The sequence below is a fragment of the Abrus precatorius genome, unplaced genomic scaffold, assembly GCF_003935025.1.
Source record: "Abrus precatorius isolate BTA unplaced genomic scaffold, Abrus_2018 Scaffold11, whole genome shotgun sequence".
In the NCBI taxonomy this organism is placed as follows: domain Eukaryota; kingdom Viridiplantae; phylum Streptophyta; class Magnoliopsida; order Fabales; family Fabaceae; genus Abrus; species Abrus precatorius.
In genome coordinates this window covers 22,499,680-22,624,700 of record NW_020874303.1, presented here as the reverse complement: position 1 = coordinate 22,624,700, position 125,021 = coordinate 22,499,680, and the positions used below count along the sequence as shown (strand labels likewise).

Below are 125,021 nucleotides of genomic sequence, written 5' to 3'. Positions count from 1 at the left end.
GGTATGTTTCTAAAGGTAAAATTACTGTTTTTTTAATTAATGTAAAATTTGATTTTATTTTTACTTTATTTTTATTAAAAATGTTAATTATATTAAAATTTATTATCTTTGTCTATCACATATATTATTTATTTTTTCTTTAAATTTTTTTTCTTCATCTCTTTTTCTTTCCTTTATTTTTCTGTTATTATTTCTTCTTTTTTTCTCTTGCCACTTCCATACCAGATCTTTGATGTTATTTGCCACAACTCCTCTGAAAGCTTTTGAATTTTGTTTCTAATTTGTATTCTAACAATGTTTAGTCTTTTGCGCACTTAACCACGTTTTAGTTAAAACTTTATTACCCAACATTCAATACCATTAAACAATGTCCCCTTGAGCTTGAAAGGCACATTGCATACAACTTGATCGATTTTTTTATTAAATTTTGTCACTCCACTTAAACATTACATTCACATTTTCATTAGTCTATTTATAACTTTGTTGATAAATGTACTGTGCAATTTGTGATAGGACATGCTTCCCAATTTTACCTTCTACAGCGTATGTATCATTAAACTTACATTTCATATATTATATTTAACTTTTATTTAATAAAAAACACTGCAATTCCAAAGCTTATATTCATATTTAATTTTAGCATTTATTCTCTGATATAAACAGCATGAACAATACAATAGGTCTTTTTCAAAACAATAAATTCTGTTTGTATTTTATTTCGTTCACTGTTTCTTTAATAAACTCATGCAAAAAAATATATACCACTTTCACAATCAAAGTCTTGAATAAAACAAATTTTATCTTCTAAAAAGTAGGTCAGTGTCACAATCTTCATTTAATTTTCTTTTTCTCAAACTTTCTTTGCTTGATTCATTGGTTCACTCGTTTACATAAAATACAATTCTCTGAGCTTATTTAGCTCCTCTTTGTAATATCTTTTTTAAAGACTTTTGTTAGTATTTAATGTAAACTATTATAAAATTTATTAAAATATCTGTAAGAGATACGTAGTAAAAGAGAAAAATTATGAATCTGTTTTTATTATATATAAAAGAGAATATTGTAGATAGTATTTATATAAGAGTATGATTAAATAATTTTAACTATTCTGAAATTAATCTTAACAGAATTTATAATAAACTATCTAAAATAGATGTATCTTTATTAATATTTATTATTTTTTATACTCATTTTTCATAAAATAATTTAAATTTTCATTTCTAAAATTGCATAGTTGGATATAAAAAAGCCTCCCAAATTGTCCTGCTTGTTTTCAAACTTGATGATCTGATTAGTAACCTTAATTTGTCATGCTAATTTGAAAGAAATGTACATTAAATCTTTGAGGGGTGAATGGAACAAACACAAAACACAGGTAAATAAACAGAGGCAGCTTTTTTCCTCTTCTCACAGAAGAAATTTCCTTGTTTGTATGCCACTTCTGTCAGTTGGTACTCAGCAGATTGCAGATGTCAAGGTGGGTGATGGTCCCATGCAATTCCAACTCTTCACATTGCACCATGCATGAATGCATGCATCCATCCATGCATCGCCATGACATACATTAATTCGTGGTCAAGATGGGACCCAATGAACGCAATCAAATTTATGAGACTGTCCGTATCATCGGAACCATAGCATAGAGCAGCTCTCATGGCATGGCCACGTGAATAACTCAGAAACCTCCATTATCATACCTTAGTTCAGGAGTATCGCAGATCCTCTATGTTCTTCTTAATATCCCACCGTCCACGTGTCATCTCTCCATTCTACATTATCTATATATCAAGTAGCCGTTAAAAGTACAACCATTGTTTTAACCCTCTTTCTCTTGGAAACAGTGCACTTTTTTATAGAAAAATATAATATTAACTAATTTTTAAAATTATAATTAAATAACTAGTATTTTTTATAATTTTACTATAATGGAAATTTTTATGATCAAATATAAAATTAATTTATATATACTAAAAATATATAAATTAACTAATTACAAATTATCATAACAAAAATTAATAATTTTTATAATAATTAATATAAAATTACCGACAGCGTTTGTGTAAATATTACTTCCCCAGTAGACATGTATGGGCACTTAAACCGAGGAGAATAGTAGTACTAACTATGACCGATATATATAACAAACATGAAAAATAGATGCGTGCATTTTTTTATTACAAAACTTAATAAATTATTATTCGAATGTTTTTTCTCTTAAAATTAAATATTTATATTAAAAATATAAAAAATGTATGTGGTAAAGTGGTATACTACTTAAAGGTTGTTGTAATTTGTATTATTAAGTATATTAAATATTAGATAATGTATACTCACACTGTATTTAACTCAGTCTTAAGAATCTAAGCGACTAAAAATAGTTTCTTTTTTTATTAAAAATTGTAATAAATGCTGTAATTTTTAATAAAAACGTTATTACATTTAATTTTTAATAATATTTTACATAATAAAAATTTATTTATAAAATTTAATATAATTTAGTATATTGTTGTCATTAAATTTTATAATTTTTTTAAAAAGTATTATTTATTATTTACACTGTTAATAGTTTTTTAGTACTAATGGTGGGTGATTCTGGGCCAAAATACTACTTGCATGATTCCTCTGGCAACTTGAGATTGAAGAGGAAACGTGGATTCCAGCCCACATGGCACCTGCATTGTTCAGTAATAAAAGTCCACCAATTCCCAAGATAAATGGTTATTCTATGCATCTATGTTTCTTCCCTCTGACCCTTTTTTTATTTATTGTTGTCATAACCAGATCCCTTTTTTCTGAACCATGTATAGTATGAGTATTTTGTTACTATTATAATGTTCAATGGATCTGAATTTCATCTCTGCCTCTGCAACTCTCAGAATTTCATGGTTTGAAGTAAGGTATCATTCTCTTAAATAACCTTTACTCTGTCAACTCCGTTTTGCACTTCATTCACTCTGTTTTAGTGCTTCTCAATACATCATTTCCAAACAGTTAACAACCTTAATCATTGTACATTATGCTTTATTTCGTTCTTTGTTCAGCTTAGTTAAAGAGTCATCACACATCAAGATTTTTAATGCTTGAGCTTAAAGAATGGAGCATAAAGAGTTACAAATATTTGGGCTTCCTTGGTTCTCTTCACTGTTCCTCCTTTGACATATAAATAGCTATTTTGGCACTCTATTTTTCATATTTGTAAAGACAAGCTACATACAGTAATAATTTCAAAACTTCAATTTATACAAGGCCACCATATTATACCTCTCCAAGATTTATTTTTCTTCAGATATATAAAATGTGCTAACAAGGACTTCAAGATAAAACATAGAGCAAGTTGATTTTCAATATATAGGATCTGGAGCAAAAATTGTACAGCCTGAAATTTTCACTGTGTAGAGGTTGGACAGGTTTCAGTTCTTGTATATAATCCAAAGTTTCGTAGAGACATCTTAGAGAATGAGATACGTGGAAGACAAGGCGTGCTATAATCATAGACCAAAGCAAGAGACTCCAAATAGCAGTTCAGAGTTTCACAAGGGAAGAGATGCTACTCGTGTTTCCCATCATCATCATCATCGAACAAGTATGGGAAAACCAACCCCATCTAAGTGGGACGATGCACAAAAATGGCTTGTGGGATTGTCAAAAGGTGGAGAAAAAAGCCACTCCAAAACCAAGCCAAGGAACTCAAATGCAGATGATTTGAGATTGATAGCTCCTGTGCCACAGAAGGAGCATGATTATTCAAGCAGTGAGAAGGAAGAGGAAGAACATGACACATGTCATGATTTCATGACAACTGTTAGTACTACTACTGCTGCTGCTCCTGCAACTGCTCAATATGAAGTAGAAACCAAAAGGGTAGAGTGTGATGAGTCAGTTTGGCGAAGCAACAATAACAAGGCTTCAGAAAACACAATCCAAGTGCAACCTGTATGTTTTAGAGACATGGGGACTGAGATGACACCAATTGCTAGTCAAGAGCCTTCAAGAACTGCCACACCAATTAGAGCCACAACTCCTGCAACTAGAAGCCCAATTCATTCAGGGACTTCAACTCCAATGAGAGCTCAAAATGGGTTGCAAGTTGCTGAGGGTGGTCATGGTAGTGGTACTACTAGGCAGTGTGGAGGAGAAGGATCAAGTCCTTGCAAGAGGGTTGAAGATCAAGCTAAAAAGTTGAGTCCTCTAGAAAGCCGTGCAATGGCTTGGGATGAGGCTGAACGTGCTAAATATATGGCCAGGTAATTAACTAGTCATGTTCGTTTATTTTATTATTTTTAAACACTTGCTTAAATTGTACTCATATGTTTAGAAATGAGTTTTCTGGGTGCCATTGGTTATCGGTAATGTCCATGGTTGAGTGTTGACAAAGTTTGTTTTGGTTGCTAAAACTTAATTATAGGTTCAAGCGTGAAGAGGTGAAGATTCAAGCCTGGGAAAATCATCAGATAAGAAAAGCTGAAATGGAAATGAAGAAAATGGAGGTATCATCTTTAGCTTAAACTAGAGCATTATTAAGAAATTGACACTTCCAAAAGTAGTCGTAAATGGTGCTGGAGTTTGGCATTGTAGTTCAGTCATGCTCCCTTGAATTGTTGTCTATGATGTTAACTTTTCCAATGCTGTGTAGACAATGGCTCATCTTTTCACGCCCTGCTTTCCTGTTAACAAAGAAGTTCAAAAGTATAGAGTTGAAAGTTCTGTGAAATAGACTGACAAAGAGAATTATTCCTGAAAAGAAACATGGCATGGCAGGGATCTTTCATATTTTCTTTGTGGATTCTTTCCCAATGCAGTGGACATTTGAAATGGGATTGAGTTGTCAACAATCTAGTTAAATTAATAGTAACGAGGTCTAATAATGTACTTACTCTATATTTGATAGTTTCAAAACAGTACATGACTGATGCATTTGCATAGGGATATATATCCAATGTGAGAGCTTCCTCTGACACGAACCAAAATTAGTATGTGAATGTACATTGTGTGAGCAAAAAATTGTTCAAATTTGCTTCATATCATATCTATTTTATAATATTAAAGATGTGTTTAGATAACCGTTTAATGAAACACTCATTAAGTTTTTTTCACTGATGTCTTATGTCATAAAGTTAAAAAATTTATGGAAGTCATAAATTATTTATATACTGATTCAGCATTTTAAGAAATGGTTTAATTTTAATGATTAGGTGAAGGCTGAGAGAATGAAAGCTTTGGCACAAGAAAAGTTTGCAAATAAACTAGCTGCCACTAGAAGGACAGCTGAAGAGAGACGAGCTAATGCACAAGTGAAGCTGAATGACAAAGCTTTGAGGACTACCGAAAGGGTAGAGTATATAAGAAGAACAGGACATGTGCCTTCTTCTTTCTCTTTCAACTTCAAGTTCCCTTCCATTTGCTGGTAGCAATTTTGCAACCTATGTGTAATATCTTGTATCAAATACAGAACCTTTTCAATCTACCTCAACATATTTGTGTTACTTCTAAATTATTTTTGCAACTTCATTACGTTTTTCTTCCTCTCTTCGTATGCCTTTTGAAAATCTTTAATTATTTTTTTTCCGTAGATAGCTAGCCGGAAAATCAATTTTTTAATCTTTTGAACATTGAATTGTCATTCTCAGCAATTATATTTTGATTCTATAGAAACTAAATGCCTTTGTTAAGCCTGAGAAGGCACTCACTGACGTCTTCTTCATGGGCCTTAGAATTGAACAGCTTGTGCCATTGCTTAAATCTCGTCGCTCTAAACGCTTACACTGAGCTTATAACTTTTTGGTCAACATAACAAAAAAAAAAAAAACATAGAATTTGGTGAAAACCATACATACAAAATTAAAAGTACATTTTGTATATCTAACAATAAACTGAAGTAGGGTGTTTTACATTAATTCTTCTGTTTATTTATCCTGTTTAAGATAGTTATACGAGGATTATAACGATTATTTGATAAGCTTTCTAATGTATCATTTATTAATGAGTATCTCTTTGAATTTTGATTTACTCAAATAGGGTTAATATTTTATTTATTGTATTTAAAATTTCTATGAAACAAATATCAGTTCAAACATAATAATTAATATTATTTTAAAACTTTACTAAAAATAGAAATACAAAATAAATAAGTACAAACACGTGTAATAATTAGTATAATGGATAAAAGGTATAATAAAAAATTAAGTAATATTTTTTTATGAAACTAAGAATATCAATAATTTATTAATTTTTACAAAATCTTAAACGATAAACAAAGAGAGAGAATATTATATATGTAAGTTTTTCGGTGATTTAAAATTCATGAAATTGTGGTGTTTAATAAATTAAGGAGTTAAAATCAAGAACAATGTCCTTGGAATTAATGATTAATTTTAAGTCCTACATATTAATGCAGACACGAGAAAAAAAAAACCAATATTTTTTGTGATGTTAAAAAATATAGATTCAAAAACGAATGACAAATAAAATACGAATATAATCCACTATTTAGGTTGTATTTGAAAAAAATTATTTATATTATTTTATTTATTTTTTATTAAAAATAAATTATTTTTAACTTATGATAATAAATTTTATAATCAAATCGAGTTTTTTTTACTCAAATATATCTTTTAAATCAAATGCTTGAGGGATAAATTTTTTTTAAAAATTCCTAAATTCATATTTTCAAGAATAATTTTGTAAATTTTGAAACAAATACATTTTAAATGTTAGCAAAAAGGAGTTTATTAACAAATTTTTGTATAATATTTGACATGTTATTTAAACTATATACAAATAAATATTCTTTTGCATTTCTTATTAATAAATATTTTTTAAAACATGTTAAATAAAGTCCCAGTAAGTAAGAGTGGTCGTTAAATAATATCATTCAATATAAGTCGTAAAAGTTGGAAATCAAATAAAAGAGAAAAAAAAAAAGAATAAAAATAGTTTTTAAGTTGGATTAAATTTTAGATTTAGTTTGAAAAATTGATATAAAACAAATCAAAGCTATATGTACTGATAATTTGTATTAAATTGTCACATCTTTTTATTTTTATGGTATTCTTTAAATTAATCTTATAATTTAATAGTATCTACAACTTTAAAAATTTTAAATTAATTTAAAATTTGTTTCTGTGTTTTATTTTTATCAAATAATTTTATGTTTTATATATTAAAAACGAATTTTAAATAAAACTTAATTTTAAAACAAAAACTTAATAAAACAAAATTAAATAAAATTTATCTCCTAATATTCGTAACGACAATAGATGGACGCGATCATTTGAGAAAAAAAGGGGTGCCCCGTTATTTTTCTGTTGTTCGTCACACGTTTTCTCTCTCTTTCTTTCGTTCCCTTCTTCGCAGTCGCGTCGCATCGCATCGCTTCGCTTAGCTTCGATTATTCGATTGCGTTGCCTTTCTCGCTCTTTCCCTTTCAATATTCAACTTCATCTTCGGTAAGCCCTTAACAATTTTTCTCTCGTTCTTCGCCTTCTCTCTCTCTTTTAATTGTCTAGGGTTACCATTCTAATCCCCTCTTTACCTTCATATTTTGCGTTCTTTCTATTATTTCTCTATTTCCCCTTTTCTTTTTTCTCTAATTGTCGTCAGATCTTACTTGCGTTCTTCAATTTTGAAATCTCTCGGATTCATTGTTTTTGGGCTTAGGGTTCTATATATAAAAAAAAAGTTTGTTGCTAAGGGGGATTAGGGTTTTCCCTTGGAATTTATCAATTTAGGTAGATAGATATATGGCTGCTGGCAGACATGGTGGTTATCGCGAGAACGAGTTTAAGGATCGTGAGTCCAATTTGGATGTTTCTAAGCGCGCTTTTGCGAATCCAAAAGAAGAGTACGATCGGGTTAGGAATGGTGGCCGCGATGTTGCTGTGGGTGGAAGCAGGGATGCAAGGGATAGGATTAGGGTGAGGCAGAAGGATATTAGGGAGAGGGAAGCTGTTAATGGCAGTTATCGGTCTTCGTCGAGTAGGAGTAACTCTGGAAGCAGTGGCGGTGGCAGCCTTGGCCCCCGCCGGTGTGATTTTTCTGTCAAGGCAATGGATAGAGAGCCTGGTGAACTTTCCAGTGAGAGTGGGTCTGATGATGCTATTGAATCAGAATCGGGGGTTAAAGACACCGAGGTTGCCATGTTTAAAGAAAACAGGACTCGGTCACCGCCCCCAAAGGAGAGGAAAAGGAAATTTTCGCCCATTGTGTGGGATCAGGATGACAAGGAGGTCAATGAGTCATCCAAAGTTAGGGTTTCCACCACTGCAGTGACAGCTCTTCCTCCCCCACCTCCGCTCTCAAAAGTGTTCCGTCAGACGCAGTCACCCAATGCTTTGTACAGTGGAGTTGAAATACATCCTGTCAAAAGCAGAGAAACTGGGGATCTTGAATTGCCAGCAGCTGCAAAGATAACTTTGCGCTCTCCTTCAGGTTTGCATTCCCCATCACCAAAACGGACCTGGGGTAATGACAGGGAAGTTGAACAGCCAGACGGTGAAGATTATGTTCCAACTCGCAATATTTCATCTTCAAGATGGGCAGCTGGGGATAGCTCTCCTGTTGATGAGGGTGAAATCCTCAACGGTGAGGAGATGCCTAAAAGGAGGAGGAGGCTGTCTCCTGAGATGTTGGATAATCGAGTGAGGAACAAGTTTCTGAGCCCAGAGGAAACTAAGATAGAAGGTCTTGAAGGAGCTAGAGTCAAATCATCTGAATCTGAAGAAAGAGGTATCCATGGGAGAACATCCAGCGGTGATGATCATCCTGGTATTGAATCAGAGAAGGATGACTATATGGAGATTGATGCTCAGGGTGGGAAAAGCGAAACCAGTGTTAGTCACTCAGACACAGATTCTGAAGATGAAGATGATAACCGGGAGACTCCAGAACCTCCAGTTCCACCACAAAGAACAGTCAACATGCTTCAGGGTTGTAGGAGTGTTGATGAGTTTGAGAGACTTAACAAGATAGATGAAGGAACATATGGTGTTGTATATAGGGCTAAAGATAAAAAGACTGGAGAAATTGTAGCATTGAAGAAAGTCAAGATGGAGAAGGAAAAGGAAGGCTTCCCACTAACTTCTCTTAGGGAAATAAACATTCTTCTTTCTTTTCACCATCCATCCATAGTTGATGTTAAAGAAGTAGTGGTAGGAAGTAGCCTTGATAGTATATTCATGGTCATGGAATATATGGAACATGATCTTAAAGGACTAATGGAGGCAATGAAGCAACCATTTAGCCAGAGTGAAGTGAAGTGCTTAATGATCCAGCTTTTAGAAGGTGTGAAGTATCTTCACGACAACTGGGTGCTTCATAGGGATTTGAAAACTTCAAATCTGCTTCTAAATAACAGGGGTGAGCTTAAAATTTGTGATTTTGGGTTGGCTCGTCAGTATGGGAGTCCTTTGAAACCGTATACACACCTGGTGGTTACTCTTTGGTATAGGTGAGTTATATTTTGCTTATGTATGCAATTTGTTTCTCTTTTACTCTCTCATCTCTCACTGGGTTTTAACATCATACGATAATTGGTATTACATTCTAAAGTATAGTTAATTGTGTTCTTTTGACTCTTGAAACCATGTGGTAATGTGATCATGTTCAATGAATTGTAATATAGAGGAAAACACCCACTTTCAAACACATTCTTTATGACTAGGTCAAAATTTATTGGAAATCATGTGATTTCAACTCCAAGTTTAATAATTCTCACTCATGTTTTTTGTAGTTTTCAATAAAATTACCAATAATTAAGAATGCATTAGAAAGAGCATGTTAAAAAGTGTGTTTCCAGCATTCTTCTTGTAATAAAACTAAATTTTATTTGAAGTTATGCAATAATAATTAAGTAGCCAATACTTAAGTTATTACTTGTTTTCTGACATTATTTAGGTAAATATTTACGTTCTTCCTTTTTATGCAGCAGCACCAATGCTTTTAACGAACATTCATATGAGCTTAGCTGTTAGTCTGTTATTGCACTGTGGTGTTGGTTATATTTTCCTTCAGCTTACCTGTATATCTTAATACATTTTTAACTACATTCTCTTGCAGTGATGAGAGATCATTTACCTAATAGTTCTCTAACTGTTTCTCAGGGCACCTGAACTTCTTCTGGGGGCAAAACAGTATTCAACTGCCATTGACATGTGGTCTTTAGGTTGTATAATGGCTGAGCTATTATCTAAGGAACCTTTGTTTAATGGGAAAACAGAATTTGATCAACTTGACAAGGTATATGCTTAATGTCATTTTTCTCATAGCAGATACATTCTCACTTTCAAAATTTTCCTACTTTAGGCGTCTTGTGCATAACATCTAGGTCTTAAAGTGGATGTTGCTCTATTGACTTCTGTTGTATTACTTGCAGATTTTCCGGATTCTTGGCACACCAAATGAAACAATTTGGCCTGGGTTCACAAAATTACCTGGAGTCAAGGTCAATTTCGTCAAGCACCAGTAAGTAATTATGATTTCCTTTATTTAAAACATTACTGTTTGATTGCATTGTGCTTATTTTTTGCCACTGTTTTCTCAGGCTTCCAACTTTGGGTGGTTCTGGTCTGACTATCTGGCCTCCCTTGGTGACTTGTACTGTTACGCAACTTTTCTATTTTTATTAACAACTGGAATGTTTCTTTCAGGTATAACCTCCTACGTAAAAAGTTTCCTGCCACATCATTCACTGGATCTCCAGTCCTTTCTGATTCTGGATTTGATCTGTTGAACAAGCTACTAACTTATGACCCTGAAAAGGTAAAGATTACACTGCATTAACTATATGAATTAATTTGGTAATAAATATTTGTCTGAATATTAAGAATAAAACCTACTAATATGTGCAGCGGATCACGGCTGAAGCTGCTCTCAATCATGAGTGGTTCCGTGAAGTTCCTCTTCCTAAGAGTAAAGAATTCATGCCTACATTTCCTGCTCAACATGCTCAGGACAGGTATTTTGATCTAATATCAAGCTGCTGGAGCCGTTAAGCAAATATTTGTTGAGTCTGTATTAAATCTATCAACAATTTTCATTTGACATGTTTCATCATATAAATAGGCGGATGAGGAGAGTATACAAGAGTCCAGATCCTTTAGAGGAGCAGCGCCGGAAGGAGTTGCAGATGGGTGAATCAGGGACTGGAGGAATTTTTGGCTGAGCATGATGGTGCTTACTAAAGCTATCTCTCAATAATCATTCTAACACACTCCACTGAATGTTTTAGTGTATGAGGTGAGGGTATGCACTGAACGGAAGTTGGAAGCATTGTTTGTTAGACGATCACTCGTGCTGTTTTTTAACAGGAACTTATTGGTTTAGTGGAGATGTATTCTTTTATCTCCTGGGAACCAGATTTCTTTCAGGTTAACATTCTTCATGCTTGGTCATTATATTGAAATGCATCTGGAACATGGCTTGCAGCTCAAGGTGTGGCATTATTGGCTTCTGAAATTAGGAATTATCAGTGTCTGCTGAAACTTATGTAACATATTTCATTGGCATATTGTAAACAAATTTTATCTGGTTGAGTATTAAAGCAATATGGATTTTGCTAGCAGCTATCACTTCTTTCTTTCTTTTTAATATTCACATTGTGTTTGCAAGAGACGGTTGGTTGGACGTGGAAGAGGACCTTCTGTGCATCTCATTGAAGATATTGATAGTGACATTATGCATTAAAAGGTAATTCATTCCTTTGATATCTTGGATATTGAGGAATGAGGATTTGTTTTGTCTGTGAGAGGGACTGTCTATGAATTGGAAGTTATCCTGCTAGCATGAACTGATTTTTAATTAGTTTTGCTCCTTTTTTTTGTTGGGGGTGGGGAGGGGTTTAAAATACTAGAGTTCTGTATGTAGTTTGCCACAAGATTGCTAGTTGCACAGATTATTGGTCTATCGTTAAAAGTCATCAATTGCATTTGAAGCAATCTTATGAATTTCATTTTGCGGAAGGTGTGGTTTACTATGTCGATTATTTTATTGTAGAGGCAAGACGCGTATTTATAATCAATCATCACTTCTTTGGAATTTAAATGGCTGCAATTTCTTTTTCTTTGAGTGCAATGTGGACATCTTAAAGGAAAATTACAATCCATTTTTTCATTGGACCGGAAGCATTAGATTTTTTATGCAGCAATTTATTTCTATCCTTGTTTATGATGACCTGTTTGATTTGTGATTTAAATTGTGAACACTGAAGCTTCAGTGAATATGTGGATGGGTCTCTTTTTTCCCATTTAACCAACTGGTTAGAAAATTCTTCCTTAATATACATGATGTCTAACAGCTGTGTTTTGAAAACATTTTTGTGCTCTTCTTGTTTGAACGGTTATTGTAATGTATTAACGACCTAAATATTTTAGATGCTGATTGTTGAGTCCAAACTGTTAATGGGCAGTTATTGATGTTTCTTAAATTACAAATCTCAGTTTTTTGTTTCTGGCTTCTTATATTTTACTTTTAACCTTATCCAGCAATGTTTTATTTTCATTCCTCTTCATCAAAAAGAATCATATAACTAATTTTCAGCCTTTTATCCCTCTAGTGAATTGTTGACAAAGAGTATCAAATTCTTTAATGCAAGAAGTGGAGAGTTAGCAAAACACTTCTCTTATTATCATATCTGTTCATCGTCTGAAGATTGAAGTTTAGACAAGTACAAGAATTTTTTTATGATATTTGTCTGCAAATGTCACTGCAGTACCAAAGCAAGCAGGTTGAGGAGGTTACCAGTATATCTTAAAGTATAGAACTTCAGTTAGTTGTTCCTTCAGGCTCTCTAGAGGTACAATGCAAACTTTGGTTTGTTTTGATGTTTCTTTCCAGTTGTTTCATCTTCATGGATTTTAAGATAAGAGTTCGTTTACATTTCTTGTGCTGTGGTAATTTCTTATATCTTATGGTCCCCTCACCGGTAGTTTTCCTAGAATGGGATATGTGATAGATAAGGACTATGAAGTATTATTGATTGCTTGAATGGTCTGTTAAATTTAAGGTGAAGTCTTGATTAAAGCATCTTCCAGAGCTTGTCCTAATCTGTGTTTTCTTGAGAAACTTTTATCCCTTCCTAACATTGCTTTGATGGGTTTAGAGTGGAAAGAAATGGAGTATATTGTTTTTGTAAAGCAAGAAAAATGAAGAGTCCTTTTGGTGTGTTGGGACCAACCCAAAAATACTTACCTCCTTCAGCGAGAGTATGGAATGAGAGTATTTCAACATCCGATTTACCCCCATTTTTGGTTTTTTCAATTCAGAATGAAAATAGCATATGGTCTGTTACATATTGAATTTGATGCACAATTTCAATAGCACAGCACGATGTTACTTTGCCAGGACATGAGTTCAGTAGAAAATGATTTTGTAAACAAAGTGTTCTTGAATCATTTACTTTCAAGACATTAAAATAAAAAGCATTAAGCTGAAAGAAAAATATTAATATTTTAAACAAGTTATTTTTATTAATTAATAGAAGTTCTTTCTGTATCATAGATATTGTCAATATTTTATTAAGAGAAAAAGTTTGTTTGGTTGTATGAATTTGAAAACAATTTTGAAAAAGAAGTGTTTACTAATGAATATTCAATCTAGGAGTGTTAATGAGATAATCGTCTAGAATACAGTGGAAACCCAAACCCACTCACAGAGACAGGATTCGTCAACCTCGCCAGATGTCTAGAAGCTTCCAATGAAAAAGGCTTCATAAGAAGAAAACCAAAGCTATCCTTATCAAGAATCAGAATGCAAGCAATTGAAACATTCTGTGCAGAATCACCATTGGAAGATGAGGCTCATCTTCCCTGTCAACTGATCAAAACCAAACCACTCTAATTCTGCAAAGGGATGGGAAAAATATTTTAGGTTGATGGTGTTGGGAATTCAAGTGTTATTACAAATTTGTGACTATGAAAACTGTTTTTGAAAGCATATCTAACTGTGTTTTTTAAAAACAATTTCCAGAGTTGTTTTCAAAGCATCAAATAGAAACAATTTGTCAGGATTTTTATATATATATATATTTTTTTTATTTTTTTTTATTTATTTTTTTTTTTTATTTTTTGAAAAAACAAAACTGCATTAAAAAACTGATCAAATAGGCTCTACGTCATTATATGATTCTCTGGCTAATTTATCCTAAAGGGTAAGAAAGTCTTTACATTCAAGTTATTTATTTCTTTTTACTCTCTTTTCTACTCATCCAAATAAGTAGAGAAAAACTTTAGTTTCATCTTATTTCTTTCTATGTAAACAAATTCTTTTCTACTCTATTTTTCTCATTTCTTTCTCTTATTTCTTCTCTGCTTCTTTTCTAAACCAAACAAAGTGCAAGGTGATAACTACGAAACTTTCCTTGGCTAGTTGGAAGAAAATTGACCAGGGTCTGGAAAATGTAAATTTCTGATTCCTGCTGGCTCTAACCTAGCCTTGGTATAAATGTTAGGTTCAGTAAATTTGTATCATTTCCTGTGCTTAAATTTATGTTCACTACAAGTTACTAAATTCTTATGCCTCTACAACTTGCACCATGCCCGAAATGTCTTCTGACTCGTGCTGCCTACCTGAAGCAGTTTAAAATGATGAATTTTGCAAGACGCAATCCCATCCTTATATTATGTGTTGTTGATGATAAATCAAATGGAATGTTGCTCTCTTGTCTAATGTTGTGGAGATTATTTATTGGCTAGTGTTAAAATATATCCCAGAGGTATTTTGCTGTTAAAATCAGGAGCACAAAACTAAATCTTGTTTGGTTCAATGGGGGGAATTTAATGGTGGTTAAATTGAAAGAGCTTGTCTGATAAAAATTGGATCTTGGGAATTAAATGTTTGGTTGCTTTATGGTTATCCATGATTTCTTTTTTTTTTTTTCAATTATCTTTTACCCAGTAAAGCAGTGAAGAAGTCAACCTCTTAACCAGTGGTATTATTAGTTTATTTATTGTTTACAATGTTCATACATCATTTTGTTGAGACATGTAACCCATTCTTTACTTTTATCTTCTGCTGACATCTACATATTGGGTGAGGGTTTACTTTTTTTATTTAAAGTGGGACCGTAGCTCCGCTTGTATGTCTTTTGCAATAATTGATGCATTTTTATGATGCTGAGGATGTAATCGAAAATTCTATTAATTGGTACAGCTGGGAGATGGGGTTGCTAAGAGATGTAATGCATCCACATCCCATATAGCATCATTTACTGGATGGGCGATGCAGTAAGCATAAGCTGTATGTTTTTTTTCCTCCTTTTTTTTTTATTCCTTTTCTGATGGTAAAAGGCAGGTTGTGACATCATGAAATATATATTCGTCTAGCAAGTGCTGTGGGGATTGTATTTGACAGGTTGCCTGTGTTCTACATGCGAATGTCCAATCAATTTTGCTTGCGGTCAGAACTGTAGCAATGTGATTGTTATATGCGATCACACCGTTGGTAAATGAGGACTGAACTATGTTGATGGATTTTGGGAGATGGTTAAAATGGATCAGTCAATTAGCAATTTTCTAGGAATTTGGGAGATAGATAATTAAAATGGTCAAAACATGGAAAAAGAATCAACCTTTTGTTTTTGGGAGGTGGGGTTCAAACCATAGGCATGCAGATGTGATTCTTGTCGCCCGTGGGTACTCTTTTTACTATGGTTTCTGCAAATGTTTCTATTTACATTTTACCTCATCTGTTTGCGAGGCATCACGTGAAGTTATTTTGTGCGACACAAGAATAAGGCATGGAACTAATTATTTTGAACTGGAATGAGTTTGAGGAGTTGAACTTTGCAAGGGTAACGAGGAGGATCATGTTATAATGAATTCAACATTAAAATGTTATTCAACTCGAAGGAATCAATTATCATTAGGGAGAAGGGATGGTGATTGCCGTAGTGGCCGTATACTTCCTTAATGACATGTAAATGGGTGTTGGGAAAATTTTTCTCTTCCAATTATTATAAATATGAATAACGTATTCTTATCTGAGTATCTTTGTTATACTGTTCTGCTTATAGAAGTAAACATATATTGGAAGGTAAGTATTACATACAGAATGTAGAAGTATAATAAGTAAGTATTTTTTTAATAATTTGTTACTTTTTCATGTTAAGAATTAGTTCGACGACTAATTATAACACAATTATGTATTTATTTTGAATATAATTTGTTTACATAACTGTTATGAGCTAAAATGCATGATTTATAATGCACTTGTGGTGTCATTCAAACAGAGTGCGCCTTTCTATACACACGGGACAGAAGACAACTGAATGAGATTTTCAAATTTAAATTTATCTTTATTATATGGATTTTTTTATTAAATTTAATTTTTTCAATTAAACAGATGACAAAAATTTATATTTGTTTACATGTTTATTCAAATTGAATCATATAGGGTTTTCGACTTCTGTGCCATGATATAAAATCTTGTATCGTTTAGACTTGAAAACAAATACGTACAAGGATAAAATCTATGTAACCTTCTTGATTGGTGCATATCTTATGTCCTAATGAAATATTGCATGCCTTGAATATTTACACAGCGATGTGACTATCATTTTAATGTTTACGTGTTAAACCCCTTATTTTTTTAGGTTTTAGATAAGAGTTGAACATAAAAACATTGTAAATTTTACATTGATCACCATTAAAAATTTAATTATAGTAGGTCTAGTTTTAAAACTTATGTTTGGAATGGATTTTAGCACCTTCAGCCTCGGCTATCATTTTGCTCGGAAAAAGTGTGCATTTTTTTTAGGCAAACGTGCTTATTTATTTTTGTAAAGTAGGTTTGACTGGAAGCAACAAGAATACAGCTTCTATAAAAAAATTAAATTTAAATTAGGATTAAATAAAAAGTATAATTACTTAATGCAAAAACAATTTTTTGATAAATAGGAATTCACGTTTTCCTTTTAGTTCAATTTTAGTCAAGATTTTAAATAAATTAAGATAAAATTATATATTTATAGAAAACAAGCAATGGTGTAATTTTATCTTTTAGAATAACTGAAAAAACTTTTGCCAAGAAATTGTGCGGAGTTTATCGTTGGAATGCTTAACTGTTCTCTAGCATAAATTCAATTTCCTTTTTCCTTTTGGGTCAAAACTCCGTTTTAGTTTTACAATCCACCACCGTTGGATCCCTCTCCTCCTCCCCCCCCCCCCCTCTCCCTCCTATTTTTGCCTGTTTTACCAATGTCCATACAATCATCCTCCACAGGACATCAATTATCTGAAAACTGATAAATTTAAAAGCCCCCTTGCTTCTCTGCCACTGGCGGTTTAGCATGAGAAATGGCACGTGAAATATTGCTAGTGCAGAAAATATTACTGTCTGGTTATTCTGGATGTGTTGGGTGCGGGGATTAGGGGCTTGCGTTGGCCACAGCTATTGACTTCCTGGGAGCATGTAGTTAAATAATTTCGTAATATGGAATTGATACTATTAACAGGTAATTACTTGTGGAAAGGAACCATTGTTTACGTAACAAACAAATTTCATTTAACAATTGATTAATGATTGCTGAATAAAAAATTGGCTGTTACTTTCTTGGAAAGAAATTACCAACTTTAATAGAGAAAATATAGGATTGGTGCGTGATCAGCAATGATTAGACACTTGTCTTTCGGAATAAGTAAACATTTTCTCCAAGCTTTCTCCTAATTTTAATAACTTGTTTTTGAGACTGGTGTATGGATACACGTTACTTGCAGGAAACAAGCTGTAGGCTGATCCGCTACCACCTCAGCAACTCAAAATTATTGTCTATTACATGATGCAAATTAGCCTTAACCACATTTTAAAAGAAAAATAAAACGTAGACTATACCAGATCTTGTAAGCAACATTACTTTGCAATATGACTGTCGACGGACACTTGCAGACACATGATTAGTTCTTAGTCTCAGTCACTCTTGTTAGCAGAGAACTTGGGTTCGACTCTTCCCCATATTCCTCACTTAAAATTTAAACTGATATGTACTTGCCCAACAAAAAGAGACTGAAGACTGAGCGTTACATCTATATGTGCCTTGCTCATGCTTCTAACTTCCAAAGCAAAAGATATGCAAATTCAGCAGAACACTCTTCAATGTCATGGTTGTCCAGAGACTGAAACATTCATGAATGGCAAGATAAGATTTATTCACAAATGGCAAGATAAGATTACATGCTATGATCCTTCCATTTCAATTGAGATAGTGCATACCTTAAGGTTATGAATAAAAACAATTTCTGAATGACTGCTTCGATGAGGCGTCAAGTAGGTAGAAAACCGCAATTGTCTTTTAAGCTAGTATAGATTTAAGGTAAGCTCTTTGGTTGCATTATGTGCAGAGTAGAAATCATTACATCAACGAAGAAAAGGGTGATGACGAGAGAAATGAGAATCAAGAGCAGAATTTTGGTGACATCTGTGTTGCTAGGCCACGTTTAAATCTCAAGTCTGGGACTGACGAGACAACTCTGTCTACCTCTTTGCAATTTGCACGGCTACTGTGTGCATATGCAACATTCTGGAACCATGGTTATCAGGAAGAATTATGGCTATTTGTGGAGAACTTTCAATCAAAATGATAATGGTAACCCATAAGACCTAAAACCAATGGGTTTCTTGTGTCAGCGAGCAAATTTTATCCTTAGATTAGCGTCTGACCGAGAACAAAGGTAACCAAACTTAATTCAAGGAAAAAGATTGTGTTGACTAGAGACCGGTCAACTGTCCATCCAAATATTGTGATTCCTCCTGGATTTGTCTGCAAATACATCACTGCATATTTAAAGGAATAAACATGAGACCACATAAGACATGCTAACAGCCGAAATTCACGCATTCCAACCACACAACAAGATTTCTCGACTTGAAAAATCACTCCAAAAACAGGTGGCATGGCAAGTCTCGTATATAATTTAGCTTGACTGCCAAGATATAGATAGTAAACAAAGTCATACGTAACATACATGTAAACAAGGAAAATTCAGAGAACTAATGCCACAGAAAAAAGGAGAAATTTCAAATTTGCAGAATCGGTGATTTATGTAATTATTTCAAGGACAATAGAATCCATATATGCAAAATGAAACTTTAGGCTTTCCATATTTCCTAGAGAGTTGACATGTTTATTTCACATTACATTACATATGGAAGATGGTTCTAAGAAGGTAATTTGTTAATTTAATCAGATAGTATCATAAATCAATGCTAACATAGCCAGCTGCTTTAAAACCAAGTAGCCACATGAAGCTAGTTTTTTGTCCATGAACATGAGAGATGAATAATACAGGTGAACATGAATTGGAAATAACCCTTTTACTGGAAATTACCAGACAAATGTTTTCCTTCTCTTAGACAAGTTAAATAACTCTTTAGCTGGACTATATGTTTACAATCTGCCTCAAAATGGACAAGATAAAGATGAAAATTTTACAATATAGGAATCACAAATTACTGAATCTAGAAAACTACTCTCTAGAAACATGTTTTCTTTGATCTGTCCAAGTTCTAAATTTACTTATCTGTCCTTGAAGTAATTCATCTAAATTAGGTTTTACCATACACCTAAACCATTTTTCACATTTCATGTAAAATTATCAGATTATTTCATGTTCTCATGCCAAATGTGTTATAAGAGACTATTTGGTTTGAAACCTATCACCTTGTTCTTTGTTTCCTGTTTTCAAAAGTTTGTATAAAATACAGTAAAAACAATAAAAAAATTTTTCCATTTTTTATACATTTAAAAAAAATAAAATAAAAACAAAGTGACATTTTTGTAATTTAGAGTGAAAAAAGAAAACATTTTCTTAAATTAAACAGCCCCTAAGATTGCACTAGTGAAGTATACTGGCTGTCTCTTTACACATTTAAAGTAGCTTGAAACTGTGCAAGAATCCCTGCATTGGCATCAAGTGTAAAATATTGTTTAAAATTTACAACCTACAGTAAAAGGGTATACTTGAAGGATATTTCTATACATATTCTGTTTTTGTCACTTGTAGAATTCATCAGTTTACAGAAGAAAGTGGGTGAATTACGTACCAAACGCTTGTCTTTTGTGATGTGAGGACACATAGGAAGCCCATTGGGTATTCATAGACATCCCAGAGTAATCCAATGACTCAAGATCACTTTCAGAAAAGTCTACATGTATTGAATTTAAATGGTTTGCCGCCTCCAAGCTACCTGCACTAGCAGAGCTTCTCAATTGAGATACATCAGAAGATGTGCATGTTAGCATTGCATGCCACCTGCTTGCATGTGAAACAATCCCTTGAGCTCTATGAGAAATTCTCGTCGCAGCATGCAGACAAATAATGATGCCCACCACCTGAACAAGTGTGGATACCTGAAACAAACAACAGTACAAATGAAATCGAATGTAAACCTTGAAAGCTCTAAACGTGTTAATTAAAGCATGAAACCACAGTGAAGGCTTTCTAAGAACCAAGACACTCCTTGAGAGCTGGATAGTAAGGTGAAATGCAAGGAAAGGAGCTAGTTCCTTCAATCTAAATGCATAAACACTTTGAACATAAGGAGTTGAACTTACAGCAAAATCTCCACCATTAATTAAGGTAAGAATTTCACGATATCCAGTGACCTGCAACAGAGTCACAACTTGGCTAGCTGTGACAACCAAGAACTCTAGAAGAAGATAGATTCTGAACCTATGACTAATCTTGGAGAGATGATAGCGCAACCGAATGTGCTCCTCCAGAAAAACTAACACATCGTTTTCCCTTTGCAAGAGCTTCCCATAATCATCAAAGTGAATGACTTGCAAATTGCAGACCAAGTGAAACAAAATGCAGGCCGTGAGAGAGATTGCACTCATATAGGTCCAAGATATAATCAATGCTGAGAAAATAGCAAGTGAGAGCCACCAAGACCCATGTTGTACATACGAAATGCGAATGATTTCTCTCACTGTCTTCAGAAGGAAACACGGCAACACCCATAGAATGACCAAGCGCAAAGATCCCTACGAACAGGGGAAAATAATAAAGCAATTTTTAGATCTACTTGAATATAATTCCCTGGAATTTATATTTGAATAAAGAAACGAGAATGGTTAGTTTTCGTTTCTAAATTAAGAGAATAATATCGCGTTCATAAAAATAAACAAGGAAAAACTTAATGAAGCATTGCACGATAATCTTAATATTGCACCTTAACCCCTCTCATTGTGAAAAATTCTGAAATAATAATTACCCCTCCGAAATCTAACGACATTGGAAAGAAAAACAACAAGCAGCAAATTACCATAATAATTTTAACCCTAACAACGTAAAATAGAATAGAAAAAATAATAAAAAATAAATGAAAACGTTTTCAGCTAAAGCTCGTTTATCTTACACATCAAGCAGAACATTGAAATCAAAGAGAATAAATAATAATAAGATCAGTGATTAAGCAAGGAAATCGGAATCATCGTACCGAAATCTGAGCCACGTAATCGCGATGAAAGCAATGCATCTGTCCAGAGTAGCGGTCAACAAAGAGGAACCTTCGTAGACCATACTTGCGAAGATTATGTGAAAGACAAAGCAAAGAAACGGCGGCGAGGCTCGCCTGAAACGCCACGATAACCATCTCGAAGTTCTGTATCTCGTACTTCAAGCACTCGGAACACCCGCACATGGACAGAGCCACCAGCGGCGCCACCACCCCCACCGCCGCGAAAACACTCCAGGAGACCACTAAACTCAACGGCGAATCCTGGTTGAACCCTAACACCGTCAGAAACAATTCCAACCGCGCCAGACTCTCCTCCACTTCACTCTCCTCCGTTTCACTCTCACCATTAGCGTTACCGTCACCGTCTTCATTCTTATTTTTATTATTAATATCATTATTATTATTACTATCCTCCTCTTCTTGTCGTTGCTGATTTGATAGTAGAAGCGGTGTTTCAATGTTAGGTGGTTCCTCTGTTTGTATTTGCAGATTCAGATTCCTCATTCTCGCGCCTTCGTTTTTCGTTAATCTATCAAACTCCAAACCCTTACTTCGCTTCTCTCTCTCTCTCTCCCTCGCAGCTTCTTTCTCGTTCCCCTCGCCCGCGAACGAATCAGATCGCCAACAACAATACTTGAATATGGTGTGGCGCCGAATCGGGCGATGCTTTGCAATTTGTGTAGGATCGTGACGCGTGGCAGAAATGGGAAATACCATCCGTTGGATCAAATCGCGAAAATGAGAAGACACGGCGTGGGTATTGCTGATTTCTGAAGCAGTTGTCAAAGACGTTGACTGGCCATTCCGAATCAATTATTTATTTCCTTACCCCCCACTCCTGTCTCATATGCCTTCCATAACTCTCCTTTTAATTTTATCATATTAATCACTTTTTCATTATCAAATTTTATCATCAAATATAATACTAATGCTCCTTTAATCACCTTTTCAATAACTTTTGTTAACATTCACTTCACACAACCTATGTATCTTCCTAATTCTAGAACGTGACAAACACAGGAGGTTTTCTCTGACAATATAAAAATACAAAAACAAGTATGATAAATGTATGAATAAAAAATATAATAAGAGGTGCCTTTATATTTAAAATTGACAATTTTAATTTATAAAATATGATTTGATATTTCAAATCTGATGTAAAAAAATATATAATAATTAATGTAAAAAAGTGGTTCAACTTTTAATATTTTTAAAATAAAAATGATATGTTATTCATAAATAAAAATAGCAATGGGTTCGAATAATTTTCATACAAAAACAAAATGAAATGGTGCCTGTCGTTTAAGGGATGGAGAATAAATAAGGGTCGTACGTCGAATGCAATTTTCTTGAAAATATTTCGTACTAAATAGTAATTTCCAAAAAAAAAAAAATAGTATAAGTATTCTTTAAAATCACAGATATTTTTTTATAAAAGATAATATTGTTTAAAACAGATAAAATTAGTACAGACAATACATTTTTCTATCTAAATATTTAACGAGACTATATATAATATTATTGAAATAAGACAACAATTTAAGTTGTTTTTAAATAAACGTATGAAGGCTAAATTACGTCATTAACTTTGGCTATTATACAAAGGATGTCAACCGATGGGTTTGAATTTCGGATAATAACATGTGTTAGGGTATATTTAAAACTTTTGTTGAACCTATTTGGATAATTTTCGTCTTACAAGATTAAATTATTCTTATGCAATTACATACAATAGTTGGAATTCTTAAACGAAACAACATTGCTCCCCTCCTCAGTCTTAATGAGAGTGGCAAGGGTTTTTGCAATTAGTTTGAATTGATTTTTAGCAACAAAAAAAAAAAATTGATTATAAAAAAATATGTTATAAAAAAATATTAAAATTAAACTAATATATTTTTTTATTAACATATTTTATAATAACTTTTATTTGACAGGGGTTGATAGTTGATAGCACAGAAGTGGGATTGGGAATAACAACACGAAAATAGTAAGTGGGGAATGGTGATGGATGCCCCAACTTTATGAAGTCTCTATCTTCATTATTGCAAGTGACATCAACACAATGGGGTCCATACACCATTGCTCCCCAAATATTAAACCATGGTAGACACGGTTTCTATCACGTGTCATCGCCGTTATTATAATGAAATAATCTAACCTAATTAGAAAATAAAAAAGACTTAATTACCTTGTAAAATAAATAACTCTATTATAGATATACTAATAAAATTAAATTTTTATATTGAAATTTGTGGCAATATATGCACCTAACCCCCATTTTTTATTTTTTATTTTTAAATTAATGTTCTCACTAACCTTGACAGCAAACCATGATGAAAATACACCCATAGTTGTTAGATGAAAAGAAAAGAACTCGTCAATTTAGATATTAGCGGAGAAATATATAAACATTGATTTGACGCAAACATTATAATTAATAAAGTTAAAATAAATATAATTTCACAACTATGTAAACATAAATATAAACAAGCAGTTAAACTATCCAAGCAAGTGTGTTTAGAAATATGTTAAAACACCTAACATTAAAATAAATATACATTCATAATCATTTAACCATGAATTTAGATAGGCACGAAAATGGCTAACAAAGACGTTCTCTGATGCAATACTAGTATTTTTTACACCTGGTGAGATTATCATCTATTTTATCAAATAACGAATTCCATTAATATAATGTGAATATCGCTGTTTATTTAGTAACTGATGCTACATATTTGGGAATGAATTTCCCTCAATAAAATGAACTGCGTTGAAAAGAAAGATCAGAAAACGTGGTGTTAACATTTTGTCCATAAAAATATGTATGTTTACGCTCCACATACGCGGTTTCTACCAAGAAAAACAGTGTATTGGAGGAGGCACAATAATAAATAACAAAATATCACATAAACTCAAATGATCATATAGATACGCTGTTGGGAATTCCACGACCAGTTACCCCTGGTCCTGAAGAGGGAAGCAACAATTCATATGGAGGGACACCTGCACCACTTCTGTTTTTCAAATGGGGGTCTTTGTTTCTTGCGTTTATTATCTCCTCTATCTCCTCCAGCCTAGCAGAGAATTTATTAAACATTTTCATGATCTCGTGATCATTGATCCAATGAGCGTGCAGAGGGTTCAGTTGGCCCAAATACTCTTCATCTGGGGAGTGAGTGGACAGTGTGTCCTGAACAGCCATTACTTTGGTAGCTTGAAGTTGAGTAGGTAGTGATGAAAGGAAAACAAGCTGAGGATTTTGAATAAACTTTTCGTAATCAGGATCATTCTCTTGGGGTATGAGTCTTCTCATGAGGGTAGGACGGTTAGGCACATATCCTCCAAAGGGATATTGTCCAAAGTTTATGGCAGCATGTTGACCTGAAGCAACCCATATCATTGTGGTAAGTATGCCAGATAGGCTCTCTTTGGTATCGAGTTTAGGCCACCAGGGCTCATCTCTTTTGTCATAGTGACCCTTAGACTTGATTTCACTCCACCATGCTTGGAGTTCAACATCAGATATAACAGAACTAGCATCGGAATAGAAGTGTCCAACATAAGATTCTACCCATTCTTTTATGGCAGACCAGATTAGGAGTCCATCTTCAGCATAAGGGTAGTCATCAATCACAAGTTTTACCCCACAGGGCATTGAAGGATCTTCCACTGCCATGCCCCTGAAAGGAAGAAAGTATTATTATTGTATTAACAGACAGCTAGTATGTTAAATCATGAATAAAAGCTAAAAATGGTAGCAAAGCCGTGCTGCTAAAAGGCCTTAAAATCAGTGTTACCTCCGAATAAGATCTGCTGGTAGTGACTCCATATCAAATCGCCATAGGTTCTTGTAAGCTGCTGAGCTAAGCTCCATGGCATACTTTCCTGGACTGAAAGATGCCTCAATTATACCCCCTCCATTTATTAGATTTTGCCGAGCAAGTGCATTAATTTCTAATGTGTAGCGCATATGAGGATGTAGCAGCTTGTAAATTGGATGCATTGAGCTTAGCTGTCTATGACTAGCAATTATATATGGCTCCATGCATGCATGAGTCCTTAACCTGCATTTTACAAATTTCCACTGTATCTTACTCTCAGCGAGATGTGAGAAAATGCACCGTTCTTCTGAATAAGCCATTTATGAATTTGCACAGATAAACAGACTGAATCTAGCCATTTTTTTAATAGTTTGGAATTTCCATGTTCCGTTGCCTTACCAATGATTTACTAGTTGATGGATGCCAGCATCATTGGAGCAAACATGAGCTTTGGCTAACTTCCAAATCCAGTGTGTTGTGGCATCATGCCCTTGTGTGTAGACACGTTTATTTTGTGGGGAAGACTGAGTATGGGGAAGCGAAAGCTCAATAGCTATAGGACGCAGAATACCAGTCTTTGTATAGAAGAGAACTGTACGGGAAGCATAAGCTTTTCTCCCAGGCAAAGAGTTCATCTTCTCGATGAACGGCAAAAGCATGTCATGGTAATCAAGGATAAATAGTCTCTTTTCCTCAACAGCCTACCAATATAAAATACAACTGGTAGTAGAGATACTGAACTTCTGCCATATAAAAAGGTCAAGCTCAAGTAACAACAGAGATATAGACCAAACCTTTTCCAAGCTCATTCCACTAAGTTCTTGCTCTAGCAATTCCTTTGTTATAGCTGATTCAGGAGGGCCATACACAGCAGGATCTAGTTTGCTGCTAATGGGAAATTCCTGTGGAAGACAGAGAACTGCTGGCTAAGGAGACCACATATAAAACAAACTGATACTCCACCCAGACAGGTATGAAAAACTACCTTCAACAGCTCAATATTCACCGGATTGACCCCTGCTAAGGTCTGTCTTGCAAATTCATTGTCCCGCAACCAAGAAAATTTATCCCCTGGAACAGTACAAAAGGAACACGTGAAATGAAAGTGCCTGTGATTGCGGTGAAAGTGAATACATGGTTGTGTTGCATTGGCTTCACTAGCATACCTTTTATAACCGCAGGGATTTCATATTTCAACAGTCTCTCCCCAACACTCATGACCTGTTTCATCACCTTGCCCACCAGCAGGTTTTCCACACCCCCTTTCTGCTCTTCATCTCTCAAAAGAACACCATCAATATAAAGCTTGTCAATGTCTGAGAAGCACTTAAAGGGAATGTCTGAACTCGACAGAGTGGCTGCGAGTGAGGGAAGAAGATTGTGGAACAGAGCTTTCAACCTCCCAGCAGAGAAAGTGTCCTGCTTGATTTCTTCAAAAGTTTCATCCCGGGGCACATAAACAGGATGAGGCTTTTCAATTCTACTCTCAGACAGTGGATCTAATTGCATTTGCATTGCATCCATTACAAAACAAATTTTGCACACTCCATTAGAGATGCTATTCATTTCAAAACCCAACAAAAAATATTTTATATATAAAAATGGAAATTTCAAAGTAAACTCATGTTTTTAAATTTTAAAAATTGTTTATCACTCATTAACATTATAAAATGTTATTTATTTTAATTTTCATTATCGTTTTGTGTTAAAAAGTACTAAAGTAAATACCATTTTATAAAAAGTAACTACAAATAAAGTGTTTTTTTTATAATCACCAATAAAGTGTTTTAAATATAAAATACATGAAACATATAGTAATTTGACGATTTATTTGCAATTTTATGAACTGTACCAGAGTGTGTGGGAGGTCTGCCAGTTCTACATCGACGAGGATAAGGCCTCTCTTGACCCCCAAGAACTGGCCTGGCAAGTTCCTGGTCCTTATCAGGGTTGCCCAAGTCATTGTACACAGCATAGTCATAGATTCTATCATGTTGCTTTCTTTGCCCATTTTGGTTACCCCTTATGCTTAGCAAGTCCTCACGTCGAAGATCTTTGATACCAGCTGGTGTTTGTGACGGTAAGTATGCCTAGTAATGAACACAATTAGACAAAGTCAGCGAATCAATGCTTTTGAAGGGTTCTCATTTGTTAAGTGCAACTCACTTGATTCTTGAATATGATTCTGCTTTCAGGGTTGTCATTCCGCGAATGAATCCACGTGTTTGCTGGGAAGAAAATTGGTCCTCCACTGAACCCATGAACAATGATCTCCAATAGGTAGAACTCCTTGCCGTGAAGATTTGTAATGAGAACAGCCCCTGGGCGACCAAAGTCACTTGGTACGATGAATTCAGCAGCGTATTCCACAATGTAAGCAACGTTCGACAACTTCGGTTGCCACCCTCTCACGTTGGATTGCACGCTTTTTCCAGAATTAGTTACTGAAAAGTAGCAACAACGAATCCACAGTAAATCTTCTGTCATGGAATAGTACTCTAATCTAACCAGAAGTGGGAGAGTAAAATAAATAAACGCATCACAAGTAACAAATCACGACAGACAACACAATCATCTCTAGCAAACGCAAATCAGAAAAAGATTAATTTTATAATTTTAATACCTTCAACCTTAAAAGATTAATTTTAAGCACATAAAAATCATAGCTTTTTTTATATAATAAATTATTTTAACGAAAATGATTTATTAAAGTCAATCCTTAAAAGTAATGCTAACATTTTTTAGTATTTTATCTTTAAAAGTGCGAATTCTTTTTATGACCAGCGTATATTTCGAAATATTATAATTTGCTTACTATCCTTTACACTGATTGGGGAGTTAAAAATGTAAAAAATATTTTATAACTTTTTAAAATATCAATATAACAAACAAATGTGATTCCATCCGAAACCAGTAGACTAAGGGCGAACAACCTATTTATCCTTTCTAGGGCTCCTTGCTTTCCCTAGAACAAGAGGACACGATATCAAATCAAAAGGTTGTACTTCTCAGCAAAAAGTTTAGGAAGTAAAAAATAAATAAAATAAATAAATAAGGTAGAAAATGAGAATCTGAGCGTAAAAAGATGAAAGAAATTGAAAGAGAGTTGAAGAATGAGAAAGTAACTAACGAGGATCAATTTGGTGACTAATGAGGTGAATCTGGATCCCTTGACCAACACCGTTGACGAAGTACTCCCACTGATCCTCAAGCTTCTCACTCATCTTCTCCTTCATCTTCTTCCTTATTGTCACCACAGCTCTCACTTTAATTCCTTCGTTGGTGGAAGAAACAGAGCCTGATGATGATGCTGATGCCACTGAACCGTTCCTTTCTTTGCTGTCCAACGGAGACGTCGCTCTCTCGCTCTGACCTGCCTTGTCATTGTCCCCGCCGCTGATCACCGCTTGAATCTGCAGCCTCCGCCGTCCGGAAGCCGGGAAATGGACCCTCCGTCGCCGGTTGTCGGCGAGGATCGGCGGTGCTCGGCGGAGAAGGAGGTTTGACTTGAGAGGCTTGAGCGCAAACATTGCTTTTTTCGTGTTGACGATACGTAGCAACACTACGCTTGCAGTGCATATGTGACAGATAGTGTCGAATTGGAACAACACCAATTTTTATTTATTTATATTCAATTCTTTTTTATCTTCGGTAGGGAAGACTAAACTTAAGTATATATCAAAAGGAAGATTTTATTAAAAATTATTTATTATATTTTTTATATACTAAGTATTTATTTTAATAAATATTTAGTATTTTAAATACTTTATTTTTACTCTAAAAAATGAAAATATTATACATGATGCAATAAAAAAATAAGACAAGAAATTCATTAACCTTAACTTTTATAGTTAAATATTTAATAAATATTTGATAAATATATTTAATTTTTATTAAATATTTTATAAGTACCTTTTAAGAAATAAAATAAAATATTGTAAATGGTGTAGTAAAAATAATACTACTAAATAAATAATCTTACTTTTTAGAGTTAATTTTTTTACTCACCAAAATTTTAACTCTAAAAATTAAAATTAACAACCTTTTTTTTTTACCTTTCATCTCTCTTACGTTTTACATTTCACAAAGTATAAAATATGGAATAAAACTTATCTAAAATAAACGTATTTATAAAGTGAAAAAAATAAAAGGTATTATTAATTTTATTTAAAATAAAATACGTAGTAATACTAATCCATAAAATTTCAAATAATAAATAATTCCTTGGTTTCTCATATTACAAATAAATTTAATAGGTTTTTCTCAGTAATATGATCGTTGTATTTGTAATTGGAAAAAATAGAAGTATAAGTTATATAGTATTTATTTCATTATTTCAATTATTATTTTAAAAATTTGACTAAATTATTTTGTGTATACAAAAAAATTTATCAAATTTTATTTAACTTTTTGTAAATAAACTCTCATCAATTCACTTAAAATAAAGCTTAGCTTATAAATTATTATTTTCAATTTTATTTATAAAAAATTAATTTATCAAAACTACTAAAAAAGTAATTATATGTTATAAATAAATAAACGTGTCCATTTATATAAATAAAGATTACATAGTAAATATTTTGATAACACAAATCTTATAATAATAATAATAATAATAATAATAATAATAATAATATATAATTAATGCATTTAAAAAATATTTATCTCATATATTTTGAAAAAAATATTATTAATTATTTTTTATGAATATGAGAGATAACAAAATCTTAGTTTTTGTATGCAGCTAAAGTAAAGACTTTTATATTGTAAATATATTTTTTATATTAATTATTATAATATAATAATTTATTATTAAATAAAAATGTAAAAAATATTTATATTGTAAATGTATTTAATTAATTTCATAGGATAATTTTTAAAAAACGTTATTTTGAGTTTTCACTTGCTTTTACGGTTTTACCTTTAATGGTCCTAAGAAAATTTAAATGACGGAGAGGGAGAGCTTCTGGATTGTTAAACGACATCATCATCACTAGTTTGGGTTTGGTAAGTTAGGCAGCAGATATTAGTTTTTAATATTATTATAGTTAAAGCATGAAAATTCGTGTTTAGTATTCAATATACATCATTATTTTTTTATTATGTATTTAATATTTAATATTCTTTAATCGTATTAAAAAATTATTAATTTATAATAATTGATATATATATATATATATATAATATTTTATGGATTTTTATTTTGTGATATATATTTGATAGTTGAATCTTATATTTAATTAATACGTCCGAGCTAACGTGTGGAAAATGAGTGGACTATTCAATGGTAAGTCAATTTTCTAACGATAAAATATACTTTTGAAAAAGACATCCACTAAAAAAAAATTGACGAAAGAGATTAATGCCTTTTTCTTTAGATTCAAAAAATTACAATTCAAGATTTTTTAAAAAGTATGATTTAATAAATTAAGGGTGTTTGTGATTTTATTTGGATATTTTTTTAAGTAAAATAATCTAATTTCATTATAAAAAATTTATGGTTTGAATTATTTTAACTAAAATATCATAGCTGATCTAATTCTGTTCGATTAAAATAATATAAATTAAGTTAAATTTTTATATTTATACATGTTTGTTTTTAACCATGCACTTTAATATTACATTTAAATAATCGTATTATAAAACTTTTTTATCATTCAGAAATTTAAAAAATATATATATACAAAGTCGCTATCTAGATTATAAATATAAATATTCATTGAGCTTAAAATAGTCTCTAAAATTTCTTGACAGCATGATACAGAAATAAAACTGATAACATTCTAGTAAAGTGTAACAGAAATAATGAAATTTAGAATAAAATAAATTGGCATAGTAATTTTCAAATATCTATTTACATAAATATGAATTATATTATTATTCTATATATAGTTATATATGTGTATATATATCTATTTTGGATTGGATATACAGTTTTCTAAAATTAAATTTGCTTTCAATACTTTGCTTAAAAAATTTACCAAATAAGTTAGTTTACAAACATCTCCAATAATTTTGATTTAATGTTATTTGTATAGAATTTATAATAATATTTTTTTAAAAAGTTTTATTAATCTCAACTTTAAAAACAGTGAATAAACAATTAATAATAATAAAATTTTATAAAAAATTAAATATTTATTATATTTTTATAATTTTAATAGCTATATACTTTTTTATATATATTTTTTATTTGTACACATTTAACTCTATTCTTAAAACTGAGGTTAACAAAATTTATTTTAAGTGAATATATTTTTCTATTCAAATATTAAGTATATATTTTTTATTTTTTTAATTAATTAAGTATTTATTTTTTTTGTCATAATCACTTTTATTATTTGGAGTTAGTTAATTAATAATATTCTTTCTAAAATTAAATAATGCTAGTTATAACTACTTAACGATGGAGTAAACTCACTTATGATAACTTTTTTTTTCTAGTTTTAATTTTCATAATTTAAAAAAAATGATTTTACAACTTTGTTATGATAAAAAATATTTAACTATGTCATGTCAATAATATTTTAAAGCAGCAAGTGACATGATATATTTATATGCATGTTATATCATTAGTAAGGAACCACTAAACTAACCCTAAGATTTTATAGATCATACACTTTATTTTTCAAGGTATGAAGATTTCATTGATTGTTTCTCACGATTTCTTTTGTATTTTAGTTTAGTGTCTAATATGGTCTACCATTAATTGATGCACTAGGAGTTTTTTGTTTGGTTTTTCACATTGTCTTTCATTGTTCAACTTAATAGCTTTGTAACCTATATTAATGAAAATACAGAATGATGGCTACTCAAATATTTTTTCATAGGAAAATTTTATCTTAAATTAAGATTTTTTTGTTTGTTCGTTTATGTTCACAAACATTTCATATGAGTAAGATATTTAATTTTGTAACATTTGATTTTGGTATATTAAAAAAAAGATATATTATATTAACTTTTTTTTTTTGTCTCAAAACTATATTTTCTATAAAAAAATTGTTTCACAAAACTTTCTTTCACTTATAAAATATAAGTTTAAAAGCAAAACCACGTTTAAACAAAAATAGTTAAATTTATTTTTAATAACTAAATCATGTTAAATACAAAGTGTTATTAAAACATATAAAAACACAAAATGCAATGGTTAGGGTATGTTTGATAATTAATTATTTTATAAATAATCATTATTTTTTAAAAGAATATATATTATTTATCCAAAATAAATCAAATAAAGTTATCAAAAAAAAAATTATTCCTCAAAGATAATATTAGATCCATTAATACTTAAAATTTTAATATAAGTTTTTAGTATGTTAATAGGATAACTTACGAGTATTCATATTAATAATTACATACTTTTCAAAGTTTTTAAATGCATTGTCGTATCAATTTATTATTTTGAAATAAAAAATATTATCAAAAAATATGAGATTGACATGAATTTAGTTAAAAAAAAGTTTATGGACAAAATGATAATGAAGGAGTAGCCGAAAATGCCATGTAACATGAGAATGAACCAATAATAATAATAATAATAATAATAACACACAAAAGAAGTAGTAGTCATTATTAAGATACATAAGTAAAAGGCAAAGGAATTAAATCGAAGAAAGAAAGACAATACGAAGGACCGAATAATATTTCTTTGGCAAATTACGTTCGAAATTTAACTGAAAGACAAAACACAAAAGACAATATAAAAGACTAACAAAAAATATTAAAAATTTAAGGATAAACTGTATGACTCCTACTATTTAAATTTTTTTAACTTTTATAAAGACTATCACTACCAAAAAAATAAAATAATTTGAAATTAATTTAATTTATAATAATTAAAAGCATAATTAAGCTGATGTTTGTTGAAATAAAAAGAGTATAATTAAGTAAATAAAATTTTTATAAACTTAATAATATTTAAGTATTGTCTTATTCATTATGTATAATTAAAATAACAATTATCTTATAACCAGTGTTCTTGTGACACTTGTTAATTAAAGAATTAACAAATAACTTTTTTCATTACAAATTGCATCGAAGATGCATTAAAAATGTTAAAGATAACATAGCATTATACTTTCTAATAAAAAAAATACTTTTAACTTCCCAATTAATATCCTCAGGACATTAATTTGTAATTTTCTTTGACAACACCTTTCAAAAGGTTTAGGTTTAGGAATTATTTGAAAAGAGAAGTTTTAGAGTAGAGGAAAAGGAAAATTTTATATTTTAAATAAATATTTTAATATAAATTTAATGTATTCATAATATTTTTATAATTATAAATAATATATAATTTTTAATTTAAAATTGAAAAATATTTTTTTCCTCTCCAAAAACTTCCTTTCAAATATACCATTAACAGGCTTTCAAATTGATTTTGTAATCACGTTTCTTGATCAAAACTTACTGAAAATTGATGGAAACTTGATTCAGTGAATGTTTAAATGCAAATTATAAAATTAACTTTACTTAATATGATTTTGTAAATAAAAATAAAAATAATATTTGAATGGCCCTAATTAAAATTGATTTTGTCTTAAGACTTACGTCACAACTAACGTAATAAATTATAACTTTTGTATTGAGTTAAAAAAATTATATTAATTTTTACCATATATGTACTTTTAAAAAGAGAATTTTTAATCATAAATCATAGTACTTGAAATTAACTTAAAGAAATAATTCTAATCAAGTTCGTTCTAACTCAAGTTTACACACGTTACACACTAAACAATCTTATTCTAAATATAACCTTTGAATGTGTAGTTTGAATGACATTAGTACTTAAAAGGTTGATTTGGGGGGTTTATTTTTACATGATTATACTACATTTTATCATTCGCTTTAATAATATCTTGCGCATCTTCACCGCAACATAAATTATGCGCAACTTAAGAAGAAGAAAACAAAACACAAAGCAAGCCAACACACTTAACTTTATTGTATCAAAATTCATATGAACATGAGTAAAGGAACTTCGAAATTCTTAAGCATAGTGCTACACATTAAAACCATAGAAGGAAAACATATTGAACCTTTATTTATGGGAATACTTAGAAGAGGAAGTAATTTCGAGAAAGGGGAACAGTGGTGGCTGCAGAACAGGTGAGAACCTCGTCATTTGCTTTAACTATGTATTTTTCTGGGTCCACAGTGATTTCTGGAAGTGTGTCATTGAGTTTCATGTCCAGTTTGGTTAGCTTCCTCACGTTGCTGACAGCTTCCACCCTTTTGCTTAGTGCGTATAGAACATTTACTTTATGGTCTAAAGCTACCTGTTTGTGAAACAACAACAACAATCTGAATTTGTAATTTTAAGATAAACAAAATCTAACACTCAAGTTGTTCATGTAATGTGTGAGTGATAGGGGGTTCCATGCCTTGCTCACAAAGGCTATGGATATAGCACTGCCAGCCTTGCCAAGTGCTCCATACATAGGTCTCATCTTCACCTACAATATTAAGTAAGTTTAGTTGAAGTAGTTTCATCAAAATATCAATAGCTCAACAATCAAAAAGTTTACGAACATTAGTATAATACATTTGACTTTTGTCGCTGTTCAGATATCCTACATAATTTTTAAGTTCACACATTTATTTGATAAACTTTAAGTGTAACGAAGAGGAAGTACGACTACTAACTCTAACCATATATTGCTACAAGGAGATTAGCTTATTTGTCTTGGGATTTGAATTTGAGGTCGGTAATTAAGGAAACTAGTTTTTTGAACTTATATTATCTTATGTTAATTAGTAACAAGATATAGTTATGTTAAGGAGAGAAAGACACATTTTTTTGTATCAAAGTTAATTACTAAATACCACAAATAATTATGGTAGGTCTTTGTCAATAAAATTTGTTTCTCTCTCAAATATAATCATACTATGTTACTTCATACTAAATGTGGATCTAAATTCTAATTTTTCTAAATGCATTATTAGTTCACGTGAGGAGATTAGTGTGCTCTGAAGAAAATTGAAAGACTCCAAAGTAGTGGGCCATAGGCGATTCAATTCTTTTGGGGTAAAATCAAGAGATATATAACACCATTTCAGCGTTTAAGCACTCTATAAACTAGAACAGACTAAACAAGATGGGGCCCTAGCTTTAAAGCTCAAGGAAATCTAGTCAAACATGAAAACTATACCGGTTCAGGCGTGGGGATGCTTGCATTTGGGTCACCTATATCAGCCCATGCAACCACACCACCTTTGATCACCATTTCTGGTTTTGCCCCAAAAAATGATGGCTTCCACATCACAAGATCAGCCAACTTTCCCACCTGCAAATTAAGGCCCATCAATTCAGGGATCTAGATAATGCTAAAATTGAAAGGTTCAATGTTAGCTATATAGCTGTCATCTGATTATTTTACTCCGTATTGACAAAAAATGAAGATTACTTTGCTATGTTAAGTTTGAACTTAAATTATGAGAGAAAATATAAATATAATACTTAGATGCATAATTAGTCAGATGACTTAATTTGAATTAATAAAGAAAAAAGTTTAACAAAGACCACTTAAATTCAGCCACATGAAATAGCTGAGAAAATACAAATATTTAGTTGTCACTATGTTCATACAAAAATGAAGATCGCAAGAGTACATATTAGTAGAAAATAGGGAAGTTTGAATTCTAAAATAAGGGTTTGCTATTACTATTCTATTAAATTCCTACCGACCAATACGTGTGCAGTTCTTTGCATTTTAGTTTTCTTCTCATTTTTTGGGTGATGTTGTAAATAGAGATGATAATGGATAGGGTACTATAGTACTCATCCTCATACCTGCAATTTAAAAAAATATACATACTCAGCTCTATACCCGTTTAGATATGAACATTAATTCTCGTACTCGTACTCTTTGGGTATCTATTTACTCATCTTGTATCCATTACATGTGCTTGTTTGACAAAAAAAAATTTATAAAAAAAAAATATGTTTATATAACTTCACATAAGTAGCATAATAATACAAAAATTCAATATTTAGTTGTCGAACAAGGTACAAACATATATAAAAAACAAATATTCAAAGATTATAAATGTTAAATGTATCTTAATATAATAATTTTCTAAACTAAAATTCTTAGAAACAATAAGCAAACTAAAGACACAAGTTATTTGTCAGTGCTAACCCTATCTTGTATGAGATTTGATCAATTGACAATGTCAGAACGACAATGAAATAGATCTGTACAATGGTTGTGACATCATGTGAGATCACTTGGTGACCTCTTGTGACGGTATTAACAACTAACTCTAATGAATAATGTTTCATAGTTATTAGGTTTTAATGAGACAGATATTGAAAATGAGAATAGAGTTAGAATAGAGAAGTTCAATACTAACAACAGAAAGTAGATACATAAAATATTTTTTTTAACTTTTGAATTTAAAATTGTAAGAAAAATAATAAATTTAATTAAAATAATATATATATATATACATATATATATATATATATATATATATATTAATACTAGTATATTTAATTCATATACTATACGAAAATATTTTATCAAAAATACAAAGTTTTAAAAAATTATTTTAATGAATTAAATATTTATAATGTATATAAATTTTAAAAGAAAGAATTTGAATAAAAGATAAATAGTTACAATAAAATTTTATAATAAATAAATAAATGTGTATATAAAAAAAATTATACTTTTTTATCTGAAAAAAATTAACAAATAAAAATTAACAATAATTTTTTATATTTATATCTTTTCAAAAACTTCTTTAAACGTGAATAAATAGTAAAATTATTATTATTTAGATTCAATAGATTATAGTTGTGCTTGTAATACATATGTTACATGAAAAAATATTATTTTAAATTAAAATATAAAAAATAAAATTTAAATATTATTAATAAAAAATAATTTTACAGTAACGGTAGGTGATTGTAAAATTTATAAAATATTTATAATATATTTATTATTTATCATTCACTTTATGATTTAAATGTCAATATAATTTTATTAACAAAAATATTTGTGTAAAAAATATTTTATGTGTGTCATATATAAATAATATTTTTTAAAAAGTCAATCTCATATTAACTATGTAGTAATTAAATGATATAAAATAATAAATAAATTTTTCTATTAAAAATATAAACCAAAATAAATTTGTTGGTTTACTTTATTATTTAATATATTTTTATATTAATCTTATATAACTTCATATAAGTAATATAATAATACAAAAATTTAATGCATAATTATAGAATAAAGTTCAAGCATATATATATATATATATATATATATATATATGTGTGTGTGTGTGAGTATGGGGCGGGGTGGGTACTTAGATACCCATATCTACACCCATCGCCATTAAATTTTGCGAGTTTTTACGCACACTCATACCCGTATGGCGGGTAAATACCCTACCCATTGTGGGTAAATTTTGCGGGTACCCATCGGATACTTTACCCATTATCATCTCTAATTGTAATTTTTTTTTCAAAAAATACCAGACGCTAACCTCAATTAGTTAAATGATTTAAACATATGTTTATAATAAATTATTTAAAGAAAATGCTTGGTTAAATTGAGCAAGCATTAAACATTATATATACCTCAACCGAACCAACATATTTTGAGAACCCATTTGCTATGGCTGGATTTATGGTGTATTTTGCAATATATCGTTTGATTTGAAAGTTGTCATTGTATGATTCACCAGACCGAAGTTCTCCTCTTTGTGCCTTCATTTTACTAGCTGTTTGCCATGTTCTGCTTATCACCTAAGGAAGAAATAATGCAACATACATCAGCCTGAAATTTTTCATTGACAATTACTAGTCCTAGAAATGAAAAACAAACGTGGGAATGAGAAATTGCAACATGTATTTCAAACAGTGATATTGACATGACAACAAGACATAATTCTACTGATCAAGAAACATTTTCCATAGTACATAGTGACACAAATCCTAAAACACATTCAGAGAAATGCTAAGGAGTAAGGACACACATCATATCATTTTGATTACATTAATTAGGCAAATGTATGAAGCACCCTATTTATTTTTCCAAAATAAAATGAGTCAAGAATAAAATATTATTTAATTGGTTGAACTTGGATAAAGGAAGGACCTCTCCAACTCGACCCATAGCTTGTGAATCAGAAGAAATAATGCTAATTGCCCCAATGTCATGCAAAATATCTTCAGCAGCAATTGTTTGCTCCCTTATCCTTGAGTGTGCAAAAGCTAAATCTTCTGGAATTTCCCTATTCAGATGATGGCAGACCATCTGTATGTCACAAAATTCAAAATTGAGAACCAAATGCTAGCACAATGTGTATCATTGCTAACATATTTACATCTTACCAACATGTCAAGATGCTCATCTACAGTATTAGATGTTAAAGGGCGTGTTGGGTTTGTTGATGAGGGTAGGACATTCTTCATACCACATACTTTGATGATATCTGGAGCATGGCCACCGCCAGCACCTTCACTGCTCAAGTAAACAACATAGAAAAGTCAAGAATCAACCAAGTACAGCTTAAACCAGAAAACAAAATCTCAATTATGTTTGAAAATTTTATTTATGATTGCAAAATGTGATCATGCAGTATAAACCGTGCCTAACTCACTATTCCTATAGGAGACAAGAAAAAAAAATTGAAGTAAGAAACGAATGTTGTACAAACAAATTATATGTCAGCACCTTTCTCTATGCTAATACTCTTATATAATGAATTTTACATGTCATGTCTGAGCTTGAAACATGGGAAACAACTTCGAAGCTAGCATATACCTGTGATAAGTATGAATAGTTCTTCCTTTAAATGCAGCAATACTATGCTCCACAAATCCAGCTTCATTTAAGGTGTCAGTATGTATATTAACCTGTTATCATAAAGTTAAGCCGCATATATTGATTAATATTGCAAAAGAAAATGTATTGAAGAAAATTGTGCCTGGATATCATATTGTTCAGCAATAGTCAAGCAACTATCTATTGCTGCTGGTGTACATCCCCAGTCCTCATGCAATTTCAGTCCCATTGCTCCAGCCTTGATTATTTCATGTAGTTCATCAGGCTTAGAACTACTCCCCTAAAGAAACCAAAGAAAAGTTTAATGGTCTTATTTGAGCGAAAGAGAGGTTTTCTTAAGGTCCATCACATAACATTTAGCAATAAACAATATAAATAACTTTATAACCTTGCAGTATAAGCATGACTTATAAATAGAAGGGAGAAAATAAAACATACTTTGCCAGTAAAACCGAAGTTTAGAGGCAGGTCATCTGTTGATTGCAGCATTAGTTTCATCTGTGTCGGTGCCGGAGTACAAGTTGTGGCACGTGTTCCAGCCGTTGGTCCGGTTCCACCTCCTACTAATGTTGTGATGCCTACACACAAGGTACAGAAGAACTCAATAAACAAAATCAAATTCATATGCATAGGCTAATGTCTACCGTGTGGAAAAAGAGATGAGCGGAGCAATGTAAAGCAACAATTGATCTCCCCTTCAACAAAAGATTAGGAGTATTAATCATAAGACAAATGTGACCAACCTACATTGAATAGTTATGTTCTCCTTGGTATGGAATTTTAGCAGCTTTACAATCAACAATAAAAATCCTACACTATGAATTGTTTTTCAAATCATCATCTATCTAATCATGATAAATTGTGTTGTGCTTGTTTTGAGACAGAGATCAAAGAAACAACTTATACCTAAAGAAAAATTTTATCAAATGTCCTAGAGTGGACTGTCACACCACAATCATGCAATCCAGTAATTAGAAAACATCATTCTGTTTAAATATCAACAACAAATACAACCTTTCTAACTAGAAATGAGGGAGAGAAAGTACAATTTATCAATTATTTGGTTTTCTTTTAACAGAAAAGATTCGAATGATCTTTTATGGTCTAATATAACCAAATAGAACTTAAATGGGTGATGTAAGAAGAATTTTCATTTAGGAAGTCAAACAGAGTACGTAATATTGCTTTTGTAAAAACCAAGAAATAATATGGATCAAGAATGGTTGGTGCTAAGGAAGTGAAGTAATTTGATCAAAACTAGAATCTTCAACACATAGATAAAGCAAAAAGACAACGAATTGATAAAGTTTCTACCAAAGATGCCATCTACATACCTGTCATTAACTCATGAGATGAGCATTCATTAATATTTAAAGGTACCATAATGAACTCTTTCACTCGAAATTGTTTCTATTTAAAAATCTCACCACTTGCTATGGCCTCGTATACTAATTGAGGGCATATATAATGCACATGAACATCTATAGCCCCGGCTGTTACAATCAACCCTTCTCCAGCAATAACTTCAGTGTTAGCCTAGATATGGATGACATCATGACATGAAAATCAGTTGTGTCAAGATAATAGTGTATGAATTTAGCTCAGAACTTCAGATTCCTGGGAGGGCACTTACCCCAATGATCATATTATAAGATACACCGTTCATAATGTCTGGATTTCCTGCTTTTCCAATAGCAACAATAAGGCCATTTTTAATACCTATATCTGCTTTGATGATTCCAGTATAATCAATTATCACTGCATTTGTGATAACAGTATCCAAAGAGATATCTGGTGGATGCCCACATGACTGACCCATTCCATCTCTTAAAACTTTCCCACCTCCAAAAACACATTCATCACCATAGAGAGCAAAATCTTTTTCAATTTCAGCAAACAAATCAGTGTCACCAAGACGAATTTTGTCACCAGTAGTTGGACCATACTTGTCAGCATATTTCTCATGAGAAATGCTTGTAGTGAAAGGACAATGAGGGTCTCCCTCAGTAACACCTTCACTGGGAAATTTACAATTGATGCAAAATATCTTCATTCATTCTCTCAAATGCGAAAATGTTAAAGCATAAAGCTAAGATATGTATTATTTAGTAATTTCAGTAATAAACCTTGCATCTTTCTCTTCCTTGTGTCCAAACCCCCTTTTGCACACAGCTTCCATTGTTGCTCTATAATTAATTTCGTTAACTGGACCATCAGCAAGGCCATTACCTCCTCTAATGACTTTGTTACCTCCAATGCTTACAAGCTTAACACTTTTACAGTCCCCTGGCTTGTAACAGTAAATAAACTTGTGGTTATTCATTTAGAAATAAATGAAAAAGTTCAACTACTTAACATGTTAAACCAGTTCACATTTATCAAATAAAATAAATTCAAAAATTTACTACAGTTTAGAATTTCACCTCAAAACGGACAGCACTCCCTGCATCTATATTGAGGCGCATGCCATAGGCTTTCCCTCGATCAAAAGTTAAGCTGGGATTTACTTCGATAAAATGATAGTGGCTACCTACCTGAATATTTTACCAATATTTTGCAATGTTTACTTCAATTATCTTGGAAAAGCTAACAAGAAACCAATTTGCTTGGATATTTGAACCCCTACTGTTCTGATAACTTTCCAAATTGTAACAATATTTGATCTGACAAGAAAGAAACTCTAAAGCTTCTGGTTCATGAAATAGTAGTAGATCAAAGCTAAAGAAAATAATCTACATTTGTAATAACAGTACTTAAAGGGGTCAGCAACATGCACATACTCGAATTGAAGTCTTTATAGGACCTTGAAAACCATTGAAATTGTCAAATAAACAATGTAAGGAAACCAGTACAATGGAATGACACTCTCTGGCATTATTTAATTATTTCATATGTTACAAGAAGTTAAAGTAATATGACATGTAACTAGAGCAACTCCAAAGTATTTTTAACATTGCATAAATCAATTTGACATTGTAATGCAAAAGAAAGAAAAGTAAACTTTTTGTTTAAAATGCGAAGGTGGGAGGCACAACGCTGGCAAAAATCTTGTAGGCAATTTAAGGCAAAAACCTGAATTGGTCGGTCTCCATTGTTGACAACTTCGAGAATTACTGCTTTCCTCCAAGGGTTAAGAATTAGTGAATCCTCTTTACATATTATTTCACCAGGAATTTTATTGTCTTCTTTGTTCTCAGGAAACTTGTCAAGTGAAGGTACTGCAAACACATTCTCCTCCCATCAAGAGAAACGCTAATGTAAGAACATAATCAAACATGTACTTGTGCATATCCACAACCATATGCAGACTCTACTAAAGCTTTTCAAACTAGAGCAACCAAAACTGCCTACTCAATCCCAGTTGAGCTTTGTTTGGACTGCAAAACTTAAGCTTAAATTTGTCTTGAATTTGTATTTTATGCCTAAATAGATTGAACCAACCCAAAATTGATCAAAGAAAAAAAAATCAAATATGTACTTAAAAATCCAAAATTAACTCAAGCCTAAAGTTCAAAGTTTAAACCTTATGAGCGAACTTAATTGGATGGTAAATTGCTTTCCAAGCTTTACTGTGTCATCTCAAAATATTTTGGATGAGCATGAGCCAAAAAGGAATATATATTGGTTGATATGTATATGTCCCTGTGTGTGTTATTAAATTATGGTTGAGGGGCATTTACAATAAACTATGAAAGTGCTTATAAGGAAAGGCTGCCTACTATTCAATTAGCATTTAATACTAACAAGAAAAACAACTCGTGAGAGAAATATTAACATTAGATACCAAGCGCTGAGCCCCACTTACCCAAATAGATGATGAATGCCTAAGAGGAGTATTAAGCATTTTGGAGCAATGTTGAAACTGGTTATGTACATGTTTCAAATAATCAAATTCAATTAAGCTATTTTAGGCTTTTAGCTAAAAAAGATAAAAAAAAACATTGCAAGACCATCATTGAACAGTCAAATAATCTTTTATCAATAACTTTTAGCTTCAAATTACTTCATAGATGACCCTCTCGTCCCAACTCAATTAAGAAAGAGTTTTGTTAACCTATAAATTGAATTTAAACAACTAATAATAATAATATTTTTTTATTTTTTTTAAAATAAAACATTGATTTCATTAGAGATATAAAGTATAATAAATATTTTTTTCAATAAAAAAAATATCATTTTATATGCTTCAATTCACTTTTAAGTGTTGGAGTTATAAAATAAGAAAAAAAAAACACTTCAGAGGGATTTTAACCTTCCAAAATTAAATATTAAAATTAGAAAACATTATGTTGCTCTTTTATCAATAAACAATTGAAATGCTGATAACGATCCAAAACAGAAAAAATAATATTTTCTTTATTTCATTTTATTAGTGAGTTATTTTAATATTACATGAATATTATTAAATTTTAGAAAATTTAAAATAAATATTTAAAAATATATTACAGATCATTGTTAAATTAAATAAATTTTATTAAATTCTTAAAAATATTGTATTATTAATAATAAATATTTATTATATTAAATATGACTACATTAAATTGAAAAATTTTAAAAAATAAAAATAAATTATAAAAAATTTAAAATTCAAATCGAGATTGAATATAAAAGAATTAAATGCTCAATGTAAGAGAATTTATACATGATATAACAAGAAAGAGAGTAAATCTTAAAAACACACGCGTTTAAGATAATAATCTTGTTTAAGAATAATAATCATATTTAATATATAGAGGTAGATATGTCTAAAGTCTTATTGTTGTGAGTATCCAAAAAAATTTTAAAAGTTAAAAATAAATGAATAATATTTAACATAAAAATAATATATTTTAGATAATTGTCAACTTCAATTTAAGGTGATGATTAATTATTATTTGATATAATGAGTAATGCATTTTTTTTTATTATAACTTTTCTTTAGTATTAGCTACAATTTAGTTGTCTCATATGGGTTTAATGTGCCTTTTATATTGATAGTGTTGAGTTATTTTAAATTTTAAAAAAATTAAACGATGATATAAATGCAAAAGTTAAAAAACTATTTGTAATATTAAATATTAAAACACTACATATTTAATTCTTAAATATTTTACAGACTTAAAAGAGAAATGATGATAAAAGTTGTATTAGAAAGTTAAAAATGAAAATATTAATTACACTATTTAATTTATGTGTTATTTTTGTAAAATGGCAAATAAAACGATTCAAAAGGAATATAAAAGAATATTAATGACACAGTTCGGAAAGTCTAGTTTGATAAAATGCATAAGCAAAGACACGTATAGCGTTGATCACAGCTGAAAAAACTCATCAGAGATATGTAAAAAATGACAATATTAATTTTCAAAATCAAAGTAGAAGCAAACCTGGCAGAAAAGAACCAAATAATGCTTGTTCTAGATCTCCATTCTCACATGAAATCGGATTATCAACTGAGACTAATTTAGTCCCATCGGGAAAGGTAGCTTCAACCTATGTTCAAATTTAAATATACAATTAATACTAATTAATAATGACTACAAAATTTGCAAATCACTATCTCAGTGAGAGGGATAGGGGAGAGTACTAAGATAAATTACGACAAAAATTGAGATACAGTTAGTCATTTGAAGATTTCAGACCCACAATATATATATAGAGATTACCTATGGATGAAATATACTATTGTTTTGTGTATATATATATATATATATACGTTGGATTATAGCAGCCAAAAGGAAGATTGTCATTAGTAACAAGCTAACTGAACTAATAATTGTAAAGCAATGCCTACAAAGCCATTTGTGAGTGCTTTTATTGGTTGACTAAATTGCCATAGTGAGACAAATACCTGAACCATATTCAAGAGATGGGGAACTGCTGGAAGAACCTGTCTCCTGTTTAAAATGGTTCATTCATCAGCTTTTTCTAGTTCACAAATTAATTATAAAAACATGGAGTCCATTCATAAACAGATGAAATTGTTATCTAGTTAGGGAGGAGAAAAGAAGAAAAAGTGTGTCTAGTTGATGAAAATTGACATATTGTATACAATACATTCCCAATAGATGTCTCCCAATGCACATTAGTTGTGCCACAGTCTTTTCACCTTGACGAGCAAATTCCATAATCTATAACAGAACAAAACAAAAGCATGAAAGTTAGATAATCTCAGAAGGGAAAAAAAAGAAGAAAAAAACTTTTTCAGTGTAATGAGTTTTGTGTGAAGGCAACATAACATTGATTGAGAAAAGGAAGCTCACCTGAGAGGCAATGAGAGCTACAGCTTCAGTATAATTGAGTCTTAAACCACGAGCTAGGCGTTTCTGAGCAAGGTACCCTGCATTGTGCAGTTCTAGTTTCTCCACTTCTCTCGGACTTAGTTTCATTGTTCACTCTTCAAAGTTCTAATCCTAAGGAATGAGAGATGATAATAGAAGTGAGAGATTGATGTTTCTTATAGAACAAATTTTAGATGCTGATGAAATGAAAACTCAAAGTGCCACTTTGCTATAGGAGGTGCATGCGGTGCAATAGAAGGTCTACCACCTTCAAATAGATGCTGCAATCTGCATGCATTTACACAACGCGTGGCCACTCTAGCTACTCTTGTCAATGAAACCATGCATATGATAAATGTTTCGTTCTGTCCTTTAATATAGACACCGTAAAAAGCTCAAACATCCATCAAAACATTGATAATTTTATACGCTACCTAGCAACTTAAGACTTCTTTGTCTCCGGGTTAAACGAAGCACTTTTCAAAATTTTTAGAGGTAAAAGTTTTTCATTTTCTACAAAATGGAGTAAATTTGCCTTTTTAAATAGACTTTTAATTTTATTACTTTTATTTAAAAATTTTAATTAAAATAATATTGATTATGTTAAAAATAATAACTATTATTGATAATCACTTAAACTCACTAAACAAGGGTCTTACTTTTATTGATTGGGGGTGAGTACGTTGGATGGATAATATTTTTATGATCTCACATGATTCTGTCTGTCGTCCTGTGAGTCTGTCCTGCACCTTTTCAATGAAGGGAGTAAAATTAATTTATAACTCCCGAATTTATTTATTTATTTATTTTTAAATAATTTTATACATTTCAAATTATTTCTAATTAATTCTTTCCATTATAATTTTATTAAGTAAAAAAATTAATTATCAGGTTATTAATTTAATTATTCAATAAATCTTGAATCATTTATTTTTTTAATTAAATTAATCTACTTGACAGACCTTTAACTAAACTCTAACAAAAATACAGGTAAAGAACTACTTGAAATTGAAGGACTCGTTTACAAATTTTTAAAATATAAAAAAATATTTAAATAATTTTACATGATTCAAAAATTTACAAATTAATTAATTTTTTAAAGAAATAAAACATTATCCCATTAAAGTCAAATGTGTGTTTCTCTCATAAAATAATACAAAATTCTAAAAAAATAACTAAAATAATTATCTTCCACAAATATTTTTTAAGAAGGGTAGTTTTAGATGCATGTCATACATGTAATATAAAAATAGCATGCGTCACATGTGCGGCGTTAAAAATAATATCCATAACATTTTAAATATCTGGAAATAAAAATGTGGCACACTACTAAAGGCCGAATGCTATTGTGATTTGACTCGTGTTCTGTATCCAAAAATACATCACAACCGAGGCCTAACATATAATACAGTGAAATTTTTAAGTCCGTGGCCTTCGTGATGAAGGTAAGTTAGTGCTTTATCACCGTTTATCTTTTGCTATATAAATTTTGATTGTCGGATATTATAAATTAGAAGAAGAAACTCTTAATTATTAATTAAAAATTACTAGAAAAATAAAAAATATAAATTTTATACAATTTTTATTAAATTTTAATTAATAATTAAAAGTGTATTAAAAAGAGCATATGAAAATACACACATTTTTTTATATAAATTATTCGATGGAAATCATATAATCCTTAATGATAAGTGAGATGTTGCGTGTAAGTAATTGAAATAGCTAGTCAGTCTACTTCTTGCCTTTTATCCATTACAGTAATTTTTGGCTGCTTGAGATCGCCACATACTTTTTCTCGGTGGAAAAAACGGGAGTAAGTCATGCACACGGAGTTGGACTTTGCATATTTGCCTGCCCTATGGCTATAGAATATGCACCATGCTAACGTGATTACACCCACAGGATATGACATATGAGAAGTTTGAAATATATAGCGAAGAGAATGCCATTGTCTGAAGATAATCAACTCAGTGTTTAGGTGATGTCCACACACCTTGAATTGATCATCAGATTGAGAATCGACGCCCTATTAGAGAAAGATCGATCTTGTTTCACATACACACTACTATCATGTTTTATAAGTTAAACTTCAAATGCAATCTCAGCTAGGTATTATCTCAATCTAAACAGGCTCAATATCAAACAAGGATGTAATTGAACTTATAGGTAAATGGTAATCATTTCTGTCTGATTAACAAACAAGTCTGTAACCACGATTGCGTTTCAAAAACCCCTCAGAATTGTTCAATTATCATTTACTAATCAAGGGGGCTTGCCTCTCCGTTTTCCTTCCACTTCCTTTGTCTTCTTTCTCCGTTCTGGGTACATTTCAATAACCAAGAGCACAAGTAAAAGGTATAAATGCATTCAGCCACTCAACCAAATTATCAGACCTTTGTCTTCTTTCTCCGTTCTGGGTACATTTCAATAACCAAGAGCACAAGTAAAAGGTATAAATGCATTCAGCCACTCAACCAAATTATCAGATCCGTGTGTGACCCAATCTCAGATTTCTGTGCTAAACTTTCTGATGTTTGTGAGAGGCACTGCATGAGGACGAAGCTGAGATAACACTATAGCATGTTGTGACTATGTGGAAAACTCGACTGTCAGCTCATCCCGACTCTCCATCCTTTCAGGTAACGTGCGCATTTAACAAAATGCCTGACAAGCCAAGATATTCTCCACAGGTCTATATGTGCTCATTTCTGGGCTTTACGAGCAAGAAACCGTTCTCTAGCAGCTTGGATTCTACTTTCACGGTCATCAGTAGTCCCAGCAACCTCAACATCCTTCTTGGGTAAATGTGGAAGATTTTTCTCAGATTCCTCCTCAACATTATGAACACCCCCACTGCTTCAGATAAAGGAATTAGAGCCAGCAATGATCATAGAACCCCCCAAAAAATATAATAATAATAAAGAAAATAATTGAACACCTTGGGAGTTTACCTTAATTTGTACACATCTAGGGTCTTAAGCTTGTTAGTAATGGGTATAACCCATCTCATCTCAACAGCACACACATTTCTCATGTATGGCCGCGGAGTTGCAATTAGTTCATGGTACACAACATAGTCTGGGAACTTCCCCAGCTCATCAGGATTCATCACAGAGGATGGATGTACCTAATGCAGAAGATTCAGGTCATCCAGGTATCTACAAACCGAGCATTCAATTGAAATTGATAAATACTAACTACTAATTCTGAAATTCACACAACTTTGGAGCATATAGCCTTTGTTATCAGTAACACTAGCCCCTTCTTTTTTATTTGGAGTCTGCAAGTTCTGTCACCCTTAGCTATGGACTACAGTACTTCACCGTAAAAGTGAATGGATTTAAGGGAAATAATTTAAAGGAGATAATATGTTAACACCAAATAAATTAGAAGTGCTGCTAAAAGTAATGGTGACATGCAATAGTGGCTATAAACTTTTTATTTATTACCTGAACTACTTGAGCTTGGAAACCCAGAGTTCGATATCCATTGTGATGCATCTTTCTTTCAGCCAATTGATTTGCATAGCCCACACATAAAGCCTTCCTCAAATTTCGATAATCTTGCCGGAACTCATCCCTTTTCCCATTTGCCCTTACATCCAGTGGTCCTATTACAAGATTGAAAAATATATATATATGTTAAGGGGTGAGGAAATACCATTCATAAAATGATAACTAGCTGGAGATTCACCAATTTGAATGTAAATAAAAAGGAATTGGACAAGAGATTAATTCTTTTTCCCATGATCTAATTCCACTTTCCATTCCCCTTTTTGGGATACTTCTGATCCAATTTTATCAAAGATATACTCTTGAAACTGCTTGATGTCACTAAAATGATATAGCAGGAACCAATAGCACCCCAAATGAATGGTGATATTGGATATAGCTAAGTGTGCAAACATAAGTTTCCATGCAAGAACTTGATTGCATGATGGTAAAGCTTCTATCCATTTTTACTCCTTTGGCATGCACAGTAAGTTGTTATAACTAAATATTACTGCAAAACCTACTTGGGCCAGGAGAGATTTAAATTATAATACAAATCTGTGACAAAGAAGAAACAACAAAGATCTTCTCACGCTGGCAAATGACAATGCTTTTATTGCCAAACCACATAAATGAGTTGTCTGATAATCGTGGTGGCAAGTGCATATTTGGATGGTAGTGCAAATGTTATTATGATGCACTTTTTCTATCTGGTTTGTGGTGGAAAATGAATCCTATCCTGTAAATGGCTACTTAGCAGGTCTCCCAAAAACCTGAGTTTTGACCCCAAAATGACATAAAGGAAAGTATATTAACCATCATAACCACCAAATTACACAACCACAACTAATTCTTACAAAATTACTTTTGATGAATATTTCAAACACAAAACTCAATCTTCTAAAAGTAACAATTTTAAAATTAATTGTACACAAATTACCAAAATCAACACGAAGGATGAAGGGGAGGTGGATGGAAAAGACCAATTAAAATATGCTCCAAACTAACTCCATGTGAGACCCAATTAAAATATGCTCGGTCAACTAGTATTATGCACTTATTAAAAAAAAAAAAAAAAACAAATGGATCAATGGGGATATAATGTGTCAAAAATCAAAATACTAGCTCTTTTTGCTAGTGACATTACTGCTCCATCTGAAAGTGTATTATTATTCACTTCATACAGGTAAATTTCTCAAGAATGTGGAATACAAACCCTTTGCTATTTTCTGCATTATCTGAGATAACTGCTTACGGACATCTTTGACAAACAACATCCCTCGCACCTTCAATCAGTTGATTCCAGAATGATCACATATACAAAAAAAGGAATCATATTAACACATCACTTCATATTTTAGAATGAATCTGATATGAATACCAGAGATTTCAACTAAGAGTGAAATAAAAATGCATGCATTGTCATCAAGAAATAACAGAATGTCTTTCTCAATGACCCATATGATTTTTTTCTTGAAAGGATACAACTATCTGAATTGAATGTGGGAAGACAAATACTCCACAAGGATACTACTAGCCTTCTAACTAAATCTTTTACCAGACTTCATTGCAAAATGCAAAAGTTCAGTCCCAAATTTATGTCATTCTAGGCATTACTAGAATATGTAAAGGTACCTGCAAGCCATTGTCTTTGCACCAACCAATGTCATAATCAGTTTGATCCCAACACTCATATATCTGCAGCAATTGAATGTGATCACCCAAGCCAGAACCATCAGGAAGGTTAGATATTGTGTGTTTCCTCTTTTTATCAGTTTTTCTGCAAATTATAGGAATGTTGTTACAGCTCAGTTACTCGGTCCTTGTCAATGAATAAACAATGTACACAGCATCCTATGTTCCTGGTTCTTTACTTTTGTTTTGTCAAATCATAGTAGATATTCACAAGTATGGGAATTGTGAAAATTATATAAGAATGGAGTTAATAACAATCCAATTGTGTGTGTTTCTATAGGGAATGCCAACCTCCTTCACCTAGGTGCAGAGGTTAGCATTGACACTTTTAATTAGACCAACCATTTCCTTTTAATAGGACTTTTGGGCATTTTAAGTCATTTCAAACAAAATCAACTGACATTATTTTCTTCTATTCCTTTCCTGATTATTCCATGTAAATAGGATCTCCATTTAGCCATTAGTTTCTCTTGATACTACGTTCTCTCCATATAAAATTGAAAAGAAAAACCTACATGGCTGGGGCTTTTAAACCAACAAAAGGTGTCAATTTATTAAGCATGCTTGACTTAATGGTTTTGAGACAGTATGACTCTATAAGCCATGAAAGATAAAATGCCTTAAAAACACAAGTTTAGGGCATTGTTTCAATAAAGAAAGACAATAGCCTTTCCAGTGTAATTGAAAATGTGGAGGATGCTTAGCTCCACCTAATCTCTCTCTCCCTGTATATATATAAATTTTAGAGTTTTCAAAGGACTCAACCTCTGCCCTGGTAGCAATGTTGTTTCAGCCGATAACATGGCAGCAACAGTCAAAGCCTCGGATATGCAACCATAATCGCTTGCCTCCATTAAAGTTCTTGCTAAGGAAGGCTCTAACGGAAGCTCTGCATAGAATCAAGAAACAAGTCAAGGAACCAAGAGAAGCACTCATCCTTAAACATCTGATTAAGAAAATGAATGGGTAAGAAAACAATAAATTTTATGGTCAACACTGGGCAGTGAGCACAACTTCCATTGTCAAGCCTGGCAGAGACAAACTTCTATAAAATAATAATGTAGAAAAATAGTATACTAGTGACGACCCTTATCATCACAAAGATAATATTGCTTAATGGGTGATATCTCCATACAGATATTTGAAATTCAACACTAAAATGCAAAGAAAAGTACCAGCCATTTTCCGTCCAATACTTGTAATCACACCATTTTCATCAATAGAATCAATCAGATATAATTGCTTCAAGGCATCTTGTAAGGACTCAGCTGCATCAAACCCGGTTATTCAATCACCAAATTAAACTTGAGTAAAAACTCACTAACTTTTGAGTCAAGAAACTACAAGAAACAAATATAAGAATCGAGGCCCCCCCCCCCCCGCCACACACACACACAATATATATAAAGGAATTAAAACTTCTTGAGATGAGAGGAAAAGATTCCCAGAATCATCAATGAGATTCAAGTTTAGTTACTTGATGCAAGGAGAGAAAATTTCAATTTATATTTAAATTTGTGTGTGTTTGTGTGTATTTATGTACGTATCATACATGATGGAGAATCAAGAAAGTCGAATTTGAGAATGTCAATATCTGGGAAGTCCAATGACTTCAAGTAAAGAACACTGCCTGCAAGCGAAGATCTCTGAATTTCAGGAACTGTAACATCCAAGAACTCATCATGGTAAAGTTGGGAAGGGTATAGACGATAGCATTTCCCTGGACGTGTTCGTCCAGCTCGACCTGCACGCTGATTAGCTTGCACTCTGCATGGTCAGGAATTATTCGAAATCATATTAAAGCTCATGAATTGGGTATTTTAAAATTTACAAGGGCCACAATGAGATATCAAATTGTTAATTGCTTACTTGCTAATTTGAACAACATCAAGAGAATACATGCCACTAGATGGATTATACTGTCTTTGCTTCACATACCCAGAGTCAATAACATACCTAAATTTCATAAAAATAAAAACAATTTAACAATCAGTGAGTAGACAAGTTTATGAGCATGATCTAAAGGAGAAAATGATTGTGAAAGACACTCCAAATCACAATAGGCAAATGGCAAGAAGGACTTGTTTTTCTCAATAATTGCATCCCATAATATGCTACAGGAAACCATGTCATTAATTTTGTTTTTTCCCACCTTTAGTTTTTATATAAATTGACATTACAGAAACGATGTAGTTAAATATCTCAAAACATAAATAATAAGTTAAAGCAACCATACATCCTTCTGTATGTGATATTTTAAATTATGTAAGACAGAAATGAATGCATTACCAGCTGTGGTATATAATGATTACACATCTTATTGTTTTGCCCACAATGTTTTCATCCTCTTTTTTTGGGGACAATATTGACACTGCTTTTAATGAGATAGTTTAGTCATGAACTTTGCCAAATCTTCAATAAATGGATTACAAGGAGTTTTGGTTCTCCAAAAACTTTTAACCTATTCCCTGGTTAAAGATGAAAATAAATAGGCTACAGAAATGATTAAAAAAACATTTGAATCACAACAATAAGTAATAATGGCAAGAACAACAATAAGATACAATAATTTATCTCCATGATGATATAACAAGTCACCTGGATAATGGATACCTTTACTGAAGTTGTAATAACAGAATAATAATATTTAACCAAGTATCAGTGTCCTTACACTACACCATCAACAGTCAAGGAAGTTTCAGCAATATTTGTTGCAACAATAATTCGTCTGCAATTTGGAGGTGGTGGATTAAATACACGCACCTGTAAGATTATACAAGACATGGCATGCATGAGTTTCAAATGCAAGAAGAAATTACAATGCCTAAAACTTTATTTTGTGGGATAAAATATCTCATACATCAATTGTTGTATATTTAAGGCCTTTCCCTCAAAAGATGAGGAGCAATTATATGCTTTTAAGTGTTAATTGCAAGCTAATATATATGATTTGACATGTGGATATGAAGCAAACAACTTAACTAACAGTTAAAAGAGGAAAGAATAAAGATAAATTGTTATGAACCAAGGCCCAGATACAGATCAGTTAATAGATGATAGGAGAGATGATCCGAGAACATGGAAAATGTACTATAGGAGAAAGAAAAAAGTTTAGGAAGTTAGTTAGTTGATGATGATGAGCTGACAGTAGTCATTAAGGAAGAAATGTGTTGTTTAGTAGAGTGAGAAGAATTGTGTGTTGTTGAGGAAGAAATACAGTCTCTGAAGGAGCCCTGGGCACTGGTTCTATGCATGATTTGATGACAGTGAATAATAATTACTGGTTCCCCTCTTTCAACCCTTAGATCTTTTTCCGCATTATATTCCATTACTGTTACTGGTTTCTTAGCATAAATACACTCAAGGAAGTTTCAACATTCTTCAACTGCTAATTAGTCAAGTTTTCTATAGACAAAATGAAAAAGAAAACTAAGAGTTATGTATGGGAATGAAATTATAATGCCTTTCTAAATATTCTCACAATTACTGCTTCTTTGTATCTGAAGTATCAGTCAGAGTGTCAGACATCATCACATTGGTTCATAGAAATTTGATTGTATTTGGAACTAAGAGAGAATAACTCAAGTCAATGGTAAGCATAAGTTTTTATCAGAAAAGTTGTACAAAAACAAAAACTACTTGCCTGCAATTCAGGTGGCAAAGAACCATGTAGAGGAAGGATTATAGCATCCATGCAGGAACCTTCCTCAAGGGCCCGTACTTTATCTTCTAACTTAGATACCAGCTTCTCTATGTCATCCTGCATGAAGGTCATTGAAACTCGTTCAATCATTACATCATATCAGAAACTAAAGGATTTTGGATTCAGGTTAATTCTGGAAAAGAAATTCTTTCTTTAACAAAAGCTCTCTCAGGAAACAAAAGAAAACTGACTACCTCCTCAAACCAAAATATGTTAATCAAAACATGCAATAAGGTTTACATTCTGAAGTGGAAAGTTATGTGGTAAATACCATAAAACAAAAATGTCACCTGTCCAGTCACGAATATTAAAATATCCCCTTCCAGGTCATGAATATGTATATCTGCAAAAACAATACCTCATCAATCACTGGAAATTTAAAAAAAAAATACGAATATGGGAAATAATACATCTGAAATGGAGTGTGTACAATTGAACATGACAACATTTCCTGACTTTATACTTGCAAAGACAAGCCATTCAATCAGTGAAGGAGCTGAAGGAAGTGAATTTGATTATTTACATGATTACATCAACATTAACAGATAGATTTCACAATTCAGATTTAAAATGCATCCCCCCCCCCCCAAGGGCCAATACCAGATTTCAAGAAATGTTATCTTAACAGATGGCAAATAGACGTGTAGGATAAACAATTAGTACATAAGCAGAATTTTTATCGAGCTACAAGGCACCAACGCAAACTTATTCACATACATGCAGTATAAAATATTAAATATTAAGTACTGGTACTAATAAAACCATTTAACTTGGCATACAAATCAACTTAAAACCCAATGTCATACCAAGAGCAGTTTTCAGGGAAGCCTCAAGATAGCTAGAGGGACGCTCCTTGCTATAAAGAACCTCAACCGGATACAATTTTCCTGGAATGGTCAAAACGGGACAATCGGCAAAGAAGTTTGATACTTTATCGCCATCAAGTGTTGCGGACGTGATCAAAACTTTGAGATCCGAGGAACGTATTCTAACCAAGCGTTTCATCAGTCCCATCAATATATCCCTGATGATAAGCCCCAATCACAAAATATTGCATGAAGAACAAAAAGTATAAACCTAACAATCTAGAATAACACAATTTTCCAAGACACGGAAGAGGGTGCCACTGCCACGTCTTACGTGTTTAAACTCCGTTCATGAGCTTCATCCAATATGATTACAGAATACTCATTTAACTCAGGATTAGCAAGAATTTCACGAAGAAGAACTCCATCAGTAAGGTACCTAATCGAATAAAATCAATAACAATCATCATTTACCACCTTAAACAACCAAACACCAATTGGAAATAAAACCAAGTCGAGAAAGTACTACAAAACTAGAATGCCATTACTTAATGCGCGTGTTGTGTGAAGTCCTGTCCTCGAATCGAATTGCGTACCCTACTTCCTCACCAAGCTTAACACCAAGCTCTTGTGCAACTCGTCTACGGAAGTCAAATGACGACGTATTAGCGAAAAACGCCAAGACAAGACGAGTATTATGCAATTCGATGTTGTGCAGAACTTTATTGAGGGAAACAAGGAACTAGGGTTGAAATTGAATTGTGTAGGGTTTACCTGGCGACGGAGACCGCGGCAACTCGACGGGGCTGAGTGACGGCGATTTTGCCGTAACGGCGGCGGTGAAGCATCTGAGAGAGTTGAGTGCTCTTGCCGGAACCGGTTTCTCCGATGACGACAACAACAGGGTTCCGCTCAACGGTTTCAATGATCTTTTCTTCATATTGGACTATGGGAAGTGTAGCCATTCCCTCGCCAGCAACCAAACCTCCAATCCATGCAAGTACCTTATATTTTATGCGGTTAACTTAAAAAAATAGTAAGTATTCTATAAGTAAAATAATCATAATTATTAATTTTATTAGTAGAGTTAATAGTATATTTTAAAAAAATATAAGTATATTTTAATATCTTAATATAATAAAAAAATATTTAATTTTTTATTAATTTTAATAATAAAGTTAATAATATATTTTAAAAAACATAAATATTTTTTAATATTTTAATATAATATAAAGAGAGTATTTAATATTTTTTAAGTTTAAAAATACTGTAATAAGTACCATTTTATATTTTTATAATAAATTTTTATCATAAAAAAATATTTTTTTATTTATTAATATCTTATATAAATAGTTAACTAAACTCATAGTTAAACTTTTAATATTAAGGTGTCCTGAGTTGATTAAAAATAAAATCAGAATATTTTTTATAAATTTAGAAGAGAATTTAAGTAATAAATTTGGCCAATAATTAGGAATAAAATCATTATCTTCTCGTGTTAAACTTTTACACGATGTTATCACATAAAAAATTATATTTAAATTTCTTTTCATAAATACTCACAAATTTTAAACTAACTGATTAAAACTGTTCGATATAAATACAAATCAAACGGCTGGTAAATATAACTGTCTCTCTCCATCATTCCTAGCTGCCAGGAACCATTTTGAGTTATGTGTCAAGTTGATACAATTTAGGCCTTTATTTTTCTTTTTATACTTTCAGGTTGTTGGAACCAATAGATCTACGCAATCTCTAAAAAGGGTAGGTTACCTGCAGATTTATAGACTCTTATTAGCATCTTCTGTACCCATACCACGCATATGCCACCCACCATTTTATTTACCCAAGTAAGTTTGTAAATTCTTATGATGTTTCTTTCATCATATTTTTCATGTAATGTTGATGTTTTCGTCTTATAATGCGATTTAATTCACTGAATAAACAAAGCAATCGTTTTTTCAAATGTTACATTTCTCATTGCTTATTATCACATTTCTCTGACACTTAATACGCCATGTACTTTTTTCTTTCATGATTCGTTTGATGCACATTTATTGAATTGATTGATCTCTGCACAGCAAGCCCAAAAGTAAATGGGTAGTTTGATAAATAATACAAGGAACATGTTGGTCAGCATAAAAATTAAACATACAATTTTTTTTTTAGAAATTGTCACAAGGCACTCATCTTTCCGAATTTTTCTTTATATTCTAACATAAATTTTAATAAGAAGTTATTATTTATTAATGTCTTAATGAGTTAATTTAGTGGTAATAAAAAGACTAGTTGGTAGATTTGTTGTTGCAAAATCCAACAATATTAGATCTGCTATATTGATGGTGTCCTTCATCTTCTTTGTCTATATGAAAAACCTTTTTTGTATCACTAAATAGGATGTTCAAATAACATAACTGCTTTTATACACATAATGTATTATGTGATTAGGGTTTATTCTTATGATTTTTCAGAAGCCTAAAGCAACCACAAGAATGAGTTCAAGGCATCGTCCATTACATGCATGTGGAGTCTCCATCTTAGCAATTGCTGACAATATCTTTGGAAAAACCCAAGATATCAATGGACCATTAGGTTCAACATTTAGAAAAATGGCAAAGATAGCCAAATTCGCCACTCCTCTAATCTATGCTTTGCAATACCAATTGCTAGCCATTCTCTCATTCATTGACGATCAGATTCTAGCAATTGAAAAAATCACCGAGAAATTGTTCCCCCCATCAAGACACGTGTTCGACAAAGTCGATGAAATTGTACTAATGATTTTGTTCCTGCCAGAAAAATTCAATGGTTTAGTGAACAAATTTCCAACAATAATCCACCAAGTTCCATTTTTGGAATGGGCACTTACCCTTGTTATCTCAAGGTTGAATAGTTTGGTTTCCACGTTGAACCATTGGGGACAAGAAAATTCAAGGGTGAATGAGAAAACAATAGGTGTTGACAGGAATTCTAATGAATCATCATCTGAACGGTACCTTCCCATAAATTCCTCTAATGATGTTAACAGTGAGAATTTGGAAAATTTTCCTCCTATAACATCAGAGGTTGAACATAAAGCGGCTCATGATGTGGCCGTGTCGAGTCACATCAAAGGGTCATACAAAGAAGCATTAGAGAGAGGGAAAGAAGAGAACCCACGTGAGAAAATGGAGAACGAGTGTGAGAGTGAGAAGGAAATGGATGAAGGTGAATGTGAAGGAAGAGAGAAGATTGAAGCTTATGATACTATTATGAAATATCAAGTTGGGGGGAGTGAAAAAATCAAAGATGATCCTCTTTTGGAACTGTTTGAATCTGCATGGCTTATGAAACCTGGTCGTTACTAGCACCAAATTAATGGAGGCAGAGAGAATGTAACTAGAATGTGTCTAACTCTAATTTGTGACATGCAATAGCATTTATTGTCTTCTTCTCCAGTCTGTTCTTCATTTATTTCTTGAAATCATTAAGGGAATTCGTCAGTTAAGTCCATTTTTGTTTTATGAAACGAAGCAATCAAATACATTTCGGGTTGACCGTATGCAAAATTATTCTTTTTGTTCTACTTGTATATAGTGAATTGCTTAAAACTAATTACTAAAGAGGAAAAACCGAATGCTCCATTCACTATAAACCTTTTGTACCACTAATTTGGAACATTTTTAGGCATTTGTTTATATTTAAAATATATTGTTGAAATAGAGATATGATATCTTTATAAAACCATTTACAACAATTCATATTAAATACAAAAAGATAAAATTATATTAACAATTATTTTATTAATTAAAAAATACATATTAAGAGTTGTGAGTTATTTTGTTTATTTAAGTTTTTGTGTAATTTGTTATGAAACGCTTTTTGTAAAAATATTTTTTAAGATGAGTGTATGTAAAATAATAATATATAATATTACATATAATATCCATTTTTGAAAATTCAAATACTAGAATTGGTAGTTGTATTGATCGGGCATTATCAACTTGTTATTGTCCCACCAAATGTGAGGAGATGCTAACTGTTCATGATTTCAGAAACATGAAATTTATGTACATTCTTGTAATTATGATTCTTGCTACTATTGTCATCACTATTAATCCACTGACCCTGTCACCCTTCCACCCATAATAGTTAGCTAGTTAGGATTTCAATGTAATAAAAATTTATTGTGAGAGATTAATGGGTGAATAAAGAAGTGAAAAGTAATTTATCAAAATGAAATTAACATCAAAAATTAAAAATTGATAACCAATTTAAACAAGGTTTAAACATAACAAATTATCATATTAAGAGGAAAACAATCATATTGAATTTAAGCCTACGTCATCATCTATACATAATTTTCTTCAATTCATGTAAATACAAAGATACTCTCTGACACTTAAGTCAAATAGTACTCCAACAAAATAATACCACATCAAATAATGGATACTAATTAATGTAAAGTCTCATGTATAAAAGTTTGAATGCGGACAAGTCACAATTATGTAATCTACGTGAGTCATGATGCCCAACATCTAACTCGTCCAGAATCTCACAAGAGCATGGGTTTGATCTAAGTCAAGTTGGACTTGTCAACCCAGTCTGTGGTGTCGCAACCCAACTGTGTATTTGGGCCTAAACTATATTGAATTCAAAACACTTACTAATTCTTACAAACACTCTACATACACATCTAAGGAAATCCCTGTAGGGAAATAAAATAATCTAAGTAAACAGGGACTTGATTTGTCCGTCCGAAAATGTGAGATCACAAACTGTATTGAATAATTGTATTGACACATAATAGCTAAATTCTGTGGATGAAAATACAGTGAAGGAGTAGGGGAATCCAGCTCTTCTACCAACAAAAGAACTCATGGACTGAACATGTACATGTGCAAGTGCTACACGGAAAAGTCTCCAAAATGTGGCAATAACAGGTCCAACACTCAGTAGGGAAGAAAATCTAGTTGAATTTTGATTGCTTATGGATCCTGGGTTTGACTAATTACGTCAAACCATCATGACCTTCTTCATCATGATGTTCCAGAATATTTAGACACTGCTTCCCAATTCCTTGCTACTTTTACCTTAGTTAAAGCATGCTTGAAATAGCCAACAAACAATTGTTAAAATAATTGATTCGCTGTTCCATACCATTACTTCAACAATCCACATGTAAGATGTTGATAGCGATCTAAAAATCACTAGAAGACACGGCTACAAAAGCTAATTTTGACCATTTGGCAATCATTTTCTCTTCTTTTTATTTTTGGTTTGTGTAACGTATTAAATAGGAATATGACTTGACGTAATAATTTTTGGGAAACAAATAAAGCAGTCAGCTTGTGAAAAACTTAACAGTTTTCTGTACTTCCTTTATCATTTTTTGTCTCCAATGAGAAATTAAATTCGAAATACTTATCCAATCCACAAAAATTTGCAATTTCTGTACTCCGCTTAGATGGACATATCCCATACCCCTCTTCAAAATAGAAAGAAAAATCCTATAGCCGAACTGATAATTGTGTTTTTTTCTTGTTTTTCAAAAAAATAAAAAAGTAATTTTTAACAGGCATCAGTTTTATACCTCAGCCTCTCTGTCCTAATGGTCTTCATTATTTTATATTGGTCAGAAAAATGTCGAAATCAACGTAATTGAGGACAAGAGACCGAGTATAACACGGACCATAAAAGACGCAAGACTTTTTAAAGCTGAAATAGACGTATAAAGCGACATGCGCTAGCTTCTAACAAAATGGACTCTACTAAATACTAGTTAGCCTCTTCAAAAATATAACTAACTAGTAGTCAAGCTAATATTTGAAGGAAATATAGATATGATATATTACAAAGAGGGGAAGCGAAAGAAGAATACAAAATCCATAAATTACAAAGGCCTGTACATCTCTTCTTCGCTTTGAAAACCAAAAATAAGCAGCACCCATGGAAAGAGAGAGTAGAGGAGGATAAAAGCAGGGCCAGGGGAAAAAAAAGATGCTAACAGAGAGATTTACAACCCATGGAACTTAACACTGGTAAACAGAACAGCTTTTGCTTTTCCAGAAAAAGCTAAGAGCTTTCCCAGACTTTCTTCTAGATATTGACTTGCATAGTGGTTTCATTTCTGCAGGGGGCATAGGCAAATCACCAGTTTCAGGAGGGCAGAGATGTGTCTTAACTGGTGAATGGTCTCGTTGCCGCTGCTCTCGGAACAGCATCAAGAGTTTCTGAGCTTTTTCTTTACCTCTTAGAGTTCCATTCACTGACATTGAAACCAATGCAGGTATAACCCCCTCTTGCAGGAGCATATCACTGCATTTCTCACTTCTATTGCACAAAATTAGGAGACAAGAGACAGCTTGCTCCTGCTCTACGAGCTCACCACAGTCCAATATCGAAGCCAATGCACTAATAAGCTCGGGACTTGATACGATTTCCTCCCTTCCTACTTGAGAAGTAGCTAAATTTATCAAAACAACTATGCATTTTTCTGTCAACATGCGGTCACCCTGGCCTACAAGAAGGGATTGTAGGCCATCAATGATGCCAGATGAAAGGAGGTATGGAATATTGGAGGGCACAGTAGAAAGATTATAGAGGGCATGGAGCGAATCTTGCTTGCATTGAACATCAGATTCAGACTGAAGAAGCTGGACTAGGAACTGAACAGCCTGACTCATGCCAATCATAGGCTTGGCTTCTTCAAGGCAAGAGAGATTCAAATATAAAGCAGTTGCACAACCATAACAATTAGTGTTAGAAATCATTTCCTCCAACAGTGATAATACTCCAGCTGATAACATCATTTCCTTATTTCTGTTGAAAAAGAAAAAAGATCAACTTCAAGCTAGTGATGTGATCATAAAACAAATTTCAGACACGTTTATTATTGGAACATATTAAAACAAAGATCCTTCTCTTCCTACTTCACATATGCCTATAAAGAATAAAAGACAAAATACTGAAGAAAATATGTTATCAAGTTGTAGAAACACATTCAACATGGGTGGTGATCAATTTCTACATCCACTTGCACTATGCACATTTTTTTCTTCAGTGCATGTCAAAACCATACACACAAAAAGCAATTTATTTACTATACCAAGTATAAAAGAATTTGCACTAACAATTCTTATGCCTCTTTAGGAAAATGCAAGAGGCCAAACAACAGCAACAAAAACTGCCACACACCAATGATCTTCAACAAACAGCATGACCAAATTTTTGTGATAAAGATGGTTTTTAGAAAAAGACAATGAAGGTATGCTTTATGCTAAAATGTAAGGTCTTATTTTTCAATTTCTGAGAACTGCTTTGACTTTGTAATCATATGAAAAATTTAAAGACTAGAAATATAATGCAGACCTGTTGTTATTCACAGCCAGGTTAAAGAGAGCCATTGCCCCACTTTCCTGAGCCATCAAATTCTCTCCATGCACAGCTGATTGCAAAAACTGCAAAAGTGCTTCAACAAACCCATTAGCCCCCATAAAAATCCTGGCTTCCTCATCATCCCTCAGTAACAGCCTTAACTGTTCTACCACTTCACATTTACTCCTCCAATTGTTCTCCACAGTCAAGACAGTCAGAAAACTAAAATACTGCTCATTGTCTTCTTCATGTCCAGACACACTTTCAGTTCCATTTTCCACAGCTTCCTCTGAGATACCACTCTCTTCTAGGGGAACCACTTTGACACCCTTCAACTTGCAAGAACTTACACTGTTTACAGATCTTGAATTAATAGATCCAGACTCTGATAATACCAATCCCCAGTAATTAAGATCAGGAGATTCAGGAGGGCCTTCAGGAATAGGAACACCATTTTGTTCACACCAACTAGTAACGAGACCCTTAACACAGTAATTAGGAGTCAAAGAAAGATGTGAAAGTTTATGTTGGGTCTTTGGGCAGTTGTTGTGCCCATCACTAAACCATTTCTCTATGCAAACTCTTTCATATGTTTGCCCAGAAGCAATGACAACAGGATCATACATAAGTTGCAATGATATTGGACACCTTAACTCTTCAGGTGGAAGAGGCATCTGGCCTGATTTCCTATTACTATTTGACTTAAATTTGAAGGAACTGAGTTTTGAAAGCTGTCTGTCAAAGGCCTGACAATGACCACCGACACCATCCTCAATATATCCCTGAACAGTGGGAGAACAGGGGGCAGAACCTTGAGAATCATTGTCGTCTGAGAACTCGTTTCTAAACAATTTGGAATATTTTATCATAAGATGTAAAAGATATACAACAATTGATTCCTTCCGTTTGTCTTCCTCAGCCTTAGCCCTTTCTCTGAGTTTCCTTAGAGCTCTTCTTTCAGTAAGAGCTGCTCTTGAAGATGTGATTCCAAGCCTAGTGGCAGCCTGATGAAAAGATTCAAGCTCATTACTGTCATTAGAGTCATTAAACTTTCTCCCCTGCTGGAGCAGTACAATTAAATTATCACCAACTTGCTTCTCTGATGGGTCAAGCATAAATTCCATACTTGCAAATTCGTTCACAATCTCCTGAACCTGAACACGTAATGAGTTAAACCCCAGACCAGTTAAGCTGATAATGGAAGCAAGAAAAGAGCAACATTTGATCGTGTGTTACATACATGGGCAAGTGTTAAAAGAAAACCAAATCCAGAAATTACAAACAAGATGGCATTCATTTATTTTGGAATAACAAAATCAAACACCTAAACAGAGTACTAATCATTCATATGTTCAAAACTGAAATCAGCATGGATGAATAATACCCTCCACATATATAACAGTATCATGAACCTAAAATCCACCCAAAAAAGAAAAAAGAACTACACAGCCAAATTGTTTAAGTTTATTACCTGACACCCAATAGATTGTGGAACAATATCTTCCACCCGTCTAAGACTATCTTCAAGAGCGCATTTAGCCTTCTCAAATTTTAAAAGAACAGAATCCCCAGTTATTGCCTGCAGCATGTTAACGGCATATGTAAGATATTCTACCAAATGTGTATCAGGACAAATAACTTTATCAACCAACAAGAGATAACTGTTAATAGGATAAGCCAACAAGATAAAATAAAAATTGTTTACTGGGAGACACGACCAGCAATTAAAATATAGAAGAAACAAATCCTACCAAGTACAGTTTACTGCACTCTGAGCAGTGCTGAAGAACATTCTTGGCTTTCTCTAAGGCTACGTGCAATGCACATAATGCCTGAATTCCAGATTTACTCCTTGGCCTAGCTGCTTCTAAAGAAGGAAATACTGACAATACTTTGCAATACATTGTAGAAAGATCCTTGTACATTTGTCCGTGTAACTGCATTAGTAACCAGATAGATATTCGTTAGACTACATTACTAATAAATAAAAAAAATGTAACAATTGTACAAAAAAACAGAGCAAAAAGAACGTGAAGCATTTACTCTTTCTCTTTTTCATTTGTCCAGCAATGAAAAACATTTGCCAAAATGGCAGCCATGATAACCATGTAAAATATTTGTTTGCGTGCCTTAAAAGGTGTAGACAGAATCAATTGTTTTTCTTTGTAAGTTGAATACATACAATAGAAAACAAATAATAATAATAATAATAATAATAATAAAGAAATGTGTTTCCATTTCCTACCTAAGTGAATGTAGAACATAAAGAAACTAATATAAAATAAATTTGAGCCTTTAAATAAACCTTGACATGAGGACTGTGCATACTGTAAAAGCAATAGCCAATTCACCACACAAAAAAATATTAGAATTTTGAAAGCAGCATGCAAAATAATTAAAATTCATACTTTGGCATCATTTGCGGCAAATAGATTTTCTTCAACCTCAATCTCGGCAACATCCATCATTCACATTCAACTGTCCGTGTTAACTTAGGTACCAAATGATCTCAACTATTTTAGCTGCAGAATCAAAAAGGTAAAGGAAAGAAAAAAGGTTAGCAGACGAAAAGAAAATTTACAAGCTCAGAGTCGAAACACCATCAGTCTCTACTCTTGCCTTACATCCAGTTTCATTATGCCTATAAAGTATGCAAAGTAAAACACTAGAAGAACCAAATTTAATTGAGCTTTGAAAGAATCAGCAAGAGGAAAACAACAAAATCAATCTTATTTTACTTGCAAATTATGAAATTTCATGATGTCTTTAGCATGATTATTCCATACAAGCAGTGAAAACAAACAAAGAACAGGCACCACGCTAGCAGATCAAGAAAAGGCCAACTAGGCATTAGATTTGCCATGGCCTTAAATTTTTCGCAAAGTAAGAAACAACCCTTTTCTCTCCAACTGAATAGACCACAAGGAAAAAAGGACATACGGTACTTAGTTGCTAAAATTCAAAATGGGCTTTGCAAGCATAGAAAGGTCAATCCAAAACAACAGTGGATACGTGACACTCGAAAAAAAAAGATAAAACCATCGAATAATCCATTCAAAGCAGAACACTGATTTTAAAAAAAATACAGCAATTTCATCACAAAGTTCATGACTTCAACAAAGATCTTCACTCTAACAAGAGCATTGAAAAAAATCCAATTTCCGAAGCCAAGCATAAACTCCGAGACACGGAGATTAACGAGATTAGGGTTTGGAAGCAAAACAACATACCAGCCAAAAAAAAAAAATGGAAATCACGGCCAAGGAGGCTTCATAAAAAAAACGAAACAGTGGTGAAATCGCAGAATCAGGGTTGGGAAGATCTATATGTTTGTTGCAACCAAGTATTGGAGTCGGAATGGGAGAACGAGTGGTGATGAGAGCACTGACTCACGCACGCAAGTTAGAGTGAGAAAGAAAGGGAAGGAATGAGAGGGAATGAGTTGAAGATATGGTTATTCAATTGTTAAGTGGAAATTAGAACTCAAGTGTCAATTTTAGTTATTAATTAATAATAATAATAATAATAACAACGATATTTTTTGGTGGAAATTGGAATGGGTTTGAAGAAGAACAATTATTGTGAATCGGTTTTGAAAGGGAGAAGTTAGAATTTCCGCCGCTTTTATCTCCCCCAGTTCACCGGCCGACAGTTGCCGACCATCTCGTTTGTCGTCTAGTCACACTGTCATAATCCTTTCACAATTACCACTTTCTCCTTCCATCTTCTTTCTTCTCACGTTCTCAATATCAATTCCTTCATTTTTATGCTTTTTCAAATTCAAATTCAAATATACAGGCTTCCCATTATTACTTCTAATTCTAACATTTATTTTTGTATGAGTGTTTTGATTTTATTAGAGGCTCAACTAAGACAAGAAATTGTTAGAAATTATAAAAAATTTTAAATGACATTCTTGTTAAAGATAATTGTTAAGTTATCTTGTAAGTTAAAAAAAAATATTTTATATTTTTTTACGTTAAATAATTGTTATTTTTATTTTTATTTTAATAAATTATAAAATTATTATTTTATTTAAAAATTAAAATATTTTTTAATTTTTAAGAACTACAGTTATCAGTTTAATAAAGTATATAATATTTTTGAAAAATTTATAGATACCGTTGTAAATAACTTTATTAAAAAATAATATTTTAATTCTTTAAGCTTACATGTATTATTATATTAATCCTTTAAAAAATATATACTAAATTGTCTTCGGTAGTTTTAAGTAGTCAAAATATTAAATCAATCTAAAATTTTATTATCAATTCAACTATTACGTAACGACAAAAATATTTGAATGAATAATTTAATAATAAGTTAAATCTTAAAAAAAAATATTAAAGTGAAGACTAAAATAAACTATTTTGAATATCAAAGTTTTTTAAAAAATATTATAGTAATTCATATATCTTTAATGGGTTAAATTGAACTTTTTCTCGACACGATAATGTTAAAAAAATAGTACGTTTGTAAAATATCTCTAAAAAAAAATTATATGGTGTTATAATATTATCTAAACCTAATAATAGCATCTAACGGTAGTTATTCTAAAGAATCCCTTTACTTACTCGAAATAGTAAGAAGACAAAATTATTAATTTTTTAATGTTTAGTGGAAGAAAAACAAAACTATTGAAGATGTCATGAGATTCATAAAAATCATTGGTATTACCATCAATTTGATGTTAGGAAAATATATTTCAACTTTTGAGAGACACATTGATGATTAACAGTATTGACCGACGGTATATTTATTTAATTTCACGCTTAAACCTATCTAAAACCAAATAAGGTGTGGAATTTTTTTAATATATAAAATTTAGCAATTATATATACTAAAATATAATATTTTAAAAATATATAAAAATAATAAAATTATCAATGACTAATTTTAGTGTAAATAACGATAGAATAATAAAAATTTATAAAATTTCAAAATTTATTAATAACGATTTTTAAGAAATTATTGAAAATTATAAAATGTCAAAAATTTGTTGGTAATGATTTTGAAAAAATAATTAAAAATATTAAATAAAAAATACAAGTGACAATTTTTAAAAGAACAAAAAAAGGCTCCGACGATTAATTGCTACTGGTAATTTTAAAACAAATTTTATGTTTTTATATATTTTTTAAATACCATATTTTATTTTTTTTCATTTTTATATAAAAAAAAGTTACAAGGTATTGAGTATACAATTTATTTAATATTTGAAACGATAATTTATATTTTAAATTTAATATGAATATGAATATTACTAAAATAAATTTTTAAAAAATTAATAAATTATATCAAATAGCCTATTAAAATAAATTTAAAAAAATTACACAACAAATAAAAAAACTTATAAAAGTATTTAATTACTTTTATAAAATTTTCTGTACAAATATATTTGACATACTTTTCAAGTAAAATCTTATTTGATCTAAAATAGAGTTTTAAGTTATTAACATTTTACTGTTTTTGCGATGAAAGAAATATATGTTCATACAGATTGACAAAAATATCGTTATAGTTTATAACGCATCAACATTTTAATATTTTATTATAAAAAAACTTTTTTAGTAATTATGCATTCAAACGTAACTTTAATTTAAATCATTCGAACAAAATTTATTTTATTAAAATAGTGTTTGATATAAAAAATTTAAATATAAATTATGATACTGTAAATGTGATATTGATTAAAATTAAATTAATGTTGATTATAATCTAGACAAGCATTTAAAAAACACTTCACTGTAAACAATATATATATATATACTAAATTTTATTATAAATTTATTTTAAATGTAGAAGTTTTAAATATTAACTTATTTTGCTTTAAATTTAATTTCAACCAGAATTAGAGTCCTCAGTCTCAAATCTCAACTGCGTAATTTCTTGTTTGGGGATTCTTTAGAAATTATTTATTTTCGTTCTTAGTTCGCTTTTTATTTTATCTTTTTACCCAAAAAAAAATTATGATGTGATTAGCTAGATAATCATAGGAACAATTGAAAATTTGTCAAAATGAAAAATAAAAAGATAAATATAATTTATCGTTTAAAAAAATAAAAGTGTTGGCATAGTTAACGTTGAGTTAAAGAGAAGTTGATATTCTTATCCCAGACAAATAAGGCATGGATTGGGGGAAATTGGAGCAAAGTAGCAAATATAGAAGTTGACAATGTGTTTGAAATTGAAAGCTTTCCATGCACATGCCTACACTTTGAAGACAATGAAGATGTGACCAAGTCCCAACATTTTTAAATATTGACGCAGATCGGACAATTTCCTCTAAAGTGATTATTATGTGGCGTCAATTAAGTAATTCGAGAGCATACACAAGTCTATGGACAAAGCGTTCAAATTTAAGGGTTTAAAATCTTTAAAATCTAAGTTAAAAATTACTAAATAATAAACTTATTAAAAATTATATTAAAATCATTAAAATTTTAAAATAAAATTATTAGTATATTGTTAATAAAAAAATTTAATTTCATAACCGATGTCTATCATTTTCTTTTAAAAAAATAGTATTAAAGTAATTAAGAGGCAAGAGTGAATGAGTGATAACTAACGTATCTCGATCGTAAGTCAACAAAGCCGTTAATTTCGTTGCCTATCCCTAACTGCATAGACAGAGGAGGCCATTTAGGAATCATATGATGAAAGAATAAATTTCTTTATTTTTTTCAAATATTTACAAGTTTTCTTATTTATCAAATAAGGAATATTAAGTATTTTCTTTATAATTTTAAGATAATAAATACATGCAGATTTTTATTTAATACATATCTTATCAAATAATAATTATAATACATAAACAATTTCATAACAAAGCTGCTCTAATAATACAAATATACAAAACGATTGATTAATCATACAAATAGAGTTTCGTACCAATAAGAAAAATATAGTCTATTTCAATCTTTTTCTTTTCTAGATTAAATTCTATGTATTTTATTTTATTAATTTTTTTAGTTAAATAAGTCCATTTATTTTAAAAAAATTTAAATAATTTTTTTGTTATTTTTTTAAAATTATGAAAATCTCATTTTACTCAAAATATTTACAATTAAATTAATTTTTTTACACAAAATTATTGAAACCCTAATCTAACATCTTAAAAAAACTATTAAAGTTTTATCAATTTTTTTACAGATATTTAATTTATAAACATTTTAAAATAATTTATATCATAAAGCTATCACAAAATTCTTATAATCTCTAGAAACAAAATGAAAATTTTAAACATAAAAAAAATAATAAATATATAAAACTTAGATTCAAAAAATACGCATAGATTAAACTAGAAAGATTACAAATATAATTAAACAAAACTAATTGATAACTCGCGAGAGCTCGTAAAACTCTCTCAAACCTAAAATGAAACAATACTAAGTAAAATCATTTTGGTATGAAAAATATGTATCACTGGTGATGGACGTTCTGAAATTGTTTTAAATAAGTTGTAGAAAAGAAAAGAAACAAATATAATTTACCCCTTTAAAATTTAGGTGATTTGTTCATATATTAGTCTTTAATTTTTCTAAATTTATGTTTAATAAAATATTGATGTCTTTTTAAGTGTATTATTTATTGTCAACTAAGATTTATAAAAAATAGAATACAGTTGCCATTGTGAATAACCAATTAAGGACAAGTGGCAGGGAAAACCAAATTCTAAAACAAATTAATGTGCGCATAATGTATCTAAATAGATGTATATAATGCATCTGTCTCCTACACGTGGAGCACATAGAGGTCTTGCGATAGGTAGAAGCAAAATACAACCATAGTCACTGCGCATTTGTCCTTAATATATGTGCCAAACTATGAAAATGACACTACCTAACAATATCATTATTAATTATTAAAATCATCGTGAATTCAAAGAAGGAACCCACTTCTCCATATGGATAAGCCTCTCCGCAGCATAACCCTTTTTTCGGTCATCTAATATTTTTATTCATTTTTTCACTTTTTTATATATATATTTAAATACTATAATAATATTTCACTTTTTATTTTAAAATTAACATTTCAAATTGACGATTTCACCAATCGAATTTGATGATTTCTTCAACTTTCTTGATTTCCCATAACTTTAAAAAAATTTAAAATTGAATTAATAAATTATATAATTAGTTTTAACTAATTCAATAAATTTGATAATTAATATTCTCTAACCCAATTCCACAACAATCGAAGGTCTAGTTCTAACAAATAAAGGGTTACCATTATTTTGTTCTTTAATTTGCCTAAGAACAGAATATCAAGTTTGGATACATGTATATGTATGGCTTGGTTTTGGCTTAGTTCTTCTTCCAAACGCCGAAAACAACATTATAGCCAACATCATTTGATACTGTGAATAACTAATAGTGATATTCAAATATCACATAATTTAAACATATCATGTGGCTTTATGTTATTTGGTCTTTTTGATTATCCAACAACGATTTAGCATTTAAATTTAAAGACCAGCCCTTAGCTAACCTTGTACACATGCTAGAGTTGATTAAATCTATGACTTGGTCATGGGTCTCAGCTATATATGTTGTAGAAAATCTTACGTTTTTTATGTAGTACCTTGGTCTAGTATCATATGCATTGCAAATTACGGGACAATAAACAGGACATCTCTCAAAATATTGTGAACAAGTTGGAGTACTTTTGTACCCCTTACTGTATTATTTGCTTATTGAATACAAACAATATTATATATAATCAGTTTAAAATCGTAAGACAATCCGCAATGCTCTATCTACGTTTGCTTTCTTTCCATGCCCACCTCTACTTTTTCTCGTAAGGTGGCTTTTATCATTTATGCTTCCTCCACAACTCACCTTAGTATTAAAAAAAAATGAAAAAGAAAGATATTATGTGTCAGTCATCAAGAATAAATTGGTAGAATTTGAATAAATTCATATTCGATCTGTTCTACTTAAAAAGAAAAACTGCTTGAATAATTTTGTAAGTGCTTCGTGCAAAGTTTAAATTGTTTTAAAGGATTAAGGAATGCTTATTTATTATTTGATGGATGTTTAAAAAACTGCGTGAAGAATATTATTTTCATTATTAGAAGAAAATGATTCATATCAGTCTGTAAATTTGATTTTAAGTAATTAAAATCAATAAACATGTATAAAAAACTATTACATTAAAATATAAAAAGAATAATTCTTTTAATAAAACTCACTGCCTTTAAGAAGTTAAAATCCACCTTAAAAACTATGTCCACAAAACTGCCGCTAAAAAGTTGATAAACATTCCCCTTTTGGATGAAAGGTATGAACAACTAGTAAAACTCAGTTGTTATTGTTTTCATTTGACCAAAACCAATAAAAAATAGCAGCATGTCCTACTTTGTAGAATGGAATTAATGATGGGTCATGGAGTGCACATGATTGTCTATTACAAACAGAGGTAGTAGAGACCACGTTCCATGCATGAAAGCTATAACACCATTGGAAAAAAGAATCCAGCTAACTCTTTAGTACACGACCACTGAAACCCATAATGTTAGTAGTTGGTTTACATGCACTACCCCAAAATCCATGCATAATGAATGTTTTCAAGTAAGACCTTTTAACATGTTCAGCATTTCTCGGAGTCCCCCCACGTAAGCCCAACTGGTCTCGTATCAACCCACTCCAGTTATTACGTAATTGGTCAGAATCCGAGATACCCAACCCATGATTTAGAAACCTTCTATCTTATTGTTACTTCAAAGATAACCAGGGAAACGTGGGGTTCTATGCACCAGCAAAATCCAAATATGGACCAAAAACAATTTCATTTAATTAAAGGAGTGTCAAGAATTTTGTTTTTTAAATCACAAACAATCTCTATTTTTATCGATTGATCCACATATTCATGGTAGATAATATACTCCTTTAAATTATTCAACAATGAGAAAACAATTTGGTCCAATTAAGTCGGTTTAACTAGCTAAAATATAAGATTTCAATACTGAATTTTAATTAGTAACCACCCTTATCTATCTAATTATATATAATGTGTTTTTGGATCAAGTTAGGACTTTTTTTTAGTTTGAATATTTTTTTTTTAACTCGGCTTAATGAGACTTGAAGTCAGTACTGAGTCAGGTGATTTGTTTTATGACCTCTAAAATTATTATCTTTATCCTCCAATAAATGAAAGTAACCTCAGTTAGTTCAAGTATTTAAATAAATTTTATCTATAAAATATTTTTACAGTAATGTAAAAAAATATGAATGTGAAAATATATTTACATAAATTTTATTTATACATTTTTTCACAGTAATGTAAGAAAAACGTGAATGTGAAAATATATTAAGATTGAAAGTGTAGAAAATGTAAACATGCATTAATTGGTTTTGTTGGGTTTTGAGATGTACCCACAAATCAGAAGTTTCGGAACAAGGCCAGTGCATGGCCCATTTCTCTTCGAACTGCCAGGTTAAGGCCCACTGACACATTTCGTCTCTTCTTAGTCCATAGATACCTGAAATTCAAGCAAGCTCACTTTCTTTGGATTTGTAATGCATGTAAATTGAAATATATATTTTTTAAGCTATTCGACACTTGCATGCCAATGTCACTGCAATGAAATTTGTGGAATTATATTTATATATGACTTGTAATGTATGTCATAGAGTATGAGCGTGCAAAGCCTAAGCTTGAGGTTGAGGTGCAACAGGGAGTAGTGAGGAAGAGCTTAGTTCGATGATTTTCAGATTATTATTATTATTATTGTAAAAATTTTCAAATTTTATCAGTTTCACTAGTTTTCTTACTTCTAAATTTTTTTTATAAATATTTCATATTATAATTCCTTTATAAAAGTCTGTATACAGCTCAAGCTGCTTTCTTAATGCAAAAAGACAACTTTGAAAAAATTATTACTTTATGAATTTTAAATAAATATAGACATAATAAAATTACACGTACTAAAAAAATATTAAAACATCGTTTCATTCTTAAATTAGTGACTATTCTATTATATAAAAAGTGGATTAACAAGTTTAATAATTATTTGGTTAAAAGTAACACGAAATGCACTTGCATGCATCTTTTCAACCACACGGAAGGCCAAGTCGTATTGAATTTGTGTACCCTTTTAACGATGTGAAATATCAAAATGTTTGCTTATTTTAATTTTTAAAGCCTTTTCACTATGGCAACTTGAGAAAAATAGAGAAAAAAGTTTTTATTTTTTTAAATATATGTCCATATTTATTGTTAAAAATATTAAACATGTCTCATCATATTTTTAAATTATTTTAAAAATAACATTGAATGAATTTTGAGAGATAATACGATTAGTTGAGTTACGACAAAAACTTTTTGTTGCTTATTATCTGCTATTTATTTTTATATACGGAATTTATTGTTTGTTAGTTCCAAGCCAGAGATAGTTTCTTATTTTATCGGGTGTTAAAAAATCCATAAAATGTACACGAAAATTATCACAAAACATGATCAAGCATGATTGTTATTTTTTCTATCTTATTCATTTCTAATAAAAAATTTAGAAATAATTTGCTTGAATCCTTGGTGGTTAATTTGAAATGAAAGGGACGAAGATTGATGGAGATATAATATAATGAGTGATTAGTGTTCTCCAAAATTATCCGAAAATGGATTGGCACAGAGAGAGAAGGGATCTGAAAGTGGTGGTGGCTGCCGTCGTCTTTCTCCATCTCGTCTCCAATTCCGCCGCAGAATACGAGCTTCCTCGCGTTGTGACGCCGTTTCCTGCCCCGAAGATTATGGACCTTCCTCAGGTCAATTTTCAACTTTTTATTTTTATTTTGCGCAAGATACGAGAAAAAATTAATAATTTAAAAATGAAAAAAAGGAGAAAATTTTATATAATTTTTGAAATTGTTAATAAATTTTAATTAATAATAAAAAAAGTGTTAGAAAATGTATTATTAAAATTAGTCTTTTATTTTTTTTAATTTTGGAAATTGGATGATTTTGAGAATGAGTGGGTGTTGGGGGCAGTTCGAAGGTGGTCACAAGGAGAGGCTGTATTGGGGAACTTATCGCCCTCAGCTCTATCTGGGAATTCGCGCCAGGTACCAATTATAAAATCATCTTACTCCATAACATCGTAATTCATCTTCTCTTTTCACAGGAAATTAATTATTTATGGCTTTTTTTATTAGTAAAATTTCATTAATAAAATATTCATTATTTTCTTATAAATTTAATATAATAAATATGTATTTTTTTATGATAAATTCTTAAATTTAACTCTAAAAACTGAAAATTAACAATAATTTCTATTTTTTGTTAAATTTAATAAAAATAATTGTATATCATAAAAATTATAGTGTATTTTAAAATATTTATAACAATAAATGATTGACAATTTATACATTAAATGAATCAATATATTTGTTTATAAAGATAACATGTGAATGCATTTTTAGCATAAATATTATAATAAATAAAAACATAAAAATTAATAATCAATGTATTGAAATGATTTTTTATTTCTCATAAAAAATAATTATATTTATTTTTTAATTAAAAAGACAGGAAGGAATACTGTTTAAGTCCAAGAAAAAATATCTAACAAAATTACTGTTTATGGTTTAAAAAAGTTTGAAAATTATTTTATAGTTGATCTTAAATATAAAGTAATTAATTTTTTGAGATAAAATAAAAAATTAAATGTTTTCTAAGAATTGTATGTTATTTTTTAAATTTTAATTTTGAAAATTTTATTTATAATAAAATATTCTGTTGGAAAAATATTTTAACATTAAATTTGTTCTGAAAAATAATCATATTCAAACATATACTTATTTTATTTGCAGCGAAATGACAACGTAACTATTTTGGTGCTTCAAGCTGCAAGCAGACTTGAATTTTTTTATAATTATGTAACATGTAAAACGAGAAAGTAAGAATATATTGAATTTAAAACGAATTACGTTTAGATAAATTATGTGATACTCTTGAAAATTTTTAGTATACCATACATGAAAAATTTTAATTAGTAATATTTAGATATGTGTTTAAATAATAAATTTATTTAATAATAAATTATTATATTTACATTAAAACTAAACAAATTATAATTTAAAAATGAAATAATAATATTTTATTAATATATTATGTTATAAATTTTTTATTTATAATAAATAAAAATTATTTAAATATGAATTATATTTTATTCAAAACTAAAAAATTATAAAAAATATAAAAAATAAAATATAATAATAATAATAATAATAATAATAATAATAATAATAATAATAATAATAATAATAATAAGATTATGTAGTAAATAATATAAATTTAAAGTGACTATTTTTTATTAGTATAAATTTTTTGAGTACGTTATTCATATAAAAATTTCAGAGTACCATAAAACACACCTTAAGTTTATTTAACATTTTAATTTAACTCAAAGATAAATGTATTATTATTATTATTATTATTTTATTTTAAACACCATCAATTAGAGGAATTGTATTCTAAACATGTTTGGATATGATTAATTTTGGATAAGCTTTTTTTAAGGTTGAAAACCTTTTTCCTAAAAATATATATATATGTTTGGCAAATTATCAAAATGATATATATTTTTTCTTCAATCACATGCAAAAAATTTAGAATTTATAATTAAAAGTTATTATATTATTTTTTAGATAAATTTTGGGTTTATTTATTTTATAAAATATTGTCTATTTTATTTCTTATTTATTATATAAACCTTTGAAAATTGAAAAAATGTAAATAAAATGACATATTTGTACCTAAAAGTGAAACAAAAAATTAGATAAAAATATTTTCTAAAACCGATTAAACTCTTTATTTTTCTATTTTATTCTCAATAAATAATTGTTTAAGATATAAAATCAGCTTCTACAAATAACTTTTTTTAATCTTTCTATAAAATTAAATAATTCAAATGAAAATAAATTATTATTGTATCTAAATATCAAATTAATTTCATAATTAATTATAACAGTAATCATTATGTAATTTTTGTTTCATAACCACAAATTGTAGTGTTGATGATGATGCCCAATTGAATTTTTTTTTGTTTTTGTTTTTCAGTTGTATAGAATTTGACTGATTTATGCCTGCAAATTGTGCATCATACACTAGAAATGGTTAACAACATTTGACTCAGCAAGCAAGCATTATCACATTTTGTTTGTTTGTTTTATAATTTTGGGGCGGGTGGTGTTTGGATTTCAGGACTCCAAAGTCTTTAATTGCTGGAGTAATGTGGATTGATGTAAAGGACGGCAGATATCACTTACGTCATGTTTGCAGAGAAGAGGATGGCCTAAGTACTTATGGTTGGACAAAGCACAATGGACGTGATTTTGGACATCAAGTACTGATTGACTATGGCATGACCTTAACTACTGAGTTTTTAAAGTCAATAGAGGAAGGCAGTGGTTATGGAGGGGATTGGGTTGTTCGAATTAATGCACAAATTGATAAGTAAGTGATGTTATCAACTTCAAATCACTTTCATATAAGTATTGGGGCAGAGTAATTTTGTTTGTAGTTTTTTCTCATTGCATTGTAGATGCTAGTTGGTCTGTTGAAGTTAGAGATGCACTCATGGCACTGGTTAATTTTAAGTAACTTATAGCTTTTGGTTTGACTTATTTGCTGAATTAATGATAACATTCAACCTGATAACATTCATTGTAATATTTCTGCTTAAATTTCTAGTTTCCTTATATGAGTCTGTGCATCATAGTGTTGTTCTATTTAGTAACTTTTATTGAGTGCCTTTGTTCTTGTGGTCCAACCTCAGGTCCAAGTGGAATGAGGATTTTGGGAGAGGTGCCCAGCTTTTTTTCTATTTGGCTGATGAAGGTGGTAATGTTCTAAATTTAAGTAGAGAAAAACTGAACATTCATGAGGATTCTTTGCTTGCATCTGGCTCTCGAGCAGACATTGGAGATTGGCAGCTACATTTAAAATCTAAGGTAATGCTAGGATTATGTTACTTGTACTACATTTTTTGGTGTTTATGGGTAACTAGTCTAACTACACTTCCTTGAATTAGAGTCCAGACCACAATTCCTGTTTCGTTTTTCGAAACAATTCAATAATATGATAAACCTATGACTACGAATCTCCAAATTTTAAAGTATAACACGTCCTTATTTAGTATTTTAACTACCGAGTTCAAAATTTCCAGACCTTTTTCCTTTGACCTTTGATTAGCTCATAAACCTTTTCCTCTCCTTCCCTAATGTTAACAATCTATAACCTTATGCTTGATAGTAACCCGTTATTCACTTTCCGATTGCTTTTTGTTTAGGATGATTTGGAGCTGCATTATTCTGGATTTCATACACCACACTTTCACAATTTATCTGATCTTGTTGAAGAAAATCTTGCATCACAAGTATGTTTGGGTATTTCAATTCAATTTATATGGTCATATAATTTTTCATGTGCTGCAAGATTATGTGGTTATGGAGATTACTTACTTATTCATTTATTTTGGGTTTTGCCTTGACATCACTTCTTATGTGCATGTCTTAGTAGATAAAAAAGCATGCCCAACTGCAACTGTCCGATTCATCAGATGATTCTCCAAATGTGTTAGTTTTTCAGGTAATAGAGCATATACACTTTTGTAAGACTCTATTGGGAACTTTATCAAATAAGAAAAGTCGATATACAAAAAATGACAATATCTTTATCGGTGAATTCTTCTTTGGAATAATGGTTTCTATTAGAAGATAGAATCTGAATGGATGATTACAGATATCTAGGACTTTGAGAATCTAGTCTTTGTCTCTCCTCAACTCTCTTCTCTTACACTTTCTCAAGAACAAACTCCCTTTCCTTCCTACATTCTATTTAAACCAATATAACTCCCCAACTAATAACTAAATCTCCTTTATACAATGTTTCATTAACAGAGGGAGGCCCGCAAGAATTGGACCTAACACTATTTCTCCTATGATGTACCTTAATGGGAGGTCTAAGACTTGTTTAACAATTTTAATGTTTAATTTGAGTTCTCTCTCTCTCTCTCTCTTTATCTCTATCTTTCTAAGAACACATTAGGTGAGAACATGAAAAAGTTAATCTAGACAACTATTCATGGATGATATAGATTAGTTCCTCTAATGCTCTCACTTTGGTGAGGGTTCACTTACTCTGTTTAATTATTTTTTATGGATATTGAATTTCATTAATCTAATTGTTGGATTGAAAACTCTCATTAGGTAGATCAAGTAAACAAAATTTCATATAATTTAAAAACTACTTCGTACTGCCTGTATGCTTGGATTTGCATAAAATTTCACTACACAAACATATAACAAGACTTTCGAGCGTTAAAAATAGGCATATATTAAGATTTTGGATGTCGGACCAAACATGCACTACATCAATCAAGTTCATTTTAACTTATATCACATTTTTTAAAATATAATTAAATGTCAGCTATAAGATTACATATTTATGAATGTCTAATTTATTTAAAATTTGTTAGTATGATCACTAAAATAATATCTTCCATGCCATCTCTTTAACTACTCTTGAAAGCATCTTTTCTTATGGTTCTGCTATCATATGTGCTCATTTTTTATTCATGCTGCAGATTATTGGTGGATTTTCATCCATATTAGATACTATATTTATCTCTGGAACTGGTTCAGAAAGTTCAAGAGTGGAAGAGCGTGTTAGTAGGCTTACAGGTTTTTTTTTCCACTTCTTTATAGTGTTTGTACAAAATATGCATGTATATTTATCTGTACTTCCTTGCAGGAGTTGGTCATTGCTTTTCATTTGATGGGCGTTATAGGAGCATACACTATTGTGTGCCTAATTTATGTTAATAAATGTCATGACTGAAATTTGGATGATATGTCTACTTTACATTCAAATTCATTTCTCTGGCTTTTGATTGGTCAAGTCTTGAATTAGGCAGTCATAACTTTGTGCCAGGAGCTATTAGGCAGTTGTTTTAATTTTAACTTCGCATTAGGTGGTTATATGTGACGGTGAGTGTGTGATAGCTGTAGTGCGATATAGGTTGTGTGACAGACTTGTAGAAGGTAATTAAGGTGCTAGTTTGTTATTTTTGGTGCTTTGGAGGAGGAAATTCCTTGTTAAGGGGAAACCCATTTTGATGTTTCATGTTTGTACTCAAATTTAGCCTAAAAACCAGATAACTTCTATAATTAATTTAGAATTCAATGTGTTTATTTCTTTAGTTCAACAACTTTTGGTTTATCTCTTAGGATTATTTTGCATTAAATATTACATATTTTAAAAAGAACAAGGCTACTCTTTACTGAATTTAAAGAATATTTTATTCTAACTGACATTAACTTGCTAATGCGAAGTCTGTGTGTAACTGTGTTCTTCTGCTGGATGCCAGGAACCTCACTGTCCAATCAACTGAAATGTAAAGAACAAGCATTTGATGAGAAGTTTGAGAAAATTTTCAATTTGGCTGAGAAGGTACTAAGTTCTTTTTTACTCTCTCAAATTCAATGAGTTATTCTTCTTGTTTGGTCTTTTGATGTGTCAAGTTTCATTTGATTGAGTAAATTCGGTTAGAAGCTTATCCTCAATAGAAATAAATTCTTTATCATAGTAGTGGATTTTCAGGTGAATTCAGAATCCATACCTGTTGGTAAGGCTGCTGTCGGAAACTTATTAGGTGGCATCGGCTACTTCTATGGTCAGTCAAAAATTGCTCTTTCAAGAATCCTTAATGTAAGTTACTTTAGTTTATTATTTATAGTTCTTATTGAGGAGTCTGCGTATGCCATTCCTCAACAGCATATAACATGACAAATGATTCTCATAAATATGAACATAATTTTTCATGTTTTTATTTTCTTCTTGTAAAGAAGAAATTTAGAGATGAGAAAAAATTGAAAAAAATTGAAAGAGTAGAGGATTGCTAACCAACAAGGAGGATTCTGGCTAAACCAGTTGCTTGGTCTGTATTAATTTTCAGCAGTTTGCCTTATTCCTCATAAACTTCTCATCCTAACAGTGTTGCTTTGCTCATTAATTCCTGTCAGTGACTTCTATTTTCCGTTTTACACATTCATATTGTCATTTTTGTACTTTTGATTAGCCACCAGAAGTTTAGAACTCGGACAGATACACAGTGGGTTGTTTTCCTTTGCAGCTTAGAGAACATGTTAATTATTTATCATATTGGCCTGCTGAGCTTTACATAGCTGTACCCTGTCGATCTTCCTTTCCAAGAGGATTTTTATGGGATGAAGGTTTTCATCAACTTATAATCTGGTTAGTTTCTTGTGCTAATAATATCCTTCATGACCATCATCACTACCATTGTTATTATTATTTGTCTTGTTTGAAATTCTGTTTAAGTGTAGAAAAATGTTATATTTTCTCGACTGCACAAGACTTACTGGTAGTATTTAACAAGCAAATAGTCTGTGATCTGTAAATACGCTTTATATTCACTTGTGCACATTTACCAGGCGTTGGGATATACATATTTCTTTGGATATCATTGGACACTGGTTAGATTTGATGAATGTTGATGGATGGATACCACGTGAACAAATTCTTGGGGCTGAAGCACTGAGGTGTAGTACAGAGCATTTTGATGTAGTGATTGCAGTAAATTTAAAGTGATTAGCCTTCCTATTGACATAGATTCTTCTGTACCTGCAGTAGGGTCCCAGAGGAATATGTTCCTCAGCATCCAACGAATGGAAATCCTCCGACTCTGTTTTTAGCCTTAAGTGGTATATGTTAACGTTCCTTTTCTATTTCCCTCCCTTTTTATATTATCTTTTCTATATATAGTTTTATTAATCATTATTTCAAAAAGAAGGCTACAAATATGTTTCCATTACTGAGTTAAAGCTAGCAATGACTTAAGGCTTCGTTGCATGTGTTAATTTTTCCCTATAGGGAAGATAGGTAGCAACTTCTTGCCTGTGTTATTTGTTCTCTTCTTGATAACGTATCTTTGTAACTCTCTTTTCACATTCTTGATTTAACTTTGGAATTATGTATAATTGATCTGTATTTGCTTCAGATATTTCTGAGCAATAAATTTATGAACAGTTTGACTAGTTATATGAAGTACATTATAGCTATAAATACCACTTTAGATCAGGAGCATGGATAACATTGGTAATGTTGAATACTTGCTGAAATATATTGGTGCTGCTGGAAACTTCTATATATGCTTTATAACAGATACGAAGTTTCTATAAAAGTACTGCTACATTAAAAATCTATTTTTGTAGATATAATTAATGGTTTGAAGAATAATGACTTTACTGCAATGGATAAAACCGAGATCTCTCTATTCCTGGAGCGTGCTTTTATTCGATTAGAAGCATGGTTCCAGTGGTTCAATACAACTCAGTCAGGTATATGCTATAATGCACTTGTGCTCTGATTGAGCGCTGGAAATTGATTTTTTCTTTCTGACCCCTTTTTATCATTATTATTATTATTATTATTATTATTATTATCAGGGAAACAGATGAGCAGCTACTATTGGCATGGACGGGACAATAGGACAATACTTGAGTTAAATCCCAAGGTTCTAATATGCATTCATATTTACTTTTCATTTCTTTCGGTAATTGTCTATAATTTTAATCTGAACTATATAGATATCTCAGCAGATTAACTTGACCATACCAACCATTGGCATGCTTCAAACAGAAGCTAATGGTAAGGCAACCACAGATGGGATTTATTGAAAGATTGCTATTACAACAGGCCAAAACCTGCATATGCATAGAGCTGCAAACACAGTTGTTCTAGATTTCTTGTCACTTTCTGTCTTTTACGCTCTAGGTAGTCAATTTATTTGGTGGTACTAACTGGATAAACAGGACTTATTTTTTCCAGAACATTGAGCCTATTGGATGGCTTTCTCTCTTGTTACTAAAACCAGGAAGTCATATAAACACAGGCACCAGATGAGCTTGAAACCTGAATTTTCACTTGCAATTATTTTGTTCTTTGAGCTATTACATTATGTTGTTCACTTGTAATTATGTTGTCCTTAATGAAGACAATTGTTCCAGAAATACATTATTTCTGACATTTTTTTCAGACACTGTCCTCTGGTTTGGATGATTATCCGCGTGCTTCACACCCTAGTGCAGATGAACGCCACTTGGACCTTAGATGTTGGATGTTACTGGCAGCAGATGCTATGCATTCCATTGAAGAATTGTTGGATAAGGAAACCAAACCTGGCAAGGTATAAATTTTAAAAATAAATTCAACAGTAATATAGCAATGCATTGTAAATTTTTGAGGTAAAAATAGGCAGCAGAAAGTTAAATCACCTAATTTAATTGACATATTGAACGAAATGATGCAGAATTATGGTTCTATTGCTAAATTGCTATCAGATGTTGAGTTATTGAACCAGGTACCCCCGCTCCCCCTCCTCTCCCTCTTCCTTTCTTCAGAGTTTTTGCACTTCTTTGCTCTGGGTGATGCTGCATTGTATTTGTACAGGAGTAAAAGGAAGTGAAGATATAGGAGAGAGAAATAAAAGGGAGGAAGAAAAGAAAGAGGAAAGAAAACAGTGCATACAGCTATAAAGTTAGTAGAATTAAAAATAACATGGAAAACAAATTACTATTTTGTGGGGAAGTTTTTTTTTTCTTTATTTAGGAGACCATTTAGTTATTTATTTTTTTATTTTTCCTGAAAAATGGAGGATCAAGTGTTCCAATTTGGCAAACAAGTTTTTTCCTTTTCTCTGTATATAATGAAAATGAGTCTCATCTGGGGGAACCTTGGGTTCTCGTCTAACCCTTCTTCGAACTCATTAGTATGAAATTATTGAGTAATGTGAACTTCTTAAGAACCCCTGCATATACATGTATGAAACGTTCCATTATGAACCCATTGCATGTACATGGAATATTTTTTGCATGGTCTCTCTTGGCAATTTAAGTTTCCAACCGTGATTCCTGAATATACTGTGGATAATTGATATAGTTTAATATAGAGAAAATAATCTGATTTTTTTTTTATTTTCCAATGGTTTTTAAATTGAAAGCAAAGTATGTAGTTGACTTGCATCAAATGTTTACTTGGTGACACTCGAGGAGAGTCAATTAGTTACCATAATTATGTCCATGCCTAATTTGTGCTTATGTCCATACAGATGCATTTTGATGATGTAAACGGTGCTTACTTTGATTTTGGAAATCATACAGAAAAGGTATATTGTCTAGTTATTTATGTTTGGTATTAATATGCATACTGTTGCAAGATTAACAATGCATGGGTTCCCTATTCATGAGAATCATGCCTGAGAATGAGATTTTCTTTACGTGCTTAACCATGCCAGGTTCAACTTAAATGGAAAGAAATGGAGGTAGGAGCCAATCACACTGTTCACCAGCTTGTCCGGGATGTTTTGGAGAAGCCTGTATTGAGATTGGTTCCTCACATTGGTTATGTTAGTTTATTCCCGTTCATGGAGAGGATCATTCCATCTGTAAGTAACTCATGTATTCTCAATATCATGATTTTCTTATGCTAAGTTGAATGATTTCACGATTAGAATCATATTTTAATGTGACTGTCTCTTTCAGGGATCATGGATTCTGGAAAAGCAACTTCAACTTATTTCAAACCACAACCTCTTTTGGACTGACTATGGGCTACGTTCTCTTGCCAAAACAAGGTCTACACTATAACCTACCTCTAATCCACTTTTAATATATTTAATTCGGGTTACTGTACTCAGCATATGCTGATTATAGTGAACCAAAATTAATTATTTTTCCACAGCACCTTGTACATGAAATTCAACACAGAACATGACGCTCCATATTGGAGAGGTACAATTTGGATAAACATGAATTATAGAATTCTTGCAGCTCTCCACCATTACTCTATAGGTAATATGAACATGCCTAGGCAAAATATTTGCAAATATTCTGCTTTATTTATACCTTACTGAAACTAATATTTGGGTTCAATGTTGTAGAGAACGGACCATATCAGGACAGAGCTAAAGCCATCTACAAAGAATTGAGAAACAATTTAATTAGGTATTGTATGACTTTGTTTGGTAATTTTGTAATCTTGTTTTAAGATTATCGCTTTTAAATAATATTTTCCATCTTATTGTAGAAATATAGTACGCAATTATCAAAAGACTGGATTTTTGTGGGAACAGTACGATCAGATTAACGGAAATGGAAAAGGGGCACATCCATTTAATGGGTGGACATCGCTTATAGTATTAATCATGGCGGAAGCATATGATGTAATTTAGAATAATTACATTACCCAAGCACTTCAGTGGAGTATTCAAATCATGAAACCAGCAATATCATCACAGGATGGCCATTTAATTTCTCATGAAGCTATCATACTGCAACATAGTATAGTAACCGCCACCAGGCACCAAATGTCCCTTAAATTGTTCAAAAATAATTTTTAAGGAATTTTCCTCCTCGATAATAAGTATTTTAAGTGGGAAAATATTAATATCAATTATAAGAGCCATCAGCAATTAAAAGTAATAAATTTTTATTGAAAGTATAAAAATTTAATAAATGTTATAATTTTTAATAAAAAATTATTATTTATAGATATTTAAATTCAGCTCTAAGAACTGGGGTTAATTATATTGTTTTAAATTTTAATTATTTTGGAGATATAAAAATAATTTATCCCTCCAATTTTTTTTTACTATTGTATGAGTTTAGTAATTAAATATTTATCAAATATGAGAAATTTTTGTAATGCTTAAAAAACAGATTCTTGGGTAATGTATTTTTTTTTAAAAAAAAGGTGTGTAAATTTTTTAAATAAAGGAAGATTTGTGTAGGTTTTCAAATAGAAATTATTATTTTTTTTGTTTCAAAAAAGTGCAAAATAAAAGAGAGATTGAGGTAATTTACTAAAATAGTTGAAGTCATGTAATATCAAGTATGAGAGATAAATAAAATAAAAGCGAAATTCAAATTAATAAGTACAATGAGACTCCATGTAGCTTCCTTAAATGGACAACAAAATAGGAAGAATAAATACAAGAACTCGTATTATCACATATACATTATTCTAACAAATGAATTTATTAAAAACAATGTATTATACTTTTATATTTTTAATATAATTTTTTAAAATTAAATTATACTATTTTTAGATGCTTAAACTAAATTTTAAAGACTAAAATTAATAAAATTATTAATTTTTTAACTGAAAAAGCGTATTCATTTATATATTTATTTATCGAAAGAATGGCTCTTGCAAAAATTATGGAAGTTCCATTGTTTTCACTCATTTAATCTTGATATTCTCCATTCATCTTTGATGATGTCACATAATTTATAAAAAAAAATTAGATGCTAATATTATGGAGCCTTATTTTGAGCTTGCCGTTTTTTCTTTTTCTGTAAGATTTTTTTTTCGGGTTGAAGCTGGAAGCGGACCGAATTTGGGCCTCTGGGCAGTGACACTAAATTAATTCAGCCCAACGATAATTAGTATGGTGATGTCCGTGACTAGTGATGTCACGTGTCTCCTTCCTTGATGTTCTTCCTCGCTAATACGTTACACTGCAAGCAAAACCCCCTACTCTACTACGCAAACACTAATTTTAAAACCCTATGCGGTGCCGTGAATCTATGATCAGCAAAAAATGACCGGAAGTGGAAGAAGAACTGCTCGGAGCAGAATCAGATCCTCCTCCGATGCCGACGACGATTCTCTTCGAGAAAAGAAGCCTAGACTTAATCGCCACAGAGAAAGAAGCAAATACGGAAGCTCCATTCCCATATTTAACAACGCCAATCTCAAAATGGTCCTCGTTATCTGCTTCTTCGCATTCGTCGTCATTTTGTTTACGGTCCATCACCTCCTCAACTCCACCAAAGAATCGCAGCTTCCTCGCGTTGTCACGCCGTTTCCCGCGCCAAAGATAATGGACCTTCCTCAGGTCAACTTTCAAGTTTTCCTCCATTTTTTTGACTTTTTTTTTTTTTCATAATTCGATATATTTTTTTTTGGCGTACTTGAAGTGAAGACTGAGTCTGGGTTGTGGCAGTTTCAAGGTGAGCACAAGGAGAGCTTGTATTGGGGAACTTATCGTCCGCATGTCTATCTCGGAATTCGTGCCAGGTTTGATTCTACCGTCTTTGAAACAGAGTTGATATATATAGGCGTGAGGTATATTTTTTATTTATCTATTGATATACATAACCATGAGGTGTCTATACACTCTTTGCTTTATTTTGTTTGTGCTGAAAATGGAACTGGAGACTATTTTTGTGGTTAAGGCTTATAATCTGAATATATTTCGAGTTGTATACGATTGGACTTATTTGTGCCTGACAATTGTGCGCAACACAAAACATGCAGTGCGCCAAATCTGGCTTAGATTGTGTTTAGGATATCAATGTCAAATTTGTCAACAACATTTGACTCTGTAAGCAATAACATTTTAACTATTCGTGTGTGTTTTGGGGGGTTATTATGTCAGGACTCCAAAATCTTTGATTGCTGGATTAATGTGGATTGGCGTGAAGGATGGCAGATATCACTTGCGCCATGTTTGCAGACATGAGGACGACCTGAGTACTTATGGTTGGACAAAGCACAATGGACGTGATTTTGGACATCAAGTACTGATTGACCATGGCATGACCTTGACTACTGGGTTTTTAAAATCAAAAGAGGAAGGCAGTGGTTATGGAGGGGATTGGGCAGTTCAAATTAATGTGCAAATCGATAAGTAAGTGATGTTGTTATCAACTTCAAATCACTTTCATATCATTATTGGGGGCAGAACAATTTTGTTTGTAGTTTTTCCTTATTGCAAAGCAGATGCTGTCTGCTGGTCTGTTGAAGTTTGAGATGCACTTATGGCACCCTTGCTACTTTTGAGTCACTTATAGCTTTGGTTTGACTTATTTCCCGAGTTAATGATAAGATATAACCTAATAACAGTCTCTGCATCTCTTAATATTTCTCTATTTAGTGACTTTTAAGTATTGGATGTCTTTTTTCTTGTGGTCCAACCTCAGGTCCAAATGGAATGAGGAATTTGGGAGAGGTGCCCAGCTCTTTTTCTATTTGGCTGATGAAGGTGATTATGCTCTAGATGTAAGTAGAGAAAATTTGAATGTTCATGAAGATTCTTTGCTTGCATCTGGCTCTCGAGCAGACATTGGTGATTGGCAACTACATTTAAAATCAACGGTAATGCTGGGAATTGGTGTTATGGTTCAATATTCAGGTTTTTGTTACATACATTTCCTTATAGAAGCACCCACAATACCTGTTTCCTTTTCTTGAAACAATTTAAGAATATGGTAAACTGATGAAACTCCACATTTTAAAGCAAACATGTAATGTGTCTGGCATCATTTCTTTTGACCTTTAATTAACCCATTGACATCATTTCCTCTCTTACCCTGATGTAATGATTGTCACCTCTTGATTATTTGTAATCTTATGCCTGGCAGTATCCTGTTATTCACTTTCCTATTTTTTTCCGTTCCAGGATGATTTAGAGCTACATTATTCTGGATTTCACACCCCTCACTTTCACAATTTGTCTGATCTTGTTGAGGAAAATCTTGCATCACAGGTAAGTTAGGCTATTTTAATTCAATTTATCTGATGATTTAATTTTCATATAATGAAACAGTATTCCCCCCCCCCCTTTTTTGGGTTTTGCCTGGATACTTTCCTAATATATATGTGTTAGTAGATAAGAAAGCATGCTCGATTGCAGCTATCAGACTCATCAGATGATTATCCAAATGTGTTAGTTTTTCAGGTAAATAAAACATGTACACTTTCTAATAGTGTCTAATTTATGTTCTTCTCTCTCTATGTGTGTGTGTCTGGGTGAGGCTTGGTAAGGTTGCTGCCTAGTGATCAGGAGATCACAGATTCAAATCACAAAAACAGCCTTTCTTCTTGCAGGGAGCCCTGTGCACTTAGTCACCCTTTTTCATATAGATGTATAGGAAGTGCATTAGGTGACAACATGCTATCATGAGAGGAGTTAATCTTGACCATACATACAACTATTTTTGGATGATTAATATAAATCAACCACATGTAATTGTATGGTCAATATTAACTCTTCTCACTTTTCATGCTCTCACTAGATACATCCCTTATATATATATATGAAATTATCTCCAACTACTCTTGAATGCATCTTTCCTTATGGTTCTTCATATTAATTCATGCTGCAGATTATTGGTGGATTTCCTTTCACAACAGATATTGCACTAATCTCTGGAACTAATTTATATAGTTCAAGAGTAGAAGAGCGTGTCAGTAGTCTTACAGGTTTTCCCTCCTTTACATTATTTGTACAAAATCTGGCATATATATTTGTGTGCTTTCATGAAAAAGGAGAAGAAATTATTGTTCTTTAGTTTGTTGTAGGAATTGATCACTGCTCCGAAAACTTGCCTGCTTCTCCTGTTGAACATTGTTGAGGCTTATAGAATTGTGTGGTTAATTTGTATCAATTAACGTAATGGCTGAAATTTGGAAGACACGTCGGTGTTAGCCTTCAAATTCATTTTTAAGGCTTTTGGTTGTCTCTTAGGATGTTTTCATGTTTAAATATTATATATTTTAAAGATAACTAGGCAACTCTATTGAATTTGTAGAATATTTTATTCTAATTGACCTTAGCTTGCTGAACAATGGTGTGTAATTATTTGTCTGTTCTTCTGCTTAATGTTAGGCAACTCACTGTCCAAACAGCTGAAATATAAAGAACGAGCATTTGATGAAAAGTTTGATAAAGTTTTCAATTTGGCTGAGAAGGTAACATGTTTATTGTCCTTTGACTTATTTATTTTGTTATTTTACTCTCAAATTCAATGATTTATTATTCTTGTTTGGTCTTTTAATGTGTTCTGAATCTCTCAGGTTTCATTTGATTAAGTAAATTCATTTAGAAGCTTATCCTTGATAGAAATAAATTTCTTATCATAGTGGTGGATTTCCAGGTGGATTCAGAATCCATATCTGTTGGTAAGGCTGCTGTTGGAAACTTATTAGGTGGCATTGGCTACTTCTATGGCCAGTCAAAAATTGCTCTTTCAAAAATCCTTAATGTAAGTTACTCTAGTTTTTTTTTTTTTTTGTTACTAACTCTTATTGAATAGTATGCCATCGCTTATTTGAATATAACTTGACATGTTATCTATCATAAATATGAAAGTTATCTTTCATGTTTTTTCCCCCTGTTGGTAATGACGAAGTTTCATACACGAGAGAAAGAAGTACAATAACTGAGGGTTGCTAACCAACAAAGGGAATTCTGGCTAAATTAAAAATTTCTTCAGTTGCATATGGAAATGAATTTGTGCTTACAGAAAACCAGGACAAGCTAATTGACTGGAAAATCATGCTGCAGATTAATGAAGAAATTGCTTTGATATATATATATATATATATATATATATATATATGATCTGAATGCCATAAAGTGGCTAAAAAGAATGAGACTATTTTTTCCCAAAGCCAGTATAAGAAAATTTATCCTTGACATTTCTGCCATGTGTCTCTAACCAAGCATACATTGTGCATTGCCAAATATTTTCCTCAGAGATTTAAAACATCACCACATTTGTTTTTATGGAGGACTAATGTGAAAGGACAAATTTGGTTCTGCTTTGTATTTTTGAGGAGCTAATTTGATGAGAAAAATTTTGAAGAACTAATGTGGTAACACACTACTCTTTGGAGAACCAGTTTATAGGTTTACTGTAATTGTATTGTTACTCCAGTTCAAATGACAGATGTTACCTTAGAGGCATTAGACTTCCAAAGGGAATATAGAAAGGGAAAAAAATTCTACACAGAAAGGGAAAAAAATTCTTTGTTTGAACTGGAGATTAAGTGAGGAATTGGAAATGCTATTTACAATTACATGAATACACAAGTCCAAATCCTTGTATCTATCAATGAATAGGGACATATTGATAGAAACTTGATATCTTTATTAAAAAAAATGGAAAAAAGAACACTTTAATTCACAAAATAGAATACACACATTGCATAACTTTGAGGGTCTGCACCTCCCAATGCCAAAGGCCCCCAATATTTCAAATGACAAGATATCCTTGTCTTAATCTACCCTCTTATTTATAGGCAACATGCTTTATTCAAACTAACTCACTGATGCAATTAATTAATTTGGGGGGCAGGGGGTTATCTATCACATATATAGTAAGACAGACCAACACGAAATTCAATCTGAAAGCTCCTATGTGAGTAGTTTTTTTTTTTATGGCAGGGAGAAAAAATAGGATGGTTTTCATCACAAAAAAATAGAATGAAAAGAAATAGGAAAAGGGTAACCTGATCACTAGCTGGTGTCCTTGCAAAGTCTAAAGCAAGAACAATCAGTAAATCTATAAAAAACAAAAAAAGGGAATGAAAGAACTGTACCTATGTGACATAAGTATCCAAGGGCTAGAGTGAGCTGCATTGACGGTACACCTCTCATCACCACATTCTGTTGAATCCTACCCTTTACTATCAACTAGAGAATCTGATTCTAAAGGAAATTGCTGCAATTTTCTTTAACACAGTCGATGCCTTGTGTAGAAACATGTTCTGTAAAATTCTTGTTGATAGGTGGTCATTCTCAAGTTCATTATTTGATTAGCCATCAGCAATTTAGAACTAACAGATATTCAGTGGGTTGTTTTTCTTTGCAGCTTAGAGAACATGTTAATTATATATCATATTGGCCTGCTGAGCTGTACACAGCTGTACCAAGTCGATCTTTTTTTCCAAGAGGATTTTTATGGGATGAAGGTTTTCATCAACTTATAATCTGGTTAGTTTTCTGTGCTAATAAGACCACCACCATTTTATTATTTTTCTTGTTTGAAATTTTCCTTACATAGCAGCAGCTAAGTGCTGTATTTTCTTGACTGCACTGGGCTTACTTCTATTATTTTACAAAAAGACAAATCTTTGATCTATAAATATGCTTTATTTGCACTTGTTCACATTAATCAGGCGTTGGGATATTCATATTTCCTTGGATATCATTGGACATTGGTTAGATTTGATGAATGTTGATGGATGGATACCGCGTGAACAAATTCTGGGTGCTGAAGTGCTGAGGTGTAGTAAACATTTTATTCAAATGATTGCCGCAAATTTAAAGTATTTAGCTTTCCCAGTAACATAGATTCTTCTGTACTTGCAGTAGGGTCCCTGAGGAATTCGTTCCTCAACTTCCAACGAATGGAAATCCTCCAACTCTATTTTTAGCATTAAATGGTATTCGTTAATTTTCCTTTTTCTATTTTTCCCTGTTATCTTTATCAAGTTATAGGAACCATTATTTCCAAAAATAAAGGCTACTATTGTGTTCCCATTATTAACTCAAGGCCAGGATGCATGTAATAGTTTTCCTTTACATAGAGGGATGATAGTTAACAGCTTCCTGCCTGCTTATTTTTCGTCTCTTATGTGATAAAATATCTTTTAAGTTGTATGTAACTCTTGCACATATTCTTGATTTAACAATAGAATCAAACATATAAGTGATTTGATGATGCTTGAGATGTTTCTGAGTAATAAATTGATGGAAACATTTTGACAATTTATATGAAGTAAATTATATCTACAAATATCACTTTAGCTCAGAAGCATGGGAGACATTAACATGGTGATGTTAAATTAGGTTAAATATCTGTTTTCACAGATATAATTAATGGCTTGAAGAACAATGACTTTACTGCAATGCATAGAAGTGAGATCTCCCTATTCCTGGAGCGTGCCTTTGTTAGATTGGAAGCATGGTTCCAATGGTTCAATACAACTCAATCAGGTATATATATGCTATATCACGTGTGGTCTGCTTGAGCACTGGAAATAAATTGCTTTTTTCTGACCCTATCATTTTTATTATTACCAGGGAAACAGATGGGCAGCTACTATTGGCATGGACGGGACAACAGGACAATACTTGAATTAAATCCCAAGGTTCTAATATGCATCTGTGATATATTCATTTTTAATTTCTCTCATTAGTTATCTACAATTTCAATCTGACCTATATAGGTAGCTCAGCTGATAGATTTGACCAAAATAACCACCTGGATGCTTCAAACAGGAGTTAATGTTAAGGCTACCACAGATGTGATCCATCGATAGACTGCTGTTAGAACTTACAACAGGCTAAAATCCTACTTAAGCATAGAGATGCAAACACAGTTTTTATACATTTTGTCACTTTTGCTACGGGTGATCAATTTATTTGGTTACAGGATACAATATGGCACATTTTTTTCCAGAAAAAATGAGCCTATTGGATGGCTTTCTTTGTTGTTACTAGAAACTAGGAAGTCATAGACGAGTTTGAAACATGAATTCTCACTTGCAATTATGTTGTTCCTTGAACTAGTACATCCAAGGATCACCTAAGTGAGATAACACTGCCATCAGTGTTTTTATCGGTCAATTAGAACAACATTTTCCTTAACCCTATGGAAGATACTTGCTCCTAACAAACATTATTTCTGACATTTTCAGACACTCTCCTCTGGGTTGGATGATTATCCACGTGCTTCACACCCAAATACAGATGAACGCCACTTGGATCTTAGATGTTGGATGTTACTTGCAGCAGACTGTATGAATTCCGTTGAAGAGTTGTTGGATAAGGAAAGCAAACCTGGCATGGTATGATTCAAAAAATAAATTCAACTTTATTGTAGTAATGCATTATACAAGGTAAATGTTGGTAGCAGAAAGTTAATTAGCTAATCTAATTGACATATTGAATGAAATAATGCAGGATTATGCTTCTACTACTAAGTTGCTATCGGATTTTGAGTTACTGAACCAGGTACTTTTACCTTTGCCCCCCTCCCCCTCATCCTTTCTTTATAGAGCTGTTGCTTACATTTATATTCATTGTGCATCTCTGCTATTGGTGACGATGCAGCAGTGGAGTGAAGATAAAGAAAATTTACTAAGCACATACATTTATGGAAAAAGATGAATTAGAAACAAGGAAAGTATATATATATATATATATATATATGTGTGTGTGTGCGCACACGCAAGATTTTTTCACATTAGTGTAAATTTAAAAATTTTTACACTCGATTTAAGTCTTTCTTTTAACTTACATCTAATGGGTTATAATTTATTACTTTACTAACCGTTAGATGTAAGTTAAATAAAATAGTTAGATTGAGTGTAAGAGTACTCTTACACTAGTATAAGAAGATCTTTTTTCGTATATGTAGTTTTCCTTCCTCAAAATGGAAGATCAAGTTTTTCAATTTCAAAAAACAATGTTTTGCTTGACCTTTCAAACAATATAAATAATGAAAATGAATCTCATCTGCGTGAAGGGTTCTCATGTAGGCCTTCTCCAAGCTTGTTATGATTGAATTGTTGAGTAATGTGAACTTCTTAAGAACCCTTGCATGTAGATGTATGAAACTTTTGATTGATAAACACCCTGCATGGAAGATTCTGCATGTAGTATGTCCATGCCTAACTTGTTCTCGATGTCCATGCAGATGCATTTTGATGATGCATACGGTGCTTACTTTGATTTTGGAAATCATACCGAGAAGGTACAGTGTATCGTTATTTATGTCTAATATACTTTTGCAAGATTAACAGTGTGTGGGATTAGTATTCAAGTCTGAGATTGTGATTTTCTTTACATTGCTTAACCATGCTAGGTTCAACTTAAATGGAAAGAACTGGAGGCAGAGCAAAATTATGCTGCTCGCCAGCTAGTCCGAGATGTTTCAGAGTGGCCTGAATTGAGATTGGTTCCTCACATTGGTTATGTTAGTTTGTTCCCATTCATGGAGAGGATCATTCCATCTGTAAGTAATGTGCATTAATTCTCAATATCATGACTTTTATGCTAAGAACTAAGTTTTTCTGAATGATTTCAAAGATGCATATTTTAATATTGCTGTTTCATTCAGGGATCATGGATTCTGGAAAAGCAGCTTGAACTCATTTCAAATCGCAGCCTGTTGTGGACAGACTATGGACTACGTTCGCTTGCCAAAACAAGGTCTGCAACTTTTGCTCTAGTGCATTTTTTTTATGGAATTCGAGTGACATTATTTAGCATATGTAGTGCACTAAAAATAATATTATTACACAGTTCCTTGTACATGAAACGCAACACAGAGCATGACCCACCGTACTGGAGAGGTCCAATTTGGATAAATATGAATTACAGAATTCTTTCAGCGCTCCATCATTACTCCAAAGGTAAAATATGGTCAGGCCTAGGCAAAATACTTGCAAATATTCCACTTTATTCGTACCTTCCTGGAACTAATATTTGGGTTGAATGTTTTAGAGAATGGACCATATAAGGACAAAGCTAAAGCTACCTATGAAGAATTGAGAAGCAATTTAATTAGGTATTATTTGATCTGGGGTGCTTCAGAAATCTTGTTTAAAGTTATTAGTTGGTTTTTTAAATATTTCCTCCTTACTGCAGAAGTATAGTACGCAATTATCAACAGAGTGGATTTTTATGGGAACAATACGATCAGATAAAAGGTAAGGGGAAAGGGGCACATCCATTTACTGGGTGGACATCGCTTGTAGTATTAATCATGGCAGAAGTATATGGCAAAATTTAGAATAAACAGAGAATGGAGAGACAGGCTATATGGCGTACATTCTTGGTTCCCCTCTCATCCTTCGTCCATGAGTATCATATGTGCTTCAAGTCAAAATTCGCTAATCTGATACAATCCGAACTTTAATACAGGGAACGTAGAATGCCGAACCAACCGCCGACTTCATAAGCGTCTGGAATTACTTCTGTGGTTGTATTTACTTAATTTTAATTTTGGCAATTTACATTTCAGAATATATTTTTTTGTGGAATATAGTTAATTAAATCTAATTTATATTAATTAAATTTAAATTTTCAATTTTTATACATATATCAAATTAATAGACGGATTGTGTTTTGATTTAAATAATTTATTTCGATAAATTTTAACTCAATTTAAAGTAATTTTCATAATTTATCTTTTATAATTTATTCCAATCTAATAAAATAGATCATTTACTGTTAATAATAGAAATGTTTCTTAGTAAATTTTATCGTCTTTTTTGCAGTTATATTTTTTCTTATACGTGTGTACATATTTTCTTAAATATATAGTTTTAAAACTTTGCTTGAAATTAAAATATACAATAATATACACAAAATAAAACTTATTAGTTTTGTTAAAATGACATTCAAATAAGCTAAAATGAGAGAATATTTAAATATATCCACAAGTCCCATCGCCACTTTTCTCTTCAAGTTTTGAACAAAGGCGTCACTATTTTATTTTATCTCATTTTATCATCTATTATTTTATTTTATTTTATTTTCTTGTTCACTTAGAGTCTTGAATTTTCTGTTATGATTGTGAAAGATTCTTCTACCTTTTAAAAAAATTTATATTTATCCTTTGATAGAGATAAAAAAAAAAATGTGCTATGGAACCTATAAATTTGAAAGTATTCTAAACACTTTTTAAATTAATGATTGTAATTTTTTTTATATATTAAATGATTAAAAAATATTAACATTTTTTTTAACTAAATTTCTAATTACACTCTCTAATAACATAAGATTAATCAGATTAATTTTTTCACATATAAGAAAAGGTATTATATCCTCTCAAGTCTCAACTATAAAGGTACAGGAACTTTACCCAAAAAAAAATAAAATTTAAATATGAGATCTTTGTGAAATAATAAATATTTTTTAATTTTAACTTCAAAAATAATTATACAAAAAATTATTTTATTTTAAATAAGTTACTTCACACACTCAAACGTGACACAATTATCTTATTGTTAAAATAATTTATTCTTATTTTATTGTTAAAATTATCTATTCTGATACTTAAATTTAAGCTATCATTATTTTTATAATTAAATTTTAAAACTGCGTTATTGTGGTAAAAGTCCAAAAATAGCTAGTGACTTCTTTTTGCCCCCTCGGTAGTGGACTAGTGGTTCAACCTTCAACCGTGACATAATATTGTCAACGATGTTAACAGCAATGTTTATGGCAAAATTATTGATATAAAGACTATATAAATAAGTACAAACATTAATTCAGAAATATGTAACAAATATAGTAACTAAATATCTAGTTAACGTAAAATATTTTATACATTTATTTTCTTACTTCACACAGCTTAAAGTAAGAATCAATTTCGGTCCCAAATTCTAATGTTATCACTTTCTAACATCACCAAAAGTGAACCCAAAAAGGAAAAAGGAATGGAAATAATGGTGCTCAAAGTTGATGGTTACAGGTGGGCTACACAGGATGACATGATAACACTATCAGTAAAAAGCAAAAGCACTAAATTAGCATCTGATAGGTAACTACATCATCCTAGAGACAGTGATCACTTTTAACCAAAATCCTAGTAAAACAACAAAGGTTCAAAGCTCTGTTAAGGTCTCAAGTTCAGAACCAAGCAACCATTCAGGCCTTAATAGTTACACTGCATAAGCACAAACCAGATGGTCTAATATCAGATGTCTGCCACTCAGAACCCAGGGCTGCATTTGGATCATACAACAAAGTCTTGTATGAAGGTTCTTCCTCCAGTGAGAATAGCAACAGCTTACCATCCAATATCCCAAACCGAAAACCAATGCTTGAACTCCCTGTCAAAGGGACTGGTACCTTTATCCATGAATTGTCCTCTGGATTGAATATTGCTAACTTCCTCTGATTCTTCCACTCCATGCAGAACAACTTCGTTCCCACCACTGCATGAGCAGTGACCATTACACAGCCATTTTTCATCTCACACCACCCATGCCTCCCAGGGTTGTAGACATCAACAAACTTATAATTTCCAATTGTAGAGCTTGACCTTCCACCCATTACATAGAGTTTCCCCTCAAATCCACAGGCAAAGCAACCCCATCTTGGGCGACGAAGGCTCTCTATCAGTGTCCACTGATCAGTATCTGGGTCATATACCTCAGCACTGGAGAGATTGTCACCTTCTGCACCGTAGCCTCCAACAGCATAAACCAAACCATTGACTTCAGCACAAGCAAAGTCATAACGAGCCACGTTCATGTTTGACAATCTGCTCCAGCTGCAATTGTAGTTACAGACATTAATAGTAGCAAAGCACAAAGATGGTTACTTTCCAACACAGGCAACATAGAAAAGTAATCCATTGAATATACAGCTAAATTAAAATGAAGAGGTGACCATAGGCAAAGTCCTACAATTTTGTCAATTACGTGGATTTTTCTATAAGGAGCATAAAAAATTAAAGAAATACTGATGTAAAGCATACTATAAAAGTGAGGCTGATGTATGATCAAAGCATGTTTCATGTTTTAGAACTCATCTAACAACGTTGCCAATGGTTTTTTAATTTTTTTCCTGAAAAGCTAAAAAGAACAAACCATTTTAAGCCTTTACAAAACTGGGAACCAAAATCATACAACAGGTAGATCAGTGTCAACCCATTCAAGGTTTCTAGTTATGACTCTCTACTCTCTAGTGTTAGTGAAACAGTTCTCATATATTAAAAAAAAAAAAGTATTCCTAAAGTTAAAACGTTGTATCAAAAAGACTTTTCTAAGCATAGACAAACAGGCACTTCAGTTCTAATATCTAAAACCAACACATCCCAGAAATGGATAAAGTTAAATGAATGAGAACTGACGGCATGATTATTTTCTCACTGTATAAAAATTTAGAGGCTCAAAAGTCAGTATTATAGGTTTATATCTCTCCACACCAATTACAAAATACCCAAAGGTTTCTCACAGCAGAGTTTCATAAGCACACACACCAAACAATTAAAGCTTCATAATCCTCCAAACTCAATTATATAGCAGGAATTATCTAATCAGTTCCCAAGGAATACAGGTGAAATTAGAGCAGAAAAGCATACCTGTTGAGGCAAGAATCATATTGGTAAACCTCTGCTGAGACAGCGGCAGTTCCATCAATTGATGAACAACCAGCCATAACCAGGAGCTTTCCATTAAGAACCACTACACCAAACTTAGCCTTCGCTGGACCAGGCATTGGTGGAAGAGACCGGCGATTATGACCCTGACAATCCATGACCTCCCAGTGGCTTCCTTTTCCTTTACTACCTGCTGTTAAGATATAGAGCCATTCCTCAAGCATCCCAGCCAATTTTCGCACCATTATAAATTCTTTGCTTCGAACAAAACTCCGCCATTTCTTGCATACACCACCCATAACTGGGGTGTTAGAACGAGGCACAAGTGCAAGGCAGTGCTTTGCAACATCATCAGGCAGGCCAGGTAGGATAGGACTACTACCATCATCATCCATAGCCTCAGACCTCACACAATAATTGCTTTTTATAAGCGCTGGTTTATCAAGATTGACCGAATTGGAAAAATACATATTTGCCTCTGTAAATCTCTTCTTTTCAGCTACAAGACTAGGCATTTTCATATCATATACCGTGAAGATGTAGAGAATTTTCGTTGATGACCAATCAACCAAACAATGTGAAAATGTCTTACTGAGTACAAATAATTAAAGAAATTCATAATATCCTTCACCAATTGGGATTCTACAAGACCAAGGCATAAATAATGTTGCAGAACGAATCACATGAGCAGTGTAAGTAGATGATTTTCTGTTCTTAATCCAATCTGATTCAAATTCCATAACAGAAGTTATGCTCCTGCAGTAGTCCCTCTTACTTGTTTTCTGCCAATTATATCTTAAGCTGCCACAATTGTATCTTCCCACACACATTGCCCGGATATCTAAAAAGCATGACAAAAAGTAGTTATATTTTGAAGTTAAAAATAAAAATTAACTGAAGTCCATCAACAAAATTGTGAAGTCATACCAGAGTAGGCCATAGAACTTGGCAAGCCTTAGCCACCTGTAACTTCCATTGTCTTTAAGTTCATATCAGCTGAATTAATCAAACAAGAGGGGAAAGGAAAATTTTGAGTGAATACACGCATATTAAATTAGGGAAAGGAAAATTCAATTGAAAAAAGTTCAATCTGCATGGTTAAGGGTTAACATAAACAAATAAAAATTCCTTTTTACAGATATCAGCCGGACAGGAATGTGTATTAAATGTCTGAAAACACCATAATCTAAAACCTAAGTACAGAATTAACATCTAACAAACGTCCACCCAGTTTTTCCAGAAAGTCCATAAATCCTTGACAACTCAAAATAAAACACGCAAAAAATCGAAAGAGAATAACTAAGCGAGAAATTATGATAGGAAAAATAAATCCTTCCCCCTATTGAATTAAATGCAGGGATGGATGAAGTCATAATAAAACCACTCAAACCCATTTTTCTTTGAATAAAACGACATAATGGACAATTATTAAACACATCCAAGTCGACGAACCCAAAAGAACAGAGCCTTTCACTACATGAAATTCACATTGATTTCCAAAAGAAAATTATTTTATGTACGTATAAACAACACTTCATCCCATAATCCTAATATATTTACCAGTGTCCATAAATCTCGAATGCTGAGAACCAAGACATCAATGGGGAAAAAAATCCAATCCGAATTTAAGGTTTGAGCAAACAGAAACACACGGTTTTAACATTGTCCTTCGAAATCTTGGGAGCACGAGCAATTTTAAGACAGCGAGTTAACTTAACAATTAGAGAAAAACGTGTGATTAAAAATAACAAATAATATATCTATAGAATTAAAATAATAAGAAAAATGAAGAAGAGGAACTTACAAGAATGAAAGAATGAAGATTGGATAGGTCATAGGATTAGATGGTGATGACACTGTAAGAAGCAAAGTGGAATTTATAGGATTTAGGAGCCAAAACGGTCGGAGACAGGATAACACTGACACATTCCAACCACGTCAGAACTTATTTTTACAACCCAAGTGTCGATAATGACTATGCAACAGCGGTTTTTGCAAACTAATTTTTCTTAACATGACACCTCTTTTAAGATAATCTTTCTTATTATGTGGTTTTGGTTTGAGTTAGTCTACGGACGTGAATTATGAAAGCATGAGTATATTAGGTTAATTTCAAATTCCTTTATCATCTGTCTTTTTTTCTCAAAAATTTATTAATAACTCTTTTGAATACAAAAAATTAATAAATAATAACTTTTTACGAAATTATCATATTTAATATTATTAAAGTATTAAATTTAATATATTTTTAATAAAAATTTATTGCATGTAAGTTTTTATTATGTATTATTAGATATATTAAACAAATATTAAAATTGTGTAATTTAAAATATAATTATAAATTTATATGCACTCATTACTCTAATGATTACCGTCAGTATAAAACACTATGAAAATGGAGATAATAATAAACAGGCAAAATCAGTATTTTAATTCTTTAAATTTAAGGTTAATTCTAGTTTTCTTTAACCTTTATTTGTCATTTTCTTGGCTTGTCAAATTTTTGTCAAAAATGGAGTTTTCACAATGAAAATTAAATTATCTCATTCTTCATTTTTGTTTTTACTCGTTGGAGATTAGATTATTTCATTTAAAGAAAAAAGAAGAAGGATGAGGTAGTATCTTTTAGAAAAAAATTTCTCATCGTTAATATATAAAGTTCATCCTAAAATTTTATTATATTTAATAGCATATACATGCAAAATTAAACAACTCAATATAAAAACTCAATTTTTGGGAATGTTCCATTAGTTTAATTGATGAGTATTTTTTATGGAAAGAGTAATTGTTTAAGTAATTAGAGAGTGTTTAAACATCTTAAAGAAGATTGTATCTATAATTAATATTTCTCTTTTCAAGTAACCACCGCTGTGGACTTTGAATTCCATCTTCATCAATAACCGTGGATTGATCTAGTCATGCTGTCATCATTCAACTATGCCTTATCTACTTTCTCCACTTTTTTTAACCCTGTTGTTCACATCTTGGAATCGTTCTAGCAAGTTAATTACAAATTTATAACTTCTATTTTATTTTATAAAATTAGTTGTATAGAAATTATTAAAATTATTTTATATAAACTTAAATTATTTCAACTGTTAGAATAAAAATTTAAAATATTTTTAATTATTTTTAATGGATTAAATTCTATTAAAAACAGTTTTTTAACTAGTTTTCATGGCCTATAAACTTTCGTTATTTTTTTTAATGAAATTGTTTTATTAACTTATTTATTAAAAGATATTATAAGTTTATATTACTAAGAATATTTATACAATGATTAGATAAGGTTCTATTTTTTAAAGGTTTATAATTTTTTATTTAGTCTCTTATTTTTATTTTTTAAAGTAAACAAAAAATATTTTGATTTTTATATACTTTTTTTGTTAATAATTTATTATTTTTTATATTTTACAATTTATTATTATTATTATCATTATTTTAAAAACAAGAGGAAACATTGGTTAATCGAAATAACGGCTCATCAAATTTAAAAAACAATGAATTTCATAACTGAAAATAAATAATAGTTTTGTTAGTTTAATTTGACTCAAATGTCAGCGTATAAATTATTGTTTTTTAATATTATTTTATCAAGTTTAAACACTTACTAATAAACAAAATTTATTAAAAAAATTTATTATACTTATATATTTTTAGCATAATAAAAATCTTCAATATAAAATGTTGTTTTTAAATGTTTAAATGTAATTTTAAAATTTTAAGTTAACAAAAATTGATAAATTAAACTAAACGTTTTGATTTGATTTTTCAAGTTTACCAAGTTAATCCGAATCAATAAACATCCTCAATTTATAGTTTTGCTATATACTTTAATAAATATTTTTAATAACCTTCCAACTACTTTATAAAATATATATTAACTAAAAAGTATACTTTTTTATTATCATAATTCATAAGAATATTAAATTTATTTAATATTTGATTTATTTAATAATTAAACGAATGAAATTCAAAATTAATTTAATTTAAATGTTATTTTATCTATCTCCTTGTCCTTTTAATAATTCATTTATTATTTCATAAAATATATGATATAAGAAATTATATATTTTTATTATCTAAAAATATATAATATATTTAATATTTTTTCATTCAATAAGAAGAGAACTCATAGGAATTTATAATCATTCTTTTAATCAACTTTTATTTTATAAATAAGTACTTTAGTGAAATTATTATCGTTCACAGTTTATCACTGTATAGTTTTTTATTCTTTTTATTTTCATTTTAAATTTCATATAAAAGTTATCATTTACATTTTTGTTATTATTTTATACAAACTTTAGATTTTTCAAATCTATATGTTTATATTTGAAAAGAAATTATCTTGTAAAATTTTAAATTTTCTTAATTTATTATTCTTGAAAAATTTTAATTACTAGATAAAAATATTAAATATATTTTATATTTTAACACAATAAATACATGTATTTTTATTTATTTAGTACTCATATGCAATATAACAAAGCTCCTGTTTAAAACATAAATGCAGGCAATTTCAGCCGCGATTTGGTCAGAAAAAATATGATATATAGAGAGTGAAAATTAAAGGTACCCATTAAAATGAAAAAACATAAAATCAAGGATCGTTGACAAATTAGTTTATTGGTTGTTTATTTTGAGAGATGACCAATAAGCAAACTCATCGTATTTGGATATGTATTCCAGCTCAGCCATTCAAATTAAATGCTATATCAAGTACAACGCAATTGCACAATCACATATCATATATAATATTTGTTTCACGTTTTTCTATATATTTTTTTAAATGTCAATTTTCCTAAAATAAGAAAACGAGAGAAAGAGCAAAAACATATTATTTTTTAAAAAAAAATATAAAGATGGGAATAGAAAATGTGATATGAAATTATGGATGCCGCCACATACCAACAAAATACTCTATAAAATAAGTATTATATATATATATATATATAAATATATATTAAAAATATTAAATATTTTATTTATTGATTGATTTGGAGGATTTACGTGAACAAGGGTATGATTTAGAAGTCTTCAAATACCTGTTCCTGATAAAACCAAAGAAGATTATGACAAATATTTTCGCCTTGTCCCACTAGAATCTATGATTTTGGTTCTGCTTCTATTGAGACGCGCCACTTAATTAAAACCATTCACTCCAAGAATCAGAACAATGTTCCCACTTTTGGCAAGCGAAGGTGTTAAATTTTTGAGAAACATAGGCCAATAAGTGATTCTATTGATTGCTGAGTACACAGAGATCACCACCACGGATTTGAGATTCCGATTGATGTGTTGGATTTGGATCCAAGTAAACGCTGATATTTACATCATTGTTCGTTGTTTAGAGTGTGGTTCAACTTTGAAGTTACCCAGATAATGTTGCATACATCATATGTGATATGTGTGTGTGTGTGTGTGTGGTGAATGAAGGGTCCCAATTTATTGGACGTTGAACAATACTTGTGATCAATTAACATCAATACTCTCGTGGATGAGGCTATTTACAAGTACGTTTATTGCTGTTGATTATTTGCGAACTGGTGCTGTCTAATCGCGAATTATTGCTGCATATATTTTTGCTTCAGATATTGTGTTTGGAATAGAGAGAAATTATATGTAGGGTGGGTAATTTTTTTATTTTAAATGTTTATTAAAATAGAAGGACCACAAAACAAGTTGTCATGATAAAAAATAAATAAAATTTCATATGTATTTGAAGTTAATTATTCTAAAATGAATTATTTAAAAGACCAAGAAAGGGAATTTTAACAAATTTATTATTTATTATGCATGTGTAAATAATATTAGCAATTGATTTTTCAGAATCTATCAACTTAATTCCTACGACTCTTCCATAACTTTTTGGATTTATCAACTCCTTTTTTATATTTTGGGATAAAATATCTACATCATCGTCCCACCTTATCCACTGTATTGGACTTTAGAAATATATATATATAGGTGTGTGTGTGACTTTTCTGCCAAGTGACCAGTATTTAACATTTTTTTGTTGATAATTTTTTCGCATGTAATAACAATCTGTATATAATAGATTGTTATTCATAATTGTAAAATTTAAAAAATTCATAAAATAAAATATTATTAGTTATATTAAAAAAATAATTAATTATTGTATATTCTTGAATACAGGTTTTAAAAGCAATCTTTAATAAAATGTCTGAAGTTAGTAGTTAAATATAATTTTATTTTATTTGATCTTTTACTATTACAGATATTCTTAGTTAAAAGTAAAAAAACTATTAATTTTTTATGCTATCAAGATCATAAATACACATTTTTATTTAGTGTATATTTTATAATACATTTTTTTAATGTGTGTAAGAATACAAGATGATAAAAACTCATATACAATAAAATTTTACTAAAAATTACATGATTCAATGTATTTATAATATTAAATGCTAAAATGTTTATAAAATATCAACGTAATTTGAGCATGAAGTTTCTTTCATATTGATTCGTTGTAAGTTTATTTTGTGGCCATTGAATTTTTTTAGCAGAATAAGAAATGATTCAACATATCGTTTTTAAATTTTTAAAAAAAGTTGAGTGTATTGAATTCCAATATCAATGAAGACTCCATTTTAATAGAAAAAAGGGCATCAACTCGCCTAATTATATCATCAATGAACGAGTTGAAAAATTACTAGCAATTTGATTAAAGTGAACCTACCCTATCAACTCCATTTTTATAACATGATTCGGTTCGGCCCAAATGACGCTTCTTGGTTCCGAAGCATTGACGAGTTAAACCTTGGGCCCTTGACAAAAATATTTGGGCCTCATCGACCCACCATATAACAAATGTCTGAAAGCTATAAGACTAGGGTTTTAAGCCCCGCTATATAAACTCCGTGATCCCTTGATCCTGCGTTGCCGAGAGCCATTTCTTACTTCTGTGAAGGTGTGCTAAACTAAGCCGGCATGGTACCCTCTCTTGCATATATGCTTCTACTCTATTCACTTCGTTAATAGGATTCTTTGAATTGTTTACTTATTTTTCTATTTTGCAATCTTTGTTTCGTAGGTGAAGTACTCAAGAGAGCCCGATAATCCCACCAAGTGTAAGTTCTATTTGATTTTATTGCTTCACATTGGTTTATTGTTTGCTGGTATTTATGGATTCGACGTTTGTGCTTTTCGTCTCCTAAACGAAGCCGTTTAAGGTCTCAATTGAGCGTATTGTTATTTTTTCAAATGCAGCGTGCAAGGCTAGAGGTGCTGACCTTAGAGTTCATTTCAAGGTACTAAGTCGACTTTGAGTATTCTCTGTCGAATTATTTTTTTGAGTTCAAAAAATGAATCTCATTTGAATCGTGATGCTTGTTGGTTGTTTATTAAAAACATGGATTTGTGTTTGTAAATCCTGATGAAAAAAAGCAGGGACTGGTCCTTCTATTGTGACTATGTCCTTCGTCAGCTTCAGGGATAGCATCACCATTGTTGTTGGGTGAACCTCTGTGTCTTGTTCGTGACTGAAGGTTCAGTAAATGATGGAATATTTTTCATTTTTGTTGCATCATGCATCAGTGATTCATATTGACTTAATGTTTTGCCTTGTAAGAAAAAATGTTTTCAATTGAATAACATATTTTAAAGTATTGGAATAATAATATTCTGACCAAAGCAAAATCCTGGAGAGGATAGGCTTAGTGTGTTTCCAATTAGATATCAAAATGGCTTATGTAGAAAAGCTCTAAAATGTTATAGATTGTTTTTTTTTAAAGCTAATTCAAATTAAGCTTTGATTGTCATATTTGTCAAGTTGGTTCCCTAAACTGCTGCCTTAGGGAAGAACTTCTTTTGCATTAGTTTTATTTTGTTTGGACGATATGGAGAAATTTTTAATTAAATATAAATTATTAGAAACCTGATGAAAAAAGCAGGGGCATGTTACCTGTGTGAGCAGGCCTCTCGTAACCTTCAGGGATATAATTACCAATGTTATTGGGTGAACCTCTGTTTATTTGTTTGACTGAAGGTTCAGTAAACGATGGAACACTGTGCATTCATTGCATCATGAATTGATTAATGTTGAACTTGTTTTTTTTGCGTTGTATTTATACTCTCTATTTATTTAGGGTTGAACATGTTGCAATCTTCACAAGTTTGTTGCCATGTTGGACATGTTTTTCTGTAGTTTTAAAGGGTAAAGCTTAGTTCCCATCCTTATCGATGGATATAGTTGCCTGGTTGCCTTTATTCCTTAAAAACGTTTCTGAAGTTGATTTTGTATTTTGCAATTTGTGCTCATCTTGTTACAATATACCGATTTAGTGAGAACGCAGCTGTCAATAGTAATGGAGTTAGAAAACACCTGATTAAAAAGGAAGGGGTCTGTTGCCTATGTGAGCAGTCCTCTCGTAACCTTCAGGGATAAAGTAACCATTGTTGTTGGGTGAACCTCTGTTCCCTGTTCATGACTGAAGGTTCAGTAAATGATGGGACATTTTTTCATGAATAATGTGGAAATTTTCCACATTATTTTTTTGGTGGAGAATATCTCAATCATCATCAGCATCTGATATAATGGCTATTATGCATGTCATTTCCAAGTAAAAAACAGTAGTGCTATGTTGGCACCTACTTAATCTGTTTTATTTGATAATAATCAGAAAGAATTGATTTTACCAAATAAGGACAGTAATCTGGTGTTTCAGGGCACAGATTCCTTGTAACCATCAGCAGCATGGGCACCATTGTTATTGTTTTAATATATCTATTTCTTTTGTAAATTAAGTTATCGATGATGGAACAAAATATGTTATTGTTAAGCTTATTTTTACCCGTGCATTATTTATCAAGACTTGAGACTTTGCCTGTTAATTTACTTACAGAACACCAGGGAAACTGCCCATGCCATCAGGAAGTTGCCCTTGGCTAAGGCTAAAAGATACTTGGAAGATGTTCTGGCCCACAAACAGGCCATCCCATTCAGACGTTTCTGTGGTGGTGTTGGGAGGACGGCCCAGGCAAAGAATAGACACTCTAATGGCCAAGGTCGGTGGCCTGTCAAATCAGCAAAATTCATCCTAGATTTGCTAAAGAATGCTGAGAGCAATGCTGAAGTATGAATATAACTTTTTTAGTTTTTCCATATCACTTTACGCCAAATGTTTCGATGTTTAATTGATAATTGCTTCTTTTCAGGTGAAAGGTTTGGATGTTGATGCTCTGTACGTTACTCATATACAAGTCAATCAAGCGCAGAAGCAAAGACGCCGAACATACCGAGCCCATGGAAGAATCAATCGTATGTTTGAAATCTTAAGATTTTTGTTTTAATGGATTGTTATCTTGTTACATTGTTGTATTGATGGGATTGTTTTGGCAGCCTACATGTCATCTCCCTGCCACATAGAGTTGATATTATCTGAAAAGGAAGAGCCTGTCAAGAAAGAGGTATTTGATTCATCTGGTTGTTTCGATTTCCTATATGCTTCGCTGATTACCTAATTTTTATTCTTTTGTTGGTTTGTATAGGCCGAGACCCAGTTGGCAACAAGCAAGAAGAAGTCCCAAGCTCTTCGAAGTGGTGCTTCATCTTAAATTACTGTTTAACCTAGTTTGAGGCCCAATATTCCTAGATCGTGTCAAGAGGAGAGTTTTGTTGCTTGTTTTATTTTCTTATTGTTTGGTACAAGTTTCATACTATGCTTTAAATTAATGTAGTTGGAAAACTTTATCTTGTCCCTTGGACGTTGTGTTTTATTTTTTCTTTTTATACCTTCGATTGATATTTGACATAAGTTACTAAATATTCGCTAGCATCTAATTGTCGAGAATATATATTCTGTTTATTAAACATAAATTGATCGTCGGTTGTTCTTGAGTTTTCTCTTATGTTAATCTTAATGATTGGGATTACAATTCTGCTTTTTTTATAAAGTTTTTTTTTTTTCCTAAAATTTCTCAGGAAATTGAACAAGGCATTATGCTTATTAAACAAGCAAGACTGTTGATGGACCCTTTCATGTGACTGAAGTCTCTTCAATTCAAACAAGTTTTCTTTAGTGTTTTTAATCTAATCTTTCGTACGTTAAAATTCTGTGAAATTTATTTGAGCTAGATTTAATTCCATAGTGCGGGATATGTTAAATAATTTTTTTAATCTAAATAAATAATAAAAACTATTAATAAAATATTATTTTATTGTTTTTTTTAATAAACGGGGTTTATCAGCCCAAACAAACAGGACCCTTAACTCAGGAGTCTTAAATCATTTAATTGTTAATTTATTATGTAGTTGCAGACTTTAATTAGTTGATATTGTAAGAAAATTTACTTTGGTAATGTATTAAAATTATATGTATAAATTTAATATATGTTTCCTAAGATGGTGATAAAATTAAATTTATCTTTTTTTCTTTCATAAAATTTAAATAAAAAGAATTTATATTATGTTTAAAGAAATATATTATAAAATATTTAACATATTATAGTAAAAATAAGTATTTTATCATAAGCAAATATAATATTTTTAATATTATAATTATGATAGAATATCATATTATTATTAACATGTATATTAATTGAATAATATATATTATAATTGAAAAGAAAAAAGATGTATAAAAAATATACAACATAGTAGTCAAAATTGAAATCAGAGATAAAACTTGCAATTGATTAGAGGGATGATTGAATATGAGAGATAATAGTCACCTTTTATCAAAATGTTTCGTTACATTTCTTTTGTTTACATACGAAATAAACATATTTTTCTGAAGGTCTTGATAGAGTAGGTTCACATTAATCAGTTTGTTGGTAATTTTTCAACTCGTTCATTGATGAGATGTAATTAGGTGAGCTGAAGCTTTATTTTCTATGAAAATGTAGTCTTTGTTGATATTGGAGTTCAATACACTAATTTTTAAAATTTAAAAATGATATATTCATTCGTTTCTTATTCTGCTAAAAAATCAATGGCAATAAAATAACTTACTATAATCAATACGAAAGAAATTGAACTGAATTTCCATGCCCAAATTACGTTAATATTTTATGAAGTTCCCCATCTTCAATTTCTTGGTAACATCTTTATGCAGTTCTTTGTAGAGAGCAATTTATTCAACTATAGCTACAAGGTTCGACAGACTGTAGCCCTATCAATTCATTAACGGCTCAAGAATTTGAGTCCCTGCAATGTATTTTTCATTTCACTGTCTATCCTCTCTTTTCCTTTTAACAAAATCTTTAATTAAATCTATTATTAAAAGAAAAAAATAAGCTTTTTAAATTAACGATACATAATAAATAATAAAATTTTATTAAAAATTATTGCATTTAATATTATTAAAATATTAATATAATATTTAATATAATTTTTATCAAGTGTACTCCATAGACTTTAAAAACAAGGGGATTATCTCAAACGTTAAAACGCCACCGTGTTGGATACAGTGACCCGCGTTCTGTCTTCCTCTTCCCTCTTCCATAAGGTATCATCACTTTCTCTCTTCTTTGCTAAACCCCATTCACCACACCACACTGTTTGGGGTTCCGCTTTTCCTTCGTTAAACATTTCTCTTCTTTCTCCTTAATCGATCTTTATTCCCTTTTCTTTTTTAATCATACACAGGTTACTGTTGACCTAGATCTCATCCCGAAATAATTATTTTAATTAACGATTTCATTTCTTATTATGGTACGATCTTGATTAATTATGTAATTATGTGGTTGTTTAGATGGATTGGCAAGGGCAAAAGCTAGCGGAGCAACTGATGCAGATACTGCTGCTTGCGTTTGCGGTGATTGCGTTCGCAACTGGGTATGTTATGGCTTCTTTCCAAACCATGATTCTCATATATGCTGCTGGCGTCGTTCTCACCACTTTGGTCACTGTTCCCAATTGGCCCTGTTTCAATCGCAACCCTCTTAAGTGGTTGGATCCGAGTGAGGTTGAAAAGCATCCCAAGCCACAATCATCTCTCAATGTTACTCAAAAGAAGAAACCTGTTAAGAAGTAGGTTTCTTATTTTTAACCTTTGTTTGAGGATTTCACAGTAATTTGCACTTGAGAGTCAACTTAACTTCTTAGATTATAATCCTATATTTAATTTCTATTAGACATCGTTTTCTAGTTTTAATCTCTTTAGATATTATTGTTGATATAATGGGAGCATTGGAACGTTTGGCTTCTGACTGTTGATGTTTAGTGTGCACTTTTAATCGTTCACATGACATGATACTCAAATTGGTCCATTTTGAAGCTAATCAATATACCACCTATCTAGAGTCATGAATCAATTTGTGGCTTGTTACAATTTTGATGGTTAATAGACCGAGTTACACTGTCCATAGATATGGATCCTTTCCTCTAACTACAACAACCACCAAACTATATCTCATTTTAGTGATTGGTTATAGTTGTATTTTCTTATCTTTTTATCTCTCTAATATGACTGATCTTTTAACTTGAGAAGAGTTGAGGATCAAAATCCATTGTCGATTTGTTTTAAAATATTTTCTAAATCCATTAATACAGGGAGTCTTCTCTCTAACTGTATCTCACTTTCTTCTTGGTTTCAAAAATATTGGTTTTATATCTCATGCTAAAGGATCTTGAAAAATGCTATCAATACACACTTTTCAATACTTTTGGATTTTACTTCATGAGAATTTATTTGTGTGTGTAGATTGATGTAGTGTCAGTTAATTTTTAAATGATATCAAATTTTATAAAATTAATGTACATTATGAGAAGTTTCTCGTGTTTGTTTTGAAAGCTTGGACTTTTCATGACTTCGTTTTAGAATCACAAGTTTAGACTTAGTATGACCTTTTTTTAATTAGAAATTTAGATTTGCAATGATTAAAATATTATTAACTTATTATATAAAATTAATGAAATGGTTTAAAAGGGAAAAAGGGGCGGCCTGATTAGTGTTGTCACTTAAAATGGGTTGATCTAGTAAAATATCAGTGTACTTAAATCATTGGGACGAAGTATCTCATTGACGTATTTGTAATAGTTTTTGTTTTAATAAATTTTAAAATAAATATGATAGTTTAATATAAACTTATTGTTTAAATTGCTTTTTATAAATTATAAGTACAATATAATTTTCATTTTAAAAACAAAAAATGTTTTTTTTCTTTTAAAATTATATTTTAAAGCATATCGAAGTCTCTAAGCTACACTTTTTAGTTGGAGGAAAAGGGAAAGGATTGGAGAGATTTTAATAAAACTTTCTTGTTTGTCAAATGTAGGGTTGTAATCTAATAAGTTAAATTCACTCTAAAGTGCAAATTTCTGTCAAATCCTCAAACAAATGAGTCACAACAAAGGTTAAAAGTAAAAGTAAGAAACCTACTTCGAAACCTACGTCCTCCCTCTTTTTTTTTTCCATGGCGTATCATCACGCTCTCTCTTCCACAGACACAATATGATGGCATTAATGATATATAAAAAAGATTCGGCATTTTAAAGAATCTCGTCAACGTAAATTTGTTACTATAATTTCAAAGTTCTTAAAAAACTCATGATAATCATTCACAAAAAATATCACTTTTAAGTCGTGCGCGCCCAAACACATACTATGTTATGTTACTCGGTTTGCTAAGAACGTGTACATAAAGAATTTCTATGCTGGAAATCGGTTTGGGATACCAAACTAACAAATATTATTAGTGTGTTTGGATTCGTGCTTAGATTGGATTCATGTATTACAAGTTTTTTTAATGAGAATCCAAACACCTGTCAATTCCTAAGGCTATACAAAATTGATCTTGAAACAAGAAAAATATCTTTACAAGACTAATTTATTAAGAATTAGAAGATATAACTAGACATAAAATTAGAATAGGCAACAACATCGACCCAGTCCGGGAAAAGATCCTTCAATCTCTTAGCTGGACCAAACAACTTTTGGTCTAAAACTGCAAGGTCCACTCTTAATGCTTCAGAGCTGTTAGCCTGACATTATAAAACAAAAAAGAAGTTCAGCTGTTATGTTAATGAAAAAAGTTAACACAGCATCAGATTTTATTTTTACCTCCAACCAGAAGGTCCAGTTTTCATCACTAGCTCCACTAAGCCGACATATATATGATTGTGGACCACCATCATAACTTTCAGTTCCTATGCAATTTTCATTAGGCAATAAAAGATATCAGGAGATGAAAAAATATTATCGTCCTAAAAGAAAAACCAGGGGGTGGAAAGTGGAAACAATTTTCATACCTGGAAGAACATTATCTGCAAATGACCAATTTGATAAAGGACCAGTGATGTTGAGAACCGCAACCCAGACCTCTTCCAAGGAACTAAAAGGAAAATAAATCCAGTTATACATGAAAGCAGACTAAAAAGTTACCTATTTTATATTTAACTTTCCTTCAACTTCTTCTAGTTCACACAGGGTGATATACAAAACAGATTTAAGACCATTGTAAACAAATTGTCACTAAAAACAGTCAGACAATACAAGTTTTTTTTTTTCATGGACAAAAAATCACATAATGTTTGCAATAATAATAAATACTTTATGGAATTCAAATATCAGAGGATATCACAGCGGGTTTCCCTATTAGCACCTGAATAGGTAAGAATCAATCAAGTTGAAAAAAATTAGACCCCTGAAAATTCTCAGGCATCGGCTATTATTGTATGATACCAACGAGGAGAGTTTTTATGCAAATAAACAATTAGATTAAGAAAGATTTCCATGCTATGCCACCACAATGAAAAACAAGAAATCACGTGGAATATAAATTGTATTTTTGGCTATGTACATTAACTATACTGGTAGCAAGCACCGTGATCCACTCACCCTAAAGAAAGCTCCAAGTGCACCCTTCTCGGTCCCTTTTCAGAATTTAAAGATGGATTTTGAAGAAACAATTTGGGAAAGAATTCATACTGTTTCAAAACATCATCCCCTTTAGCAGGGAACTTCAGACTATTTGAAAAGAGAGAAGAAACTGGAAAAATTGCCTGCAAAGAGAAATGCCTTCACATTAATTTCATGAACTCACAGGACCTAGGAATATAAACCATTATAAAATAAAAAATAGCAGTTGTTTGTTGTACCATTGAATATATATGATAACAACAGTATATCTGAAAGTAGTCAATCGAAGTAATTAAACAAGTGAAAGGATGATAACCAGTGAACAAATCAACCAGCCAGTCAAGAGAGCTTTTATGAATTCCATTACTAATTTGAATAATCAAATATTTGTTAAAATACTAAGAATTAGAATAACTAGTAGTGAGAAATCATAGAGCTGTTTTTTACAATGTACTAATGCGTTCTTGAAAGTAAGTTAATGTCACAAATTCAAGATTTTGCAACTACTGAAGGAAGAACCTAACTCAAGTCTCAACCTTGAAATTCATTAATTAGACTAAAAACAGTAAAGCATAAAAATAAATCGGGATAAAAATTTTCTTTTACTCTTTCCCATTTTAATTGAGTGAGATGAAAAATTGCCCAAAAGAAAAGATTCACATAATATTGGCATGAAACTTACCATCCATTCATGGCGTTTCGACAATGATGCAGATTCAAATGAAAACTCCGAAGTAACATTCAGTTCTTTTGCCACGTCAGGTGAGTGTTTGAAAAGGAAAAGAAAAGAATTGGAATCAATTATAGACAAATCATAAGTGGATTCCACAATCTGACTTGAGCCTGACAAACAAAAGGAAAAATGTTAGAAATTATTTAAAAGAGAGGTAAAATTCTTTTTATCTGGGAGACTAAAATCATAATGAAAAAGAAAAAAAATACTGCCATTTATTTCAGAGGAATTCATGTAACTATGTAAGCACATAATAGACAGTAGATTAATTCATTATTTGAGAGGGCATCAAGAAATTTATAATTGCCTACCATACTGCCACTTCTAATAATCAATACCTGCAGTATGGAAAGTATGCTGAAAAACAATCCTCTTAGGTGCAGACACGGTGTAAGGAAAGAACTGAGATGATAACGCCAAAGCAAATACACTAAGATGCAGCAGAAACTGCAAGATGGATGACCTGGCTAACCAACGACCACATACAGGCATTAGAGGGCCTGTGCACCAACCAGTCACAGTTCCAATTAATGCAGCTACAATAACGTCAGGAACATAGTGTCCTGCAAATTGCAGACATTGTCAGCAGCAAGCATTTTTGATAAGTGAAATTGCTTGCATTATATTATTTTATAAAACAGGTTTGTCTAAATAATTACAAAGTGATGAGTGACAATAAAGATACCTCAAGCAAGATAATCATATATACACATTAATTTAAATAGCAGGGTGTGTATATATAAACTGACCATATGGTAGAGGAAGAGAACCCATCATGCCCATCTTCTCAATCACAAACTGGGCAAGAAAGCCACCAAAATAAACAGCATATGCAAGGCATGGAACTAGAGGTAATATGTAAAACATTGTTGACCTGGAGAGGAAAAAAATGAATTGAAATCAAAGATGACAAAATAAATAAGATTAGATAATAGCATGCACATAAAGGAAGTGAAGACACAAATCAAATCATTGTGACGTGAAGGAAATATAACACCAAAGATGAAGCAAGACATCCAAATTTGTTTGTGAATAAATTGTACACACAGTAGTTAAAATTACATAAACATTCACAACCAACCTGAGTGACTGTCGTCCAAAGAATTTTACTGAGAAACAGAAGGATAACCATGCAGGAAGCATGGAAGCACACACAAAAAAAGTCACAAAACCTCCACTCAACCCAGCTACAAGATAAGCCTGCTTTTACTAAACTTGTTTAGCCACACAAAAATATTCAAGAGAATACAGTAAATCATGCAGCAAAAAATAAAACTGGCTGACAAAATAATAAATCTGCACACCAAAGTTAATACAGCATAGAACCCAAATGCTCCCCAGAACCTAGCTTCATCAGATAGTGCCTGCAATTTATGGGTCAAATCAAAAGTTAGGCACTTCAGACTTGCAGCATCAAGACAAATTGAAATCACTCATGAAGAATATGTCCAAATTCAGAAGACTTCACAAAATCATATTTGTAAAGACCACAAATCAAATGAAGGAAATACAAACCAAGGCAGATATGCCAATTCTATTGGACGCTGTTTAATCAACTTGGAAGTCTTTCGGAAGAACAATATATTTTATTTGATAACTAACAGAACCAAGATATAAAACTGGTATTATTTAAAAGCAACTTAAGACTTGCACAGTAAAGCTTGAGACCCAAAGAATAAAGTAGGTGATTGGCCAATATTTTTTTTATAATGAAAATTGAAAACCAAATTAAAACAAAATAGTAGTTGTTAAGGTAAGAAGCTTTTGAAGATATATTACAGTTCAGATTTTAGAACATTGATTATGGGGCATTTGACAGCTCAAACCCATCTATCAAATCACTTTTGCAGAAGCAATGATATGTTTTGATTATTGAATATGACACTTTCATTAAGCTTATTAAAAAAAATAAGTAAACGTACAACTTTGTTTGGCATCCTTAGGGGCAAGAAAAAGGGAAAATTTCACCAAGAAAGTGCATGAGGTTGGTGAACCCATTTCAATATGCAGTAATACCTCTTCTGATCTCTTGCCAATTGAAACATCTTGAGAAAGAGGAAAGCTTCTCCAAATAATTCTTGGAATTAAAAGTCCAATTAGTGAACAGGGTATAAACATCATGAAAGCCAAGTGCGGATGAGCAAACCTGTGTTGCATCAATTAAATTAACACCAGACAGATAAGTTTTCAATTATTACACCTTAGATACTGATTCATACTCTATTGGCCACAAATAAATGTTAGAAACAATTCGATACTGCCAAAACTTAAGATTTTACAAGACCATTATAAAATGTTTGGAGTTGGAGCAGCTCCATCATAGACAGTATGAAGCTCCTTGTTCTCCCACTATATTATTTGATTAACAAAGAAAAATTCTGGCACTAACTACAAGAAGCCAAAAGTGAACTTTAAATGAACATACCAATTCATTGTCTGAGAAGAGAATAGTAATCTCAGTATAGAAAATGCAACAGGCACAACAATTGCCAATATAATCCCAACTGCATGGAACAGTAAACCTGCAAATCCAAGCAATTGTAAAATGTTATTTAATGTGTCAACAAATAATCATTTAAATTCTTCTAGAATAACACACCAAAAAAATTTCTCCTAGACTAGAGATTAAAAAAATAAAGGGAACAACAACTAAAAACATCTTATGAAGAAGTAACCAGTCATAACCATCTACTAATTTACCTTTTATAAAATCACAAAAAGTTGCCGGCCAAGAATGCGACCTACCATGTACGAAGGACACAACAAAGAAGAAAAAGATAGGAATACTGTGAAGAATTTTAGCTACCCTTCTGGAATAAAATATCTGAAAATCCATAACTAAAACATAAGACAACAAAAGAGCAAGATGACCCAATTCTGAAGCATATCGGTAGGAGTACCAGAACATCATAAGTAAATGCTGGAATCTACAAACTTTAGGGCATACCATAAACCATGAGAAATAGTCAAAGAATACAGCCCGCTCATCCTTGAATGTGCTAGCAGTAACTTCACTAGAATTTGTTTGATAGGTATTTTGTAGCTTAGAAGAATTGGTAAAAGTCTTGATCATGCTGAACAAATTTTCACCACGTGCTTGGATGCTTCCAGGTCTGAGACAAGGTAATACATCAAACACATTTTCACAAGAAAAAGAATATAAAATTTCAATAAAATATCTTGTACCATGCAAAGCAGGTAAGATACATACAATAATCTTTCTACTGTATCATAGGAGGTATGGTAAAAATAACCACCAAGGAGAAAGATAATATCAAGCCCAGGGATTTTCCCATAGTCTTGGGAAAATATTCGGTAATCTGTATCTCCAGGAATAATAGGAAAAACATCCTGCATATTAAAATAGGCATCAGTAAATACAAATGGTGAAAACAATATGTAAACAGCACAATATAGTACTAGAGATAGAGGTTAGAAGAGAGAGGCAAAACCTGAGCTGCACTATTAGCCATGGGGTATACGGCCGCTTCTGCATAGACATTAGAAGGCCAGGAACTGGGTCCAGATTGGCAAACTAAATCTGTTAATTTTAGCAACATTATTCAGTGAAGAAGTCTTACATAGCACAAATATCATAAGTTGATGCACAGAGACATTGAAGATGTAGCTTATTAGCCTACTAATCAAGATAGACAATTTGCATCAAATTTACCAGGCCCTCCAGTCCCAGATGCCTCCACATTTATAAAAGCTCCAATTGTGTCATGCCATTTATGCATCTTCATGAACCCATGTGAACCCTTAAGTATCAAAAGTAAACACCAACTCATTAGCTTCATCATGGTAAAATTCACTGATGAATAAGCATTCATCTTCTATAGACGACATCTTACCAACATAAAAAGTTCCTCAGCACCATTAAAAAGGAAAATAACCGGCTGATAGGGAGTCCATCCAGAATCCACAATTAGTCTTGCAATTTCCAGCATAGATGCTGAAACACAGGGAAAATTAGGTGAACAAGAAGATTTAGAAAGCTCAAGTTGACAAGGTATAGATTTGCCAGATATAATCTCTCAAATTCAATGAAGACTTCAAATATAGCCACTACTCACCAACACATGAACCACAATCACCAGCACCAGGGGAAGAAAGGGGACTATCAAAATGCCCATTCACTAAAACTGATGGATCAGTATCTTTGGAATCTATAGATGATATCCTGAAGTAAAATAAAAATTAAACCATGTCAAAATTCCTAAAAGAAGACAGATGTAGCAAACTTTGTTTTGTTTGTAACTTTATATGACATGAAGAGAACATGTATAGTCACCTAAGGTACATTATCAAATCATTATAGTTTTGACATATATGACATGAAGAAAACATGTATAGTCACCTAAGGTACATTAACAAATCATTATAGTTTTGACATGGTATGTTTATAATAAATGATTAAATCCAAATATCCATATTTCAAAGACCTTTGGATTGCATGTCATAATCTACCATTGAGAAGGCCCCTGTTTTTTAATCACTTTGCTTTTGCAAAGCCCTTCTTCCAACTAAAAATTCCCCCATTGAACTTTCTTGGTTTATACACAGTGTCATGTTAGTTTCCAATTTCCACCTAATGTTCACTCACAACTCTGAAACTAAGAAAGGGTATCACTTTCCAGGTGACATAGGTGCGTGTGTTTTGGAATAATATCATTTAGAAAAAGAAAAAAGTTAAACAGACAGGGTACAAGATTGAGTCAAAACAGCGCTGTTTACTGCAACAAGGGTAAATTCAGGTTACCGTCCCATGTACTTCAATCAAATTTCACATTTCACAACTGAATTTTTTTTTTTCCAATTTACCCTCAGAACAATGTTTAGCATTGAAATTATTAGATAAATGTAAGATTCTTACAGTGTTATTGTAAGTGACTAGTGTGAGACCCCATTGATAGAACTGGAATCAGATTATAGAATCAAGCTTATCTAACACCTTTTTTTCTCATCCTTTTGCCTCCTTTGATCCAATTCCTTCTAGTTAGAAATGGATTAGGTATAATTCAGCCTTAGAAGCTAGTTCAAGGAAAGAGGATTGCCCAAGCCTTATAAAAAATATTCAACCATATTCCTATTTAATGTACGGCATCTTAAAACATCTTTCATGCCCAAAAATGGACATATGGAGCATGAATTTGTAGTACTGAATATCTATGAGTGGCCCAACATTAAGATTGAAAGGTTTCAAATACTGTATTTGAAAATAGAAATAGACCAGGCCTAACTCAACCCTAAGCACTAACTCAAGGAAGAGGATTGTTCTAATCTTATAAGGAATATTCTAATCATACTCCTAGTTCATGTGAGATATCTTAACACATCTAATTTCTAATTAAAAGGCATTTTTTGTCAACTAAAAGACTACATCATGGCAAAAGGGTTATAAAATGACCACATGCAATCCTACATATGGAATCGAACACTCATCTAATAGTTTCAATATTAACCAATGTTCAGTGAGGTACTATGAGAAAAAGGATAATTTACCCTTTACCTCCATGCAGTTTCACCCCTTCTCAAATAACCTTCTCAACTTTTCTTTTTGGATCACTTTACCCCCTCATCTTTGGTTCACATTTAATGCCAGTTATAACATTTGCAGTGCATGTGAGCTAAACACACTAACAGAAGAATAATGTTGCTAATTTCATGTCTTTCCTTGCTAGAAATTAACATCAGAATAGAGAAATGAAATTAAGAGGAAGGGTGGGGACCATATGTAAGAAGAGAAACAGAATGATACTAATATATATAAATTTATAGTGATAGTAATTAGTTATCATTGCTGCAAAGTGGCCTTACTTAGACAAATGGTCAGTAATCATTAATAGGAGAACTGCGCACCTAGTGATATGCGTAAGCCTGTTAAAAGACCATGCCATTGTCCTCCTGGATGTTATTGCATATTGGAAAAGCTTAAAATAACATTGTTGCTTTCACGTTACTAAATTTAGCTTACTGGTATGTGAAGCACTTGCTTAGAAATTGCAGTTGTATGTATCACTTTGTAGGTCAGTTTAGATAACAAAGTGGGGACCAATCAAGTATTGGTTGAATTTAGATAATACCTGGATTATGGATGCATTGCCACATATGCTGATTATGCTTGCATCTTTGGCAATAATTTCTAAAAAAGGATGCAGTGATGAATCTACAGGCTTGTAAAATGAAATTTACCCTTAAAACAAGGAAATTCATGGATGAATGTGAAAATTGCTTGAAGTATAAATAGGTTATTCTGTGGCACTAGAATAACTCAGGTTAAGTATCTAATCCTTAATCCCAACGCATATAACCGGGTCCAATCCAAATGACTATTTTTAACTGCTAAGGTACCTCATAACAATATTAGTATGATTTCTGTATCCCAGAGCTATATTGTGCGTCAAAAAGTACATATTGAAGGATCCACTCACAGTAGTCTCCTCAATCTCAATTCTGCAGGAAAAAAGGTAGGAAATAAAATCAGGCTACACAGAGAAAAAAAAGTGTACATTCAATAAAAATAAAAAAGGGTTAAAAAAGGCAAGAGAGAAAAATAAATGCTAGCAACACACTCTCTATCTCTAATACACTCTTTTTAACATATTCTTAACTATTGGCCAAAATTTGATGAAAATTATAAAAAATATGAGAGAAAAACTTGGATTTAAAAGTGAGATAAGGTGAGACCCACATAGATTTTTATAGTTTTCAATCAATTTTAATCAATAACTAAGAGAGTATTCGATAATGTGTTACTAGCATTCATTTACAACAAATCATAATAATAGTATTAGAAAAAGGAAAGATCAAAACTAAAAAAAAAAGTGCTACGACCTGACTTTGGAGCTAGCTCGCTCCTTTATTAGTTCCAACTGACCCTTAATATATTCAGCAGCCATTTTCAATCCAGGACGCCCTTCCTATCAATTAATGCACCAAAAGTCAACATCCGAAAATCATGTCAAATTCATATCACTAATGCAAAACACGAGAAAGCGAAAACACTCGACTTTAAAATCTCACATCCTACACCCTTTGTTTAATTGACCCTTCAAAACTGATTCATATCACATCACAATCACACAATTCAAAACACCCAGCACTCTCAAAATCCCCTATTACAACAAAATAAACGTGAACAAACTTCAATTTTCCAACTTAAAAAACTATTATTATTCTTTACTCACTTGACGACCATCGATCTCTTGCGTCAACATTCGAACGTGTTCGACGGTTCTTCCTTCGGAGAATCGATCGAGAGGCGCGTCGCTTCCGAGTGGGTTTATGAACTTCATGTGGATGACGGAGTATGTCAGCGCCGACATGAGGCCGTACATAACCACCAGAACGAACAGAAAATTGAAACCGGAAACATCCTCGGAAGACCCGAACCCGAAAGCCATGTCAGCGTTTCCTTGGAAACGCAAACTGAACAAAAATAGAAGCTGGTCGATAGCGTTTCTCTTCGTTCGAGTTCAATTTAATTTTATTTATTTATTTATAAATAAAATAAATAAATAAATTGGTTATACTTGTAACTCGGGTTGAGGTTAGATTGGAGTGATCAATGGTTTTTTTTTCAAGCTCAAGTGTGCCCAAAATAGTGGCACTCTTGAAGGCAAAAGAAGATGAAGGAAAGAGGGAACATTTCAATTTGTATTTAACGTGTTTCTTTCTTATGTTTTTTTGTCATTAACGTGGTGTTCCTTGTTTATGACTTGACGCACCTAATTCCATGATGTTCGACTTTTTGATTGTGTTGGTTTTATTTGGGCTTTACACGTTTGGTTTTGGGCTACCTTCTAACTGATAAAAATGAATAAAATATTAATGTATTCAAGTTATATTAATTTATTATTTATAAATTTAATTTTAAAAATTATCAAATTAGAGAATGTTAATTAAAATACAAAATTTATGTTAATTTAAGGCTTGATGAATTTTTTCGATTGGCTAAGAGTAACCAGCCAAACATTCCTAGAGCCTGTTTCCAAACTTTGTTTATATTATTATGAAAGTTGCGTGAAAAATTATTATTCTCTATAAATAATATTAGAAACACAAGAAAAGTTAGCAATATATTTTTTTATTATTAGTTAAAATTTATTAAAAATTATAAAAATAATATGTATTTTATTTTTAAATTAATAATGGAGAATGTGTGTTGCTAAACTTCTTTGAAACACATTAGACAAGTAGGCTGCTGCAAGTGTTTGATGTGCTTAATTTAATTGTTAGATGATAGAATCCCAATAAAACAAAAAATGAATCCTTCGTAGATAAGGAGCATTAAGTTAAGTTATCGTGTTAGTTCATTAGTTCAAACCAATCATTTTCAATCAGTTCAGATCCAATTCCTCTTAAACCTGATTAATTTACTATTAACCCCTATCGTGGAACAAGAATTAGGTTAATCATCGATAGTAAACTAGGGACAGAGGTCGACTTTCAAATAGTACACGTATTTTCTCATCGTCATTTTTTTTTTCCACGCTGATGGTGATTGATCTAATAGTTCATGCAATAAATAAAAAATATGATAGTTAATAAAATGGATCTATTCAATGGATTAGTTAACAAAATATATAAAAAATTATAATTTAAATATTAAAACTAAATGTTGGAATGAATTTAAGTATTTTAGCTTAACTTGTTTGGTTCTAAATTTATACCAATTTAATAGGACTAGACATTTTTTTACAATAATATGTTTTTTCAGATAATATTTATTTTAAAATACATAATTATTTATAAAATTTAAACTATTACTTTTTTACATTAAAATTTATTTACATAGACAATAACTAATTGTAGGTTATCACAATAAGAATGGTAATGAGGAGATTGAGACTATTGCAATTGAAGATGCTAAACCTGTTTAAGAAAGTTCAAATATTTGAGAAACTAATTGGAATGTTTGTTTTAAATAGATAGGATTATTTGGGGTGTTTATTTCAATTTTCTTGAATGAAGTGATTCGATAAATTTTCTTGGAGTTTTTCATCTTCTTAATTCTCATTGATAAATTTTTTTGCTTTAATCCTTAAAATTTTTTAATACTACTTTATGTATTGATTAAGATTATTTTATATTTTTATTTAATTATAGTAAAAGTATTTCTATGCTTAAGACGATCCACGAATCTTATTTCGCAATGTGAAAGAGTTTTTTAATGTTAAAAACATTTATGTATATCTTGTTTATTATTAATCCTTTTAGATTTTTGCAGGATATTATTTTTGGTTCGTTTCGTCGTTTTCATTATATTGTTAACCCTTAAGTTCAACGATAAAATCAACAGGGCTTTGGTGGTATTTTACAATGGCGGCGATGTGGTGGTTGAATAAATATATTGAAAACTACCATGATTTGATGTTAGAGACAATGACAAAAATAATCACCATAAATTTAAAGATTAGGCTTAAATGTTTAATTTGAGACATAGATAAGTTAATTTTTGTCATCTTAAAAAATATATTTAGATGTATTAATTATTTATTAATCCAAATAAAAATAATTTCGATGCTCTTTTAAATCTATGGTACCAACAGATTCACCTAAAAATTACATGTCATTCTCGTGTAAAGATAATTTGGTACTTTCTTATAATTTATATATCACATCTAAACATTATGGTCCACTTCAAACACAAAATTGAATAAAATACGTACTTTACGGTAGATTATTATGTATCAAACACTTATAACAAAATATAATTTATTATCTAAAATGAAATGTTTATTATATAGTAAATATTTTTTTTATAACTCAATTAAAGATTTAACGTATAAAATTTAAATAATTAGATATTTTATTATGCTTGCAAAAGCGTTAAATTACAATCTCAATCGTCATGATTGTATTCAATGACCATAAATACTTATTTTATGGTCTATAATATATATCTTACTTTCAAGAGTAAAATCAAGAAAATATATTTTAAATGTTTTAAAACTGTTTGATGTGTGAAAATAAATTTTATCTTCACTTATAATTAAAACATTAATCTTTCAATAGTTTATATATAAAATAGTAACTTCATTATTATTTTAATTGTTTATGCAAACTTTCAAAAGTAAGAATCAAAGAAGTGGAAATAAAACAATTTTTATAATTAAAAATAAATGAAAATTATTTTGCAACATTAAACACTCATTATTTTTCTCCATATAATAGAAGGTGTCAATGTGAGAATCCAGAAAATAAAATGGGAATAACTATCAATTGTGCTGCAAGCATGTTAGCATTCATTATTTTAAAATGTTTGATCAATTGTTTCAATCATACGAATGTTTAATTAAATTATTTGGGGCAGAGAAACATGAAATTCCAAATTTAAAAAAGTAACATTTTATACTGTTTTAATGCACCAAAGTTTATGTGTATAATTTATAACATGTTTAATTGAATTTAGATGTAAATAAACGATCTTTTTCTTTTTAACAATTTTAACAAAAAAAAACATAGTTAATTAGTTGTCTAAATTAAATTAAACCAAAAGCACAGTTAGTCTCGAGTTTATTTCATAAGAAATTAATCATTTCCATTTAGGTCGGTACCTGAATTCATTAATTTCATAACAATTTAGTTTTTAAATATGCTAAATTGATAATTGAGTAATAATTATTATAAAATTATCAAAATTGAGAAATAAGTTATGCATACATATTTTTTAAGAATTAAACTAGCACAAATTTGTTATCTAAAATATTTACTCTTTTCTTAGTAATTAAGCAAAACATGTAAATTACAAATTTGTAGTCCTCAATGATGTTTAATTAGGTGGCTAATTTGGTTTCACAACAAATCTAGGAGAAAAGTCAAATTCTTTTTTTTTCTTACACGGAGCTTTCATTTTTATATTTAACACATTTAAAATGAAGGAATACATTTTAACATTAAAAAACTGTAAATTTTATCTACTGTACATAATAAATAACTTCTTGTTATAAAATGAGAGTAAAATTGTAAAAAAAAAATAGAGAGAAGAATATGATGAATAAGAGAGAATCTCAATTTCAAATGATATTCATCCTTCTCAGGAATCATCTCCGCAACTGAAGAGAGTGAATGTACAAGAACATGAAAGTCTAAAAATCATCTCTTCCGCCACCAATCTGGGATTTTTAACCTCCGGCTTCTATGA

The 125,021-nt window shown here is 31.2% G+C and overlaps 15 protein-coding genes and 3 non-coding genes across 55 annotated transcripts in view; 10 read left to right on the top strand and 8 right to left on the bottom strand.

Moving 5' to 3' along the window:
- Nucleotides 1–3,456: 3,456 nt before the first annotated feature.
- Nucleotides 3,457–5,408, top strand: LOC113856490. The gene is made up of 3 exons (XM_027488321.1): nucleotides 3,457–4,244; nucleotides 4,406–4,487; nucleotides 5,193–5,408. Exons 1-3 carry the CDS (start codon nucleotides 3,457–3,459, stop codon nucleotides 5,406–5,408), a joined length of 1,086 nt encoding a protein of 361 aa, XP_027344122.1.
- Nucleotides 5,409–7,245: 1,837 nt separating this feature from the next.
- On the top strand, nucleotides 7,246–16,036 carry LOC113856084 (cyclin-dependent kinase G-2). Of its 26 annotated transcripts, none has more exons than XM_027487752.1 (12): nucleotides 7,275–7,445; nucleotides 7,728–9,445; nucleotides 10,098–10,233; nucleotides 10,370–10,458; nucleotides 10,538–10,560; nucleotides 10,644–10,755; nucleotides 10,845–10,951; nucleotides 11,059–11,232; nucleotides 11,320–11,682; nucleotides 12,704–12,787; nucleotides 15,142–15,228; nucleotides 15,315–15,970. In XM_027487752.1, the coding sequence occupies exons 2-6, from the start codon at nucleotides 7,740–7,742 to the stop codon at nucleotides 10,724–10,726; spliced, it is 2,037 nt and encodes a 678-aa protein (XP_027343553.1). In that variant the 5' UTR covers nucleotides 7,275–7,445; nucleotides 7,728–7,739; the 3' UTR covers nucleotides 10,727–10,755; nucleotides 10,845–10,951; nucleotides 11,059–11,232; nucleotides 11,320–11,682; nucleotides 12,704–12,787; nucleotides 15,142–15,228; nucleotides 15,315–15,970. The 26 variants fall into 26 exon arrangements, with proteins under 26 accessions (XP_027343529.1, XP_027343528.1, XP_027343534.1 ...); XM_027487754.1 differs by having other exon boundaries at nucleotides 7,296–9,445; nucleotides 11,320–11,427; nucleotides 11,605–11,682; nucleotides 15,319–15,968; XM_027487749.1 differs by having other exon boundaries at nucleotides 7,266–9,445.
- A 1,438-nt stretch (nucleotides 16,037–17,474) lies between these two features.
- Nucleotides 17,475–22,056, bottom strand: LOC113856087. The gene is made up of 4 exons (XM_027487755.1): nucleotides 21,427–22,056; nucleotides 20,540–20,971; nucleotides 20,029–20,335; nucleotides 17,475–18,759 (listed from the first exon to the last, which is right to left on the bottom strand). The coding sequence occupies exons 1-4, from the start codon at nucleotides 21,949–21,951 to the stop codon at nucleotides 18,629–18,631; spliced, it is 1,395 nt and encodes a 464-aa protein (XP_027343556.1). The 5' UTR covers nucleotides 21,952–22,056; the 3' UTR covers nucleotides 17,475–18,628.
- A 2,061-nt stretch (nucleotides 22,057–24,117) lies between these two features.
- On the bottom strand, nucleotides 24,118–28,858 carry LOC113854097 (lipoxygenase 6, chloroplastic). Its single transcript, XM_027484952.1, has 9 exons — nucleotides 28,399–28,858; nucleotides 27,435–27,712; nucleotides 27,121–27,358; nucleotides 26,435–26,767; nucleotides 26,254–26,339; nucleotides 26,063–26,170; nucleotides 25,668–25,969; nucleotides 25,245–25,511; nucleotides 24,118–25,127 (listed from the first exon to the last, which is right to left on the bottom strand). The coding sequence occupies exons 1-9, from the start codon at nucleotides 28,796–28,798 to the stop codon at nucleotides 24,368–24,370; spliced, it is 2,772 nt and encodes a 923-aa protein (XP_027340753.1). The 5' UTR covers nucleotides 28,799–28,858; the 3' UTR covers nucleotides 24,118–24,367.
- A 5,466-nt stretch (nucleotides 28,859–34,324) lies between these two features.
- On the bottom strand, nucleotides 34,325–45,438 carry LOC113855355 (urease). Its single transcript, XM_027486971.1, has 18 exons — nucleotides 45,313–45,438; nucleotides 45,107–45,180; nucleotides 44,901–44,946; nucleotides 44,437–44,542; nucleotides 42,143–42,288; nucleotides 41,494–41,604; nucleotides 41,197–41,360; nucleotides 40,704–41,088; nucleotides 40,498–40,606; nucleotides 39,509–39,648; nucleotides 39,213–39,350; nucleotides 39,050–39,141; nucleotides 38,617–38,746; nucleotides 38,381–38,539; nucleotides 37,861–38,028; nucleotides 35,420–35,554; nucleotides 34,652–34,723; nucleotides 34,325–34,546 (listed from the first exon to the last, which is right to left on the bottom strand). Exons 1-18 carry the CDS (start codon nucleotides 45,436–45,438, stop codon nucleotides 34,325–34,327), a joined length of 2,523 nt encoding a protein of 840 aa, XP_027342772.1.
- Nucleotides 45,439–47,098: 1,660 nt separating this feature from the next.
- On the bottom strand, nucleotides 47,099–56,041 carry LOC113853733 (probable pre-mRNA-splicing factor ATP-dependent RNA helicase DEAH4). Of its 3 annotated transcripts, none has more exons than XM_027484307.1 (16): nucleotides 55,800–56,041; nucleotides 55,574–55,666; nucleotides 55,360–55,464; nucleotides 55,026–55,243; nucleotides 54,510–54,562; nucleotides 54,160–54,276; nucleotides 53,188–53,279; nucleotides 52,386–52,472; nucleotides 52,069–52,283; nucleotides 51,692–51,784; nucleotides 51,282–51,405; nucleotides 50,457–50,601; nucleotides 50,038–50,107; nucleotides 48,780–48,940; nucleotides 48,282–48,457; nucleotides 47,099–48,183 (listed from the first exon to the last, which is right to left on the bottom strand). In XM_027484307.1, the coding sequence occupies exons 1-16, from the start codon at nucleotides 55,988–55,990 to the stop codon at nucleotides 48,033–48,035; spliced, it is 2,091 nt and encodes a 696-aa protein (XP_027340108.1). In that variant the 5' UTR covers nucleotides 55,991–56,041; the 3' UTR covers nucleotides 47,099–48,032. The 3 variants fall into 3 exon arrangements, with proteins under 3 accessions (XP_027340108.1, XP_027340109.1, XP_027340107.1); XM_027484306.1 differs by having other exon boundaries at nucleotides 47,286–48,186; nucleotides 55,800–55,996; XM_027484308.1 differs by having other exon boundaries at nucleotides 47,247–48,940; nucleotides 52,147–52,283; nucleotides 55,800–55,996.
- Nucleotides 56,042–56,848: 807 nt separating this feature from the next.
- On the top strand, nucleotides 56,849–58,372 carry LOC113855840. Its single transcript, XM_027487469.1, has 2 exons — nucleotides 56,849–56,874; nucleotides 57,493–58,372. Exons 1-2 carry the CDS (start codon nucleotides 56,849–56,851, stop codon nucleotides 58,370–58,372), a joined length of 906 nt encoding a protein of 301 aa, XP_027343270.1.
- A 2,025-nt stretch (nucleotides 58,373–60,397) lies between these two features.
- Nucleotides 60,398–65,956, bottom strand: LOC113853800 (U-box domain-containing protein 45-like). Of its 3 annotated transcripts, XM_027484433.1 has the most exons (7): nucleotides 65,612–65,956; nucleotides 64,790–64,903; nucleotides 64,133–64,318; nucleotides 63,853–63,960; nucleotides 63,473–63,535; nucleotides 62,376–63,385; nucleotides 60,773–61,826 (listed from the first exon to the last, which is right to left on the bottom strand). In XM_027484433.1, the coding sequence occupies exons 2-7, from the start codon at nucleotides 64,847–64,849 to the stop codon at nucleotides 61,037–61,039; spliced, it is 2,217 nt and encodes a 738-aa protein (XP_027340234.1). In that variant the 5' UTR covers nucleotides 64,850–64,903; nucleotides 65,612–65,956; the 3' UTR covers nucleotides 60,773–61,036. The 3 variants fall into 3 exon arrangements, with proteins under 3 accessions (XP_027340233.1, XP_027340232.1, XP_027340234.1); XM_027484432.1 differs by having other exon boundaries at nucleotides 60,398–61,826; nucleotides 62,376–63,535; XM_027484431.1 differs by having other exon boundaries at nucleotides 60,723–61,826; nucleotides 62,376–63,535; nucleotides 65,708–65,956.
- An 8,043-nt stretch (nucleotides 65,957–73,999) lies between these two features.
- LOC113855839 (mannosyl-oligosaccharide glucosidase GCS1-like) lies at nucleotides 74,000–84,680 on the top strand. Its single transcript, XM_027487468.1, has 22 exons — nucleotides 74,000–74,146; nucleotides 74,370–74,443; nucleotides 76,584–76,835; nucleotides 77,158–77,332; nucleotides 77,671–77,757; nucleotides 77,901–77,969; nucleotides 78,967–79,063; nucleotides 79,750–79,832; nucleotides 79,983–80,090; nucleotides 80,515–80,636; nucleotides 80,837–80,944; nucleotides 81,033–81,106; nucleotides 81,617–81,742; nucleotides 81,851–81,918; nucleotides 82,441–82,590; nucleotides 82,714–82,764; nucleotides 83,512–83,568; nucleotides 83,698–83,847; nucleotides 83,945–84,036; nucleotides 84,144–84,253; nucleotides 84,343–84,406; nucleotides 84,489–84,680. The coding sequence occupies exons 1-22, from the start codon at nucleotides 74,000–74,002 to the stop codon at nucleotides 84,631–84,633; spliced, it is 2,409 nt and encodes an 802-aa protein (XP_027343269.1). The 3' UTR covers nucleotides 84,634–84,680.
- Nucleotides 84,681–85,878: 1,198 nt separating this feature from the next.
- LOC113856448 (mannosyl-oligosaccharide glucosidase GCS1) lies at nucleotides 85,879–95,314 on the top strand. 2 transcript variants are annotated; one of them, XM_027488264.1, is made up of 22 exons: nucleotides 85,879–86,301; nucleotides 86,410–86,483; nucleotides 86,845–87,096; nucleotides 87,389–87,563; nucleotides 87,868–87,954; nucleotides 88,078–88,146; nucleotides 88,574–88,670; nucleotides 89,077–89,159; nucleotides 89,345–89,452; nucleotides 91,064–91,185; nucleotides 91,371–91,478; nucleotides 91,564–91,637; nucleotides 92,065–92,190; nucleotides 92,278–92,345; nucleotides 92,895–93,044; nucleotides 93,160–93,210; nucleotides 93,896–93,952; nucleotides 94,064–94,213; nucleotides 94,319–94,410; nucleotides 94,504–94,613; nucleotides 94,705–94,768; nucleotides 94,849–95,314. In XM_027488264.1, exons 1-22 carry the CDS (start codon nucleotides 86,005–86,007, stop codon nucleotides 94,991–94,993), a joined length of 2,559 nt encoding a protein of 852 aa, XP_027344065.1. In that variant the 5' UTR covers nucleotides 85,879–86,004; the 3' UTR covers nucleotides 94,994–95,314. The 2 variants fall into 2 exon arrangements, with proteins under 2 accessions (XP_027344065.1, XP_027344066.1); XM_027488265.1 differs by lacking the exon at nucleotides 86,845–87,096 and having other exon boundaries at nucleotides 86,005–86,301; nucleotides 94,849–95,311.
- A 1,115-nt stretch (nucleotides 95,315–96,429) lies between these two features.
- LOC113853738 (F-box/kelch-repeat protein At1g67480) lies at nucleotides 96,430–100,385 on the bottom strand. 2 transcript variants are annotated; one of them, XM_027484319.1, is made up of 5 exons: nucleotides 100,119–100,385; nucleotides 99,875–100,026; nucleotides 99,242–99,310; nucleotides 98,297–99,155; nucleotides 96,430–97,483 (listed from the first exon to the last, which is right to left on the bottom strand). In XM_027484319.1, exons 4-5 carry the CDS (start codon nucleotides 98,833–98,835, stop codon nucleotides 96,856–96,858), a joined length of 1,167 nt encoding a protein of 388 aa, XP_027340120.1. In that variant the 5' UTR covers nucleotides 98,836–99,155; nucleotides 99,242–99,310; nucleotides 99,875–100,026; nucleotides 100,119–100,385; the 3' UTR covers nucleotides 96,430–96,855. The 2 variants fall into 2 exon arrangements, with proteins under 2 accessions (XP_027340120.1, XP_027340119.1); XM_027484318.1 differs by lacking the exon at nucleotides 99,875–100,026 and having other exon boundaries at nucleotides 100,119–100,330.
- Nucleotides 100,386–105,167: 4,782 nt separating this feature from the next.
- Nucleotides 105,168–108,146, top strand: LOC113854779 (60S ribosomal protein L17-2). Its single transcript, XM_027485994.1, has 7 exons — nucleotides 105,168–105,271; nucleotides 105,372–105,408; nucleotides 105,548–105,588; nucleotides 107,182–107,412; nucleotides 107,495–107,597; nucleotides 107,679–107,746; nucleotides 107,828–108,146. The coding sequence occupies exons 1-7, from the start codon at nucleotides 105,269–105,271 to the stop codon at nucleotides 107,891–107,893; spliced, it is 549 nt and encodes a 182-aa protein (XP_027341795.1). The 5' UTR covers nucleotides 105,168–105,268; the 3' UTR covers nucleotides 107,894–108,146.
- Nucleotides 105,718–105,848, top strand: LOC113856733. Its single transcript, XR_003502968.1, has one exon. It is a non-coding gene; the product is annotated as a small nucleolar RNA snoR74 (small nucleolar RNA).
- On the top strand, nucleotides 106,221–106,348 carry LOC113856731. The gene has a single exon (XR_003502965.1). It is a non-coding gene; the product is annotated as a small nucleolar RNA snoR74 (small nucleolar RNA).
- Nucleotides 106,668–106,796, top strand: LOC113856732. Its single transcript, XR_003502967.1, has one exon. It is a non-coding gene; the product is annotated as a small nucleolar RNA snoR74 (small nucleolar RNA).
- A 1,562-nt stretch (nucleotides 108,147–109,708) lies between the features above and the next one.
- LOC113856252 (probable signal peptidase complex subunit 1) lies at nucleotides 109,709–110,599 on the top strand. 2 transcript variants are annotated; one of them, XM_027487994.1, is made up of 2 exons: nucleotides 109,709–109,785; nucleotides 110,032–110,599. In XM_027487994.1, exon 2 carries the CDS (start codon nucleotides 110,032–110,034, stop codon nucleotides 110,311–110,313), a length of 282 nt encoding a protein of 93 aa, XP_027343795.1. In that variant the 5' UTR covers nucleotides 109,709–109,785; the 3' UTR covers nucleotides 110,314–110,599. The 2 variants fall into 2 exon arrangements, with proteins under 2 accessions (XP_027343795.1, XP_027343794.1); XM_027487993.1 differs by having other exon boundaries at nucleotides 109,774–109,925.
- A 1,476-nt stretch (nucleotides 110,600–112,075) lies between these two features.
- On the bottom strand, nucleotides 112,076–121,285 carry LOC113854880 (endoplasmic reticulum metallopeptidase 1). Of its 4 annotated transcripts, none has more exons than XM_027486171.1 (21): nucleotides 121,063–121,285; nucleotides 120,710–120,795; nucleotides 120,227–120,328; nucleotides 117,949–118,055; nucleotides 117,727–117,827; nucleotides 117,546–117,633; nucleotides 117,325–117,413; nucleotides 117,084–117,223; nucleotides 116,820–116,985; nucleotides 116,573–116,696; nucleotides 116,298–116,394; nucleotides 115,889–116,018; nucleotides 115,177–115,236; nucleotides 114,954–115,072; nucleotides 114,622–114,746; nucleotides 114,211–114,435; nucleotides 113,822–113,982; nucleotides 113,119–113,282; nucleotides 112,530–112,612; nucleotides 112,342–112,427; nucleotides 112,076–112,262 (listed from the first exon to the last, which is right to left on the bottom strand). In XM_027486171.1, the coding sequence occupies exons 1-21, from the start codon at nucleotides 121,276–121,278 to the stop codon at nucleotides 112,119–112,121; spliced, it is 2,613 nt and encodes an 870-aa protein (XP_027341972.1). In that variant the 5' UTR covers nucleotides 121,279–121,285; the 3' UTR covers nucleotides 112,076–112,118. The 4 variants fall into 4 exon arrangements, with proteins under 4 accessions (XP_027341972.1, XP_027341973.1, XP_027341975.1 ...); XM_027486172.1 differs by lacking the exon at nucleotides 121,063–121,285 and adding an exon at nucleotides 119,693–120,068 and having other exon boundaries at nucleotides 120,710–120,737; XM_027486174.1 differs by lacking the exon at nucleotides 121,063–121,285 and adding an exon at nucleotides 119,959–120,068 and having other exon boundaries at nucleotides 120,710–120,737.
- Nucleotides 121,286–124,755: 3,470 nt separating this feature from the next.
- The window catches only part of LOC113855393 (probable arabinosyltransferase ARAD1), a 3,666-nt gene continuing 3,400 nt past the window's right edge, over nucleotides 124,756–125,021 (bottom strand). Inside the window, exon 5 of one of the 3 annotated variants that reach the window (XM_027487020.1) lies at nucleotides 124,756–125,021. This exon is cut by the window's right edge and continues 374 nt beyond it. In XM_027487020.1, coding sequence (XP_027342821.1) covers nucleotides 124,973–125,021 — 49 coding nt within the window. In that variant the 3' untranslated portion in view covers nucleotides 124,756–124,972. The other 2 variants (XM_027487021.1, XM_027487022.1) reach the window with 2 other exon arrangements.

Excerpts from the sequence above, each read along its gene's own strand:
- LOC113854880 (XM_027486171.1), bottom strand. The coding sequence starts at position 121,278 with ATGGCTTTCGGGTTCGGGTCTTCCGAGGATGTTTCCGGTTTCAATTTT. Across the intron at positions 118,056-120,226 it reads CATACTAATATTGTTATGAG|GATATCATCTATAGATTCCA; the intron begins GTACCTTAGCAG and ends ATTTTACTTCAG. Across the intron at positions 112,263-112,341 it reads ACTGGACCTTCTGGTTGGAG|GCTAACAGCTCTGAAGCATT; the intron begins GTAAAAATAAAA and ends TTATAATGTCAG.
- LOC113856252 (XM_027487994.1), top strand. The coding sequence starts at position 110,032 with ATGGATTGGCAAGGGCAAAAGCTAGCGGAGCAACTGATGCAGATACTG.
- LOC113853800 (XM_027484432.1), bottom strand. The coding sequence starts at position 64,849 with ATGATGGATGTTGCCGAGATTGAGGTTGAAGAAAATCTATTTGCCGCA. Across the intron at positions 64,319-64,789 it reads TTGCCGCAAATGATGCCAAA|TTACACGGACAAATGTACAA; the intron begins GTATGAATTTTA and ends TTACTAATGCAG. Across the intron at positions 63,536-63,852 it reads CACAATCTATTGGGTGTCAG|GTTCAGGAGATTGTGAACGA; the intron begins GTAATAAACTTA and ends TTACGTGTTCAG.
- LOC113854097 (XM_027484952.1), bottom strand. The coding sequence starts at position 28,798 with ATGTTTGCGCTCAAGCCTCTCAAGTCAAACCTCCTTCTCCGCCGAGCA. Across the intron at positions 25,512-25,667 it reads CATCAACTAGTAAATCATTG|GTTAAGGACTCATGCATGCA; the intron begins GTAAGGCAACGG and ends TGTAAAATGCAG. Across the intron at positions 25,128-25,244 it reads CCAGCAGATCTTATTCGGAG|GGGCATGGCAGTGGAAGATC; the intron begins GTAACACTGATT and ends TCTTCCTTTCAG.
- LOC113853733 (XM_027484306.1), bottom strand. The coding sequence starts at position 55,990 with ATGGCTACACTTCCCATAGTCCAATATGAAGAAAAGATCATTGAAACC. Across the intron at positions 48,941-50,037 it reads AATGCAGAAAATAGCAAAGG|GACCACTGGATGTAAGGGCA; the intron begins GTTTGTATTCCA and ends ATCTTGTAATAG. Across the intron at positions 48,458-48,779 it reads TCCAAGCTCAAGTAGTTCAG|GTACATCCATCCTCTGTGAT; the intron begins GTAATAAATAAA and ends CTTCTGCATTAG.
- LOC113855840 (XM_027487469.1), top strand. The coding sequence starts at position 56,849 with ATGCCACCCACCATTTTATTTACCCA. Across the intron at positions 56,875-57,492 it reads CCCACCATTTTATTTACCCA|TCAGAAGCCTAAAGCAACCA; the intron begins AGTAAGTTTGTA and ends TCTTATGATTTT.
- LOC113856448 (XM_027488264.1), top strand. The coding sequence starts at position 86,005 with ATGACCGGAAGTGGAAGAAGAACTGCTCGGAGCAGAATCAGATCCTCC. Across the intron at positions 87,097-87,388 it reads ATTAATGTGCAAATCGATAA|GTCCAAATGGAATGAGGAAT; the intron begins GTAAGTGATGTT and ends GTCCAACCTCAG. Across the intron at positions 89,160-89,344 it reads TTTTCAATTTGGCTGAGAAG|GTGGATTCAGAATCCATATC; the intron begins GTAACATGTTTA and ends GTGGATTTCCAG.
- LOC113856084 (XM_027487737.1), top strand. The coding sequence starts at position 7,740 with ATGGCTGCTGGCAGACATGGTGGTTATCGCGAGAACGAGTTTAAGGAT. Across the intron at positions 10,234-10,369 it reads AATTTGATCAACTTGACAAG|ATTTTCCGGATTCTTGGCAC; the intron begins GTATATGCTTAA and ends TATTACTTGCAG. Across the intron at positions 10,756-10,844 it reads TAACTTATGACCCTGAAAAG|CGGATCACGGCTGAAGCTGC; the intron begins GTAAAGATTACA and ends TAATATGTGCAG.
- LOC113856490 (XM_027488321.1), top strand. The coding sequence starts at position 3,457 with ATGAGATACGTGGAAGACAAGGCGTGCTATAATCATAGACCAAAGCAA. Across the intron at positions 4,245-4,405 it reads CGTGCTAAATATATGGCCAG|GTTCAAGCGTGAAGAGGTGA; the intron begins GTAATTAACTAG and ends ACTTAATTATAG. Across the intron at positions 4,488-5,192 it reads TGGAAATGAAGAAAATGGAG|GTGAAGGCTGAGAGAATGAA; the intron begins GTATCATCTTTA and ends TTTAATGATTAG.
- LOC113856087 (XM_027487755.1), bottom strand. The coding sequence starts at position 21,951 with ATGAGGAATCTGAATCTGCAAATACAAACAGAGGAACCACCTAACATT. Across the intron at positions 20,972-21,426 it reads ATTACGTGGCTCAGATTTCG|GGATCTTTGCGCTTGGTCAT; the intron begins GTACGATGATTC and ends CCCTGTTCGTAG. Across the intron at positions 18,760-20,028 it reads TCACAAAAGACAAGCGTTTG|TGATGTATTTGCAGACAAAT; the intron begins GTACGTAATTCA and ends TTAAATATGCAG.
- LOC113854779 (XM_027485994.1), top strand. Across the intron at positions 105,409-105,547 it reads GCCCGATAATCCCACCAAGT|CGTGCAAGGCTAGAGGTGCT; the intron begins GTAAGTTCTATT and ends TTTCAAATGCAG. Across the intron at positions 107,413-107,494 it reads ATGCTGAGAGCAATGCTGAA|GTGAAAGGTTTGGATGTTGA; the intron begins GTATGAATATAA and ends GCTTCTTTTCAG.
- LOC113853738 (XM_027484319.1), bottom strand. The coding sequence starts at position 98,835 with ATGAAAATGCCTAGTCTTGTAGCTGAAAAGAAGAGATTTACAGAGGCA. Across the intron at positions 97,484-98,296 it reads TATGATTCTTGCCTCAACAG|CTGGAGCAGATTGTCAAACA; the intron begins GTATGCTTTTCT and ends CTACAATTGCAG.
- LOC113855839 (XM_027487468.1), top strand. The coding sequence starts at position 74,000 with ATGGATTGGCACAGAGAGAGAAGGGATCTGAAAGTGGTGGTGGCTGCC. Across the intron at positions 77,333-77,670 it reads AGCTACATTTAAAATCTAAG|GATGATTTGGAGCTGCATTA; the intron begins GTAATGCTAGGA and ends CTTTTTGTTTAG. Across the intron at positions 80,637-80,836 it reads TTTCATCAACTTATAATCTG|GCGTTGGGATATACATATTT; the intron begins GTTAGTTTCTTG and ends CACATTTACCAG.
- LOC113855355 (XM_027486971.1), bottom strand. The coding sequence starts at position 45,438 with ATGAAACTAAGTCCGAGAGAAGTGGAGAAACTAGAACTGCACAATGCA. Across the intron at positions 45,181-45,312 it reads TAGCTCTCATTGCCTCTCAG|ATTATGGAATTTGCTCGTCA; the intron begins GTGAGCTTCCTT and ends GTTCTGTTATAG. Across the intron at positions 38,540-38,616 it reads ATGAGCATCTTGACATGTTG|ATGGTCTGCCATCATCTGAA; the intron begins GTAAGATGTAAA and ends TGTGACATACAG.